The 109,017-nt window shown below is 41.0% G+C and overlaps 2 protein-coding genes across 7 annotated transcripts; one reads left to right on the forward strand and one right to left on the reverse strand.

Annotated features, from left to right (window-relative positions):
• Positions 1-4,743: 4,743 nt before the first annotated feature.
• On the reverse strand, positions 4,744-88,435 carry XYLB (xylulokinase). Of its 6 annotated transcripts, XM_030229633.2 has the most exons (20): positions 88,304-88,434; positions 85,937-86,019; positions 85,050-85,119; positions 83,216-83,296; positions 81,874-81,960; positions 80,629-80,757; positions 79,304-79,369; positions 76,404-76,476; positions 70,954-71,072; positions 69,740-69,821; positions 68,688-68,728; positions 68,167-68,282; positions 66,037-66,152; positions 63,697-63,770; positions 62,274-62,370; positions 20,653-20,711; positions 16,256-16,270; positions 16,061-16,148; positions 12,644-12,738; positions 4,744-5,028 (listed from the first exon to the last, which is right to left on the reverse strand). In XM_030229633.2, exons 1-20 carry the CDS (start codon positions 88,346-88,348, stop codon positions 4,945-4,947), a joined length of 1,620 nt encoding a protein of 539 aa, XP_030085493.2. In that variant the 5' UTR covers positions 88,349-88,434; the 3' UTR covers positions 4,744-4,944. The 6 variants fall into 6 exon arrangements, with proteins under 6 accessions (XP_030085493.2, XP_030085497.2, XP_030085517.1 ...); XM_030229637.2 differs by lacking the exon at positions 16,256-16,270 and having other exon boundaries at positions 88,304-88,433; XM_030229657.2 differs by lacking the exon at positions 85,937-86,019 and having other exon boundaries at positions 88,304-88,406.
• Positions 88,436-101,647: 13,212 nt separating this feature from the next.
• Positions 101,648-107,154, forward strand: C2H9orf152 (chromosome 2 C9orf152 homolog). The gene is made up of 2 exons (XM_009085791.4): positions 101,648-101,876; positions 106,583-107,154. The coding sequence occupies exons 1-2, from the start codon at positions 101,648-101,650 to the stop codon at positions 107,152-107,154; spliced, it is 801 nt and encodes a 266-aa protein (XP_009084039.2).
• Positions 107,155-109,017: the final 1,863 nt, after the last annotated feature.

The raw sequence follows: 109,017 nt of genomic DNA on the forward strand, positions 1-109,017 counted from the left end.
TCAAGGCCAACTTTTAGAAGCAGCAGAGAAGCAGAAGAACAAGAATAGCAAAATTACTCTTGGGGCTGGATTTCAACAAAGTGTCACATAAGAGAAGTTCTCAGCATCCCTCAGAAGTGGAAACAGCCAGTAGGGTAAATCATCTACGAGAAAAGGTAGTTATCTGCAGCAAAAGAGGAAAAACTGGTTCTAGGGGGGAAATTAATCTAAAAATTTTACATTCTAGCAGTGTAAGCTGTGATGGCTGAAAGCGAAACCATTTGAAATGACCAGCCAGAGGCTTGATCCAGACTGCAAAGCATGGAAGGTGAGCAGGGGTTTCCCAAAGAATTCATTCAGACTTCTTTTGCCTTGCACATCACATAGTGCTTTTGACCTGCACAAAATGAGCCTCAAGTAATAAAAAGGTACATTTCTTTGGTGCAGACAAGATTTTGTACCAAATTTGCACAGGAGTATAAAATTCCAAGCCACATGGAATCAGGACTACAGTCACCTTCAGAGCAGCTTGTTAGGGAAATGCTCCTCACAGAACAGTGATGCCCTGGTATCAGATGGATGAATGTTCTGCCTATTTTCCTTTGCCTTTTGTTTGGCAATTTCAATTTGCATTGAAATGCAAATTTAACATGAGGGTCAAGATTTCACCAAAACTAAAATCAGAGTGGTTACATGAAAAATCATCAGCCAAGGAAAAGAAAAATCCAAATTAGTCCCTTTCTCCTATAGAGGAGATTCTAAACTGGCCTGGCATTGATGACAACACCAAGACCAGACAGTTTAGTTCTCTAAAATGTTGGTATTTTTTCTCCTCAGACCCTAACCTGCATGCAGCAGTCTGGGGATCAAGGTAATAGAAATGAGGATAAAACAAATTATTTGTTCAAAGTCCTGCTTTGGCTTTTTGTGGCTTTATATGTACATTCTTCACTGCACTGCTCTGTGATCTGTGGTGGTAGCTCAACTCCAAAGGAAAAGCAAGCTGCAAAACAAAAGGGTCCTCCTGGGATCACACACAGCAGTATTCAGCTCAATTACTTATTAAAGCACCGACACAGCATAGATTTTTTTTCAGTACATTACTTATTCAATCAGAGCTCCAACTCTCTCAGACTGATCCCTTAAGAAAAAGCAAACATCTTTCCCTGTTTGTTTCCAGCTGCATCACAAAAGACTTTAAAGACTTCAGGTTGCAAAGAAAACTGTTTGTCTTTGGGTTGTTGTACAGCAGGAGCTTGTGGGTGAATCCAGTGAAGCTCTGACTGACTGGTGAGAGCCCATTGAGCTGGGAAAGGTGCTTGGATTTTTCCATGTAACTCCATGACCCACCTCCAACCTAGAGTAGCTTTACCTGTGTGGGACAGGAGCTGCAGGCAAGACAGTGGGGAGCAATCTCTTTGTGGCAATCAAGGATTGGTTTTTTTTTACATGAGGTGAGATCAATTTTCCATCAAGTTATTCTAGACTGGGAATAGTTCATCAGATATTTAAACACAGAAGCTGAACTTTCATCTAGGCAAGATGGGCATGCCTCATTGCTCACCTTGAAGAACAGTAAGGTTCCCTGTGGAGGAGGGAGGGAATCAACCTCCATCAAATATTTAGAGGTAGAAGCTGTTGCCTTGCTTTTAGATTTCTCTTAGCTAAGCTGTTAAGTTGTAGAATCACTGAGGTTGGAAAACAGCTCCAAGATCATTGAGCCCAGCTGATACCATAACACCACCTCTACTCCAGACAGCCAGAGTACCATAAGGTAGAGAAGCTGGCAAAAAGCCCAAGTAGTTTTGGAAACCAAAGGGCACCAGATCCTTCCATCGTTTTTTTAAAGAGATGTGAGAGCAAGAACCTGTGTTTCCTTGGTGAGCTGTTGTGCTTTCCTAGAAGGACAAATATAAAAGAGCAGTAGAAGTCTTACAGCAGAATTTCTTCAAAGGACCTTTCAAGGGGAAGATTTATTGAGTCTTATTCTATCAGACACTAGTCAGTGAACATGTGCAACTTGGGTGAGCTGGGAAAAAAAAGAGCTTGTCTATAAATCCTTGCACTCCAGACACTGTTCCTCAGAGGCCAGCCCTAATAAACCCATCACCACAGCAATACTATAATTCAGTGGTGGCTCACTCTTCAGAGCCCTGCATCTTTTCTCAGGGACTCCTGCAGCAAACACGCTGTGCATCAGCTGCCCTGAGGACACAGGGCTTTGGTGCTAATGTGGGATGTGTCAGAGAGCTCCAGCCCTGCCCAACAGACAAGGAAGTGTCTCCTCTCCCTCTCCAGAGAAGAGCTCAGGCCCAGAAAGTAGTTAAATCATACAGACTATATCCTACTAGCACCATAAAATACTTTGCTAGGAGCCAAGATATTAACTAGAAATGTTCTACAATGTGCTATGAGCTGGGAAATGTGAGCTTTAATCTTCCCCAGCTGAGTAAGAAACTGATCTTGAGCCTGCCATTTCACAAGCAAATAAAGCCAGAAAGCTACAAGAGACAATAATCATCTCACCCTGACAAAACTAATGAGCTACTCAAGAAATTGTCACCAAAACTGCACAAAGTTGAAAGATGCAGAGAAGGAAGAGTTACTGAATGCCTTCCTTTCACCAGTCCTCACAACAAGAGCAGACCTCAGGAATCTCTGACCCAGGAGACCAGGGTAAATGAATGTCAGGGGAAAGACCTTCCTTAGGTCATCAAGGGTCTGGAGAATCTCTCTTACAAGGAAAGTGTGAGGAGCTGGGGCTGTTCAGCCTTGACATAAACCAGGCTCTCCTCAGTGGCACCCAGCAATGGGACAAGAGGAATGGGCAGAAACTGATGCCCAGAAAGTTCCACCTGAACATGAGGAAGAACCTCTTTACTGGGCAGTGACCGAGCACTGGATCAGATCACTCAGAGAGGGTGTAGAGTCTCCCTCACTGGAGATATTCCAGAACCATCTGGGCACAATCTTGTGCCATGGGTTAACCCTCTTGGAGCAGGGAGGTGGGACCAGATGACCCCTGTGGCCCCTTCCAACCTGACCTATTCTGTGACTGTGACCTCTCCAAACCTCTGCCCTTTGTGGTTAACTTTGACATGAAACCAAACAGTTACCTGGCAGAACTTCAGGCTAATGAGGATGGTAATGCTGCTTAAACTAGCAGGCATTGTTTAACTTGCATTAATTAATCCTTCTGCATTTCTCTACAGCCTTGCTCAATGACAAAGCAACTGCTGACAGTGGAGGCCTGCAAGAAGTATTGTATGTTTTAGCACTGTACCTTTGGACCCAGAATAATAAGCACATAAAAGAGATAGATGTGTATTTCTAATGCCACCTTTTAAAGCAATTGCTTAAAAGAATCCTGCTTTAGCAACTAGGAAATGCAATTCTTGACCTTCCTGAGTAATCATGCTAATATCAGGAGAAGCTGTAATTATTCAGTCATGAAGAAAAGAAGGTACTGCCTGTACTCAAAAGTGGAGCACTTAAATAGAAAAGAGAGACCAAAGGAGGAATGTGAGTATTCCCTGGCCACTCCAGAGGTGAGTCATGGCAAGGGGTCCCCACTCTCAACAGGATGTGGCAGGGAGAGGGAGAGTGCCCCCAGAATGTGAACAATATGAATTTGAGTCATCCAGCTCCAGCAGGGCACAATCCAGCTCTCAGTCAATAAAGAGATCCACTACTCTACAATTCCCTGGCTTATTCCCAAGACACATTACAGCTTCTAGAGGAAGGGAAGAAAGGCTTCAGTCATTTTCATTAAACAATCTGCTTTATTCCCAGGAGAAATTTTATCCTAAGGGAAAGATACCAGCTCCACAGAATGCAGTAAAGTGTTCCCACTTGCACAGGGGTGTTCATTCAAATTCTGTAACTTCCACACATCTTTGCAGAAAGATCTCCTGGCTCATATTTTCTAAGATTTTCTCAGCTAGAGGCTGCTTAAACTGGACTAAAACATTTGAAGTGAAACAGTAGCAACAGAGCAAGACAATCAAGCTGTTCTATTCAAGATCTCCAAGAAAGAAATGGAATATTGGGAGTGTAAGAAAAAATTTATCTTCCTGCCCTGTTGAGAGCAGAGCATGACACAGAATTTCACAGCCATGACAAGGAGGAGGAAGAAGGAGAGTAACCCCAAGCTGGTGTGCAGATGGAGTAACCCTGCTTTCTGAAGCAGAAAGGAGGTGTATGAAAGTTCCCATGTTTGGTCTCTTGTTTTTTTGTTTTTTTGGTTTTTTTTTAACAAAACTGATGTCAAGTAAATCATTGCACAGTGGTGTCTGTATCACAGAAGATCTCTGTGCATTCCACAATCTATAAACCCTGCCATATCATGCTTTATCACACAACAGGCTTTCCATAGTATCATGTGACAAGAATTTCCCTTCTCAGAGGATCCCAGGGAGACTTTTTAAAAAAGACTTTAATCAGCCTACTCCACATATTAAAGAAAGATGGGATTAAGTCAGTGTGCTTATGCTTTCTGTGTGGGCAAAGATACAAACATCTCCAAGTTACAGATGAACAGAAAGATAGTCTCAAAACATTTAAGCAAGAGAAATTAAGGAATTAAGATACTTTGCTAGACAGGTATGCAGAGGATGGCACGCCAAACACTTGGAATCAAAGCTGACAGATATGGGTAGAGTGACTCACATGCATAAGGAACTTGACTTTGTCACCCAGCTCTTCTGAAACAGCAAGCACAGTCTGAAAAGTACCTAAGAAAAATTGAGGCTACAAACACACAAAGCAGTATGATGCTTTTTTAATCAGGTTTTCAATCACAATGTAATTTTTTCCCCACCAACACACTCAAACACAGACATTTAAAAATTATTTGTCTACAAAGAGGAATGAAATGATTTAAACAGCTCCAGTAAATTCCGAGCAAATCTCTTCTGATCTTCTCCTTGGGAGTCTGCTCAGACAACATATAAATTTTATTTGCTTCTATTTCACAAGACAAGAAGAGGCTGGGTTGTAGATAACCTTCTGTTCAAGCTCAGCATATCTTTTCAGAAGTGGACGATAGAGCTAAAAAGGAAAAATAAATAAATATGTCTAGTTGAAAAATTAGATTTTTAAGTTACACTGTAGTTAAAAAGCATCTTCAGACATGAAAAATGCAGCATCTTCACAGGTACCTGAAGGTTTGGGCTGTTTTTTCCCCAATTTGCTCATGAAAGTGCTGCAGAGTTTTCCCTCTTTAAATGTCACAGTCCTTTTTACCATCGCCTTTACAGCTTAATTTTATGACATGCACAGGTTGTTCTTATTGTGACTGGGTTCTTGCTATAAGCAGAAGCCATTACTTCCAGCAGAAGCAGCTCAGCTAAAGTCACCTCTCCCAGTGTGACATGCCCCCTCAGTAATAGCTGTGCTAATCACCCAGGCAGAACTCCTGTCCTTGCCTCCCTCCACTGCCCCAGGATGGATCACTGCCTCTGTCCCCTCCTCTGCCTCAATAATCACCCCACTGCACCTCCAGCACAGTCAGCTGGGTCCTCCTTGGCCAATGTGCTGACCAGGGACTTCTAAAACACACCTCACACTCCCTCTCAGACTCCTGTATTTGAGCTGCTTCTCTACTGCACATCTGAGAAAGCCACATCCTTTCCCATCCACAAGCTGCTCCATGGCCATGTTCCTTGCTCCCCAGGCCCACAGGGACAAATGCAGACCCAGCTTCTATCCACAGCTACACCAAGTATCTGAGTAGCTTGTTTGTATTTTCCCAGCTAGAATTTTCCAGCAGTTTTTTAGGTACAGTATTGTTACAACCATAAAAAGAAGAACCAAGACTCAAATGTGTTCAAAACCCCAGACTCGGACACATCCTGCACTTTCAGATATGGGTGAGATCCATGACATGAGAAACCCTGAGTAAACCTCTGCTCTGGCTCCAACCAAAAACTGAACTTCATCCAGATCTTGGAGATGCACCTTTCTCCTTATCTCCTCCCTTATCTGTCCCTCTAAAAAAACCAGCACTGTGACAAGCCATACCAGGAGAGCTTTGCACATTTGCACAAAGAAGGGAATGCCATGAGCAGGGTCTGGTACAGGCTTGAGCAGTCCCTAGGAGGATGCCATAAGGTCACATCCCTGCCACAGGGAATCCTAGAGGCTGCCAGTCTGGTCTACAAGCCCTCTGCACTGACTCATAACCAGGGCAGCCTCACTCCTGGCTCCAGGTTCAGGGAGGTTATAGAACCATAATGAATCACAGCCAGCAAACTGAATTACTGCTCTCATCAGTAAGAGAGATCTAGCATTTCAATGTGGTTTATCCTTGTCAGGACAGCCAACAGCAGTGTGTGTACATGTATGAAAAATGCAGGAGGAAAATGTTTTGGGTGTAAAATATGGGGAGGTAGTAGGAGACCAGCTACTCCCTGGGCAGGTCTCAGTACAGTCCTGCAGTAGCCTCAGTGTCTGTAACAGCCACACTTTCCTAGATTAAAAAAAAAGATATCACAAAGTTTTCTCATCTAGGAAATAGAAAATGGTGAGGTTTTGTTTTCTGTTTCAACTCATGGCAAAATACCCAGATTTTATGTTTCCCTTCTGCTGAATGATAGTTTAAGATAGAGCAGTGAAAACTGGATTAATCTCTTCATTCCCATTTCCACCTCCCACAACAGCAGGTGCAAGTGACTTAATGGATACATTCTGCAGATGGATCTAGTTTTGACCAACTCCTTCCTTTTTACAAACCAGATGTTAGAGAAATTAAAGTTTCATTTCTACATTTCTATAACAGATTAAGATTATGAAGGGGTAGAAGAGAAGGAGCATCCACAGCAAGTGGAAAGAGACACTGTTCCTTAGAGAAAATGGTCTTTAAAGCCATCTCACAGTGACTGAGTCTTACAGTGTCTTCCACTGATTAAAGCAAAGAATCCTCCTCATTCCTGCCTCTGCAACAGACTCACTCAGTGACCCCAGGTCAGGCATTTAACATGTGTGTGCCCCAGCTCCTCTTCTCCACAGGACTGAGATCCTGGAGGTTTATGCAGATTTATGGGGTTAGAAAATAAAATGCACCACTATTATGAACTGTCACATTACTCAGCATGGTATTTTTAACTAACTACATGAGGGCCTGGAGGGCTCAGAGAAGTACACATATATATTCTTTTCATGTTCCCCAAGAACATGAAAATATTGCTCCCATTTCTGGTAAATATGCACATCAGAGTAAACAAAACATTGAGCAGGCAACTATGGCTACACTGGGAGTATCAGTATTTCAAATAAAACCGGCTCCTCTATTCACTGAAGCATCTGCAATGAAGACTGGCTATTCCTTACTTCACTGTTCTGTAAATTTGATAAGTGCTAAGTGCTTCTCAGCAAAGATTCAGCACAGCAAAGCTGCATTGCTAAGTGAGCTCAGGCACTGAAAAAACAGGCTCCATATTATTTGCCCATCAGTATTTTTACAAAATACACACATTTACCAGAAGGCTGGGAAGTATTATTGTTAATACATCACTCTAAATTAAAATGTGTCAAAATAAATGAACAACCACATTTACTGACACAGTTTCTTTTCCTGTTTATTGGGCTTAAGCACTTAGTTTGCTAATTGAGAAAATTCAGGCATTTGCAATAAGCTTCTCAGCCATTAGTGTAAATGAATCCTGCATTATGGACCATATGAAAAAAAACTGCAAACAAATAGTCAAGAATATTTCCTGTACTCTATTCCTGTTCTTTGGGGTAAAAAGCTGTGCAGCTCAGAGGGATAAGCAAAGCCCTAAATTCCTCCTCCTCAGGGAATTTGGCTGTAATACCACCAGTAGATGATAGCTGATAAGTGCAGCAGTACCACAGGCTTTTCACAAGCAGTATTTTTCATGCCAGCTGAGGTTTGGGGCTGGAGCAGTGCAGCTCCCATGAAACACAGAGAAGAAAAGCCAAACAGCACCAGCCCAGAGCATGGCCTGAGTGTGCACCCAGGTGTGCCTGTGGAAGGTGAATCTCCACTTCTGTCATGACTGAACCTTGGGCAACTCCTCCTGTGCAGTTCTGGGAGCCTCTTTCCTGAGGCAATTATAGAGATGCATTCTTATAATTGAGGTCCAAAGGGACTAAAGGACTCTCAATAATGCATAAAAACCCAAGGACATAAATTCCCTCTCTGCCACAGCCTCAAAGCTAATCAATCAAACCATGATATTTAATAAAAGTAATTACATGTATCACAACACAAACCTTATTATTGTCCATAATTTAATTGTCCTTGCTTAATTATGGCCCTTTCTCCAGCTTATCTTTATAGCCTACTCCACAACGTTGACAGTGCTCTGACTGTTTCATTTACAAACCCTAAACTTCTCTCCTGGGACAATTTGGTCACATTCTGACAGTCCCACAACTGAAGAAAATGCTAATGATTAATAATACATTATAGCAGGGAATAATTTAACTTGCCCTCTCTGAAAAATGCATTTGTACAATGCTACCTTGTTCTCTAGAAAAAAAATCAAATGTTTCATCCTGTTACTACATCTCACCACATTACCAGCCCATGTACTCAACTGGGCTTTTACTGTTTAGATTGTCCCTGCCACCTTCTAAGAGCAAAAGCAGCTACAAATTATTTCTACAAGTGACAATCCACATGGATCCTCCTGTCTCCTGCAATGCTCTGTTAGCCAATCACTGGAGCAATTCAAAATTTACAAATCACAAAGATGATGCTGATGATTATCTAATTTTAATCTACCCAAGTACATTTAATCTACCCTGAATAGATTAAAATTAATCAGTCTCTCACAAACACTTGCTGCTTTTGCTATGTTCCTTTTTTTTTTAAACCAAAGTCAAATTAGTCATAGAGATTTGCTTAAGAAATCAAGGGTTCTTTTATTTTTCAAATCATAGCAGTTGTTCCCTATTCTTAACAGAGAAAGAATAATCATAAAGCAGAAACAATAAAAGAATGTTCTGAAATACTTTGAAGACTTCTCCAAGGAATCACACCTGAAACAATTACATTCTTTATTTCAGATATCCATTCTGCAAGCCTATCTTAATCAGTTTTAAAAATTATTGGCTACACAAATCACCTTAATTAAACTTCTATCAATACCTATTATATTTTTGTGGTTGTATTATTATTACCTACTTTGCACTAAATAACCAACCTAAACCAATTCTAGAAAACAACCTCCCCCCTCCAAAATCTAACTCAACAAAATATAATTATTTTAAATCAATAAATAGGTCATTATAACCTTCCTGGGTAATAGGGTCATTTCTATAAATCCACCCACTTACAAGGCAATTCACCAAAGTCAAGAAAACCTGTTAGGTTTACATTTTCCCTTCCTGAATTTTTGCAAGATTAATACATCTCAGCAGAGTCAATAATGCAATCAAAAATCCCACATCCAGAGGTAGGGAGCTGCTCTGTGCCTTCTCCCTACAAAACCCCACAGGATAATATCACAACCAATCTGGCACTCTGTCACACAGCTTGTGTAAACACAAGTGACCAACTCCCAGACAATCATGTTCTCTCTCATGTTTTATTTTTGCCTAATTAACCAACTAGCCAACCATCCCTGTTTTAATAGGTTACTAAAATAGATCTGAATTCTAATGCTAAAATAACAGATTACTTCTGTCTGTTAGCATCTATTTATTGCTCTAGAATCTCCTGCTTATTTTTGTCATGCTTAGTGGTTCTGATTAATCTTTTTCCTCGGGGAAGAGAGGAGGCCCCAAAGAGGTGAAATGACTCTTTAATTTTTGCTATGCTGAAAAAAAGGAGGAAGGATTAATCAGATTAACCCCACAGATGACTGACTTGACCTAGTCTGGTTGAGCGAGTGACCAAGGACTATCACCACAGTGCTTCCCACCAGATCACCTCCTGACCCATCTGGGTATTGACAGAATTAGAAACAAGCTCAGATTAATACCCCTATGCTACAAAAATACTGGGAAATCAGGTTCAGCTGAGAGACTTGGGGTCATAGCCACAGAGAGGGATTCATCCTCTTTGAAATGGTCTCCTCAAGGCACCATGGTCTGCTGCAGGACAAAGTCACATTGTTGCCAGGCAAGTTGGAACTTTTGAGACTTCAGTTTCCACTAACTACTGATTCATGGCCCACCACAAGCCCTGTGTTCCCCATCTTGTGACTTTATTCTATTTTACCTGCCCATCAGTTTAATTGAACCAGAAGAGCTGCTTTGTGCGCCCTGCCCTTGCTTTTTAAAATCACATTCATTATCACAAATGAGCCCTCAGAAATCAAAGAAAAGCTTTTTGCATTTTTGGTTCCTGGAAACCCCTGCTGTGGGCACAGGCCTTGGCAAGCAAGGAGAAGCTACATCAAACTGTCCCATCTGACCTCTGTCTATAGGAGGTTTCCCTCTCTCCAATGATCTAACACGTTGTCTCCAACCTATACCAGGAAGAAAGGATGAAACCAGAGCAGATTGCTGTGTTATGACCTGTTTTTTCTCCACCCTGCCAAGATCTAGCTGTAGCTGTCCAAAAAATGTAAAGAAGTGGTTGGGGGAATTTCACATTGGTGAGCCAGACTCTTTCAGAAGAGCTCCTCAGCAAGACAGGACTTAACCTCGGGATGACTTTGAAGTTTATAAAAAGAACTATCATTTAAGTGAAAGGCTCTAACATCAACAGAATGAAATTGGATGGACAGGGAGATGCAGCCCTGTATGAAACAGAATCAAACTGACTCATTGCATTATGAATTTTTACTGCACTGTTCATGCTAGCACACTGTATTACTGACAGGCCCTCTGGCTTTCTGCTGTTTCACAGCCATGAAAGTAGCCAGGGAATCCACCATCAACTGCAAAATTATAAGGCAGGAAGAAAAAAAGAAATGGTGTGGAATATGTAATTGCAAGAAGCTGATTTTAATGGAATGAGCAGGAAAGCTAAGCTAAAGAGCAGGAATGGTTATTCCTTCCCATGCTGTTTGGCCACTGCCTCCCTGTCATTCATTCCTATTTACTGGGGCAACAATTCACTACTGCACATAATTTAAAACCAATAAAAGAGATGTGCAAGCAGAGCCAGGTCTAACCATGAGGAAAAGGAAAGTATTGAGAAGGAACTAATTAACTCTTTTAGCTTCCAGGCCATTCTATGCAGAGAGCAAAACAGAAAGAGGTATCTGAATTCCCCGGTGATCTCTCCAGTCAGGTTTGCTTGGCCCCTGCATGGGTACAAGGGGCTTGCAAGGCCCCTGTGAGTGACAGCTGTGTTCTCTGCCCTTGAGTTTTCTAGCTGAAGCAGCACCAGGGGGTCAGAAGCAGGTCTCTGAGCACTCCCCAGCTTTTCAGCACACAGCATTTTGGGGAGGAACAGGGCAGCGACGTGAGGTTGAATCAGGCACCAGGGAGCTGCTCCTGTGGTGTGCTCCCTGCAGAGAGCTTCAGCTGCAACACACGTGGCACAGGCCACTGCTGTTAATTATTTTATCTTTTAAAATGAGGGGGGAAGGTTGAGTAAATGAGATCAGATCAATCAAGTTTAAATTATTCAATGTCTTAATATTTCTGAAGGGGACTTCTATTCGATTACTGAGCTCCTCCGTCTCAGTTAATAATTAAATAATATGCTGGCAGGCACAATGCAGCATGATCATTTCTATTATTACTCATGATGATATCTGGTGCTCCTCTACACATGTAGCTGGGAGTTAGTAGTTTTGGCAGATCATTAATTTCCCAGTTTAAATAAAAGCTTTAAAACCTTGTTGCCTGGCCACTTCCAAATCTCATAAATGGTGGAGAGTGTAAGGCTGTGCTGATGTAAAAGAAGCTTTTGCACAGCTGAAGACCTTGGTGAGATCCACCTTTGTTATTTAAACATGTGTTCTCCAGGAATCTTGCTATGTTGTATTGTTTATTTATTACTGGGCATTACATTTCAAAAGCTGTCGTAAACTGAAGCCTTTGGCTCAGAGTGAGACGTGCAGGGCTGCACTGGGGAGCCTGAGACAATGATCCCTTCCTTGGTTTTACAAGGGCTGGAATCACATAGTTACCAACAAAGGCTCTCTCCTCTTTGTCTTTGTGGGCCATAAAGCACAAGCCTCACCTTCAGACGTGCTGAAATCCACAGGATGGGCATAGCACCAAAGAGCTGTGCCTACTGAGCCCTCCCAGCTACCATGGGTTCAGAGGAGCTACCAGTGATTATAGACAATTGCTGAGCACTGTTTACAGACAGGAAAGTTTTTTGGAGATGTTTTCCAAGAAGCCAGAAAGCACAATCACCACCCTTTTGTCCATGCTGCTTGCTGCAAACAAGTCCAGATTATTTTTTCAGGACTAAGAGTTACAACCTGACTGACCTTTTTCCAAATTCAATCTATTTTATGACTTTTTCTGTCCCTTAAGGAAGATATTTTGCTGTCTGATCACACCTTGTTAGGAAAATTCATTCTCACAGACCTGGATGGTGGGATCAGATTATTGCATCATTACAGCAATGAATACTTCTCAAAATCCAATCTGTCTTTACAAAAAGGAGTAAGAAACGTGTAACCAAGTGTTTCCTAAATTAATTTATTTTACCAGAAAAATTAGCAGACCACTACATTTTGAAGCAGACTCGAAATGAAAAGAAAATGGTATTCCCAAACTTGCTCACCTCCTCAGCCCCTGGGGTGGGTGTAACAGCCAATCTGGGCTCTGGTGCTAATTTCACAACATCAGCCAAGGACACATTCCTCTCAGCTACAAGTCCTGCAATGAGAATCACAATCCTGATCAATGCAAAAAAAAAAAAACACCATGAGGGATGTGCCTTGACTCCCTGGCAAATTAATACATTATATTGATCTTCCCTGGTCAGGTCAGCATTCAGGATTGAAGGATAAATGGCAGAAGATCTTACATTCCTATGAGCTAGCCTGGGAAGCGGGGACTCTGTGATTGAGTTTTTGCCAATCACTCAATTCATACCCTGGGGAACAGGTAAGCAGCAGACATGCTACTCAACAACATCAGTAATTATTTATGGTTACAACAGTACAGTAAACAGCAGTGAAAATAGGTGGAAGCAAGGGATTCAAGGACAAAATGTGACTAAACATAAAAATGAAGAGAAATGAAAACACTTTTAAGAAAATATGCTGCAAATTATTAAATACCTTTATATGTAAGGAAGCAGAATAATAGGGGAGCTCTGCTAAAACAGCATTTTGCTTTGTGAGCCAATCACAGCACTCTAGGAGCTCCCTGCACACCTGCTAAGAACCCCAGGCTAACTGTGAAACACCCCAGATGCACATTGCAATATTATTAAAGAGCCCCTGCCATCAGTATTTCATTTATATTAGCAAGTCCTCACTTTTCCTCAATTCCTTTGCCTGGCCAGGAGTAAGGCAGCTGAAAGCATCAATCAAAAATGCCATTTAGGAACACACACAGCAAACCCCCTGGGGCTGGGCAGGCAGAGGATGTGAGCCCAGGAGTCCCTCCATCAGCACAGCAGCCGAAATCCTCGCTCAAATGCTCTGTCAGCCAAGCCTCCACATCTCATATGCCAAGCTGGCAGAGGGAATACACATCTCACACACACACCAAATATCTGGCAGAAGGAATACACATCTCACACACACACACCAAATACCTGGCAGAGGGAATGCACACCTCACACACACACCAAATATCTGGCAGAGGGAATGCACATCTCACACACACACCAAATACCTGGCAGAGGGAATGCACACCTCACACACACACACCAAATATCTGCACCAAGTTGAATGGTGGCTCCACATTTCACACCCATTCAAGGACAAGGAATCTGCCTGCAGCATTCAGTGGTGGGAGGCTTCTGAAGCGGAGGGCAAAGTTTGAATATGAAGAAAAACAGTTGGGAAACTCAGCCCACAAGGTGTAAAAAATGTCTTCAAATATAAAAATAATCCAAGTGTTTCCACTGTCCTGCAAAAGCCTGCTTGGCCTGACAGAATCCTTGTGCCTTTTCTGGAGGTAAAGAGGAGAGCAGGCTGTGTGCATTAAACACAACAATTCAGGATTTGGTTGTGCAAATTTTCTGTGCTGTTTTCAAATGCAAGAGATCATGTAGTCTTTAGATGCTATAATGTGACAGCAGAATTTGCTTCCAAAATTAAAGCTTGGCTGATTTCTTCTGATGGCTGGTGCTATCTTCTCCATGCTTGTTGCAATCCCGTGGTCTTACATGAACTTGTAGAAAAGTCACCCATGTCTTAAGGCCCAAATCCTAAAGATTCAAATTTTAAAAACTGAGGCTAACTGAAGTTGACCTAAACAAGGACTTCCACACTCCTTGAATTGTTTAGTTGTAAGATATTAGAAACCATTTTAAAATACATGGATAAAAATTCATGGTTGGGATTCAAGTCTTAAATACCTGATGGCTCACCCTTAACACACTCCCATATGCATTAATTAATAAGTTAATTAACATGTAAATCCTGGGGCTTGACTGTTATATTACAGTGAGTGATGTAGTACAGCAAGCAAGATGACTGGTCAGCCTAAGAGTATCCCAAGATTCCTGCTTTTACAAGAGGAAGTGCATGGAGCCAAGGACACCTTGCATATCATTCAACTTGATGTTTAAAAGCTGGAAGATAAATATAAGCTTAATATTGGCCAGCATTATTACAGGTCTTGCTGTCCCTGCCCTCATTGATTTCTTTGTTGGGATCAAGTTTTTGCTTGGTTTGGCCATTTCAGCAACGCAGTTTGCAGCCCAGTCCCCAAACTGGCGCAGCAGGCTGCAGCACCACCTTCAGCTGGCTGTGTTGGATGGATGTTCACCAGCACCTTCAGCTGGCTGTGTTGGATGGATGCTCACACCAGCACTTTCAGCTGGCTGTGTTGGATGGATGCTCACACCAGCACCTTCAGCTGGCTGTGTTGGATGGATGCTCACACCAGCACTTTCAGCTGGCTGTGTTGGATGGATGTTCACCAGCACTTTCAGCTGGCTGTGTTGGATGGATGTTCACCAGCACCTTCAGCTGGCTGTGTTGGATCCAGCACTTTCAGCTGGCTGTGTTGGATGGATGCTCACACCAGCACCTTCAGCTGGCTGTGTTGGATGGATGCTCACCAGCACCTTCAGCTGGCTGTGTTGGATGGATGTTCACCAGCACTTTCAGCTGGCTGTGTTGGATGGATGTTCACCAGCACCTTCAGCTGGCTGTGTTGGATGGATGTTCACCAGCACCTTCAGCTGGCTGTGTTGGATGGATGCTCACACCAGCACTTTCAGCTGGCTGTGTTGGATGGATGCTCACACCAGCACTTTCAGCTGGCTGTGTTGGATGGATGCTCACCAGTACCTTCAGCTGACTGTATTAGATGGATGTTCACCAGCACTTTCAGCTGGCTGTGTTGGATGGATGCTCACACCAGCACTTTCAGCTGGCTGTGTTGGATGGATGCTCACCAGTACCTTCAGCTGGCTGTATTAGATGGATGTTCACCAGCACTTTCAGCTGGCTGTGTTGGATGGATGTTCACCAGCACTTTCAGCTGGCTGTGTTGGATGGATGCTCACCAGCACCTTCAGCTGGCTGTGTTGGATGGATGCTCACACCAGCACTTTCAGCTGGCTGTGTTGGATGGATGTTCACCAGCACTTTCAGCTGGCTGTGTTGGATGGATGTTCACCAGCACTTTCAGCTGGCTGTGTTGGATGGATGCTCACCAGCACCTTCAGCTGGCTGTATTGGATGGATGCTCACCAACACTTTCAGCTGGCTGTCACACGGATGTAACAACTCAACATGTGAAGGTCCTAGACCTGCCCTGGACAGTACCAACACTTCCCACACCCCATCCCTTGGTTGAGAAGCAGCCACCAGGCTCGGAATTACAATGTAAATTATATTCTCTGCCCTAATCCAAGTGCACTAAGAGCAAAAATCCCTCTTTGACCTGTGTGACCTTCCAGTCGGATGCACCAGCTTTACTCCCCCCTCATACCCAGTAACGCTAATCCCAAGTATTATCCAAGTGAAATTAATTTCCCTGACTGCTCACAAGAGTCTCCTGGCAGCCTTACCATGGATTGCTCTGTAAGCACTTCCCAGACAAGCAGAGTTGGCCGTGTCGATGGTGAACACGGGCGCATTGAACACGTCAGACAGGACCTGAGGGGCACCAAAGCATCCATGAAACACAAAGGGAAAAGGAAATCCTTCATCACTGCTGAGGAAAACAAGCAGCCGTCCCAAGCCCCAGCCAAGCCCTCAGGTACCTGTGGAAAGAAGCACTGCAGGCAACAGTGAGGCCTGAACTTGTCACACCCCAGGGTATTGGTAATTCTGAGCTCCAGATGTAACCCTAGCCAGGAAATGAAGTCCCATTTCTCTCCAGATCTCTTGGTTGCATTCCAGAGGAGCCCTGGTTCAACCATCATTCCTTCAAAGATCACACAGTCAGCCCATGCTAAAGGCTTATGTCAGGGCAAGGAGAGCTGCTCAGGAGCCCACAGCTGGAGCCTCTTTGCTTCCACCCTGTTGAGGCTGATTCAACTGGGAAGGAGAGAGAGAAGAACCAGTCATGGCTTCTCAGTTCTAAACTGGGATAAAAAGAAACCTCCAGCAACACAAAGGCCTGCTAAACCTTTCTTCTTCATCTCCACCATTGCCATCCTATTAGGATCAGCAGAGAGAATGACACAGGAGCTGATTACATAGTCTCTAAATTTACCAGTCTCCTGTTTTTAAGGGAACCTTAGCTATGATGATGTATTGAGACATTTGGCTTGAGTGATACGAATAAAATTTTACAGGCAAAGAAATTATTATGGTATCCAACAGATACTAAAGTTATTTGACCACACATCAATTCTGCATTGAAATCAACACCATCAGAACCTCACATCTGCTCTTCCCCACAGTTTAGGTTTAGAAAAACAATACAGAATGGTGAAAATTAAGACCTATTTGGATAGGGACATAGGAGGTTTAATAATTCCTTCCCAAAAACATTGTTAACAAATGCTTTCCATTTTCATGGAAAATCACTTCTAGGACTGCAGATGCCTCTCAGGCTGAGCAATGCAAGAACCAGGAAACAATTCAGATATAACCTGTGCTGGTTTTATTACTTTTGCTAAAGGGAAAAGTGTCTCCCCTGACTTAAATCCATACAATTGAGTCTAAAATAAAGCCAGAATGTCCAGAACTCCAAACCATTTGGATTAGTGCAAGACAACCCTGATCCTGGAATTTATATTCCTGCTGTGGATGGACCCCAGGGCTTCTTAAAAGATGACTAAGAAATTCAATCCATATCATCTATAGAAACATATAGTACATGGAATTTCTAAAGGATTTTTATTTCTCTGAAATTTTGTGGAGAATCTTCAAGTCCAAACCATTGAAAAATCACTGATTTTCACAATTTATATGAAAGTGTCTGTTTGCTAACTAGAACCCAGTGGAAGCCTGAGCTTATACACTTAAAACTGTCTTCTGGTAAGCCAGAAAGGTCAGGATTGGCTAATTTCATTTGCAAGTAAGCACTGAGCAGCACATGAGCTTCAGTGCTAGAGAACAAATGAAAAATAAATCATGATCATCTATTAAAAAGTACTCTGGAAATTGTAAGGTCACAGAGCTCTAGTCCCACAACCAATCCTACCAGCCAATGCTACCACTTTGTTTCAACACATTCCCCTTCTACATCTTCACCTCATCTCTAGCAAGCATTTCTTGTCTTAAGTTTAAATTGGACAATTTTTTTTTGTATCTCTGAGGAGCCTCATACTCTATACTGATTGCTAAGAAGTGCTGTAATACTGCTAATAACATTTAAACAATTTCACAAATAACATTTTTTACGACAATTATAAAATAAAAGTTATTCAAAGTTCATCTATTTGGTGTCTCTCACAAATAATTTAAAAAGAAACTGTTAGAGGTTCTACTGCTTAAGATAATCCACTGTGTTCCATGTGGTCATTAATCAAGCACCACATATGCTATAAAAAGCTTCCTGGAACTGTGAAGAAAGCTGCCCTACTAATTTTTTTTTTAACAGATTTTCCTAAGTTGTCTCCTTTGTGGTGTAAAATATAGGAGTTCCTGAACGTTGATTAATTAAATGATAGTCCTTTGTAGCCCTGGAACAAATTATCCAAAATTGACCATGATAAGGGTGGAAGCTGTTATTCTTTATGCAACTGATATGGTTTCTGAGGTTTTGATTAAATTAAAAAGAAAGATCCAATTAACCAGTGATTGAATTAAGTGAATGACACTGTATTGATCATATTATTTTAAGGCTCTTCTAATGAGTTTTAAAACCAGCTGAATTGTTATACGTGAAGAGCAAGCACCCCAGCCACCACTCTCCCAATCCCATGATTTTTCAGCTGTGTCTGTTAACAAATTATGTATTATAACTTTTGTTTCTCTGCCTTCATTCCACAGCAAGGAGATCCTCCTGGCACACAAACTGAAATACAGCTTTAAAAACAAACTCATCTATGAATCCAGTGTTTCCTGATGCACCCTTAGCAGAATTACTCCTGTAAGGACCAATGTTTTAAGCAATTAACAAATCAGTTAATTTTCCAGTGTCACATTCTTAGGCAAAGTAACCAAAGCAGATGAAGAGAAGTGACATCTGCAGGCAAAACATGCCAAATTTGCTGCTCCCCAATCAGCTGCACAAGCAGCAGTTACACACACACGTGGTTTAGATGCCTTAGGAGAAAAACACTTTTTGCTTTTTTGCTCTCCAACTCCCATTTAATCCAGCTCAGGTTTTGTGGAGCAGAGAATTGACTGCAATTGTCAAAGAGAATGGTGTGCAGCTGAGGCTGGCCCTGACTCTCTGGAGCTGATGGGAAGGGATTGGAATCTCCAGAAGACATTTCACCCTCTGTTCACTATGTGATAGATGAATAATGTGATGGCTGACTCTCACTATTAAATGGCAAATATCATATGTAAGTTTTATAGATTTATTGTGGGAATGTGCCCCTTGTTGAAGGAGTGACAAAACTATTCTTTGTCCTTTTAAAAAGGAAATAAGCCCAGAAGTTTCTCTCCTTGATTAGGTGAAAAAGGCATCTCATAGGACCCAGAGGACTTCACCTCAAACTTAAAGATAGCTAATTAGACAAGAGCCAAAAAGTCCCACCCTGAGCAATTCACTAAAAAAAGGAAACAAAGAAACTAATCACTTTTGTGAGGTGTTTTACCAAGGGCAAGAAAGCCTCCTGCACCTAGATCAGTTTTTCTCTGTAAAAAGTTTCTTATTTTGCCTTTTATTAAAATTTATAGTTGCTTTATTCCCTCCTTGCATTTTTATCACAGGATGCCCTGGGTACTTGGGATATTTGGGAGGGTGGGCTCGTTACTGTGGCAATCTGGCCTTTAATCAAGATGTAAGAAAGTGATCTCCACTGGACTGCAAAGAAGGAGTCAATGGACAAGACTTTGGGAGGGACTAAAGGGTTTAAAGTTTTCCCATAGTGGGGAAAAATCTAAATACTAAAAACCTAAATACTCCTGGCACTGTATTATTTTCTCTATTCAATCTTTTGTTGTATTTTTTGATAAGGTTTCAATAAACCTTTTAAATATTTGGAAGTGAGTATCATTTCTCACAACCATCACCAGTGATAAGACCTGGCCCAAGATTAGAACTTCTGGTGCACATGTCTACCTGCAGGGCAGTGTTGGAGCCTGTGGTTAAAGGGGAGCTTGTCAAGGCAGCCCCCTGGAGCCCAGAGAGCTCCTGGGATCCCCCAGAAGGTGACTTACACTTGTTAAGTTAAAACACCAACCCAGATGGGTTTTTGTTGCTTTCCTCTGCACTACAACAGACAGGATCTCCCCTGACTTACAGGGCTGACAGATCATCACCAGACATCCCACCACAGCTGGCTGGATGTGGGCAGGATGAATCCCAACCCAGATGTCTCTCTCTGTGCTGTCACAGCCAGGTGAGTGGCCTCTCACTGGTGGTGAGCAAGGCTCTGCCAGGTCTCAGTGGGCAGAAGCAGAGAGCACATGGTTCTCTGCTCTCCACACCATGGATGAAGCCTCTTATCCAGGCTGGATGTGCAGCAGCAGCAAAAAAAGAGGTTGGGAACAAACAACAATCCAAAGTGTGGCCTCCTCCCAGCAAATGATATGATGCTGATAAGTAACACAGAGGCAGGGGGTTGAGGTTTGTATGAGAGTGTTTGTTTGGTTTTGTTGTTGGGTTTTTTCAATGTTTACCACCAGCATAATTCCCCTTCAGCTGAAAGAAACCAATGGTTCAACTTTGACCTGAATGACAAAAAAAAAAAAAAAAAAAAAAAAAAAAAAAAAAAAACCTCAGATATTACATAAGTTTGTTTGTGATTTCTTTGCTGATTGATTTAAGTGATGAGACCTGGAAATCACCAGTGCTTCAGATAGACATTCACAAAACCAGTCAAGTGTGAAAAAACCTCTAAGTTCAATGTAAAATTAGCACTGGGCTAAAGGTTTTCACACTAAACTTGAAGAAGAACCCCAAGACCTGCAGCAGATTCACAATTCCATCTCCACACCTCCCTGTGCAGCTGCAGTGATTTGGATCCAGTACAGCAAAATAAAAATGGAGATGCAACTACAAGCTTAGTTCAGTACTTAATTTTCTACTTACCTGTAGGATCTTTTTATTGTGAGATGCACCACCAGTAGCCAAAATCCTTGTTCTAGGCACTGCAATGCAACAAAAAGTACAAGTCAGACTGACAGTGCATATGGTCAAGATTTGTGCTGCTGGGCCAAGTACAGTGAGAACAAGGAGGTGGGAGCCAGGGTTCTCTCTCTGTACCTCTAATTTACCTTCTGTAAAAAAGGAGATAACACTAATTACCCACTTTTCCAAGGCACATTAGAACTCTTCCTTAGAAGAGGCAGCATAAATATTGCAGATCTATTATTATTGTAGTGCTATCAATGTCAGGGAGATTTGCAAAGGAGATAGAGAGTAAGAAAGGCAGTGTTATTATATTACAGCTCTGGTTTGAGGTCAGATTGGTTTGGCTCATAGCTGTATATATACAAACTGACAGATAACCTTTAAAATCAGCAGTATTTTCCAAACTTATCTCCTTGTGACGTTCACAGTCAGAGTTCACTGAAACCTGGGCAATCCCCACGCGCTCTAATGACAAGGAAGTGTCTCAAAAGGCAATTAGAGATGGTCTAAATCACTTCACTAAAATAAAAAATATCTGAGTCTTCATCCAGTGCAAACCCACAGCTTTGGGGGAGTTAAAAAATATATCCTGTGTTCTTTAGGCTTAAAGAAACCCATCCTTTCTTCTGCATTCCTGAATGTCTGCTTCACCATTTATTTGTGTATGGCAGGCAACAAATCACACAGCTATCCACAATCACAATTCAGCAAGGCATTCCAAACATAAATAGTCCAAATGTTCTCACTGAAGTTCTTCAAAGGCTTAAAACAAAATAAAATGCATAAACACTTTGATTTCATACATTAAAAAAAAAAAATCTAAACACTTAATTACCCTGATTTATGACAATAATAAGTGATACCATCATGTATACCCTCCCAAAAGGGAAATTTCACGGTGGTTATTGTTTTGTTATCTTAACTTCCTTTTTAATAAATGCTAAAGATAAATTATTTCTCACAAGGCAAAGTTGAGCAACTTACACTGATGCCCTAAATAACTTATTGTCATTTATCCTTTCAAGTATCTTAATGACAAAAGCCCTGAAGACAGAATTAAAAATAATCAGAAGATGCAGCTTACCACCCCATTTCCAGACCTCCATCTGGGTGCTCAGGTGGAGCCCAAGACCCAGACAAAGCATTGCATGGGGGACCCTATTTAACTGATAAATTTAATTTTATTTTCCTCTTTGGAGGATATTCGGTGATGCACAAATTGGGTTTTAAAAGCCATTAGGATCTCTGTCAATGTCAGTAAACAAATAAAACAAACAGCAGAGTGATTCCTCAGGGAAAACAAGTTTCAATTATACCAACACAGAGTGACAGATTCCTGCCAAGATTATCACAACAACATAATAGCACAGAAACCAGTGAAAAATAACTAGTAAGCCTCTGTTCCTAGAAACCAAACCAAACTCTAAATTATTTGCCTGGTAGTCACAGTTCTGTCTTGCTAAACCTTGTTGAGAATATAAATTCTTGCAGAACTACCACATCCAAGGTGAAAACACCACGTTTCAGAGACAGACAGCAGGACAGGATGAGAAACAGACACACAGGCTACACTTCCCAGCAGCTCCAACCAAAGAATAAGCCAGGCTTGGCTCTCCAGTGCCTCTGGAAAGGGGCCCCTGCTGGGCTCCCACCATCAGGAAAGAGCAGTGGGCAAGATGAAAGTGGCAAAGCCAAAGAGCACCCACTCCTGTGAGAGCAGCAAACACAGCTCAGCTGCCTCCTGCACTGCCATCTGCACACCAGCTCTGTGACTCAGGGCTCTGCTCCACAACCTCCCAAATGTTTGCACTGGGAACCCAGGAATGGACAGGACACTTCCTCCTTGCTAGGTCAGCACCTTCAGGTTTTGGCTACTTTATAAATTCATGCCATCATTGTAATTCAAGCAACTTCTATATCAATAAGTTATCAGAAACATGGGGGCAAATTTACAGTGCATTTTCTATTTAACACAGGCCCCACACAAGTAAGCATTTACCCCACTCTCAGTTGAGTTAGGTGTCTTCCAAGAGGCCAAACCAGATCTCAAGTCTAAAATTGTTCAACATGCTGCTTTCTGCACACCCACCTTAATCCAGACTAATTCTTTTGCAGCAAAATACCAAGAATTATTTCAGAATATACCTAACCTACTCGATAAAAGAAGCTAACTTAATTTTCACTGTGAAGTTGCTAACATTGGTTAGCCAGCTCATGTTCTAAATTGGATCCACTCATGAGTACAGACACCCACAGACACACAGTAAAAGCACCCAAAAACCTATGGCTGAAGCTACATCAAGAGCAAAACCATTCATTCTCCTCCTCTTTGAGTAAATAAGATGTCTCACTCCACTGAAGCACATCCCAGAGGGTTACAGCCAAGTGAGATTTAGCCACCACTGTGGGATGACAGACTCTGAGCTGCTCTACAGGTGGGACTGATCCATCCAGGCCAGATGGAAGCAAAATTCCAGGTGAATGTGGTGCTCTGCACGTGGCCAGAGCTGAGACAACATCACTCCTCCTTGAGTTTCAGTCCCTTCTTACAGACAAGGGTTAGGTCCCTAAAGAACTACTGGAATTTGCTGAATTTTAAGTTTACTTCTTATTTCAGTCTCTCTCCAAAGAGCAAGGAAAATACATTGATCACTGATTTCAAGGATTGTCTTTTTAATGCCAATAGTGTGTGCTTTACTGAAGAGTGGACATTTGCTCTGAGATGTGTAATTGGATACATCTTATAAATAAATAAAGCAAGCCCATCATTTATGTATAAAAGGCATTAACAGAGACATTGTTCATCCATCACCAGCAGTGTTCTCAGCCAGCTGTGTTTGAATCTGTCAGGAGCTACCATCCATCCCCTACAGCACTGCACAAAGAGAACTTCATTGTGCTACTAAAAAATCCCCAATAACACTAGCAAACATAATTCAAGAATTCAATTCTTTAACAGATGAGAGAATCAGATTTAAACATCTTTTAATTAAAAGCTCCCTGCATACTACCTAACCAACCAGTTTACTTCCTCCTTATTGAAAATCTAATTATTTTTTAGAGAGCTGATGCTGAATTTTAACCCTATCTAGAAAGAGTTTGCAGCTGCACATGGCACAGTGTTGTTCTGTCATATGCACATCTTCTGGAGAGTTATTGTTTTCTGTGGAACCTGGTGATTAACCTAAAAAAATAGAGTTAAAATAATGGTTCCCACTGGACAGGAGAAGGGAGGAAGCCCCAAGTAAAGAAGTTTGTTTATGTGGGAAGTCTGACCAAAAGGCACTTTCCCACAAGGCTGAGAAGGCAGCACGCTCTGTGCACATTACCATGCACACAAAATACTCATTGTGCCTTCCACAGAGATCCAGCACGAGCTGAGTGATGTTAAAGTTCATCTCCTGTCTCTTGCTTTCAGCCAAAATATTGCTTTTATTGAAAGGTACATAGGGAAAAGAAAAAATCTGTCACTGAGAATAGAAGGAAACTATAATGATATATGTTCAGCATTGTCAGTGGTCCCAATAAAACCACAGTCCTGCATCAGTGTATATTTACAAACACAGAGGAGGGGCAGGCACTGATCTCTGCTCTGTGTGACAGTGACAGAACCTGAGGGAATGGCCTGAAGTTGAGTCAGGGGAGGTTTAGGTCAGATATCAGAAAAAGGTTCTTCACCCAGAGGGTGGTTGGGCACTGATCAGGCTCCCAGGGCAGTGGTCACAGCACCAAACCTGACAGAACTCAAGGAGTGCTTGGACAATGCTCCTGTGAACATGAGGTGTCTCTTGGGGAATGTCCTGCACAGGGGCAGGAGTTGGACTGTGACCCTTGTGGGTCCTTCCAACTGAGGGCATTCTGTGACTCCATGATGATAAATACAACTATGAAGAACAATAATTACACTGCAAACCCACACCCGTCAGAGGGGTAACGCTGATAATTGCCACCAAAAGTCTTCTGCCACACCATTGGTGCAGGGAGACTGGAGGTTGAAATTCAGCCTCCTGTCCTACCAGGAAAGGGGCAGATCAGGCTGGTGACAGATCCAGATGCTGAAATTGGTGGGATGACTCCTGACCTCAGGGCTTTTGGCTCTTGCTGTATTTCAGCAGGACAGAAACAGCGTGTCTGTGTCACTACAGAATTTTGCTGGTTCATGCACCTCACAGTCCAAAACCAGAATTTGACCTTCCATTTTGAGGCTGAAAACCCTTCAACTTTTTCATCTAAATTTTCAGTGCTACCCACAGTCCTGGTTTATACCCCAAACTCCAGGCACATGCTGACTTTCAAAACTCTTAAATGACAATTCCAAGAATTCATCCAAACAGCTTCATAACATCTCTCTCATCACAACTGAATCCATAAATAAAACAGAACAATAGAACATGTACTCAAAAAGCAGCTGATTATGCACATGAACCCACGCCAGTTTTAAGCATGATTGCAAATAACTGCAATTTACAATTTGCAAGCAACAAGAAAAGCCCCTCCTTTATTTCTCTGATTAACTTCAAAGACTATAATTTTTTTAAACAGTATTTGCTAGCTTTTCATTCAAGAAAAAAAAAATATATGGGTTTTTTTTGTCCCATTTATCAAACAAATATTCCAAAATCATCCTCCTTGCTTATTAACTCTTCCAAAATTCATGCTAATCTTCTTTATTCATATAAAACCACTGAAATTTAACTCCTGTTATGGTAAAAGATTGCTCTTATCTAAACCCTTTGTAAATATGGCCTTTTATGTCCCTGAGACTTCTAGGACTGGGTCTAAACAATATCTACATGAATGAGGCAAAAGTAATGCAAACTGGGATGTACCCTTTTTCTCCTTTTCCTTTTTAATTTTGACAAACACAAATGCCCAAGTAAAAGCCATTCAATTTTTTTTTTTTTTTTAATTTTTTAGAAGAGTTTGTGACTTTCACTTTGAAGCTGCAGCTAATTTATTACTGACAAAAGCAAGGCAGGTTTGCCATAGAGGATGGTTGCCTTTTGAACTGGCAAGTGAAGAAGTTTTCATTTCTTTTGTAACATGCTTTAATTTCACTGAGGGTTGCTCAAATGTTTGTCAAGAATTTTCCAGACACAAAATTTAGTCTTATTTTTTAAATGCAATGCCTGGGGAAGAAAAACAACTTTTACAGATAAAATTGATCATCAGCCTCTAAGGCCACTGTAGTAGAGCTACCATTAAATCAGCTGTAATTCAACAGAGGGGAGAAAAAAGCCTGGATTTTCTCAGCAGCAATGACAAATTTGCCTAATATTCTCAACATTTATGCTACTTACACAGATAAAGTCTCTACAGTGATGTGGCGGAGACCAGGCATGATTCTTCTTGCTCACACTGCTGCAAGGCAAGAATGACACCACTAAAATGAGCAGAGGAGCAACAACCAAGCTGAAACAGAGTTAGGGGAACATTTTAGTAACCAAGGCTCATGTGCCACTGAGAGTCACAGGCCACCTTATGTTCTCAAGAAATTGCTCTTCAGGAAGATGTCAAATTTGGCTTTCCTAAAACCTTATTTCAATCAAGACAAAATTTTAGGATTTCAGAACCTGAAGTTTGAAGACACCAAATCACCTCATTGAAAATCCTCCTAGTCTAGCTCAGCTCAGAGATTAATTTAAAATTTAATGTTGACACAAAGCCTTCTTCTTGATGGATTTCAGGAAGAAATAAACAAAGAAAGACATGCACATAAATTACCTCTTAAGAGCAGTTTAAATGACTGCAGATCACCCCCAAAAAACCCACACAACCCAAGAGGTACCCCAGAGGAAACAAAATCTACTCAAGATACAATTCAGCTTCATTGACTGCAGCAGAATTATACTGCAGGGAAAACTTTGGTACAAGAGTGGTAAAGACTTCTTTGGGAACAAGCAGATCAATAGTCATAACCTTGTTATAACATATACATTGAAGCTGGCAACAAGGCTTCTGAAATGTTTGCAGTTCTTGTACAAATACAGCAGAGCTGCAATTGCTTATCAATTCACAGTGATTTTTAATTTTTTTTTTTTTTTAGACACAGATCTCTATTTGGCAGAATATTATGATGAAGCCTGGGAGAAATTCCAAAGGTAAGGTTTAAAAAAAAAATCCACAACTCAGCACTAGAGCCTACAGCAAGGGGGGGGAAAAGCAGCAGATTCAGACAAATAAATTTTGTATATAAAGGATGAATATTTTGGAAAAATATTTCTCTAAAGCTTTTAAGGAGATGGAAGAAATGGCAGAGGGGTTGGAACTAGATAATTTTTAAGGTCACTTCCAACCCAAGCTTTTCTGTGATTCTATGAACACTTAAAATCTGTTTGGTCAACACTGAAAATATATGGGGGAAGTCTTCTCCTGAAGACATTAGTACTAGAAGCAATTTAATGAACTTTGCTATCTTTTGTTCATTTAATTTCTAGGTTCTCAATGAATTCATTAAAGAAAAAATAAGTAACATATTTCATCAAGTAATAAGGTAAAAAGGATTCACATACCAACGTAATTGCTTACATCAAGTTTAATTTCTTTGGTTTTTGGCCACTCAGTTTTCCTCTTTTGTTACCCAAAGTTCAGATAGCATAAGAACTGTGTGTTGGGGAAAATACTGATAACCACAAAAACTATTCAGCAGTTGTTCAAACATCTCTACAGCAGCCAAGGCTCCAATTAAAGGCTTAACCTAACAAAGAACAACCTGCTTTGATTTCATTTACCCTCTGTTGCCACAATTATTCATGAGACTCTTGGCAACACCTCTACCTTCACCTTCCACTGCAGAATTCCTGTTATTCAGCAAATAAACAAGAGATCTGAAACCAATGGGACAAATTAACTGATTCCCAAAAAATGTTCTGAAGCAGGTGGTGCCAGTCTGAGAACAAAACCTAGAGGAGATGCAAACCAGGCATTTTAAATCTGGCTATCACATCCAGTTTTTTAATAACACACCTGCAGACAGCTCCAAAATAGTAAAATATCAGAGTGGACTATTTACCTAAATGAGATCACACAAATTCCACACAGTGATCCCAGAGTACAGATCTGTAATCACTGAGGACCTTAGAGAGACACAGAACTTCAGCTAAAGTGAGAATTTGCTGTGCCTACTGACTGTTTCCATGTTTAATACCTCTAAATAGTTGCACTCTTCCCATAATTTATATTTTTCTTCTTTAAACTTCTAGTCACTTAATCTTTGTGGCTTTAGCCTTCCAGTCAAAATGTTATTATTAAAATTAGGTTTCCCCTTCACATGTTGGCACTTTACAAACCACAATTAAATTACATCTTCTATTTCTTTTTAGTGAGCTAAGGATATTATGTTCTGCCACTCATTAAAAGGCATCATTTCAACACCACAAACCACTGATGCTTAGTGCTGCTGGTCTAATACCATTGCCTTGGTCTTCACCTCTGAAACCACTATCAAAGAAAAGAGCAGAGTTGGTAAGAGCACTAAAGATGCCTGTCCCAGAAGTGCCTGGCTGCCTGCTGTCAGATGGCCTACCCAGATATTTACCAGCTTATAAAAACTCCTGGTAAATCACAGAGGACCTTGCACTGGAAGAACTTTTTGGAGGGAATGTTCTGGCTCTGAATGTCTGTAGCTCCAAGAGGCAGGAGCCCTGCAGTGCCATGGGAGAGGAGTGCCCTGTGGTCCCCATCACACTGAGCCCAGGGTTCTGGAGAGTTCTGCCCTGAGCTACACCCCAGTGCCTCTGGCAACCCTGACAATTCCTGCTGCTCAGCTCCCAGGCTGAGGTTGGACACTCACCCAGAGACAGGCACATGCAAGATATGCTCACAAATTAGTTTTAATAAAAAAATTGCTGCTACCTTAGGCATTCTCCACTGACTAAAACCAATTTTTTCAATGTGCTGTGAAGGCAGCATTGCAGCACAGTTCAGTATCTCCTCAAAGTATTCTGACACAGGAGAAACTTGTGCTTAAAACTCAGCAAAACACACACCCTCCCACACATTTCACAATTCTGATGTGTATATACCACATGTGGCTTTACAGATCACCCTTCTGTAATTAATGCTTGTTACTGACTTACTCAGGAAGACAAAGAACAGAGTTTTTAATATAGATTTGTCCTCACACACCAATATCCAGCCTTGAAAATCTTCTAAGGGAAATGGAAAATTACATTGGCCAATCAACACATGACACCATCCATCGAAGGTTAAAATGAGAAAAGCAAAGAAGGAGATAAATGAGCCACCCAAGGTCACACAAAATCAGAAGAACAAGCAAGAATAGAACAAAGGCCTCTTCATTACTTAGATCACAAATGCATTCAATTCTGCATTAGTTAATCTGCAGAGCATGAGCATCAATAGCAAGACATGTCCACAGGAGAAAATATAATAATAATGAGCTGCAAGTTCAGCATTACCTAAAGCCACAGGATATAATTAAAAGGCACAGGGTGCAATGACCTGACCTTGAATGCCACTCAAGTGATGAGAAAAAAGAAGTATTCTCTAGAATCAAGTATTTTGATTCTAGAGAACCCAAAGCACAAGAAACCTGGGGGAAAAATCAGCTTGGGATCTAGGTTTGCAAAGCAGATCTCTACCAGGTCTCAGGCCTGCTCTGCTTCCCTCCACACCAGCCTTTGTGCCTTATCAACAGCAGCAATAAAAACCTCTGGAAATGCAACAGAAAAGAGTCAAGCCCAAGACATATTTTATTTTTGTGAAGGATAAGCCTGATAAAAAAAAACAGAAAAGAGCTCCCAGCACAAGGCAATTTGGGTGTTTTCTTAAAATATTTTTTCAAAAGAATTATTACATCTCTTTTGACATCCACAAATATTGCCTGTAGCTTTCCATCTCCTAGTCCAGGAAGGCTGGTTTGTGTTCATTCAGTGCTTTGTGAAGAATTTTTCTTCTTGATTTTTGTCTTTCATACCTCCTACTCCTCTCAACAGAAACAACCTACAGGTTGAAAAGCATTTCACAAGAATAAAATTAATTGATAGGAGGGTCTAACTGCTCACCAAACGAGAGCTGAGGTAGCAGAAAATCTGTTTGTTTGTTCAGTTAAGCTCCATATACCAAGAAGAGAAGGAAATAATTTGAAGCAGTAACATTTTTCTCCCTAAAAACTATACCAGACCTACTCAGAGAGAAAAAAATCTCATGCTGACCTGCTCTGTGTGACTGTGCTGAGTTACTTCACTCCTCTGAACTCATTCTTCCTGTACCTAAAGAACACAGCTCTGGGGACCACTTGTACCAGTTGGGTCTCTGAGCAGCACTAAACCCTTCTGTTATTAATAAATCTCCTCCTTTCCAAGTGGATTATTTATAAATGAATTCTGTGACCTCTGGCAGGCCAGAACTAAACAGAGAATACAGTTTGTTCCCATTTAACTGAAAAACAAAGGCTATGGAAAGATGGATAGAGAGAAGCAATTAATATTTCCTAATAATTGTCACAGTGAATGGGAGAGCTGCTGTGTTTCTCAGGGTTTCTGCTCACAGAGGTTCTAGGTAGCTATTCATTCACAGGGCTGGGTTCATGTAAATCAGATGTTGTTGCCAAGCAACTATAGGTGCTAAGGAATGAAATACAGTCTGCAGAAACCTAATAGCCTGGAGAGAAAAAGGACTACAATCAGAGATTTATGGCATATATAAAAGGGAAAGAGTCATTCTCACACACACAAAGAACACAGATACTTTATTATAAATGTCCTTAGCATGTTTATCTAAGGCATAATTAAGCAATAAAATTCCCCCTACACCCCAAATCAAACAGGTAAATTCCTTTTTTTTTTTTTTTAATGTTTTGCTCATTAAACTTTCTAGAAATAGATCTTGAGAAATTAGCTATCAAGACAAGAGGTAAAATTTAACCCAAAGATCTTTCTTTTGTCCAAGAAAGGTATTATGCATACAGAGAGCCCTGCAACTGCCAATCAGCTTTTCACTTTACCTTCTTATGTTTTTATACCATGCTCATTAACATTGCATCTGATCATCAGAAATTCTCTTTAAGCTTATTAAGATTTTAAAATATTTTTAGCAAGTTAATTAGAATACATTAACAGAGCTCATCTGTGTTCACCCATCATGCATATTTTATTTCATTCAGGCAAATTGCTTTTAAATGAAATATTAGATCTAGGAGGGGTACACTGTTGGGTACTGAACAATACAAACCCCCAGTACAAACACACACCCTAATAGCTTCATGCCACTGAAGAGTGGGGACTTTCTGATGACAAAGAGCTCTTTAAATTCCTATTGTTCCAACCCTCTGCAGCTGGGCTGTGCATACATGGACCTGGTGCATCACCCTTGTACCTGAGCCATTCCCTGTTGCCCTCACATTCCCTGTACAACCAATAAAAGTTAAAGACCAAAATTGCAATGTATTAGTATAAAATCTCAATATTGCTGAGTGGAGCATGCTGGGCTCGTCCAGCCCTAGTGCAGGACCAAAGGTAACAGCTGTGGATGTTTCACCTCAGAGACACCTTTGGCTGGCTGGAGGTTGCAGTTGGGCACTCAGAATGAGTCCATGCATGGTAGAAACTCAGTTTAGCTCTGGTGGAAAAAGTTCAGGCCATGGTGTAGAGAAAGAGAGCGGGTTCTGCTGGAGGGTTAAATCCAGAGTTTATTCCAGGGTCACAGAGCTCTGAATCTTGGTACCAGCTCCAACAGAATCCCAACCACATGGTTTCAGTGTCTTTTAAGCCCACAGGGAGGGGGGAGGGAGAGGATAGGTGAGCCACCAACCAGGTGGGAGGGAGAGGGTCTCAGGGGACAATGACACCTGGACAGGCCAATGACCCCAGGTCTGAGAAGCATCTTTGGAACTTCTGCCAATCACACAAAGCCTTAGCTGGAATGTGGAACTTGACAGACAGCAGGTAGGAAGAAGGCAAAGGGAGCAGGGGAAGGGGAAGGGGAAGGAAGAAGTTGGCACACCTGAGGGACAGGATATAGCTTCACACCACAACAGCAATGGGAACCAAAGGTCCAGCTAAGGAGAAGGAAAGAACATTTTGAGTGCCTCACACTGTAATTTTTACAAATCCATGTTTGATGGGTTTGTTTTTCTCCTGCTGATGGTGTCTGAGGGTCTCACTGGATCTAAAGGCAGGAGCCCAGTCAGAGGCTCTGGCACAGGACTCTGACAGGCAGGGGTGCACATGGGCTTGGCAGAACAACCAGAACAGCTCACAAAGGATGAGCCTGAAATACCCTGAACCTCTGCTTTAGAAACCATTGGAAATGCCTCCCTCTAACGTGCATTCAGTGCCACCAAGTTGAACTAAATAATAATTTCTGAGGAAAAAGGAGATGACAAAAATTACCTTGGCATATTTTTGGCATGCCTCTTGCAGAATTTTACTCAAGTCAGATGAAGTCCATTCACTGGCCACTGAAACTTAACTACAACCCCACTAATAATAAGATATTCCTCAAGCCCCTGATATAACTTCACTCAATCTAGCCAAATAAGACATCTTTGAAATTATTCTTTATGGCCCAAATACTTCCTACCTGAGGAATGCTTGAAAAATCACACCAATTTCACCAACAGTTCTCAAGTTAAGCAGTTACTTTTAGAGATCTGCAAAAAAAATAAAAGGATAAACAAAGTTTGCCAACCTCATGCTTGATTCAGATTTTGCACTCTCACTGCATTTCAATTAACCTGCCACAGATTGCAGAGCTGACATATTTGATTCAGATAGTAAAGAAAACACTCTTAAAAAAAAAAAAAAAAAGGTCTGAATCCTTTGATGAGTGATCATACAATCCATATCAAAATACACATTTAAATCTCAGTCACCACACTTTTCATGATCTGCATCATTAACACTGTCTGGATTGAGGGATTTTGATAATCTCTTTGACAATCTATAGCGGTTCTTTATCTCCAAGGCACTGATGCCTTTTAACCAATGATCATTATTTAGGTATGCTTTGTGCCTGCAGCCTTCCCTGAGATGTTAATCTCCATAATTCAAGAGGCTGCTCTTTTATAAATTCCCCATGTTTTTTTTCCACTGGTAAGCCCCAAAATCAGGTGTGTTTCATTTAGCATTTGGCTGAACACATCAGCCATGCTGACATGGGGATATTTTAAGCACAGCTGAGCAATTCCATGGAAAGTTCTTCCAAAGGCCAAGAGAAGAGAGCTGCCTCAATGGATGGAGTCCCTTTTCTCTGGATAAATCACTATTGATTGCACTGAACCCAAACCCACCCTGCCATAACCTCGTCCTCCTATTTCTACATTTATTAACAAACTCACACATCAAAAGCATAAGACACAGTCTGCACTTTTTTCTCAAGCTTGACCAAGCAGTTTTATGTTTTAAAGGAATTCTCAGCCTTTGACAGCTGGAGAAGAGATTTCACCTCCCTGCCACAGAGCTGGAGTCCAGCAGCTGCCTTGGCCACAGGGATCAGCTGGGATCTCTCCCCAGATCTCTCTGCATGCTGAGTAATGAGCCACACAATCCCAAAAACCTATTTGCTGGCATTGAAAAGCAAAAACTGCCTTGGTTTATTTTGTAGCATTAAAGCAGAGACATGTCCTATCCTAAGAAAAGAAAAAAACCCACATAGAAATCAATATAAATTTCTAGTAGCACCCTAATTGCAAAGAGTAGGGCTTGAATGAGCAATGAAGGCAAACCAACATTTAAATGTCATTTAGAGTGACCAAAGACACTGAAATATGTATACAATTAAGAGTATTCTCTAGATAAAGAAGTGGGTAAGGTAAAGCATAATGGTAAAATAAACTAAAAATGTGCTTTGCAATTTAGCAAAGCAGATTTTGTCATTGGCCTACCCTGGCACACACTCCTTGTTCCCACAACAGAAACGGTGACTCATTTATCCAAGCCAGCACAATTTTAACAAACCCCTATAATATCACTGCAAGAGCTGCATCTGGAGCACAGCTACACTCCAGCTCACCTGGCTCAGGATTTTAATGACATCCTGGAGCTCCCCACTGCTTTCAGAAACTTCCCTGTTAGCCCAGCCTTCCCTGGAGCAGCTCAGGGTGTGTTATCCACCCCAATCCCCACCTGCCTCTGTCATCCCTCCAGAGAAATCCCAACTATCTTCATTAAAAAGCTGAAAAACTCCTCCTGTCCATTCCCTCCCTCTTGCCCTTCTGCCAAAAACACAGCACAGAGGACTCAGGGCCAGTTCTTTTCTTTAAACTTTCTTCTGCAAAGGCCAAAATCTTCCACTACCTAAAACCCAGCCCCAGCTAAGTAGGAGACATCACTGAATAGCCACTGAAACTACCAATTTTAATTTTTAATATTTTTTTCATTATTATCATTATTGTTGTTAAAGAGGGTGCTCACTTTTTTTTTTTTTTGTTTGTTTCCAAATGCAAAAGGATGAGATTTTCCACTCTGGGTACCTGAGGTGTGGTCCACCAAAATGCAACATACTCTGAGTCCCTTTCACTCCACCACATCCAATCCCCACATAAAACAGCAGTCGACAAAAATGTCCAACATCTTTTCCCCATTCCTCACAGTTAACACATTAAGTGGCAATAAAGGGTGCAATGACTTTCCAAGGGCATGTACCTGTTTAATTATTCAAAAGAAAATTGACTCAGGCACCATGGTATGAAACACTGAAATATGCAAATGAAGTAAATTATGGGGGAAAGCAACAAAAGAGAAAAAAAGGGATCATGGTGAGGGGAACATATGGGGGCAGATTCTGATCATCCTGTGTCTGAGTTTCTCTATGTACATGTGTGTAAGAAGGAAAGCTTGTGAAGCGACAGAAAAATTATTATTTACTCATCTCAGTACTCTGACCAGGTCTTGAAACAATCTAACCATGCCTAGAATTTCCTAAGAAAGTGTTATTTTCACCTATATACATGAAGCAATTTCAGAAAAAGGAATGTTTACACCTTCCTAAACAATCAAATCTTACTGCTGGGAAAACACTTGTTTCAACACAGGCTGTAGACAACAGAAGAAAAGATGCAGGACCTGATCCAAGAGTAGATCTCATTTATTCTAAATTAAGGGTCTGAAATAACTCACTAAAGTAATAAGACCAGGTTAACAGAAAGGTACCATAACACCAATTCTAGCTATTTGTCCATAAAACATGAATATCCCATTAAAACAAAGAGCATTTTACCTTGGACCAGAGCAAATGTCTTTCCAATCAAGACATCCAGTGAATTGAATGTCTCTTGTAAGCAGGTGCTACTGTGTTATATTTTCATCCAAACTGCTGAGAATAAGCCAGAAGAAAATGACAAAGTAAATTGAACGAGAAAGTGTCTGATCTCGATGAATAATTCAATGATGCAATGCAACAAATACTGATTTTTTTTTTTTCCTAGTAAAGGCAGTTTGCAACTGTCCTTTGCTTAGAAAAATGACCTTCTGATGGTAATTATGCTTTTGTCTTTAGGCACAGGATGACAGTCTTAGTGATGCTCATGATTCCAGTTCAGAGCTCTACTGCTGATCTCAAAGCACTCCATTCCTGCTGTATCATCTAATCCTTTTTTTAATAACATAATCCAACTGCTGAAGAACTTCAACTATAATATCAGGCACACTGGCCACTGACTGTTCTTTAACTATTCTGGTCACTTTTCTGAAGTCTTAAAAGGCACCAGAGAGCCACAGAGCCACAATCACCACAGAATTCACAGAATCACTGGGTTGGAAGAGACCTTCAAGATCATCAAGTCCAACCCAGCTCCAACACCTCAACTCAACCCTGGCACCCAGTGCCACATCCAGGCTTTGTTAAACACACCCAGGGATGGGGACTGCACCACCTCCCCAGGCAGCCATTCCAGAACTTTATCACCCTTTCTGTAAAAATCTTTTCCCTGCTATCCAGCCTGTATTTCCCTTGGTGCAGCTGGAGGCTGTGAGCTCTGGGTGTGTCAGTGCTGCTGCAGACAGAGCCCAGCCCCAGCTGAGCACAGGCACCTTTCAGGAGCTGTCAGAGTGATGGGGGCACCCCTGAGTCTCCTTCTCTCCAGGCTGAGCACCCCCAGCTCCCTCAGTGGTTCCTCACAGGGTTTGTGTTCCCAGCCCCTCTCCAGCCTCGCTGCCCCTCTGGATGTGCTCAGTGTCCCAAGGTCCTTCCCAAGCTGAGGGCCAGGACTGGACACTGAACATTCCTATTCCCTGAGGAACTGCTTGACTGCATGGATAACAACAGGCAGAGAAAGCCATCACTGCCACTCCACAGACAGGAGGGAGCCTGGCAGAATTAGGCTGTGACACACCAACATTGGACTTGTTGCAAGAAAAGATTCTGATAGGATAGCAAGACACAGGAATAGGTTTACCACCATTCCCATTCCCTGAGGAACTCCTTGACTGCGTGGATGACAATGGTGCAGACACAGAAAACCTTCGTTCTGTCACGACAGAAAAGTCACTCTGCAGCCAGAACTGCCAGAGCCACAGGTCCAGAACAACCATGGCCATACAAGATAATGAAAACAGAATTCACCAGGAAAGGGCTGAGCTGGAACAGTCTCTGTTCCCAGAAGTATGGTTTTTATTACCAACAGTTGAAAAAGGCAAATAAGGATTCCCCTGTAGCATCCAGTGATGCCTTGTGAAGGCTGAGCTAGAACAGAGGCTGGACAGAGCTACAGAATAAAGCAGGGATTTATTAAAAGCTTCAATGGATCCACCTGGGGCAGCACAAGAGCCCAGCCAGGGTTGCACCCAAGATGAACCAAAATGGTACCAAAATGGACAATCAGTTACAGGGTCTCCACTTTTATAAGTTCTGGTCCATTTGCATATTGAAATTAATTGTCCAATTCCAGTTTTAGCCCACGAAGTCCCATGCTTCTTATTTTTCTCTCTTCAGCCCACGTTGTTTGTGCTCTTGGGCCTGAGATTTGGATCATTTGTCCTTGGTCCCCAGCTAGAGAAGGAATTGTTTTGTCTCCCTACTCTGTGCAGAGAGCTCACCATCCCCTAATATGAAGCTCAGAACTACACACCAAAGCAGCACAGAATCTGAAAAATATGAAAGCTAAACCTGAGGCATTACCAGAATAAAGGCTATGTTGGAAGAGCCCTATCACTGGGGAGATGAGCTCAGCCTGGTGATAACCAGAGAAATCTTCCCTAGGACTGTGGCACAGTGTATTCAGGTCTTTCTGTAAGCCATCCTTCACATATCAATATTTTAAAAAGGGACTTTTTCATTAGAAGATCATAACTGAGAAAGGCTTCTTTTGCCTTTTCTCATTTATTCCTCACTCATTTGGGCTCTACATCTCTCCCTTGGTGCACAATTTTATTATGACAAACATACAGCAAATAACAGTCTGCAGGTTATCAATACAGCCAGAACAACAACAAAATGAAGAAAAAATTAACCCTATAAAATTTGTCACACTTGACATAACCAGGACTGTCTTAAATACAAGTAAGGCCACAGGCACTCAGGTGCCTCTTTTCTATCTCCTGCAATATTTCAGCATTTCTTGCTCATGAATACATTTGGCAAGTTGGCAGCACTTCTTAGCACCTAACGATCTAATAAAAGGTTTTTTTTTTCCTCTGTGCTAGACAAATCTGCCCACCTTCAACCTCTGCTACCCATAAAACAATTTATTCAAGTACCTTTACTCTGAGCACAGTTAACCTTTGCAATGTACAAAAGCTTCTGTGCCTCATAAATGAACAAAGAGCTCCTAATGAACAAAAAATACTTTCCTGACTAAAAGTTTAATATTAATTCTGGGAATACAAAGTATAATATTACTACCCATATATTGTACATAATACAGTACATAGTTCATGCATCTTCTTTTTTCAAATTATTATTGTGTAAGATTTCTCTACACCACAAGGATCCTTTAGGTTACTGTGGATTTACACTGGGAATCAGGAAAAGAATGAGCATGAAAAAGAAAACTCACACTAATTAAAAAGCCAAGGGATGAATGTAAGGGGAAAAACAAGATTCATTTTGTTTTCTTCATTTCAAGGTTAAACCTCAAAGAACTTGAACATCTCACACATGGGTGCAAGTTTTCAGTGCCTGGTCCATGAACTCCTGGCACCCATAATGTAAGAGAAACACACTTGGTGCCAAGGGGACTTGAACTTACCATGCAAGAAGTCCAGTCCCATACTGAAAAATTTAGGGATCCTAGAAATTTTAAGTTTGAAAACCAATGATCAAGTGGAAAGAAGGTGGCATGTGAGCAGTTTTTATCCTCCTTTCCCAGTTTCTTACAGGGATGGGGGATCAGTAGTGGACTGGAGGGCTTGAATTCACCAGTGTCACACCTCTCTGTGGAGACATTTTACATTAAAGCAAATGCTGGCTTTAGTTCTGTATTTTTCGCTGTATGTTAAATGAAAAACTGCACTGAATTCTGCAGTAACACAACTGTTGATCACACTCTGTTTTGTAACAGAAGTCCTGTCAGATATTTAGCCTTAGTTACTAAAAACTATCTTCAGGGAGTACAAACATTTCCCCTCTGGCATCCTGTCAGTCACAGCAAATCTGTAAATAAACTGTCAAACTCCATTCCAATCATTCCTGAATCTGCAAGGGGAAAAAAAATAGTAAAATTGGTGCAGCTGGTTGTAGTCCCTGTAGAGCAGGGCTGATTTCACAGCTTTAATATGGTTCACTACTTCACAGCCAGTCTGATCTGATATACAGCATGCAGAAATGAGTGACACCTTTGCTAATCATTTTCTTAAACTTATCACATGTGGAGGTAATAACAGATGCAATGACTTTTCAAGGGCATGGACCGGTTAATTTTTCAGCAGCAAATCGACTTCAAGTTCTGCAAAATTAAAAATCCACTAAGACACACAGTCAAGCTATCTAATTTATGGAAAATTACACAAAAAGGGAAAGACAAAGGTCTGGTCATGAGAGACACAGTGTTAGACCCTCTTCTTACACAGTCTCATGCAAAGCAGGGATATGGCAACAGCAAACAAGCCAAAAATCTAAAGAGAGGTGCTGACTTCAGCAAAGACTGGCTAAATAAAATGGGAAACCCTATGTACTATTATTACCTGGAACATATCAGCACCTTTGTTCTGTAACTCATAACTTATCAAGAAATCCTGAAGGAGTTGGTCAAGAATTTTTCTTGACCAGATGTGTTTTGTTTGACCAGATCAGCTAACTGAGGAGTTTTTCAAGGCCACGTTGGAAAATGTGCTATTGAAGAAAGATCAGAAAGACAGTAAATAAACACTATCACCTTGCTGCCTATGGACTCAGCTAGGACATAAATCCCCTGATTTAGAGCAGGGACAGAACCTGAACTGGGATCTGCTTTATCCTGCAGATTTTCCTTCACCATCAAGTTAAAGTCACACTGTGTCTCTGGATTGGTGAATATTTCATAAGAGGCAGAATAGCCCCAAGCAGAAGACAGACTGACTCAAAACCCAACAGCAAAGACACTGGCTTGATTTATGTTAAATTTAAGTTCAAGAATAATTTCTGTTATCACTCAAAAAAGGGATCTCAGTCTCCTAAAGGAGATGCATCCTTGATGTTTCCTCACAAAAGGCACCTAAAATGTCATTTTTACTATGGGACAGTTTGAACAGAAATTTTGAAAGCACATTATTTCCTGTGAAACAAGACCACAAGTGTTTGATTTCAAATGCTCCCTCAGTCTCCCTGCTCAGGAGAGCAAACTTTTCATGCTGAAAGGCACCATAGGAAAGCAAAGAGCTCTGAGGTCACCATGACTGCATTAAGCTTGAAGGTAGAAAAAACCCTAACATCACCCCCTTAATTAGGGTTGCCATATGGTCACATTTCTGCTTTCAGGTTTCCTTTCTTAAGCTCAAATTTTGACTGGTTGGCAAGAGAGGAATACAAAATGCATCAAGGTTACCATATGGGCCCTGGTCTCCTGTGCACCACGTGTGTCAGAGATCTGACTTATCAAAGACATCATGCTCACCATGCAAAGGCTTCATGGCCTATCAGCTCCTATTTCCTTCCACAGATTCCCAGAAGAAACCATGGGAGCCCTACCAAGCATCTTCCATTTTCCTACCACACAGAAATGCAAACCATATGCTTCAAAGTTTGCAGAAGTAAAGTGCTGCTCTCCAGAACCGAGTGTCAACCTGGTTTATTCTCCTCTGCTTGTACACAAACATCTCATCCAAGCTGCAAATAACCCTCTCTGAACCTGAAAAGTTCAGTCATCCAGGTCTGGACCCTTGCACATGTTGGTGTTCAGGGTCCTTAGCAGATCTTTCATCTGAGAATTTAAGCACCAAAAAAAGAAATTGCTGGGTCTGAATCTCATTTCCCATTTAACAACTCAGGGAGTTGATAATCCCAGTCTAAAAATAGTCAATTCGTGCTCAGAACGCCCTTGACAGATAGGAATTATCAGCATCCTGATTTCAAATGTGAGAAAAATAGAAGATACCCATCTAGATGAACTAGGACTGCAGGCCAAGTCTCCTGAGGGTCAAAGCAGCTCTGAAATCACCCCACCTTTTCACTGTGAGCTGCAGCCATGGCTCTGCTTGACAATCAATGAGACATAAAAATCCAGCCTCTACACGTCTGTCCATCCAAAAAAAGCAACATTATTTCAATTTCCAATAAGAAAGAAAATGGTTTATTGGATTGTCCTTCCAGTATCAAAAAAAAAAAAAATTTACTTTGCATACAGAAGTTTCAGCCCTAGGAAAGTCCACAGTGAAATACATCCCTCTCTGGCAGACAGCACAGCACAACACAGCAACTCCTGACATGAAATGAACCCTAAGATAACACCTGACAAAAAGGGGACTTTAAAAAGAATGCAATTATCCCAATGGGAGTTGCTCCAGGACACCTGTGTCAACCCCCTTGCCAAAAGAATTTTGAGCTCTTTAATGGCTGCAGATGATAAGAAAAGTTATGATGAGAGAAAGTCTGTGAGGCAACACCTGCAAAGTGAAATATTTTTAAGAAAAATGCTTCAGATACAGAGACGGAAGTAATTAAAAACCCAAAGAAAAACGTGTACTGCTGTCTTTGTTTTCACCCAAGCTGAACTTCCCCTGGAATTGAATTGCTGGCTCACTGGGGCAGCTGGCTGACATCCTGAGCCATGAACAGGAAAAGCTTGTCTGGGAAACCAGCACAAAACTCAGGCTTGTTTGTTTGGAAAGGAGCCCACAAGTAAACACACACAGAGACACAGACAGCCAGGGAACAGGACTGGGTGATGAAGGAGCAAAATCCTCTGTGCTGAGCTTGCCTCAGTCTGATTTGCTTTCAGGGATGGCAGGTCCATGAGGCCAGGAGGGAAATCCAGAGCAGAGAAAACTCGGTGGAAGAGACCAGGTTAGGAAACATTTCTATAAACTGAATGTACAGAAGTCCATGGGACCCCATGGGATGCACCCTGAATGCTGAGGCAGTTGGCTGACAGAATTGTGAGACCACTTTCTTATCTTTGAAAGGTCATGGCAATTCAGGGAGGCTCCTCAGGACTAGAGGAAAGCAAATGTGGCTTCTGTCTCCAATAACAGCAAAGAGGAGGACACCAGGAATTACAGGTCAGTCAGTCAGTCTCGCCTTGATCCTTGGGAATATGGAGCAAAACCTCCTGGAAACCATTTCCAAACATACAAAGGGTAGAAACGTGACTGGCATTAGCCAGCACAGCCTTCCAAGATGAGATGGCTGGTTTGATGGATGAGGAGAGAGCAGGGGATGGTGTTTATCTCTATTTTAGCAAGCCTTTTGACCCTGTCTCCCACAAGATCTTCCCTGAGAAGTGATGAAGTGCAGACTAGATACACGGGCAGTGAGGTGGACTGAAAATTGGTTGAACTGCTGGACTTAAAGGTTGTGAACAGTGGCACAAAGTCCAGCTGGAAGCAGCTGACTAGTGGTGTATCCCAAGGGTCAGCACTGCTCTGATACTGTTCAATGTTAACAACCCTGATGATGGGACAAAGTGAGTCCCCAGCAAGTTTGCAGGTGACACAAAGCTGAGGGCAGTGCTGACACACAAGAGGGCTGTGCTGCCAGCAGCAGGACATCAGCAGGCTGGAGGAACACACCAGGAGCCTCATCCAGTTTAATAAATGGAAGTGAAAAGTCCTGCAACTGGGGAGGAAACACCCCATGCAGCAACTGGCTGAAGATCAGCTGGGAAGCAGCTGAGCAGAAAAAGATCTGAGGATCCTGGAGTACAGCAAGGCAAACAAGATCCAGCCCTGTGCCCCTGCAGCATCCTGGGAGGCACTAGAAAGAACAGCAGGATGAAGAGCAGTGCTGGGTCCAGGCTGGGCAAGAGAGAGCAAGGACCTGGACGCACTGGAGAGAGCCCAGTGGAGGAATGTGCAGATAGTTCAGGGACTTGAACATCTGACATCCAAGGAAAGGCTGAGAGAGCTGGGACTGCTCAGCCTGGAGGAGAGAAAACTCACAGGGAGCCTCATCAACGAGCATAAATATTTGATGAGGGAGAGGAAGACAAGAGATTCTTCTCTGTACTGCCCAGTGATAGAACAAGAGGCAAAGGGCACAAACTGAAGTAGAAAAAAATCCTTTCAAATACAGACTTTTTTAAAAAGTTGTACAGTGATCAAACACTGCTGCAGATTTCCCAGAGAGGCTCTGGAACCTCCACCCTTTGAGACAAGGGTAGGTTTAGATTAACTATGAAGAAAATTGCTTTACTGTGAGAGTGTTAAGACTTCATTTGGTTTCCCAGTAAACTTGTGAGTGCCCCATCCCTGGAAATGTCCAAAGCCAGGGTGGTTGGGGCTTGGAGCAACCTGGGACAGTGGAAGGTGTCCCTGCCCAAGCAGGGAGGTGGAATGAAATGACCTTTAAGATCCCTTCCAACCCAAACCATTCTGTGAGTCAAACCCAAACTGGACACAGTCCTGGGCCACCTCTCCCAACTGGCCCTGCTCTGACCAGGACAGCTCTGAGATCATTTCCATCCTCTTCCACACTAGGATTTGAATCACCCTCAGTATAACACTACACGTAACGGCAAACAGTGCAAAATATCCTGAAAGACTATTTTGCAAAATCAGTCTGGGTGAGATATTAATGTACAAAGATCCATTTTTCATCATCATATGCTTCAGTCTGTACAGAAAAAAAATACTTAGCTGCATGTAAGGATCTACTTTGAAATATATAGAAACTAAATAGCTGGGGAGCAAGGAGTTAGAGCAAAACAGAAATGTGGTCATATGCCTCTAATTTGAAGTGCATCTTCAGTAGACTTGATAAAATCAGGACAGAACAAGCTCAAGATGACAAAATTACTTAAGAAAGCACCATTATGAAGGTAATTTTTTTGACTAGTAAGTAATGACACTCTTAAAGACATCACAGCTATTTTGGAGAGCAAAAGTTTGTGAAAGCAGCTATCTCTGCTTTGCAGGAGGCTCTGACTCCAACCAAGTCAACTGATTTCAGTGGGAATTGGGTGGGACCACAGCAACACAGCACAACTTTGCAAGCTGTGATGATCTAGTCCTAAACACTTCAAGAACCAAACACATTTAGAGCTGAAGACCTTGAAGACAGCTAATTTACATTTGGAGATCATACAATTGAGATAATTTTCTATCTATCCCCCACTGTAAGCAGGGAACTCTTCATTTTCAAGGTCCTCATACATTTAATCAGAAAAACAAGTGGTACATCCCAGCATGCATAATACTATGGTTTTTAAGTGAGTAAAAAGGACAGAATATGTATAAAGGACATGACTAAATTAATTTTCAGAACCTCCTGACTTCCAAGTGCCTGGTATTTAACACTGTGATAACTCCAGAGGGGAGAGTGGTCTGTGACTTTCTAAGGAGGAAACAAAAGGAAGCGCTTGGATGAGGCACGGAAACAGACAGACGGACACGTTCACTTGACACGCTCCCCAGAAGCCCTGCAGGCTTCATCAGCTGTGCTTGTAAGGCCTTTGAAGTGTGGCTGTTGCACAGCTTGTAAGTCCCTTCCTCTGGAGCTCAGGAGCTTGTGGTGTTATAAGCTACTTAAGCTCCTTAGTCCAGATCTAAGCAAACAGCTTGACGCACTTACAAGCTCCACTCCCTCTTATTCTGAAGATGTTAAGCTGCTTAGCTTACTGTCTTCAACTTTCAAATTCCTACAACCAAATCCTACCCCTATACCATGAATCCGCCTTTTTTAGCCCGATTCTCCCCTCTGCTGAGGATTCTGAATGTCTTTTGCCAAGTCACCAGTAGAACAAAATGTTCTTTTACAGCTTAGTTCTTCCAAAGTCATAGCCAACCCTTGAATGCCCATTGCTTTGGTAACTACCACTCTGCCTCTCCAGTATCCACAGATCACTGTCTATCAACCATATTCACCTGGTCTAACAAATCTCTTCCCATTAATAAAGTCTAGTCTACTAATTTCAGTTAGTATTTAAAAATACCCTTCCATTCTGGTGCAACTCTCTCCTCATTTTTACTACAAACTTTTGTTTCAGTAGGAGCTGAAGAAACTTTTGGAAGAAATTCTGCTTTTATATAAAAGACGCTTTCCATCCAAATCATACTGGTACTAAACTACCAGCATTTACAATTAATAATCTTACAAGAGAATCCTTAAACTTAGAAGTAGAGTAAGGCCGGCATAAATGGACATGACACATTTTCTAGGGCTGAAATCATTAAAACTTTGTATCTATAAATAAAAGATAGGGCAGACATTAATAAATCTTTAGAAGTAACCACAAAGAGAACACAATTCCATTTTAATCATAACATGAAAATAAGCTACTGAGCCAAGTGTGGAAGTGCTGTTATATTGACACTAGAAATGTAGAAAAAAAATAAGATAGAAAGGCTTAAAACGCTTCGTTTTCACTGAGGATATTGATAGAATCAACACACTGGTGAAAGGCAGGCAATCATTACATGCTGTAAAATAAAAGAACAAATTATATTGCAAAGATATAGGAAAAGCACAGCAGTGAGTGTTGCCATACACTAATGAAAACCTGAAGCCAGAGCAGACAAAGCATTATTTGTACCAACTTGTGACATAATCCATATGGTCTGAATATCACATCAATACCAGGACCATACAACAGCCCCCTTGCCCAGGACAGTGACAGTGATCAAAACACAAGCAAAGAACTCACAGACTGCCTGGACAGGCAACACAGGAGCCACAACACCCTACAGTTATCCCTATAATATGATAAATTAGGAAACTAATAAATATTAGGCTAAGCATCATGCTTACATCTGCTTTATGCTACACCTTCTCAAGAACCCTAGTTAAAAAGCCCCAAGCAACTTTTGACTTAAGCATAAAGTGGGTTTAGGGGGTCAACAAGGGATATTTGGAACAAATCATTTGTTACCCAAGCAAAAGTTGTGTACAATTGGAGTGCCCAATTATTATAATGTTACCTGTGGAAAAAATAAAGTTTTTACACAAGCATAAATTTCCAACAGGTATTTAGATGAGGTCCTTCACCCAAGTTTCTTGTAGAAAGAAGGCTGCCACAGGACAAGAATGGAAGTGGTCCCACAAATTAATGATCATTTTTAAAAAAGATATGACACAAAGGGTAGAAGTAAGTGATGAGTTTTCACAGCAGCTAGTGAAAGGTAACCTTGGAGAAAGCAGAGAATTGGACAACAAACCCAACACTGAAGAGACCTAAATTTGCACACCCAGCAGGCTCTGAGGTATTATCTTTCAGTAAAGCATGGTCAAATTTAAAAATTTCATACCAATACCAGATCAATACTCAAAAGATGGGAAAAGCAAGTACATTTAAAACTTTTATAAAAGGAATAAAGCCAGAAACAGCAGTTTGCCAGCAGGTAAATTGAAGATGAGTGTCTGTTTGAATACTCAGTGCAGCACCACTCTTACATCTCAAAAAGAATGTAGGAGAAATGGAAACAAAATAGAAAGACACAACAAGGCTGATCAAAGGTGGGACAGCTTCCAACCAGACTTGAGTGAGTCCTGATGACAATTATTCATCCAGGAAAGAAATGGCTGAGGGGATAACAGGAGGAGGCCAGCAGAGCTCAGGAAGTCAGAGACCATAAATACAGAATAAGTATTCTCTCTTTCTCATAGTACAAATCCTACCAAGGTGCAAATGAATTTATCAGGTGACATGCTTAACACAAACAAAAAACAGGGACATCTGACACAATGCAGAGCTCAGGTGAAACCCTCAGTGCTGCAGGATACCATGGGTGCCAAAAACCTACATGCTTTTAAAGAAATCATGGAGAAAAGTCCATCAACAAATGTTACATTAAAAAAAACCTGAGGTTTGGGAAGTTGCTAAGCTGCAGACCAGGAGGATGTTGAAGCCTTGCATGTGTGTTAGAGACTGTCAGAGGAAGACTTTGGCCTAGCTGTGCCTCCAGCCTGACTCATGATAACCATTTTTGCCTTCACAAACAGCAAAACTATTTCATCTCTGAGCACTCTTGAAAGAACCTCTCCTTAATTCTCTTTTGAACAAAAGCCTGCAAATCAGGTCCAGCCAGAGGTGATGCAAAAGACTTTTCAGCTGGGAAGACACAGCTTGCACAGTTTTCCTTTCCCTGTCACAAAATACATAAGAATATTTTGCAATGGGTGTTTAAAAAATTCACTATCAAACCAACAAATAAGGCACCTTCAAATCTTGCAAAGGAATATTTGATTCTGCCAGCCCCAAATATCCATGTGCAGCCATTCCCCCCCCTCAATAATTTTGTTTCAAAAGTTATAAAAACACAAAAGTCTTACAACTAATTATATTTATCATGATTCTGGAGATTGCAACAATCTTGACCTTTTTACCCACATGCTAATGCAAATTCACATTAATCTTCTCTGTTTAGCAGGAGTTATCAAATGCCATATAGCATGTAAACTACACCTTGATTGCTGAGAAAACATCTCTTTGCCAAACATTATTTAGGCAGGCACTGAAGTTTTATTGACTTGAGAGGCACCTGAGCATCTTCTTGCATCAGAAATATCTAATTCTGACAGCACTGAGCCAACTGGAGCCAAAACTCTGGAATTCAACACCAAAATTTCAGTCCAAAATATCCCACCCAAAGGGTGGCTGGTCAAGATTCTGCTTTGCCTTCTTCCACTATCATGAAGGGCAGAACACAATGCAGATAGAAGAGAAAGCATTCTCTGTTTGTCAGAAATAATTAAACTCATAACTGACTTTCTGTAGAACCCAAAAGCCACCTGGGAAAAGAGCAGTATGCCTCCACATCCTGTGAGTGACAAGGTCAGAGCACCCCTCACTTCCTTGGTTGCATCTCCATCACTGACTCTGTTCATCATGCTGTAAATTAATCCATAAAAATTTGGATGGAGTACCTACTGTAATTAACTCTATCTCCCAAAGAAGGCCACATGAGATGGGGTGGCAGCTGAGGGATCCAATTGGCTCATGGCAGCAGTGACAGAACTAGGTCAATAAACCAACTTTATTCAGGAGGAGGACAACATAAAATTAGCCTTGTCGTGTTACATTTCCCAGACAAGATTTTAAGACCTTCAGTTAACAAGTGCTCACTAATAAAATGTTTTATATTTATACTCCTCCCTGGGATCTTTTTTTTATATGCCCCATTAGAAACTCTCCTCTATCAGTTTATGGACATTGTCTCACCTTTTTATGCAGTGTACCTCAGACAGGAGCACCTCAGCAAGCTGCCATTAGGCTCCTCTAAAGCCTCCTGTTCTTCAGGCTGAGCAAGCCCAGCTCCTCCAGCCTCTGCCCAGAGCAGATCCTCCAGCCACAAGGCATTTTGGTGGCTCTTGGTCAAGTTTGTCAATAAATTTCTTATATTAAGGGGCCCCAAACCAGGCACAGCACTCCAGATGTCATCTGCTGGGCTGCTGAATAAAGGACAAAAATTCTTCTCCCCCAGCTGCCTGGCTGTGGTTCTGTTGGTACAGCCTGAATGTTCTCAGCCTTCCTTGCTGCAAGAACACACTGCTGGCTCATTTTTAGCTAGACCTCCCACACCCTTTTCAGCTGAGCTTTCCCCCAGATCCTTATCAAGGCTGGTGTCCCAGGTGCAAGACTTGACATTTTTCCTTGTTGAATCTGATGAGGCTCCCAATGGACCATTCCTCTGTTTAACATGCAACTTCCATGATTTATTCAAGTCACAAGCATGAGCTTCTCATCATCACAGCAGAGGATAAGCCTGGAGATGGAGCTGAATGTGCAAGACAGGATTAGGTGTACACTGGGTGGAGAAGTGTGTGCACAGTTCACCTCTTTGGCCTTTTCTCATTAGATCACAAGACCTCTCTCAGTGTTTGTACAGACAGTGACTGACACACTGGGGGTCTCACTGCTGAAAACTTCTCTGTTCTGAGAGGCTCACATCCCTGTTTGAGGGATTTCTGCCAGGAATTGCTAAGCACACTCTGGCTCACAAATGACACGACTCAGTTTTCTTGGTGGCTTTCAGGAGGAGGTGAAAAATTCAAGTGAGGAACTTGGGAAACTGCTTCAGAACATGCCTAAACACAAGTAGCACCATTAGTATCAACAAGTCAATGAGATGACAGTGTCTGTATTTAAATCTAGGTTCACAATAAAAACAAAAAAATTGGTCAGACTAAAGGTAAAGTCTTTTTTTATATAGATATGTACATTTTCTTCCAAAGGTGCTTCCTTAAGTCACAGCTGCAACTGAAGCATAGGAAGCTTCACTGCTATTGTCTCCACAAAACCTATTTTAAAACTAAAGAAGCAGCTGAATTTCCACCAACAATACTGCAGAACATGCATTCCCTTTTGGTTTGGTTTGCCTTCTAAATTTTCTGTGAACTTTGAAAACATCTCAGGAGTGGCCATCTGAGCTTGTAATGGCAAATGAAGGAACACAGGAGACCCACATAATGAAGTGTGAGGGTGAAGCTGTCACTACACTGACAAGTAAGAAGTGCATGCACTTGTATTTATGCAAACCCATGGATACTTATGGGTATCAACCCAATGTGTCTCAAGGTAAAACAATTTCTGCTGCTAAGATCAGAATAGCAGGGATACCTGTGTAATTTTAAAAACAGTTTCAGAGCACTTAAATACTGCCTTTCCACTAAAATACACATCCACAAATAACTTCCAGGGACTGTTTACTAAAATTACTGGTAACATTCATACACCTGGGCATTTCCTTTGCATCATTGTCAAGACTAACACATCAGATAACTGCTGTGCTTGCAGCCTAGAAGCACTTGGGCATTTCATGCATGAGCAGCACTAGGTCAGGAAGAGGTTAATGTGTGGAAACACAGAATGGATTTGGCAAGAAGGAAGAGGAGGAAACAGTGCACTTCAGCAGAAGAATATGACATTTCAGCACATGAGGATATTAAAACATCAGCTATTTTCTTTCTAGGCAACAAGGGATGTGCACCACTAAATGCTCCATATCTTGGCAAACCGAGTGTTACAATTTTCAGAGAACATGGAAGGGAATAACAGAATAATTTTTCAATACTGTGTGGGCTTGGGATAAGCCGGTATCCACTAAGGATCTGGAAATGTCCTTTTTATCTCAGTCACAAAACAGTTTGAAACATGATGGGGAGGAAACAGTTATTCCCTTCCTGTTCTGTAGCTGAACCTAAATCAAGACCTGAAGTGTCAATTTACCCTCTAAAATCTTTTGCTGCAGTTTAATTTACTTTTCCTCCAATGTAATCCTGGTGTCACCTTACTGTTTAATATTGAAAGCTATTGACAAAGGAAATGCTGATTCATGAAAGTGAGATTTTGCTCTAATGTATTCATGTGAAAACAAATGAGCCTCTACTGCTACATGGCTCTTCCTCCTGCTCACATTTCATTTCAGCCCTGATAGAATTTCAGATGGGGTGAGTGAATCCTTCACAAATGCTGCAGCAAGTTTTTCTCAGCTGTGGGCCAACAAACAGAGCAGAGCACTGGAACAGCTGCCTGGGGTTTGGGGTGTCTCTCTCCCTGGAGACATTCCAAAGCCACCTGGACACATTCCTGTGTCACCTGCTCCAGGTGACCCTGCCTTGGCAGGAGACTCAGACTAGATGATCTCCAGAGGTCGCTTCCAACCCAAACAGTTCTGCAATTCTGTGAGCAAATTTGATTTCAAAGAAAAGCCTCACATCCAGTGCAATAGGAATGCTCCTTGGAGTGTAAAAGGGCACAACCTCTTGCAGACTGAAGCAGGGCTGTCTCTGAACTTACAGAATCTCTTTATCTGGCTTCTTCCCTATTCATACAGCACGTTCTGCTTCATAGATAGATACATATTTGCTGAGGCTTAATCCTGATTAAGATTTATATTCTAATCCAGCACTGCTTATCCTCACTATTCATAGCAGCTGCACTATTCATAGCCCAGTGCTTTCATGGACACCGATTTGCAGGAGGAAGCAGCACAAGCTCCTGTTGTGCAGCATGGTCAAACCTTAAAGGTCAACACCAACCACGCTTCCTCTCTGCCAGTGCTTCCAGGGCTTCTCCACAACTGATTCCCATTTCACAGTATGCATTGGAAACAACCACTGCTTGCTCTGCCTGGGTGCTGAGATCCTCACTCTTTGCAGGTTGCTTGTGCCACAACATTCAATTCAGTTCAAGTACAAGATATGTTGCCATTGCAACACGGTCCCAGAAGGGCAGATGATCATTCTGGAAGTCTCTTATCCTCTGGGAGCAGTGTGGCAAAAAGGCCCCTAAGCCTGGGAAAAGTACCTAAAAACATCTCTGTAAGAGCATATTCAAAAATCTTCAAGACTTACAGGCCAAGTAATGGCAGCCTCAAAACTACAACACATCTCCTGGAAGGTAAAGATCTGTCTCCAACCAGAAACTCCTCTCTACACACCACCACGGCGAGGAGACACTCTCCAGCTGCCACCGCCCTCAGCAGCAATGCCAGCACAACATCCAGGAGGTTTTCCAGCCAGAATGGTCTCATTTCTATTCCCAGCACAGAGCAGGGAGGACCATGGGAATCAAGTGGGATGAATAGGCTACACTGACAGATAAAAGCATTTCAGAGACTCATTCTGCAGCCACACTCCATGGATTTGTGCAATGAGGAGCATTGGAGGAAACCAAAAAAGGGAAGCATTTTGCTAATTGTATGGTAGCAGTTATTGAGCATTCAAATGCACAAAACAAAGCAACATGGCAAATATCCTTAGGGTCCTCATCATGATGCAGAAAACAGAGGATTTTAATTCTTTCCAGTAATAAGACATTCTGGTGTCTTTTAGTGCCTTCACAGAACCCTTTGAATGGCTCTAGATGCAGGGTGATTCAGAATTCCAAGAAACTGAAACAAGAGGAGGAGGACAGAGACAGTATGGGAAAAAGGATTGAGTTTCAATATCTGGAGTACAATGGGCAAAAATTTCTCTGGCAACTGCAAAGAAGGCTCACAAAACCTGCTCAGTGTCTTGTCCTACTCAGCCACACACTCCTAGTGTAGACACGAGCATAAACTGAATTCCAGCATTGGAACCCCATCTCCCAAAGCCAACTAACACCTGAACACATTAGCTATGCCCACCACATTAGGCTAAAATAGAGCAGCAACCTCCTCACAAACCTCTATCTCATCAACTCCAGCAGTTATTCTGCCAAGAAAAGATTTACCAGGGACTGAAGCTGAATCAGTTGTACCCACATGGTTATGGAGCAACTTGTACTGCTTACACCTCATACACTGGGAGAAAGCAGAGATCTGTGTACAGTGAACCCAGAGCCACTGCTGCAAACATCTGCTGTCACCCCTGCTCTGCCAGCACTGCATGCATTCCCAAATGCAACAGTGCTTTCCAGAAGGTTGAAAAACAGTGATGAGGTGTCATGGTTTTTGTCTCTACACCCTGCTGCCAATGCAGGGCAGCCAGAGCAGAGGCAGCTCCTCCACTTGGGCTGGACACATGCCTTGACGCCACCAGAATAAATTGAACTGAGGAGCACACTGAGCTGAAAGTATTTTTTATCACTAATGCTGACAAAGGTAGGAGCACTTCTGCATGGGGGCTCAACAGGACAGGCAAGTTCTTCCACAGTGTATAATAATAATTTTTCTCTCAGCTCAAACAGGAGCCCTGGGGAGCACCTGAGGAGCCCCATCACCTGATGCAGAGCCAAGCAGCCCAGGATGGATGCAGAGGCACAGGACAAGCCTGGCACAGCTCAGGAATGTGGGTTCCACCACGTGTGCCCACCTTGCCCAGTCATGCAGCCAGACCTACCCTTGGTTATGGTGTCCTCCCCCTGCATGGGACTGTCACAGGGAGGTTTGGCAGCTGGTGTGCTCCATGTCACCTTCCTGAAGAGCTTCTGAGGAAAACAGCAGCTTAAAAATGAAAAATGAGCTTTGACACAGGTGAGTACTTTGGCTGTGCACAAAGCAGGCAAGCCCAAAATGGCACACACATTTTCCTCTTTCCTCCCCAGATTTCTACTGATTCCAGTAGTCACTGTTGTACAAATACAAAAATTATTTTAAAATATAAACCAAAGGATAAAGAACAACTTGGATCAATCCAGTCCTGGTATGTGGAGGCACGCTTCATTTATTTTGGATGTTTTAATCATAGAGAGAGATATATCATGTGAAAGGAGCATTTTCCTCACTAGCTACCAGTATTTAAAGTTAGCAGAACAGAAGCCACTGAACATTTATTCAGGGGAACTCATGTATGTAATGGAGTTGCCTTCAGCAACTCTCCCTCACTCCTGGGCCTCCTGTGACTCTGCTACCTACGTTTATCTTCCTCTGATGATCACAGCTGGGCAGGATTTTCAAACTAAACCAGAAAGCCTTGAAGCCTGCATTATACACAGTGCTAACAGCCCAAACAAAGAGGCAAGAGCAGCAAGAGCTTTATTGTAATAGTGGTATTTTCCAAGCTCTTATCGAACAAAGCATTTAATCTAATGTATTACACTTAATGAAGAGTCAGGAACTTGTACTGCAAATAACAGATCAGATATAATTGGAATTTGCTCCGCACCACTAGCCTACATATATCAATAAAAACAATAACCACATTGGATTTTGGGCTCACTTCATTTGCATTTCTTAATTTAGTGTTTAACTAATTTAACAATAGTAATGATTTAATTCAAATTACAATCTAAGGAAAATAATTTTAAAAAGCCATTAAAGATTTCATTAAGTTCCATCTAAATTAATATTAGCTTTCTTTATATTTTCAGTAAATGATTTTTTTTCTCTCACCACTGAAATAAACATGAAGTTTCCTTTGTGCAGTGAAGCTTTAGACAAACCTTGTTAGATTTATTGGTATTATTTCAAGCAATTAATTAATATACATTAGAGTTATTTAGAGGAAAGGCACAAAAAAAGGCAGGAAAATGGATGAAGCTGTTTTTAAAACACTGCATTCAACTTAGGTAATTGTTCTTTGAGCCTTTTATGTGAAGCTCTTGAGTACACACCATCCCTTAGATCACTTTTTTCATAATTTTGTGGCATTGCTCCAAAGCAATGCACATGGTTATTAAAGGAGTTATTACTTGCAGTTTACTTATAAACAGAGTTCCACATTTTCCAGTAGACATGCCAGCAATTTCTTATACTAATATGTCATACTTAAAAACAATGGTTTCAGATGTTCACCTCCTTTTCAGTGGGTACAGAGCCTTTGTGTTCACAACATTAAGTACCCCATTTGAGCTTTGTATCACTTTCTCTGCAGTAAAACTGTTCATTTGGAGGTAACCTTAAGTCATTTAACTAGAAGTGCTCTTAATTTGAAGAGATTAGTCAAGCAGCTCTTCACTTGTACATTTGTATTGCCATTATAATTAGAACTACTTCAAAATAACAAAAAGTTCATTTTTGACCAGAATAAACACAGGAAAAAAAAAAAAATCAAGAGCATCTTAAGTGAAGAGAATGGATGCTTTTGAAAACATCCTTCAAAATCCCTCAGGCTCTGTGACCAGTGACCACCTTCATTCCAATTCTATTCACAGGGCTGCTGCCATGCAGGATAAAATACAACATTTGTGTATGTTTTAAACTTCCCACCAAGAAAATGGCTGTGTGCAGATAAATTCTGACCTCTACCCTGCTCAGTAACAGATGTTGGCAATGGAGAGGGAAGGAGCTCAGTGACCACTCCTGGAAACACAAAGAAGGGATGCCCTGAAATGGAGTCCTAGATTTATATTTGAGAAAGATCCAGCTGATTTCTATAACCAGGAGCTAACTGAACTTTCATCCACCAGAACTTCTGAAAATGTCTAATAAATATTCATTTCAGAAGAACCCATGGAAATAGGCACAATCAGAGGTGAAGCATGAGGTGCTAAGCCACACTTTAGGAACATTTCAGATAAATATTGACAAGTGAAATTATCTGCAGTCAAGGTATTCTCTAAAGAACTAATTCACTTTGAGATTCTATGAAAAATAAAACCATCACACACCTACTCTTTGCTTGTATGTATATTCATACTTCTATTTTTAATTTCAAATTTCCAGCTTTCAGAAATTTCTTGACATTTCTTATTAATCTTCAGATCCTGTCAAATGGATCACAAATACTTTAAAGCCAACAGAAGTGGTAGAGAAGTGGCCATTTTCAAACTCACTTTCTACTTGTGTAGTAATTGATGCACAAGGCTCAGCATGCACCCCTGAGTTTAGTTTTTCTTTGTCTGATGCTGTACAATCACTCTAACTGCAGTCAGAAAAAGACAATTTCAGATTCAAGCAAACTTTCTTTGTGTTCTTTTATCCATTCTTTGCATTTTCCAGCTAGGAATGTTATAGCACTGACAAGCTGGAGGTCACTGCAAGATACTGTCAAGTCCAGCTTTTTGAACATCAAAGAGAAAAGTTATATCACTGTCCAGAAGCTGGGATCTTAATTCTGTGGATGCCCTAACCTCACTCTTCCACACACAAAATTTTCTTCCTTAGGATGGTGCTGCCACTGATCCCAAATTCCAGCCTCCAAGAGCAAAGGTAACACATTTCTGTTCTTACCTCAGAGACACAACTGGAGAAGCACATACTGCACTTGAAAGTTATTTTTCATTAACTTTCCACCTTTTGCCACCTTTTACACTTGGACTAAACTAGGGTTGGGAAAACCTTGGGGCTGAGATCTGTCATTTTACATTCCCCACATATATCTGTGCTAGTGCCTAAGTCAGACACACCACATACAGGTTAAATAACATTGTAGTTTAAAGAACACCCTTCATGTGTGTTCTTGAAAACCACAGGCCAGAAATAAGAACAATTTTAAAAGTTGCCCCAATTAATTCCTCATGTCTGAAGAGAATTGAAGTTATGCAAGTCAAAAGCAAAATAATTCTTGTCCACAATTGTGTGAACTTTACTTGGGTCTTACTTAAACAAGACATATGGGAGGTGGTTGGCTATTTTTTTCCTTGAGATAATCTGGGCAAGCACTGAGTAGCTGTCCTCTGGAAATCAAAATATGGATGGAAACAAAGCCTCAGATATCCAAAATTGTTTTTGAAATTTAGGCAGTAATCTCTTTTTAAGTAAGGGAAAATTGCCTTGCCTAATTTCATGCAGCAAGCACAGCTAAAAATCACTGTATGTGCAGGCAAATAGAGGAGGCAGGGAAAGAATGGCTTGTCCAGTAGGAACCCCTGTTAACACTGAAAACCTCAAGTGTGGGTTGATGGAGCTGAAAGCATTGAGACACTGAGTGCTCAGGAGTGATGCATAACCTGAGATGTGTAAAAGAAGCTGAACAACCTTAAACCAGAGAGAAAAAAAAAGGAAAAACAGCTGGAAGGACTAGGAAAGGCTTGGGAGAGCTGATTAGAGTTCACTAACAGGACTGCCACATTTGAGCAACAAAAATGAAAATACAGGAATACACCAGGAGAAAGATTTAAAGTAATAAATATGGAGCATTTCACTAAGTGTCAACTAAGGTAAATGTAGTATTTTACAAGCAGAATGATTATGAAAACAGGACTTCATTTACAGTGATACCAGAAGCTGCTATGGGTATGAATGATTGCTACACAGCAATGTTATATAGCTGTGAATCAGATTTACTTCTTTTTCTTACAGATTCCCATGTGTCTGAGCTGGAATGGACAACTCTCATCTTTTAAACTCACTCTTCTCTAACATAAATGATCTCTTTAGACCAGTACACCTACTTCTAGGGGGGGAAGGGGGGAAATCTTGTTCTTAAATTGTTCTTAAAACTGCCAGTGCTAATGAATTCACTACACCACTGTCAATTGCTGCAGTTTGATTTCAGTTTCTGTTAAAAATCTGCACCTTCCTTGTCATTTGAGGTTTGCCTGCTTTCAGCTTCCAGTTATTGAACCATAATGTTTCTGTCTGTAAGGCCCAAGAGTCCTATACCATCAAGTTTCCTTTCCCCAAGAAGGTAGTTATAGACTGCAGTCATGTCATTCCCTTGCTAATCTAATTGGATTTAAAACTGTAGATCAGTCTCAAAAAACAAGCAATAAAAGGAGATTTAGTAAATAACCCAGCTGATCTCCAGGTCCCCAGCTTCCAGAGATCCACACAGCTCTAACAAACCCAGCAAACTGACAGCTTGACTATTTTTCTGAGTGCTGCCTGAACAGTACATCCACTGACAGAGCCATAAACAATCTCTCCTAACATCAGGGCACAGGAATTGAACCATTTACATACTTGGTCTTTTGCTGACCAAACATTAAAAGCAATTGTTCAAAGAATGACAGCATTTTATCATTGTGTCAGAAAAGAAAGACAGATAGTACCCTTTCTAATCTTTTTTATTAACTCTTCAGATTTTCTGTCTTCATTGTGTTTCCTGTATATGTATGACAACAATAAAGCAAAATAAAAGCAAGACAATAGCCACTGCATGAAAAATTCTAGAGCACGTAAGCAGCTTCCTTATAGCACATGAGGTCATTTCCTTCAGAGACATTTTATCTAACCCTTTAAAAATTAGTTAAACTAATACTTTACTCTCCTGAGCCAAGTAATAATAAAAAGTCATTTTTTTGTGAAATACTTGGTCAGGGAATTGGTAATGAGTTAACCAACCTTTCCAGATCACTGGCTTAAAACCAAGCCTTGCTTGATAGTGCCTTCAAGGCTCAGCTACGTGATAAAAGTCTGATGCTCTGTGAAAAATAAAAGTGGATAGAGTCAAGTTCTTGGCAAGCTATTGCCCATCTCAAACTGGCACTCTTATCAGGCAGAAGTTCCATCAGAAAATACAAATATCCTCTGCAGCAGAATGACTGGCTTATCTGGGAGGAAGATCCTGCCTCTGATGAATTTCAAAGTACTTTTTGAGCCAACACTCCTCCCTCAAAAATATAGGTTTAAGATGTAATGGCAAGGCATTTCTGTTTGTACTGCATGCCAAGCAGCACACTCTGCCCCATCTCTGTTCCACATGCTTCAATTTACTGCTATTCACTTTTGCTCCAAAAAGAAAACTTCAACCTGTCACCTGTTTTCACAAGCTTGCTGAAGCAAAAGGCCCCTAACAAAGCCAGCACCCTCGTGCTGCTGAAACACCATCAGCACTCTCAGCAGCAAACAGCAAGAGACAAGCACAAAGCCAACACAACATTTTAGTATTGATTTCTCTAAGAAATTTAAATCCCGCAGGGCATAAACATCAATTTAATCTGTATGCAACTACAAAATGGCCTCGCTCCCAGTGTTCCTTATTTCAGCCAAAACACTGCTACAACTGGAGTAAACACACACTCAGCAGTGCAGGCAAAGGCTGACAGAACAAGAATCCCCACGCTCCCAATAATTCACAGGAGTTTTGGAGAGCACAGCCACAAATGCCAGACAGTCAAGGACAACCACCAGCAGGAAAATCTGTCTCACAGCCAGACACAAAGGCATCCCTGAAGCATCCCAAGGCCAGTGACATCCTGCCTTGCTAAGAGGGAGAGCCACTGCATCCTCCAATCCAATATTTTGTCGTGCAGTAACAGCCTCAGGTCTCACCTTTGGGATTCTGTGCCTCCACATGACAGCAGGAACAATGAAACACAACTGCTCCACATTGTACTAAGTGATAGTTTGGAACAAGGGAAGTGGTGGAGTCACTGTCCCTGGAAGTGTTCAAAAAAACTTGTAGGTTTGGCATTCCATGAGATGTCTTAGTGGGCATGGTGGTGTTAGGTCAAATGTTGGATGTGATGATCTTGGAGGACTTTTCCAACCTTTATGATTGATTCTATATTCTGAGTATCCCTGACTCCATCAGACTGCCTTCCTTCCCTGCAGAAAAAAAGCCACACATCACTGCTACCTCCAGCCTGCTGAGAAGAGCATCAGAAGAAAACACCACCTGAAGAAAAAGAAAATTCATCACCTTGGAGTTTAACCTCATGTAATCTTAAACTGAGTTCTTCAGAAATGTAAGTCCCCCCTCTAATCCCTGAGAAATCAGGCCCAGCATGCTCTGACATTCCTCTTTTTCTTCTGAGCACTGCAGGACTGCAATTTTTTTTCAAGAATGCACCCCCATTGAAAAAGATCATTCTTACAGCAGTGCAAAGCCCCAGGCATGTCAGGGTCACCCCACCCAGCCCTTAAGCACCAATACAGTCTCTAGAATTCAAGGCACCAACATCATTTGTGAGTGATGGATTTATGTAAGAAACTATAAATCACACAATCATCACAGACAGAGGGTTTTATGGACAAAGCCTGCACTCATGAAATGTGGCACCTTCTACCACCTGCCCCTGCTGAGGACAGTCAGGTGGCAGAACCAGATTCCTGACGGTATTAAGGTGACAGAACAGCACATTTTGCAACTGAGTATTGTGGACTTACTGATAGGCACAAAAACAAGACAGGAAGCCCTGTCCAAAGTTCACAGCTTCAACACAGACCCCACCCCAGCTAATCAGCCTTCCTACATGGCAGGAGTTATTCATTGCTGCTGCAGTCCCACAAAAGCTGACTTAACACAACTCTAGCACACACCTGATCCAACATGTGTTGACTCAGGGCTCAGATTACCATTGTCATGAAGGTTCCTACTCTCCACAGCAGAATTTAATTTAAATATTCATTGACTACATGTGTGGTCAGCAAAGAGCCCCTACCTGTGTGTTGTTTTCCTTCAGCATATGTAACATACTGATAGGTGAAGTAATATGCCATAAAATGTAAGATGAGGGATGGATTTTGCTCCCAAAATTAATCATTTTTTTGGGTCTTCACCAGGACAGCCTCACTAGGTCCAAGCAAGGACCATGGCAACATTCTCCAGCCAGTGTCAATTTTAGGATGAACTTTAGGATTGCTTGGTCAGGAACAGAAGCAACTCTGAAGTGATCATCAGGATTATTGAAGTATTTACTGGCAGATCAGTCTGCAGCACTGACAGCTTTATAGCTGTGACCACCTGTGTCACTGAGCTGCAGACACTGTCATTTCTCCACAAAGTTACCATGGTTTTGACTTCAGAGAGTCCCCTAACCATGCAGCAAGAATGGCTGTAATTCCAGCCTCCGAACTGCAGTTGAGAGCTTGGCTTTCCAAGGGGGATGGCTGCAAGCAGTAAAAGGAAGTGAAAAAATAGAAGGGGTTTATGATACCATCAAAATTCAGGAAAATAAAGGCAGAACAGCAAACCCTCATCTTATCTTCATGAATCTCTGAATGGGAGGATGTAAACAACAGGGACAGACCAAACTTCACTTGTTTGTTTCTAGATTCAACACTCAGTCCACCCCTTAAGCACATAAGCAAAACAGGATACAGGGTGTTACTGAATGATTTCCTCTGAAACCTGATTGAGAAAGATTAGAGCAATTAGAACAGAGTGACACACACTTTGAAAGCCCTTAAATCACAATTAATATAAGGTTTAACCTTTCTCCTAAGGATCATCTGGTGACTGTGTGCCATTTTCAGAACAAGGCTGACACATCCCTGCTTTGAAGACAAAATTCATGAGACAGAATCCCCTGCCCTCTACTGGCACCACAGCCACACTGAAATCTGAGCCTGTGTCAGGCAGCACAATCAGCACCCGAGGAGCTGCTTTAAGGGGTATTTTAAGCTATTATTTGTCATTTATATCAGATTTATAACGTGCTGGACACATCCAACCGGGAACAAAAGCTCACATATAAAAAGCTCGTTCAGCATCATTGCACTCCTTCCCACAGCACCAGCTAGACTGAGGATTCAAAATACTGCTCCTTGCAAGATAATATATTCATTAACTGGAAGCTAATTCTAAGGGATTATCTAATGTTTGTCATGTTCACAGTGCATAACCAAGAACTCTTTGTGGCAGATTTTATTTGTTTTTACAAAATTCTCTCTCACGTATGCTGTTGCATTTCTGGTCACAGCCATCCAAACTGCATTTGGCCCAAGAACAGAGAGAGGGAGGTTCAGAGCTGCCAAAATCATTTTCCAGCACCTTGGTGCCAGAGCTAGGGAAATTCTTGGCCAGGTTTCTGACTCATATGCACCACTGTGACAGCACCACACAAACCCCAGAGCACCCAGCAAGGCATTTGTTGTGACTGACCGTGCCACATACATTGATTTAATGGGTGTCATCACAGAACCTTCCAGAGCTTCTGAGCACTTCTTACTGTATTCTCCCATCAGTGCAAACAACAGCAACAACAACAAAAAAAGCCAAGATTTACCCTGCTGTGATTATATTTCTGAATGCAAATCAGCTTGATTCCTGGAAATATCAAAGTAAATCCCCCATGTAGGCAAGGCCTAAAAGGAATTGAATAAACACAAGGGTCCCGACTGCATATTTAATCCAACAAATAAATAAGCTTTTAAATCACATTAAAAGGAAAGAAAAAAAAAATGGCAGCCTAAAAAACAGCAGCTGTTAAACAAGAGAAAGTCTGGCAATGCTGGAGTAATTCCCACAATGCTCATCCTTACCCTGAAACACATTGAGAACACACCCTGTTTTCAGAGCTGTCACACAACAAATGCAGATGTGAGCCTGCCATCCCTACACAAACAGAGTATGACATTTAAATAATACCACTAAGGAGAAGTGGGAGATGCACACAGCCTACAGTAGGTACAGCAGTTCTTTTAAAAAGCAACTCATCTGTTAAGTTACCAAATAGCTAAAAGGCCCTAGGGATGCAACAAAAAAGTATCTAATATTCCAAAGAATCCAGGGGAATATAATCCAATCACACCTGTCTCCTTTTTATTGTAGGCATCTACAGCATTTTAAAAAATACTAATGAAGAATTCTTAAAGCTTATTAAGCCACATCCTAAAAGTATTTGGATTTTTGGCCATCCTACTCAGCCTAAATGTATCTACAGAAAATTTATCCCCATTTATTCCTGTGTCAGGGTTCTCTGATATCTCAAATAGTTCTTCTCACACTCTGGTGCTTGTCTAACCCCTGACATATACAGACTGCAAAAGTATCCTCAGCCATGAGCTTTCTGGGCCATATAAGCCAAGGTTTTGGTGCAGCAGAATCTAAGATTGAAGGATAAACAGGTATTTTAAACACAGCCTATTTGAAACTCTGTCTGTCTCCAAAAATAATCCCACAAATAAATACAGTTTCAACTATATAAGAAAATATACAACACAAAAACCTTCACAGCATAAATTTATGAAGTGGTGTTGTCAAGCCTTGTGATTTGTTCCAGTATCTCTGCATTTTTTTCAACTTTCAGCTCCTGGAGTTCTCTCTTGAAAACACACAATAAAAACATTCTGTCTTTCATGATTATTGATAAAAGCTTGGGGGTAGGAGTCAAGCAATGACTTGTGAAGGAGGTCAGGATGTAAATAAAAATACTATGATTTTTTAAAATAAATATTTTATTAAAAATCCTCCAGATGAGTTAATTCAGCATGTTTAAGACACCACTGGCTGATAAAACTGTCAGAAAACATCAATAAAAATCTTACAGGCTTGCCTGCATTATTCTGTAGAATTATACACCTAGTAATGATCTGAACTCACTTCCCTAGGTAAAACACTGGCTGACTTTGCTGTTCCAATGTGCTAAAAACTATTCATATCATAAATTCTAGGAGGCTGGATCTCTGGCTTTCTAAATCACAGGACAGGGAAAGGGCTTCTACCTTATTAACAGAAAACTGAGGTAATGAGGTATGTGACCAGCTTATGGCAGATCCAAGATCTGAACACAGATTTCAGATTTTCTAAGTTACAGTCTTGTGCTTCTGGCAGAAGGCTGGTCTTCTTTTCACTTCACAAGCTATCAAAGGCCAAACTCTTATTTAAAAATGGACAATGCAGCTCAGAAACAATGAGACAGCAAAAATACTTGAAAAAGAAGTCTTCTTAAAGCTAAACCTCCTTGGCCTTTCTAATGTTCACACCTGCAAAAACTTGTACCCAACACACCAATAACTTTTCTGAGAGACCCAATCCAGAATTCATACCAGGTTCTGTATCCATCAGGCAGGACAGGCACGACAGCACTGACATTACTGCCTTTGGCCTCCAGTGCCATTAGTTCTCATCATACTTACAGACTTTATATCCCAGCTTTTCAGCATGAATCCTCTTGGCCATGAACTGCCCTTCAATCAGTGCTCGTATTTCTACTTCCTTTGGAAACCTTGGAACCTGTACCAAAGAGGGAATCAATTACCAACTCCTTACCCAGCACACACTGCCAAGCTGCAGAGTGGTTAAAAACTCAAGGCAGGTTTATAGTTGATTATCTTTGCCTTCACCCTGAAGCCTGCTCTCATCTAGGCCCAGTTCTTCTCTCATACACACAAGATGGACCTAAAGACTCATGACAGAGAACACAACCCATATCCTCAATGCTGTTGGAAAATACATCAAACTTGAAGTTGATGCACAATGGGAAAAAGTTTAGGGCAAGTTGTAAACTCTTCCCTAAGCATTTCCCATCACCAAGAGCTGCTTAGGAATCAATATGTCAGAAATATAAAATTAAAGCTAGTGTATAAAATTCAGATGAATTAAGCAATGTCACAGAATTTGTCTGCACAAAAGTGAAACCATGTAATCTTTTCATTAATTTATTTTGTTTCTGTCTATAACATTTTTCTGTCCTTTCATCGATGAGGCAACAGAAGCAGGAGAATATTGAACTGCAAACAAGTGGAGGGAATCCTTCACATGAAGTTGAGTTTCTCCATGCCCTGCAGTAAGTGCCTACATTTGTGTAACAGCTAGAAGTGATTAAGCATTCATTTAACAGCCAACACTTGGGAGTAGAGCTGCACTGCAAACACCAGATAGCATCAATCTCTGTTCACCTAGGTGAGGTCTGATTGACTGGGAGTCATGATTGATCAAAGACATCTCCTGAGTTTCAGTACCACCCAGAAAGCCAGGCATTTCAACATCAGCCATTCCTCAAAAAAAAAAAAAGGAAAGTTATACAAAGAACTTCCCCCATAATTTATATTTCATTCCACTTGGACTTGAGCCTGTGCTTACTTAAATACCACTGTGTGGCTTGTGGGTTACTCCAAGTCATGCAGGACAGCAAAGTGAGGTCTTTAAGTTCACACATATATAGACAAAATATTACAGCCCAAAGTTCCAACACACCCTTATCTATGTGTCTAAAACTTAAAAAACAAGGACTAAGTCATGTACATGGACTAAGTTCTCAGTTAGCTTAAAGTTAATCCTGTCTCAAGCACAGCGTTGGTTTCAGTAAATCCACATTTTCCAGTAAAGAAAGTATATCCTTAAGAAAATACCATATAAGTTCTAGTTCAGACATTGCTCTGTAGATGCTCTCAAGCTACAGACCAAATACTTCCTGATGAAAATCATCCCAGGGACTTGCATCAATAAATGAAACTGGACAGCAAATGCTTCAGACAGAAAAAAAAAATATTATGGCAAAGAGTTGAAGCCTTGACAGCACTCCTTCAAAGTCTGAGATATTAACCAGATTATTACTACCTTTTGGTTGTCCCTGTTGAATCTGTGAATCCCAACTGCTTCAGGAGTAATTTCCATCACATCAAAGTAGAAGCCTGCATCAAGGAACATTCAAGAGTGTCACGTTTGCTCCCAGGCCCAAAGCTGGAATCTTATTCCTGCACACAGCTAAAATGATGATAGATGTTTATCATGTATTTGGAGACAGGAGTCACCACACAGCCTGTTTCTTTACTAATTTCAGTCCACACATCAACTTCTTAACAATATTCTGAGCCATGTGGTGGGATTCTTGGGGCTCTCCTGTGCAGAGCCAGGAGCTGGACTTTAATGATCCCAGGGGGTTCCTTCCAGCTCAGGATATTCTACAATTCTATGATTCTCTGCATTTACAAAGTGTGGTTATTAAACATGCCAAAAAGTGCAATAAACACCAAGAGAGGATACATCCACCACCATACACACATTTGCAAGTAACACAGCTAATACATAACACATTCTAGAAATATTCTGAGTAGGTCATAAGTAAGGGTGAAAGGAGGAAAAAAAAAACCTACACAGAAAAAATGGGAAGTTGGTAAGAAGAGTACAGGAATATTGGAACATTTCATACCCTGGATTAGATTTCATGAGCTTATTAGAGAACATCAGATATTTTAAGTCACGAAGCAGAGCTGGTCTCTGAATAGTTTTGATGAGATCTGAGGAAATACTGTAATGCTTTGCAGACAGCTAGACAAAGATTTCTTTAGGTTGGTCAGAAAAGATATTCAAGAAAGGAGACCAGGGGGAAAAAAATGAGGACAGAAAAACTGAACAGAACAGCTAAGAAACTAAGGAGAGTTTCTGAGGTTCTAGCCTTGGAACAAAACTGTGCTGTCCTAGCAGACCTGTGATTAGTGGCAAAATAAAACCCAAAATAACACTGTGCTTTAGCACTCATAACCTTTCTGGTTAAACATTCTGCAAAGCTGCCAGCAAGCAACTCTGTGTGCCACAGATCTGCAGGGGAAGCACATCCCAACATTCCAATCCTGACCTCCAAACCTCTGCAGAGGCACCTCCCCACACAACAGGGAGCAAGGAATAAAAGGGGGGGATTTAACCAGCTATGCCTTTGCTTTGCTCCCCCCAGGCACTTAAACTATGGAGATTACTGCATTTGTTACAAATATACCCAGAGGTTATTCTGGTACACAGATTATTGAGGATGACTTTCATGAAACACCCATTTTATAGAGGAGTGAGATATTCCAGTGAATGTACTATAACACAAGCTTTAAAACTTTAAGGCACTGTCCTGGTTCAGTAACAATATTTTCATCAACTTCCAATTGTTTTTAATGTTGTCTAAACCGGCTGACTTTGGTGTTTTAGAATAATTTCTTCCCATTTTCTAAAATGCTAGGATTGATTTGTGTTCTGGGGAAAAGATTCCTGGTCATTTTAATAGCCCACAGAGACTGGATTTGACAGACAACATAACAGAGCTCCTAAAAATGAAAAATCTAATCTCACACTGTCAAGAGTCTCTATCTTAAATTCACCTGAAGCCTTCTATAGCTTTAATACACACATTTAAAAACTTTGCTGCCTATAATTTTTACATTAATTTTACCTATATCAATTCACACCTGAGATGATGGTGATGATTTCATACCCTGCTCTGCAATGGGTTCATTTTAATCTTGATTAGACATGTGCTTACTTTTCAACAGCTTATTTCAGAGCTATATATTAGACTTGCAAAATGCTAAACTGTGGGAGAGAAAATAATGAAAATCTTCAAATCCATGAGTTTCATAGTATTTTTAAAATATTTCCATCAACAAAATTTTGTTACATTTCATTTACTAACTTAACATGGGGGAAAAAACAGGGATGAAATGATTCTGTGACACACACTAGGGAAAATTCAGGAAATCTGGGCATCCCTTGACATCATTTCTTTGTACACATGCATGAACAAGATTCTAGAGTAATGACTGAGAAAGAAATAATGTGGAGGTACTTAATTCACTTGGTTTGAGTCTTCAGAAAAAGAAATCAAATTTAATGAAAACCTCCTTCAGGAATTACTAGTTTTAAACATTCTACAGCTAAGATATTACTAACACCCTTCCAACAACCACAGGAGATCCATAAATATAATTTTCTTACTCAGTGAACATTGAAGGAAAACACTGTGATGACACTTAGGCTGTCAACAGAGCATTTCCAAGTACACATTAGGAATTTCTCTTGCTCTAGTTAACTTAATTCCTGACCTTTATGAGGGCCCAAGTAAAAAGGAGGTACAACACCTACTGCAGCATGTATCTAAGCAAACCCTCAAAGTTCCAGCCCTGCTGAGGCTCATACCCAAGTTTCCACTGTTTCCAGCAACAGTTGATGATAAAGCTTTGGAGAATTCATCCCAGGAGCCTGAAGCACACTCATCTCTGATCCTCTCTCTCATCAGGGAGCCATTCTTAAAACTGAAACACACAAACACACCATATGCATTTTCCAAAACATTTAGCTCCAGATTTTTAAAGCATTTTGTTCCTTTACTTGATATTGTTTAGTTGATCAGCTGAATTAAAGCTGGGCAAGTTAAAAGATGTAAACACTTCATTATGGAAGGAGACAGAGAAGGAAGAGCAAGATAAGAGAAAACAACTTTCACAGGAGGTGCTGGGGAGCACAATGCAGAGATGGGGGTTCAAGGCATTTCTGCAGTGAGTCAGGTTAGATCCAAGGCAGGCCAGGCCAAACCCAGGCTAGCTCTGCACAGCTGGGACATCTCCTGAGAGAAGGGCCCTGCCACCACTCACTCTGAGGTGACTCTGCAAGGGGCAGCAGCAGTGTCCCCACATTGCATTTATGATTTCAGGGACATGGTACCTGTCTGGAACCAGCTTGGGTCCAACAAGAATTATGATGAGGTCTAGCTCTGTGCCAGGATCTGGCAAAGGAAAGCACCACAGCCAGTTAGCAAAACATGCAGTAAATTGTGCATCTCTTCATTTTTTATGGTCTTTGCACACTTCATGCTGTCACCTTCTTTGTGAATATCACACTCCTGCAAAATACTGCAGCACTGGACTCAAATCCAGGGGAAAGCAGTTTGAACACTCTCCAGCACAGAGTTATCCGAGCAGCTCAGCAGAAGAGGCACAGAAATATCAAAAATGAGGGCAAGGAAATCATTGAACTTGCTCAGTAGCACTAGCTGAAGCTATTTGAGTTCTCTATACAAATACCCTGTCTGGTAGCTCAGGCATTCTTTTTCTACTGAGAGTCCCCTATTAACTCCAATATTCTAGAAATAAAGAGCCTTGGTGCCAAAGGGGCAGGGTCAGCTCAAAAATGACTGCACATAAGGAGCAGGAAGGATGAACTCAGCACTGCCCAGGCCACCACCAAACTGCATGTTAAGCTGCAGTGAAAGAACAGCAATATAACATTTATTCAGAAAAATGCCTCAGTATCTGCTTTCCTATTATGAACAGGGTGTTTATATAGCTTTTTTACACAGCAAAAGTAAAGAAAACATTGGGTGCAAGAAAAACTCAGATGTAAATTAAAAACAAAGCAAACAAACAAAAAACACAAAACAAATCATGAACAAAACCTGCTGGGAAATCACAAAACAAAACTCAGTAACTTGCAATTGACATCTTGATTTTGAACTCAACTTCATGAACTCTGTTCCCACTGTCATCTACTACTGTACAGGAACTCAAGGGATTCAACACTACAGCTCCAGGGCAGACTTGAGCTTTACTGAAGTTCTGAGTTTCAAGCACCTCCAATGCAGGGCATTTAGACACAATTTATCTGTATATTACTTGCAAATACTTGACCTGGATTGGAAATTTTAATCCAGAATACAGTGGTTCAGTGAGGGCAAACAGCTCCAGTCCACCCACTTGGCTGGCAAGGGGCCAAACAACTCCCACATCACAGCAGCCAAAAGCTACCATGAGGATCATTTTCTCAGCTGGGTTTCTTGAGATCTCAATATTTTCCTCAGGCACAGCCCTAATGCATCCCTGAGCAGCTCTGATTATGCTCCTCTCTGGAAGGGGAACCTTCACCTACTCCATTATGACCCTGCTGGGCCACTACTGGAGGAGCACAGAAGTTCCACAGCCTGGTCAGGCTCCACACATTTCACATCCCACCTCAGCAGATTTGTTATTCCTGCACATTAAATGCATTACCTGAGATACACAGAGAGCTGGCTCTGCCCATACACCGAAATCATTTCAGCTTTTTATTGCCATGAGAATTTATCCTGCACAACTCTGCAGTTTCAGTTCCTCAGATTAAACAATAGGAATGCTATAAGGTTGATGGAAATGTTTCAGCAGTAGATTGCCATATACCGTAGAGAATGCTGAATGTTCTATTCATTATCCTCTCACAAAAGAAATAAAAAGCACTAACACAGAGAAAGAAATATGTGTTATCGATCCCAGATGTAAAAAAAATAAATGATATTACCATAAAAGGGCCATATATGTTTGAGAATCAACAGGATTGCAGAGAATATGACCTTCTAAGGCAGGAGTTGGCTCCTGAATCCACAGGAACAATGTGTCACTTGTGCCAAGGCTAATCTGCAGGGGAAAAAAAAATAATTGAAGCCTTATCACAATGTGCATGGAAAGCAATACAGAAATTAAATTAAAACCATTTGTTATTGCCACTAATTGTTTTTAAATTACACATTAAGTCAATTGGATTCGTGTTGAAGCTAGCTCTGACTTAGGCTGTCATGCCAGTGAAATACATACTAGATGGAGACTTAGATTTTAATGTCTGGAGTGTTAGTTAAAAATAGTCACAAGAGTTTACTTAAAATCTTTCAGGCAGCTTACAGATTGATAGAAATAGAACAAGCACGAATTCAATAAGCAGCAAATCAACACTAGCAGGTATATTTAACTGGCAACCTGCAGCTATTTACATTTCAAGGTTTTCAAGCATCCAAGGACAGTTTTCAGGAGATAGTTTTGACTTACTGCAATGTCTCCTTCTTGAAGTCTCATCCCTGCCAGTGATGCTGAAAGCAAAAACAATACCAGGTACAAAGGTAGTTCTTTGCCTTAATTAGAGCCTGTTACCTGAGACATCATAGGACATTACAAACACCATCTCAAAGTACAATCCAAATGGCAAGTATGCTCCTGGTGGCCTTGGCTACCTACCATAAAATATGGGCAAAACTTTTGGGTGAGGGTGTGATTTTTATTTCAATAAAATCAAAATGCTCAAGACAAGATTACAGAACAGCATGATTTTTCTGATAGTTTATGTATTCAGGTTTTATATGCAGTGGACTCTTGATTAACTACACACTTTAAAGGAGGAACATTCCCACTTCCATCAGATTAATCACATATTGATTGGACTAACTTGAATTTGGGTCTCTAGAAAAAAAAATGGACTTTTGGAAAATGCAGAGTTTACCCAACTCCCAGAATAAGAATGTAAAATATAATGAACTTCTATCAAGATTCAAATCTGCATAAGCTACTGTAATATGGGAAGTATTTTATTTTCAAAGTCTGGAGAAACAAACATTTGCTTTACACTGAAACAGACTCCAGGATTCAAAAAACTGACCCTGAATTAACACCTTCCCTTGTAATGAGATTTATCAGTCTGACAAAAGGTAAGCTCTAAATCTTAGAGAAAACCAACAAGGTCCATCTCCACCTTTTTGCTTGAAAAGATACAGGAGCATTTTTTAAATTCAAATTCTCTAAGGTAAAATGTTACCAGCTCATAATAGGGATAGCTTCTCATAACAAAAACTGAAGTTATCAAGAGGCAAATGAATTCATGTCTGATTACTTGGCAAAAGAGAATTAATTTGTCATGCACAGCCTACACAAGATACCTCTATCTCAAAAGAATCAGTGATGGAAGTCTGTTGGAAAGAGGAATTAATGCTGATAAAAACAATATTCTTTCATTTTATAGGCAGCATGTGAGAACCAGTAAGATAGATTTAGAAAGTCAGTACATACATAATGATATCCACTGAATCTTGCTCAGTTAATCATCTCACCTGGATTGTCTCCTGTAAATGCTACTATTTTACAGTCTGGGCTAAACCCATAACGTTGACTATAATATGGAGAAATGGGCCCCTAAGGAAAGAAAGAAAGAGAGGGAAAAAAGCTCAAAAAAACTGAATGCAATCTTGCAATATATGACAACGTATTGTAACACAGAACTGAAAAACCCTAGAGCAGCTACAGGAATAATTTCTGAACATTTAAGGTATAAATGAATATTTTAAAAAATTTTAATGCACTTTTTTCATTGTAGTTGTTGAGAACCTCACAGGAATACCCTCAGATTAGATTTGAAAGTAGAGTAGTAAATAGAAGCATTTTAGCTTTGGGTCTTTCTTCAGTTATTCATATCAAGTACCATAAACACATCTATCTGTTTTGCACATATACATGAATATTAATAGCTAGAAATTAGAAATTCAATGCAAACATAAGAGGAAACACAACATTAATATACATCACAGCATCAAATGCTGGAATACAACCCCTATTATTTTAGAGGTCAAGAACTGTATTCTTTTAAGCTACATTTGATAGCCATTGAGAAAAAAACAGAAGAAAACTATCCATAAAAAACACAAGGAGATTTATAAGGATTTTTTTTTTATATGTTCCTCTCCATTACAGATCAGCAGTGAATTCAGAGGGCTCAGGTGATGGGTATTCTCCACTGCCTCACATGTGCACAGCTAAAGAATAGCTGCTTTTGTGCTGGGTAGTAAGACTAAACTCATTTACTCAGGAGATGTGAGGCTTGATTTGATTTCACCATTATGCTACGTGAACTGAGGAGCTTTAAATACCCCAAATTATTCACAGAGATTACCTCATTAACTCTACAAACAGCTTAAAACAAGATCTCTTTTGAGAAATGCAAATGTTGGGTTCTGTTTCTGCAGCCATAAACTCCCATGCTCAGCTCTGCAGTGACCAGGTGCTCTGGGGCATGGGAGAGGACCCCAGAAATTCTTATCACTGGAGCATCTACCAAAAAGTCTCTCACACAGCCCAGGCTATGCAAGAATCCAAGGAGACCAAAGCTATGATGGGTCCCAGTTCACAAAGATTTGATTAACATCTTCACAACACAGCTGGAAATATTAAAGCAGCAGCATTGCACACACAAACACACTCCAAGTGCCATTAGCAGAACTCCCAGCAAAGCTCCACTTGTTGCTTACAGCCCTCGTGGCCAGGGACATACCAGGACTGAGTGGGATGGCACAGGGCATCCTAGTCTCTCCTCTAATCCAGGGGCACAAGCATCAAGGCAGGGCTTCGACCATGCCTTCTCCCAAATCTGCAGCAAGTTCATACCAGAACCTACAAGGCAGATCAAAAGAGGAAGTGCATAGGATTAAGCAAAAGACCAGAAAATTCCACAACAGAAAATTTACAGATGTATGTTTTCCATTTAAAGAGAAGGGTTTCAGCTCTTCTAAGAATAAAGGATACTGGTAATTTAACCTCTGGAGAGCTTTCACCTGCAAAAAGTACCAGAAAATTCTTCTGTGATGTACAAGGCACTAGGCAATTCAGTCATTCACTAATTATGAGTAGAGACAAGAATATCAAAGCTTCCCCATCAACTCCTCCCCTAATCTTCCACCTTAGACAAGGACTTCATACAAGTAAAAGTGATGGAGCAATGTCCCTTGAAGATGTCTTGTGCTCAGCAGAGACCTAAAAGTGAAGAAATTCCCCCCTCAGTGGGATGGCTTTACATTACTCCTGCCTTTGAGCAGAGTATCCAATAAGCATCTAAATCCACACTGACTAATCTTCCTCCATATCAACCTTTCCCTTTTCAATTTTTCAAACAGAGCCTCTAAATTGAGGATAATTTGGTACCCAGTTTTGAATACCAAAGCCATGATTTTCAGGCATGCTGAGCAACCCAACTGAAATCTGCAACACCTGCAAGTGTGCAAACCTCTTAAGGCCAGATTCTGTGAAATGATTTACAGGATGCAAAAAAACTTAAATAACTGATTTGGTCACCTGTTTTCTCACCAGAACTGTCATTAGATCTGGGAAAGGCCTTTGCAGTTTTGGTTTGGTTTCTCATTGCTCTTTTCTCACTGTTTTATTGCTGGTTTAAAAGTGGATTAGTGGCCAAATCTATTTAAGGTACTGAGCACTCCATACCCCTGACTTGTGATTCTAAGATGCCTTTAATTGCACATTTCATTAGACTTGAAAAATCTGTATTTCTGGTTAGTGCTGCTCAGGGACAGAGTCATCTTATTCTAGATTAATACCAATTTCATTCCAAGGACTGCTTAGCCCTCAATTTATTGATCTCAAACTCAGCCACATCCTCAGTTGAGCACTGTGGAAAACCTGGCATTTCCTTCTGTTCAATACATTTTTAAGCTTTTCAAATCAAAGAAGGTGAAGCTGATGCCCCATGCAGAGCCTGTGGAATAAGACTTTGTTTGCAGTGCTGGGATGCAGAGGAAGAAAAGGATTCAAGCCCCATCTCAGGCAGCACATCAGAAGGCTCCAGCAGTGCTTCTGCTCTGAGAAAGAGCCTTCAACACACTCCACACACACTCTGCTGCTGGTTACACAAGCACAAGTGAGCCCACCCTATCAACTCTTAGCAGACTTTTCCATACAGGCTTTAAAATGGGTTTAATAGCATTTAGAAACAAGCTTTATATTTCTCAGTACAATCCTAAGCACCCCCAGTGTTGCCTGGACCTAGTGCTCCACACGGTGTTGTAAACAAAATGCTGCACACATGAGCTGAGACACTGGAACAACACAAGCCAAACAGCAGCAAATTTGGATTACACTTCACATAAAAATAGAATTTGTTTTATCCAACTCAATCAATCCATTTCATCTCAGGCAAATTAAACAGATTTAAAATATTTGGCCTCTGTTGAAGCAGCAGGACTTTGACAGAGCACAAAGTGCAACAACCCTCCCACAGGCAAAGGATCCTTTTCTGCTATCAAAGTCACACACATAGGAAAGGAAAGATGGCAAGATTTAATCCAGCATATCTCATGGCTCTATGAGAGATCACTCTGAAATCCAGCCATCCCCTCCTTCCCGGGGTAAACTGTGTCCTGACAAGGAAAACTCAGCCCAGAGTCACCACCTGCACTTTTCAGAGGTAGAGGCTGGGAGTAGTCATGTGCTCCATGCTCTCAGGCATAGCAGGACTTTCTACAAGGAAATACACAAATCTATAAATTTTCCTGGAAGAGTCCATGATTTAAAAGGTCAAAAACCTCTTCACTAAACTAAAGCAGTGAGGAACAGAATCTTTACATAAAAAGGATTTCTCTAGAGAAAGATTAGCTGTTGTTTTCTGCAGGTTTTTGTTTGGTTGTTTTATTTTTTTAATCCTTCTTGGTCCACACCCCACAAGCCTAGAGAAAGATTGCATCAGAATCCTCCAATGCAATTTTACAAGACATTAGGGCAGCCTTCAATTTTTCCTGCATAAAACTGAAAAGCCTCTGATCTTTATAACTCAATGTTTACATTATACAGAAACACCACTTCAGTTCATTGACTGGTAGATGCAGTGGCACAAAGACTTTGATATGCCCTGAGAAAAGAGAGGTGAAGCAATTTGCCCCAACCTCAGAAACTCACCTAAAAAATGTGAAACAACTCTTTTAGAATAACTATTAATCTGTTGGGCTGGATTCATCCTATCCAGCTGTGGGCATGGGAGTCTCAGTGGAAGATAAAATACAGAGCTGAATGCTCCTCTGATTATACAAGGAGTGATTCACACTGAGTTCCTAACTCTGGAACCTCTGCTCATGTTAAACATCACAAGGTTTAACATACAAAATCAGTAATAATTTGAGTAAGGGGAGAAAACAAGGAAAAACCAAAGGCAGCCCTTTGACTCATCACCCCATCAGCAGTGAAGGTCAACAGCCAAGGCCATGGCACAGCAAGCACTGAGGAAAGGGTCAAAATATGGATTAATTAATTTCCATATTTCACTGCAAACATCACTGACTTTTAGCACAGAATGACCAGGGGCACAAGCAGGACTTGCTAATATTTACTACAAATACAGAAGTGCTTGAACACTTGGGGGGAAAGGGGAGAACACAAACACTTCCATTCCAATGGCCCAGCCATGCAGACTAACTGGTTTTATTAATCCACAAAGTAAAGATCAATATTTGCATACATTTATAAGCAGCTAAGTGCATCTGTTTCTGCATTACAGCCCTCTGGATTGCCTTTTCAGAGAGCTAAAGCCATGAGAAGTGTAACTGCTGACACCACACAAGCTACAGGAGGAGTAAATTCAGCCCACCACACCCCAGTCCCACACATCCTTTTTTTGGTAGAACAACAAAAACCAAATATGCTAAGCTACAATTTGCCTAAGGCTCTTAGAAAAGCATTTCAAAAGATAAGGCTTCTCTAGGTCAAGAGCTGAATTGCTGTTCCTTAAGGTGACTTCTAAAAGAAACAATGCCCCAAGTGTTCAACTTCTTAGGTCCCAGATGTATCTTACTTTTAACATCTGCACAATATAAATAAAAGTCATTCATTCCACTAGAAGGTAATTTCATTTTTTTAAAATCAATCACTCAGGGTGCTCAGCCATTCACAAGTGATTTGAACCTTAAAAGATTGGACCTTTAAGAAGAAAAAGAAAAAATTCTGAAACTGAATAGCACATTTCCCACAATAACCTGCCAATTTGGAGACAAGTTATTGTGTAGAGTTAAACAATTTGACAGGGTCTTTTAAAGATGATATGACCTGAAGTTAAACCTACAGAAATGAAGAATAGGTCTATTATCTGAATATTATTTTGAGAGATGCATTTTAAACTACAATACACAGGTGCTAAGTAAAAGATCAAGTGAATTGCAAGAAATTCTAAGTGACAAGAAAACAACTTTTTCAGCTGCATCCAAATAACAACTGCATCCACTATACTTATATTTTATTACTGGAATTCGAATTTTCTCTCATTATATTAACAGAAGAAAGGAATGAATGGGGCAAAATATAGCTTACAATGCCAAAAAAATCTTTTGTCTTGTAAAGAGAACTGTAACATCCTGCTTAGTTCTCTTATCTTTTGCCACACAAAGATTTAATAATCTTACATGCTCTGAACAGCACATAACATTTCTTCAGGTTCTGTAAATACCCACAGATGTAACGGAACACACTCTCCTGGAGCTGTTTGAAAAATGTGACTCATTTCCTAAGAAAATTTTCCAATTAAGGAAATTTAAATTCTTTACTTTAAAATATTTTACTTTCCAAGAATTTTTCAAGTTCTGAAATTGGAGAAGCATGGCTTTCCTCCACTTGCTTCCAAGCAGAAAAGATAAAGCAACATTATCAAAAAATTAAAAAAAAAAAACAAAAAAAAACCCAAACAGGAGATATTTTTAATGCTTATAAACATTCAAATCAAAATTAACACTTTACTCTCATTGAAAAATAAAACACCAGTGTCCTTTTTTATCAGAAAAAGCACCTAAAAACCTCACTATCTCTCTTTGAAATACATAGGTGGCTGAGCAGCCCAAGTGCTCAGTATTTGGACTTGCTGAGAAGCAAAGTGCAAATCTCCAAGGAGTTATTGTTGCCAATAACACACAAAAAACAAAATTCAGCTGTGAAATACTTGGCTAAAAGGACAGGACCAGAAAACAGAAATAATAATCTCAGAAGTGGTATGAAATAAGCATAGATTGCCTTGCAATTTCTGGGGTCTCCAGTATAACTGGAAGCTCTGAGAGCAAGGAAGCTCTCCATTAGCTAAAATTGAGGTTTCTTGTCTTTTCCTGTAAGATTTGATGGAATAACAAAGGAGAAAAAATGAATTGGTCTTAACACATGGGTGTCAACCATGACTCTATAACGCAAAAATTCTGTAGAGAGCCTTGTTATCCAACTTTTCAGCTCTGAAATACATCTTCTCTTAGTTTCAGAGCAGAAATTAGAAATAGTTTTTAAAAACAGCAGCAGAGCTCCCAGGAAAATGCTGCCCTTGGTAATTGCCATTTTAAATTGCCATTTAAAAGCTGGATAACTGAGATAACACACAACAGAAAAGAGAGACAGACTTGTCACTTTTTTGTCTTTGTTATGATCAATGGAGAGATATGGAAGATTTTTTTTAACTGTGTTTAGTGCATTTTGCTTCATTTATGCCTTTTTTTTCCCCGGTTCATTTTGAAAATATACTTCTGTTGTAGATCCCTAATCCAGCTAGGTGGGGAAGAAATCATCCCAATATACATCATGTTCATCCTGTGCACCACTGAGCTGAACCAGCAAAACTAAAGAACAAATATCAGAACTCTGAAGTAAAGTTGAAGATTCCACAACTTTTTGATGCCTCTAGAAGATCTTTCCCCACTCCCTTATACATCACAAAATAATGAGGAAAATCTATAATTACATTTAAGAATCTTTTCTGTGGATCCATTTGATAGAAGTGGGAATCAGTATGCTGAAGATAAGCATAGCAAACATCAAACTGAAAGGAGAAACTTAGCTTAAATGCTAATATACTTGTCATTAAAATTTAAAGATTGAAAACAAGCACCAAACACCTTGTCCCCCATCTATGTAATGTGGAAATTGGAAGGAAAATTTCCTTGGTAAACTGTTACTATGAAAAAAGCCCACACTTACCATCACTGTAATCAATGGGTGCATAAGCTCCTAGGAAAAGGGAAGCTGCAAAGCTACTGACCAAAGAGATTCTCTGCAAAAAAAAAAAAAAAAAAACAGTGAGAAGTAGTGAATCACATCACTATTCACTTCAAAGAAAGTGGAAAACAAAATAATTGGAAGCAGCAAATGTTAATAGATGCTTTAGGTTAGGCCCAGAAAGCACACAAAAACACATCTAGAGGGATTATTCAGTTCTGACCATGACAGTAATACAGCACATATCAACCTAAAAGTAACCCCATGATAAAAGCTGTTAATAGCTCTGCCTTCTGAAACATGCAAAACACACCTGGTATGTTATCATACTGTGTTAGCATGAACCCACAACTTAAGTCTATTACAGAATCTCCTTTTCTAAGGAAAAAAAAAAAAAAAAACCACATACACACCAAAGAAACCCAAAAAACCAAACAGAACCAAAAATCTACCTGTGTGCTGATGACAGGAAATGCTCAGAATTCTGCTCTGCCCCACCCACAGCACAGCTCTGTAAACTTTTAGAAGCTCTGGCAAAACTCTTGGAGCACCTTTAGCACCTCTTTGTGACCTCTTGCCTTCCCTCCAGCTGGGACCCCAGACCTCCCTGGAATAACTCCCAGGAGCTGGTAATAAAGAGCTCTGAACTGAGCCCTGCCTGCAGCCCTGTCTCACGGCATGCTCCAGCTGCAGGGCTGGCCAAAAAATGGCCCCTATGACACAGGACACTGATCCACCATGAACCTTCCTCCTCTTCACTTCTGCTGTGTGAACTGCCAGGTTAACCAGCCACCACCTGGCTTTCTGCATGATCAGGTACTGCCTGATCCCAGGAAGCTGGCACAGAAGCAGACAAATCCCTCATTCTGTGCTGTGACTCAGAAGAAATATGGTTGTCACCCAATAACTAAACAGAATCAAACCTCTACAGGTAGAGGGAGCCAGAAGTGACAGGTTTTTATTAATGATCACAAAAGCACTTCTTCACAGCACTCAAGAGCAGCCTACAGCCAGAGATCTAAGAGGTGGTTATAGTGGCCAGGAAATTTAATGATGCAGTTGCTCTTGCTGCATCTCTCCCCAAGAATACATCACATTGTGCTCAGGTAACAAAGGCCTACCTTCTGTGGTGCCCCAGTGGGCACTAGCTGCCTGAAATGGAAGGAAAAAAGGATGAAGTTAAACTGTGAATCAGCCAGCCAGTTTAGCAAGCTGACCTACAGAAGCAAAAAACATCCACCTTCCACATGTCATTGAGACTGCCAAGCTGTTAAATGCTCCTTGAGGGTCCCCAAGAGCAGCTCTGGCAGAGAGATGTTTTGTGCCTGAATGCATTTTGCATAAGCTTTATTGCTAGAAGCTGCCATCAGTTCAAACAGCCCTCAAAGTCTGAAATTGGTTTAACCAGTTCTCAGTCCCACTTCCCCCCAATAACACATCTTTCTCTAAATTTAGTCTTAAGCTTATGACCAGACTGTATCACTGCTGTTTCATCTCATACCTTATTAGTTACATGAATGTAAAAGAAAGAAGGGAAAAAATTATAAATCAAGCATTGTCTAACAAAATACAGAGTCAACGCTGCAATTCACTGTCTCATGTAATGAACTGCTTCATAAAGGGGTGAGATTTAAAGAAATAAACCCACAGAAAAAATAACACTATCAAGAACTGAAGTAATGGAAAACCAGATCTTCCTTATTACCCTTTATAAAAACAGAGTCTATGTTTCTCCTTTTCCAGTCAGTGGGAAATTTAGATTGTCACAACTTCTCAAATATGATGGATAGTGGTTTAGCCACTTGACCCACCAGTTCCCTCAGGACCTATGGAAATATTTCATCAGGTCCTTGTGCAGCTTCAGGTTCCTTAGATGGTCCTGAACTCAATCTTCTCCTACACTGGGTGGTTCTTCATTGTCCCAGTCCCCACCTTTGCCTGCTGGGCTCAGGTGATGTGGCTGGAACTCTTGCCAGTGAAGGTCAAGGCAAAAAAGTCCTTGAGAGCCTTCTTCACAGACTGGGTAACCAGGTCTCCCATTTCCTTTGGAGGGGGCCTACATTTCTCACAATCTTTTTAACATTGACATACCTATACATGTTTTTCTCATTGCCCTTGACGTCCCTGGCCAGATCTAATTTTGTCAGGGCTTCAGCTTCCTTGACACAATCCCTAGGTGCTCAGAAAGCCTCTCTGTATTTCTACCAGGCTACTGCCTTTATTTCCACCTTCTGTAGGCTTCTTTTTTGTGTTTGAGTTTGTCCAGGAGCAATTTGTTCATCCACTCAGCCCTCCTGATGTTTTTGCCTGACTTAACCTTAGTTGAGATGCATCACTTCATGGAGGAGGTGATCCTTGAATATGAACCAGCTTAGGAGAGCCTGTATCCTTCCATTCCATCACTCCAACAGGCATCCCACCATGTCTCTATGATGCCAAAAGGATCATAACCCCCTAAACTCCTGTTTATTCCCCATGCTATGTGTGTTTGCCCAGACATTTAGCCTGTTCCTCCAACAAAGGTGCCTTTGCTGGCTGCTGCTGCCCTTCAGGTGCTCCCCTGCTGACCTGCCATCCCTCTCCAGGCTCTGAGTATCTCCTTCTGGCACCAACCTGACAGGAAAAGGATGGTCTGAGGTTATCCTCCCCCAACAACTTCAGTTTAAAGTTCAATTCACCAGCTTGAGAAGTAGAACAGATATCAGATTTTTATCTGCCTAACCACTAATAAAAGAATTTTTAAAATTCTATTTTCATCTTAAATTCAAACACAAGAATCCGAGTAATCTTTAGCAAAAAGGTCTGTAAAAAGATCTGCACAAAATAAATTTTAAAAGATTTTCAACCATGCTTTCCAATAAGGGAATTGAAGTTAAGCCAACCTCAGTTTGCTTGTAGACCTCAGGATTCTGGCTGTAAATCTTTGCTATCTGGTTTCCTGTAAAACGCTGAGAAAGAAATGCAAATGCTTAGAAACACAAACCCTAAATGGAGTCAATAATCATTAACTCTGTGTAATGAGTTCAGAACATTGCACTTTGGATATTTAATTTGCCTGATGCATGATGAAAGTCAGTGCACAGCAGGCAATCTGCACTAAACAGGGTATAACACATAGTCTCATTACGAGAATTTTGTTCACCTTTTGAAAAAAAGGCATGTGGAAAAGCATTACTATCCATAATTTACATTTCAGAAATGACAGTTCAATGGAATGAATCACACTTATTCTTTGCACAGGAACCAGCACAATTCAAATGCTGCCTTCAAATCCTTGAAAAGGTTTAAGCTACACAATCTGTGTACCTGCCTGTGAGGCAGGTGAATTGAAATTAAAACAGGAAGTTTCATACTCAAAGCAGAAACTCCAGCACAGGCTAAAAACAGCTGTAAGAATATTTATTTTTCATCCATGTATTAATGTCAGATAATCAAAAAACTTTTAACACTGAAACCTTAACATTTAACAAGTGGAAAAAAAAAACTGTTAGTGGTATGTAAAGTCTGATTTCAACATCAGCTATAAGCCTTGCATGATGATTCAGAAACAGAAACATCAATTTGGGAGGTTAAAGCCTTATTCTGATTAATCAAGTGTATGAGTAGCCAGGGGCTGAGGTGCCTGCAGGGCAGCCCTGCTCCCACTGCAGAACTCATTGTCACAGCTACAAGGAGGGAAGACTCAGGAAGAGGAGACAAGTGACAGCATATCTCTGACAGTGTCCCAAGCCTCTGAAACACTTCTCTTAGGTCAACAGCTGCTTGTTAGCCTCCAGGGACTATTAAAAGGCCAATCTTTTAATGGCAGAAGTAACCTAGAGCATGATTCACAAATAGGTGGATGAATTTACATGTAAGACAAAGTGGGTTTCCAGTCCAGTAGAAATGTGGCCACACAAGTGCTCCCAGGGGACAAGCAGGCCCTGAGACTTTAAGCATGGCCACCCAACACTGCCTTTGGGAAGCACTGGCCAAATGCTGCAACTGCTTCCTGCAGCAAGATCTCCAGTGTTTGGTTTATTTCACTGTGAAACTTCTGCATCTCCCTTTGTGAAACTAACACAAAGCACAGTATGGTTGGAGTTTCTTCAAAAGTTGTGTCTCTCACAGTCAATGGCTGATGGTTACCTGCTGCAGCTCCCTGGGGTGACAGAATAGTTCCCAGCAGAATCCTGTGCTGGAAACATTCTCCCCATCCATTCCTTACCTCATAGGCCCTGGAGCCAGTGACATTGGCCAAGTGCTGAGCTCCCCCCAGGGCTTTCTCCAGGGCTCTGCACTGGGAGGCTGTGCTGGAATCCATCCAGATGGGACTGTCACTGACTGAAAAACAGCCCTGCAATCAAGAACACCCTCTGTTAGCAAGTCTGGTCTCTGAGAAGTCCCTGCTAGAGTAATGAAATACAGCAGCCATATGTATCAGCTCACAGCTCAGCTCTCTGACATGCCTTCTGCATTCTCTCAGCAATTACACAATGCAGATATTGGGTACAATGTTGGCCAGGGATGAAAAGTTCAACCCAAACTTTGCATCAGAGGGAAGCAATATTCTTTTTCTGCTGTCACTTCACAGACCCTGCAGCACATCCTCTGGTAGCCAGAACCCCAGCCCCTTTTAGAACCCTTCCACAAACCATCAGATGATCTTCCCACAGCTCTACTAACACATTTCTCCTTAATGCATGGCATAACCACCTGGAAATACAACTGTGGCTTAATACACCATTTATTCCAGAATTTTAATGCCATTTCCATGAGTTTTGCACAGATGAGACAGTAACAAAACTAATGATTTGGCACATTTAACACCAAAGTCTCCCTTTCAACATATATCTGTCCTTTCTGACACTGAAGTAAGGGAAGAAGGGTCCTGCAGAGGAAAGCTGAGTCCTCACAATTTTTCTTTCTAAATAAAAGCTTGTCAAGTCTGTGTTCAAAGCTCACCAATCACACACATACAAAATATTGAGTCAACAAGGTACTTGGTTAGGAGTCCACACAACATTACAGTTCTATCCTTTCAGAGGCAAGTGTAAGCTGGTCTTTTTAAATAGATATACTTTCTCATGAAATGGCTTGCATATCCTGCAAGAAAACTCAATACAATAGTCCCACCACAAATTACAAATTTTTGTTAACAAATATATTAAAAATGTCAAATATTTACAGATGGTTTACAAAAATATTACATTTCCTAGAAGACCAAAGAAGCTGTTACTCTGACCTAGAAAGATTCTGGGACCCCCACTGGCACCTATAAGCTTTTAAAGCAAAACATACTGTCATTCAGGAGAAAATGAAGTGTCAAAAGTCCTGCAACTGAAGGAATAACCACTACATTTCATCTGCTGCAGGGGCTTGCAGCCCAGCCAAACAAGAGGAAGAAAAGCTATGTGTAAGGACCAGAAAAAGGACAGTGCAGCCCTCCCTTCAGAGCCTTTGTGCACCTTACCTTTAGTGATTGATGTAAAGGCAGTTCAGATGAGGCATTCTTTAAAATCTGGATGCTTCCTTTTTTCCAGTACACACTCCCATGTTGCTGTAGGAAATACAGAAACGGGAGTTGGAGATGCCCTCCCAAGCTTCAAAGTTCATATCCTGATCTTACATTCTAAGAAACAAAAGAGCTCTTTCCAAATCAGGACCAGAGAATGGCCCATTTCAAATCAGGGGGGCTCACAAAAAAATCTCTTATTTAACACTGAGCAATGCAGACACTAAACCACAACATTATTTTGAATTGTGGAGTTTTCTAGTGGGGACAATTGTTGCATTTCTAATGGCATTAGATACATATTTGAGGGCTCTTTGAGCTGTAGCCAGGGCTCCACAGTCAAGATTTAGTTCTGTGCTATTTCAGAGCCCCCTGATCCATCAGTTACAAGCCTGTGACCCTTGCTGGAGGGGGGGGAGAAATAAAGGGAATACTGGCAGTCTGGAAATGCACTCTCTTTATTCACTTGAGTAAGGTGGGGTTACTTGGCAGTCCCCACCCTGTGCTCACTGAAGAATTCATAACAGAGCCTTGATACCAGCTCTGATTTCTCAGACACTTTGCTCAGACTCTCAACTGCAATCAATGAAACATGGAGATAAAAGCAAAGGTTTTGATTAATTAGTCCCAGATACATCAAGATGAATAACCTAAACCTCACAGGTCAGAATTAGCTGTTGCTTTGGTGCTGTCCTCACCCTGAATATCATCTGTGAAAGTTATAAAAGCCTCTGTTGATTCATTGGAGTACAAGGAAGAGAGTGGCTAACTGACTAAATGTCAGGGTGGGTTTTATAAATTAAAAAAAAAAAGGCTTTATGCTCTACAAGCTAAATCATGGAATCATTTTGGTCATTTCTGCATCATTTGGGTTTTGTTGTCTCTGTGCAGATCCCTGTTCAAGCCAACAAAAAACTGCTCAGTGGGATCTTGCTGGGCTTTTAGCAAACCTTGCTCCTTGCTGGTTTTTCCTACCCCATTTTCCACAAGCACCTGGATTTGCTGAAATTCAAAATGACCAAAGAATTAAAACACCATGAAGCAAAGCAGTTCTGCACTATGCTGATCTAAACAACTGCACTGTAAAGCTCATCTTCCACTCCCACCATCTTCTAGTGATTTCTCTGTATGCTTCAGCTGTCCACTTCCCCTGAGGAATGTCTGCAGATGCTTATGTAGATGTTTAGATATTATTTTATGCCATTACAATCTTCCGCCATACAATTGTTTAAATTTATCACTCAACCTTATACTCTACCAAAGAAATGCAGTAAAACTGAACTTTTCTGTATAAACTAACCTGGCCAGCACCAGACATAGCTCTGACTTGAGAGAAGTTAAAGCCTGAAGACTTCATCTTTTCCAAGATCATATCCAGAGCCTACAACAACAAACAGAATCAAGAATGACAGTAACAAGCTATCAAATTATGCATACTCACAATCCGGAATTAAACAGTAAATTCATGTCATCACTGATAAGAGTTCATTGGCAGATAATGAAGAATTAGTTAATGACTATGGACTTTTCAAAAATCTGCATAAATTAATTTATTAAGTGAGAGTCCATAAAAGAAAAGTTGAGTCACACAGGGGAAAAATAAGATCTTTAAAGAAACTAAATCACAAAGATCTGTTCTTTGACTTCTAAATAAGAGGCAAAAATTAAAGAACCCCAGTTCATTAAAAAGCACTTGAAGAGTGTTAGACACAAAGCAAGATTATCTTTTCTGTTCTTACTTTTGAAAAATCTATGAAATCTTAATAGGGTACACCCAGCACCCCATCCTACAAGACATTAGGTAACCTCACTACCAGGGCCTCCAGTGTCAACAAATTCACAGATTCTCTCTTTTCTAACAAAGATAATTCAAGTGGTTTTAGCACTTCGAGCACCTAGGTAAATTTTGTTCTTGACACATTTTCCTGAAGTTTAAAGCCAAAAATTAATCTATCTTTAAATTTAATTTAGATCAGCATTTCCCAGATGCTCTTGACAAATGGATCACTGCAAGACTTCCAAAGAAACATCATATATACCTGTATCATTATTAATTTAATAATCAGCATCTCTTCATTATGGTTCAAAAAACCAACTGTAAGCAAAGTTACTAAACCTTTGTGGATCACCAACTAGGAGTTCTGTGACCTTCCTAATATTTTAACTACTCAAATCCCTCAAATTCACAGAGTACCGTGTAAGTGCCACAGTTGAGATTGCCACAACACACAGAGCACCCCCACACAATTCCAGAAGGCTTTAAGCATTTGTTCACACACAGCAACACCTTACCACATTAGAAGGCTTCAGATGTCTGCAAATACAGAGCAACATCCTCCCACTTCAGAAGGCTGCAAGCATCTGCCCTTCTTTTTCTTCAAGCCAACCTTTTATCCCCTCATGTTGATGCAATGCACCTGTGTGCCCTCTGCTCCCTTAGGTGCTTAGCACACCTGGGCACTCCATGGCTCATTGCTGTCAATGCAGTTCACCTGCTTTTCACAGCTGTAGCCCATTGGGGATGAGGCTCAGCCACAGCCCCATCCCAATGACCACAAAGTGTGTGCCTGCATGTAACTACTGCAGAATCTGCACAGAAGTAAGAAAGGCCTTATTTTGAAACTGAAAAAAAAATGCTGTACTTCAAAATAAACATCAGTCAAAGTTACTGGGAACCAGTGAATAAATTGCCTTTTCACCACTTACCAGTTGCAACAACAGCTGGTAAGCAAAGCTTATTCTCAATTAAATAGTTTAAGTAACATGGGTGCTACAAAAACACAGATTCAAGCAAGGCAAAGTGACTGCTGCCCATTTGTGTATGAGGGGGAAAAAACTGGTCTTTTTTTCAAATGAAGGAAAGTCAGAAAGGAATTTCTCACACAGAGAATGCTGTAATAGTAGAGAGTAAAGAAACAAACAAAAAAAAAACATCAAAATGTTAGCAATTTCTACTATGTTTGTTCATAGCATTACTATTTGCATACCAAAGACACAGAACAACACTTCAAAGAAACAGAATGTAAGCAAAAGGACTATTTTGATTTGAGGGATGGGTTCCACTATTGCTCACAATAAACTTTCATTTCTGTAACAGCAAGGGAAAAGTTGATCCATATAAATTTTGTTCATACCTTGACCCACATAAGCACTGGTGAAGTGACTGACAGTCTGTCACTGTGAATGTAGACTCCACCTTGAGTCCTACAGAAAAACAGGATTTTCTCTTGGTAAATTCAGCAAATTTTTTTTCCCTGCCAAGTAGAGTTCTTCAAGCTTATAATGACCAAAGAGAATTTGCAATCCTTTTATGTTAAGAGCAAGGACCAGTGTTTGAAACATGGAAAAGTAAAAGCCAGCTCCTAGGAGGTGACATGTTTGACACAATTGCAAAAAAAGTGATTTTCAAGGAAAGGCCCTGATCCTAAAGATCTGTGATAGAATCCATTGCTGATATTGCTCATTGGCTGCATGTGATTCATAATTATTTCTGTCACAATTAGTGACTTGAACCTCAAAGATGAAGTTCAATTCTGCTGTTAAACCATCAAGTAAATAAATGTGTTTTATTGAAACTTGTGACTGGAGGATGACATTTGTCAATTCTAGTCTATTGCTTAAGTAAGCAAATACTGTCATCCCACACCTTAACAACTGAATTTATCTCCAAATGCCTTTTAGATGTTCCCCTAATGCAATTTACATGCTGTTCTGAGAGCCTCCCACCCAGTCATGTCCACAAGTCTGAAGATCCAAAAGAAAAAGAATGGTTTATTTGCATGTAGTATTTTGGAGTATATTTTCTAGTTTATCTCCTGTTGAGAGCTCTTGTTATATTTACATTCAAGGAAGGCAAGAGCATACACTGCCCTTGCAGAGTGGGAAACATGAGCATGGCATGACTTTTTGAGTGCCTCCACACATATCAGAGAGACCAAACAGGGCAACAGTCCCCCCACCCCAATCTCCAAAGCTTTAAATCACATTATCCAAGTAAAATATAAAATATAAGAAGTCTTACTTAAATTCTGGAAGGTCCTTATCAAAATGAACATTATCCTCATAAATGACCCTCAGCTGTTCATCAATAGCAATGACTTTCAACTAGAAGAGATAAAACAGGAAGCTAACAAAATCTAGCAATAATTGAATAGCACTTATGACTCATTTATTATAATTTAATTCCCACAGACAAAATGAAAAAAAAAATCACCCCAATCCATACCACCCACTGAAAGTAGGGCATAATTTTACATAAAACAAGTTTTTATGTAAATTTCCAGAATGTTACCTATTCAGCAACATGTAGGTTTGTTTGTATTTTCTTCTCCTGCAATGCACAAGATCAGGCTACAGGCATGTGTTAAAGAATGGCAAACATGTTACCAGGTTTATAGCTTGCATCACAGTAGACAGTTTTTCCAATTCCTCCAAATACAGTATCTTAGATTAAAGATGTTATACACTTTTTTTTTTTTTTTTTTTTTTTTTTTTTGTCACCTCCTTTCTTTTCCCTTATCTTGCCAAGGTACCTCACAGACCCTTCAGGCTACCTCAAACACCTTTCCTGCTTCCCAGGTGGTGAGCAAGTTAAATTCTGCCCATTTGGAAAATCTCAGAGGGCATTACATAAGTGTATTTTGAGCTACTGCAACAGAAAGCAACATCCCCAGCTCCACAAAGCTGAGCCTTCTTGTAAGCACGAATTAGAAGGGTACCACAACCATTCCTCATCTATCTTCACTTAAGTTCACCTAGTTCTGAAGAAAGACAGTAAGAGCTGAGAAGAAAAGCAAGAAGGAAGCTCACATTCTGTGCCTATTTCAACCAGGGGGAAGAGTGCAAACTGCTGCTAAAGGAACTGATTTTAAAAAAAAACTACAAAGACTGTCATCTCAAGGAGCTTCATTCAAATAACAAGGCCATCCCCATTTTTACCACAGTGTGTAGAGCCATTATCTATGCCCTGGCACAACTCATTACCAACCTGCACTAGCTTAAAAATGGCTCTGACCCACTGCAGCTTAATTGGCTCTCTGCTTGCAGCATGTCCCCATAAAAACACTTGATCAACCTAACCTGGATGTGTCTTTTCAAGCTCCCAAACTTCAGCACAACCATAATGGTGATTTATGCTCAAACACCTATTTTTGACTTGTTCAGGTCTCTGTACAACTTGGGCAGAGTTTCTATTTGCAGTGCAGCAATACCTGACTGTGCCTACAATTCAGAATTTCAAGCAGAAACCTGAGCATCCAGGTTCAGAGTCTTGATTCACACAAAGACACTGGAAAGCCAGGTTTGGGTGCAAATCCCAGCTCCTACAGCAGCAGGCAGAGGGGTCTATATGCAACCTGCATATAAAGAAGGACCACAGCACTCCGCCAGGATTTAACCCATCCAGAGCAGGATGGGGAAGCAGGACACATTTGGATATTCAACCCACTGCTTCTGACGGAGCAAACAGAAAGGGATGAAGGTGAAGGGGATATGAGAACAACCAGGTACATGCACTGTGTGCAGGCTATCTTAAAACACACAAATCACTCGGAGTAATTTCAGCCATAAACTAAAACACAGGAAGTTCCGCTTCAAAATGAGGAAGAATTTTGTTACATTGACTGTGGCAGAGCACTGGAACAGGATGCTCAGGAAGGACATGGAGTATTGCTCTCTGGAGACATTCCAAACCCACCTGGACATATTCCTGTGTCCAGGTGACCCTGCCTTGGCATGTGGTTTGAACTGGATGATCTCCAGAGGTCCTTTCCACAGACTCACAGAATCGGTCAGGTTGGAGGGACCACAATGGATCATCCGGTCCAACCTCCCTGCTTTAGGAGGTTCGTCCCTAAGGACCTGGCACATGATTCTGTCTAGACATCTCTTGACTATCTCCAGTGACGGAGACTCTACAACCCCTCTGGGCAATCCAGCCCTAAGGATTGTGTGATTCAGTGAATAATTTGGCAGCAGCCGTGTCGGGTTGCAGGGGCTGCGAGCCCCGGGCAGGAAGCACCGCCCCGTTCCCCGCAGCCCCAGCCGGGCCCGGGGACCGCGAACAGCCCCGGCCGGCAAACCAAACCCGCCTGGGGAAGGAGGAGAGCGGGGACGGAAGGCGCGGGGAGGGGACGGAAGCAGCGAGAGAGGGAAGGCCTGGCCCCGATCTGGTTCGGCAGCCGCGGCGGGGAGCACCGCCCTCATCCCCCCCCCTCCATCCCTCCGGGGCAGCACCCGCTCCCGCAGCCCCGGCCCGCGTTCGGAGCCGTCCCGGGCAGCGCAGCCCCGCAGCCGGCAGGGCAGGGCAGGGCAGCGCAGCGCAGCCCCGGCCCCGCCGCCGGCCGAGGGAGGGGAGAGCAGGGGAGGGGTGGGGGAGGTGGCGCGGTACCTGCTGCGTGCTGAAATCCCAGCCCAGGTAGCAGGGAGCGGCCATGGCACGGCACGGCACGGCCCTGGCCCTCAGCCGGGAGCCGGGGCAGGCAGCGGGAAGGGGGCGGCTCCGCTGGCCCGGCCTCCCCGGGCAGGAGCCGCCGGCCCGGCCCCGCGGAGCGGCGGCACCGCGGTTAATGAGTGCTCAGGGGGCAGGGAGCGGGGCGAGCGCTCCATCCCTCGCACCGAGGGGCCGGGCAGAGCTCGGGGGGCGATGTGGTGGTGGATAGAGGCCGTGGTAGGGTGATGCTGCGGTGGGATTGTCCCGAACACGGCCTGTTCCCCGCTGCGAATTCACACTCGGGGGGGAGGTGATGCTGTCCCTTCCTTCCAGACTGAGCAAAGCAGGGAGCGGGGCGGTAACCCACAAAAGGCTGGCGCGCAGGTCATCAAAACTTTACACTGTTTATACATTATAACAAAGGCTTCAGCTTTTATTGGTTACAAATTATATAACTTTTCCCGGTATTTGAGTCGGTTTTGAGTAGGCAGTCCGTGAATTGGTGGTCGAGATTACCTGCTGCTGTGATCACTTTTCCCCCAGTTACTGCTCAATTCTGCTGAATTCACTCTTGGTGGATCTTGTCCAGCCCATTCATCTTGGGACTGTCTTCCCTTTTCCTTAAAATAACAGATTAGCCAAGCATACAGAATTCACAATGCAGTTGCTTAATCCTAACTGTCCAGCTACAGCTAGTGGTTAGCAACTAAAAAAAACACCTGCAAAATTTGACAGAAACCCTTGTTCAGGGGCTTGGGATCAGAATGATGGGACGGTGGGATGATGTGATGATGGGTCACACTGTGCTAGGGTGATGCATGGGGCAGCTAAGCACAGATAAACAGCGCCCATACACAGGGATCCCCAGGGGCAGCACCCAGGCCAGAGAGAGAACACCAGAGCTGTCATGCAGGAGCCACCCAGGGTCCAGAACCAAATTAAAATGAGCAACCTCAAGCTACAGTCCCAAGGAATGAATTCAATTTTATTATTATGTTATTGCAATTACTATCCCACAGCCCTATTGTGGTATCACACTCTAATCAGCACAAACACACACAGCATTCCATTAAAAAACCCACTATTGTTACTTTGGCTGAATTATTGTTTTCTCATTTGCCTTTTTTCACTTGGGAGGGTTGGGAAGGTTTTAGGCTTTTGCATTATCTGCCTGCGACAAGCAAAGCGGTATTCCTTAATCAAAAGAAGACTCATCTATAATACACTTCCATTCTGCAATCAAGGCAGTATCTCAGCAGAGCCTTAATGAAGTCAAATAGGTTTTGCATGCCCAGGATCTTAAACTATTTTTGCAGTGCAAACACTTGGGATAGCTCAGTTGATCAGAACATGGTACTGATAATGGCAAGGTTGTGGCTTTGATCCCTGTATGGCCATTCACTTTAGAGTTGGACTTGATGATCCATGTGGGTCTCTTCCTACTCAGAACATTTTGTGATTCTAACTATCAAATACTGCCAAATTTTGTCATAGACTGAGCATTTAAAAATATATCCAGTGATTTCTCAAAGCCTTAACACCCATAGATTTATACTTACAGTATTTCCAGTTATTGATACAAAGAACAACCTTTAGAACAACAGCCACCAAGTAGCAGTGGAATTTGCCTGCCCCTGAAAAGCTCATGCTGGATGAACCTGTCCTGAACAAAGGTCTCACTTAACCAGAGGCTGTGAAGGAAATAATGTTTTTGAAATGTTACCAAGAACTGTTTCCTCAGTGTAATTTATACCAGAAAACAAAGGATCAAATAACACACAGAGGCTGGTTTTTTTATTAATGCAGAATGTGGCTGGTGAGCCAGAGAGGAGAGGTTTGCTCAGCCCTTTCATTGGCTGCACAGTCCCTGTAAACAATGACAGATTCAAAGGTTGAGGCTTGAAGCACTGCAGTTTTCAAAAGATTTGAAAAAACAACATGAAACTGAAGTCTGTAAGTCTGAATGTAAGAATGATAAATACTTCTGAAAAAGAGAAATGAGTGGATTTTAATTTTTTTAAGGAGGTATTGGCTAGTAGAAAGGGAACCAGAGTTTATAAATAAAAAAGCAATCTTGTGAGGGTGTAAGAAACAGTTCTATTTTTCAGCAGTCAGGAATACTCTCAAAAAACAAGAAATAAGTTTACTTAAATGGCACAGAAAAGCTGGGACTGGAATAACCTCCCTTGTGTTGTCAATCCCCTTAATTAAGAATAAGGGGCCAAGACAAGTAAGGAGGAGAAGGACAAAGTGGGACTGCTATTGTTGCTGCTTTCACTGTCCATGTTTCTCAAAAGAAAGTCAGGAAGTTTGTAAAATCAATGCCTCACCCAGTCATTCTGTTGCCCATCTTTTCATCAATGCAGTGTTGCCTCAAATTTATTGTTTGAATATGGAAAATGTGCATTGCTGCTGTTCTTTCTGGACTCAAATTCATGCTTACAGATACTGCCATAGCCTCCAAAAATGTCTCCTGAAAGCAAAGAAGGTTTAGCTGAGCATTTATCAGTGAAGTTGAATTCGTGTTCTGGTGAGGTTTTAGCACTGACAAATCCAGAATTTCCAGAGGGGATGGACAAAATGCCGTTTATAATTGAAATGTCACCACTGCAGATTAACTGCTCGAGGCAAAGCACAGATTAATCACTCAAGACACGTGGAGCAGAGTAAAGGGAAAAGCAAGTTTATTCCCCTTTTCTTATTAACTAGTTTCTGACCTGATGGAGAAGCAATACTGCCGTGCTTTGCTAGGCCCCTGGCTGTTTAGATAAGTTACAACTAGGATGCCAATTAAAGCTATTTTTTCTTACCCCACTGTCAGTTAACTGCACATTTATATCAATTCATTGCAAAACACAAATTAACTGCATCCCACATTCCTACATACTGAGATTTTTCACTTTTTCTTCTCAATTCCAGTATTAAAACCTGCCTCTGATCTCAGCTGCTCCTTAATATGAACTTAGATTTAATAGCCCTCTTCTTCTGCACAGGGGAACTCCTTGGAAAACAGTGATAGCCTGAATTCCAGGCTTCATTATCACCACATCATCTGAGACATGCCAAGCTAGAGAGCAGATAGACCAGACCTTCGCTTTAAATTAGGGTGACTGTATTGACAGCAGTCCAGCTAACCTGATTTATATCAGCTACATAATTTAATGGGATGTGGAAGGACTCACACCTCCACAGGAAACCCATGGGCAACTACAAAGCTAACAATCCTCCTACTCCCAGAAGTAGATTTGGGCACCTAACTAGTTATTTTAAGTAGCAGGCAGCCAAGTGTTTCTAAACCCTAAGCAGGTATTCCACATTGCATAGGTTGGCCCAGCAGAAGCAATGGGACAGGTAAGAGTCACTGCAAATAGAGACTTAAGTTACAAACATGCAATAAACCACAGCAGCCCGTGTTAGTACAAGCACTGTTAACTCTGCTGGCACAATTATCCTTTACCCAATAAGAAATCCTGTGGCTCTTTGATCAGCCTCAGAAACACAAAGCATAGTGAGCTGGGTTAGATGCAAGCTGGCCTTTTTGCCAAGAAACATGAGTCACATGCACGGCTGCTAATGAGGAAGGAGATGTTTACAATGTTAAGCTCCAAGTAACACAACAGTAACACATTAACACATCACGTTTAAAAAAGAAACAGTCTCAGACAGAGCACTGGACCTACCTGCTAGAACAATATCTGAACAATGGCAATGCCCTAAAGGTCATTCCTTTTCTGCTTGGCATTGCAAGTACTCTTATCACAAAATCTCCAGCAATGTTTAACCAAGTACTGAAAATATAAAATACTGCAGTACCATAAATTAAAAGTTGAAGTTTCTGTTCTTTTTATTGAGATGGCATTCTAATACCAAAAGCATTTTTCTTTCCCTAAATATGTGCTTATCTGTTAAAGTAATTTTTACACACGATCTTGTGGTAACCATTATGTTTGTCCATACCTCTAAAAGCAGTGGAAAGTCTTCACTCTGCAAGAATAGGAATTCAATGTTTAAATGGATTGAGGTGGCTGGTTTTTTTACTGACTGTGCCATGAACATGGGAGTGTGAGGAAGAACTTTGTTGCTGTGCTGGCTGCCAAGAGTGGTTGTGGAGTTGTGAAGTGTCCCTCACTGGAGATATTCCAGGACCATCTGAACACAATTCTATGCAATGTGCCCTAGGACAACCCTTGAGCAGGGATGTTGGCCCAGATGACCCACTGTGGTCCCTTCCAACCTGACCCACTCTGTGATTCTATGAAGGCACAATCAAAGATCCAGCGAAATCCCTGTGAATGAGCTCCACAAGAGGAAGCCCAAAGCACAGTTGTTGCACAGAGACTAAAAATGTAGATTATTTAAGTATAGTAATTACTCCACAAACTTACTGGCTGAGTTAATGTTTTGACATATGCATATTCAATATGCCAGGTGTGGTACTGCATTAACCAGTTAAGGCCCTTTACAGAGAGCTCATGAGGAATGGGTGCAGGATTCCATATAAAAGCATACACAAGCACACAAATAATGGGTTCAAGAAAAGAGTTTAAATGATGGCTCAATACACAATCTCTGCTATACCATCAGCTTCATGGGTATTGGTCAGTTTGCAGGTTTTATTTGATCATGTGCATAAAATCCTCCAATTTCACTTCTATTGAATTCAGCAGAAGATGTTTTGACTTCAGTGGGTGCTGAATCAGACGCTGTGGAATCGTATCTGGTTTTACATACTCTAGTTTATATACTCTAGTTTACATACTCTAGTTTTTATACTCTAGTTTTACAGATGTAATTTCCTTGACTCAATTAGGCTACCAGTGATTATGAAGTGCAGTACAAAGTCCTCATGAGATTTCTGCATGGAAGTGAAGGATGCTTCTGAATAACAAATTATTTTTAGGATACTTTCCTCTCCTGCACAGACTTCAAGTCCACATTCATTCTCACAATAGTAAAAGTACTTGACCATCCTCTTTGGAGGACTATCCTAACTACAGCCATTTGCAAGGCTTATTAAAGTTAACTTATGCACCCAGCAGAGTTTCTTGGAGATTAATACCAAAGTGGTTTGTGTTCTAGTGCTCAAAAGCAAATATATCAGAAGCAAGATGGTGTCATCCAGATAAAACTTTTCATTAACAACACATTAACCAGTTCTTTCACACTGTACTTGATTCTTATCAAACTTCACTTACAGATAAGTACATCTTATTGATTAACAGCAATCAAAGATAAGCTCATTCCTACTCAAACAATGCCTGAATTGGACACTAATAAGGGACAAACCTTGCTCCTTTAAGCACCATCCTGGAAGGACCAAAACTCTTGCAATCAAAATCCTGTAGTTTTTAGGCAGAAAAATCAAGGTGGATTTTTAGGTGGAAAAGTTACATAGCTTATACATTTTGGTTTAGACCCTGCTTGAAATTCCCACAGAATTCCTATATGCCTGTTATGTCTTCTGGGAGAACAAATAACCACAGAACTGTAGCCTTCATAACTCCATGGATAGGAAACAGTCAGAAAAGTAGTTGGTATAGAAGAGATGGAGGACAGGGGAACTGTGAGGAAAGATGTCAAAATTTCTTTTGTTTAAAATTTCTAGCTGGTAAATATGTTCAGTTACTTCTTAGACTTTGAACACAGACACTGTGTTTCTCTGCACATTGTCACCTCTAAAAGAGAATTTCAGAAGTTCTTGGTGGGCAAAGATAGCAGAGCTGTAAAATGAACAATTCCTGACCCTCAGTTTTGTAGGCTGTTTGTTTGCCCAGGAGAGATTTCAGTCCTATCAATGAGACAGCCAACAGAGGGAGCAGCCTTCTAACAAAGCACGTTGCAACATTTTAGTTTCCTTTTTGTAGCAACTAACACTCCAAAGGAATATGATTTAAACCTCAACAAGTCAAGACAGAAGAACAGAGGTTTTTAAATGCTGCTTATGCCAGGCACAAAAAGCACACACAGAACATCTGCTGCATTTAACTCCTCAACAGCAGCACTGAATTTGACATGCAGGAACACAGAAACTTCTGTTTGACCACATTTACCTTCCACAAAAAGCAAAAAAACCAAGGAATGTGGTTTTGCAAAGGAGACTGGATAGCACCAAGCTCCTGACACCTGCAAAGCCAGATGAGTGAGCACTAAATCATAGAATCACAGGATACAAGGTTGGAAGGGACCTCAAGGATCAGCTGGTCCAGCCTTACTTGGTAAAAGCATGTAAAGCACAAGATTTTTGGTATAAAACCCTCAGTGCTGATTTGGTGTGTTTAGGCCTTTAGAGACACCCAGGCAGTGTGCAGGATCAGAGATATTTGGGATATGCCTACCTACAAACACTACCTAATTACATTTACCTAAAGACATAAGGAATAAAATGGGTATTTAGAATCCTGTCAAGGAAATGTGAAGAGGGATTACAAGCAACCCAAGTTCACCAAACCTTCAGAGGGACCTGAAGGACAACTGGTCCCTTCCTTTGACATACTTGAACCCTTTAGGTCTGAAAGCAAAGAAAAGATCAGATCAGAGGAAACATCTCAAGATCATTTTGAAAACTTCCATCATGGGATCCTTTACCCCATTAGCAAGGACACACAGAGAGCACCAGAAATAATCTTGCCCCATCAGAAAGTCCTGTACTCTACTCACAACACACTGTAGCTGGGGCATGCATTGAGGCTGTGCTTTCAAACAATAGAAATGTGTGTGCTCTTATCAAAAATCTCACTAAAAAGTAAACAACTGCTATTGATTCTACTAATACTGCCTGGAATCCAAATAATAGCAGCCACCTAGTTTCTATCCTTTTTGTGTTATTATATTTTCTAACAATAAAATAGTCACTTTCTTACACTTCAAGCCTGCACTTCGATAAAAATTTAAAAAGCACTACAGAAAGCTAGAGAAAGAGGATTAGCACAGTTACTTTGATTTTCCTTCTCAGTGCCAGTTAAAATCTACAGACATTTGTATTCTGTCTTTTTAGCCTCCATGAACAGTGCTGAACATGTCTATAATTCAGCACACGAATATCATGAATAATATACCTCCAGTCTCAGGTGTGCAGTAAAACCCAGTGTTACAGGAACTGCATTCAGACAGTTAACCATTATGAGCATTTTTAATTATCTTTAAATCAACAATTATTCCTAAAAGATCCTCCAAACAATTTTTAATACAAAACTAATTTACTACACACAAATTAATTAGTTTGAGATAAAATTAGTGGCATCTTTTTAAATGAGATTTTGCAACCAAGGTCAAGGGCAGTAAACATCTACTTCAGGTTCTAAAAGACACAGCTTTTGGACTATGAAGTATTCTCAAATTTTGTTTTGCCTCAAGGAAATGAAGAATTGGTTCCATTGTGATGGAAGAAAAGCCTTAAGGGAAACAGGGCACTTCAGACTTCAGTGAATAATCAAGTGAAAACCACTCAGATGAGGTTTTGATCAGGAATCTGTTCAATTAAAAAAGAACAAGTTTTGACACAAACCTAATCATGGCAATAAATTTTCAGAACCTGTAGTGCTGTTCAGAGATACATGTGCCAGGGCTAGAAAATGGCTTGGCTGCTTATACTCCTCAGCAACCTAGAGCAACCCAAATGGAGATCTCTAAGGTGTCAGTCTCGGGCAAACACAGCCATGCCACTCCAATAGTGCCACCTGCTGCATACTGGAAAAGTCTACAGGGCTCTGGAGCTCGAGGTAACTCGATTTAAAGATTGATTGACTGATTTTTAAAGAAATCACATGGTATGCATGCATGACAACAGGAATTTATTTTTATTTATTAATAATACCTAAAAGGAAGTTGTTCCACTATGCTGTAAGAACAGAACCTGCAGGAAATCTGTTTTCAAGTTTATCCCAGTGGCATAACAAGGATTGTCTACATCAGCTAACTACACATCAAAGCCACAATTAACCTGCAAATTATTCACAAAAACCACACACATGTATATATATATGTGTGTGTGTGTGTGTGTGTGTGTGTGTGTGTGTGTGTACAGACACAGAGACAAGCCTTGATGGAAAAGTATACCTGCACAAACACACAAACCCATACACACCTCCAGAGTCTGATTCAATCACATCTCAAATCCTGTGTGCAGATTTGGGCCTGTCAAAACAAGAAAGATATTGCTGGAATGTGTCCAGAGAAGAGCAACTGAGCTGGGAATGGGCCTGAAGCACAAGTCTGATGAGGAGCAGCTGATGGAGCTGTGGGGGCTCAGTCTGGAGAAAAAGAGGCTCAGGGGGGACCTTCTCACTCTCCACAGCTCCTGTGAGGATGTCATAGTGAGGTGTGGGTCTCTTCTCCTGGGTAACAAGTGGCAGGATGAGAAGAAATGGCCTCACATTGCACCAGGAGAGGTTCAGACTGGATTTTAGGAAAATTTTTTTATAGAAAGTCTTATAAAGCACTTGGGGAATGGCACCTGAGAACATGATTTTATGGTGAACATGGTGGTGCTGGACTGACTTGCTGATCTTAAAGGTTTCTTCCAGCCTTAACAATTCTATGCAGACTCTGCTCACACGTTTTCCCTAAGCAAACTAAATGCAATGTATATAGGACTGGCTGAGCTAATCCTGTTTGCAGTTCCTCCTTTCTGCTGTACCCCTGGGCCCATTCCCTTTGTCTCACTGGCCATCTGGCTCCTTTACCTGCTTTGTGGTTCTGTTGCTTACCCACGGAACTGCCTGGGAGGGGACTGACTTGTATAAAGGACTCATGAGACTAAGTGTGATGATTTTTCTGTGATCCTGAGGGAATGGCACAGCACAAATAATTAATAATAATTTCCTATCAGATACAAACTCATTACATGTTAAATGTTCTTCTAATGAGAAGTAAAGCTCACATCTCTGAAGACAAACCCTGTGTTTCAGGTTTAAGGATGCTATCACAGTAATTCCTCCTGCCACACACAGGCAGGCTGCACAAGTCACTTTCACAGGAGGTCAGAGAGTCAAACAGCGTGACTGGAATTTTAAAAAGGTTGGGTAACTTTTATGACCATTAATAAGGTTTGTATTGAATGCCAGTTCAAACTGAAATGAGATTAATTAAATCTTCTGTCCCAATGTATAAGCCAACTGCCTGAAGGTCCAGAGGCAGACTCCATGTGACAACAACTCAGAACACTGGACAAACAAGGCAACTGAGGCACTGCTTGCTAGAGAGCACCAGGTGTTTGTCACTGCTGAAGGCAGAGTATCAAAGTAGATCTAAAAAAGCCATGATATATCAGAACAACTCTAACATGACTTGTGCTTTTTCTGAGGTAGAGAAAAGCCAACTTCAAGAATACCCAGAGTGTCTGACAGAGTATTGTCCTCTCCCTGGCTAAGGCAGGAAAGGACTGCAGCTGAGGTAGGTAACCCAGGTGTAAGACACAAGCCTATTGGGAAGGCAGGAGTAATTATTAACAAGTCAGCTACAGCAGATTTACACATGTGAGCCTGCTGAGCCTTCCCAGAACTCTGTACTGCATATCTAGAGTCTTGCCACCTGCAGGCACAGAACCTCCAAAGGGATTCCCAAGATCTGCAGGATTTCAGCCTGATTCAGTCAATCATTTATGGGCAATCCAAGGAACATGAAGGAACAAGTGAACTGCTCAGGCAGCTGGGAAGCTCAAGCATGTTGAACAGTCTCAGCAAAGAGAACAGCTGCAACATTTCAAGCCTCTGCCAAAAGTCTCCTCTGGAATCAGCCACTGCAGCACTTTGGGCACATCAGCAGATTTCTGCTACAAAAGGCATGCCAGCCTGCAACAAACTGAACTTTTACACTTTCCTGAATAGGAAAGGGCCCAGAATTTCTGAAGCTGCAAGGAGGCTTGGGTTGTATATCTTAAGATATTCAGTAATACCTAAAACTAAGTCAAAAATATGTCTACTTTGAAATAGCATGTAAGTAGGATGTCTACTTTTGAAATAGCAAAGTAGACAACCTACTTACATGGGTCAACCTGCTGATGGTTTACTTCTTTTACTAGCTACAGAAGATTGTGACTACATAATCTTTAATAGCTTTATAACTTTTAAAACCAATGAAAACAACCTCTGCTTAATTCTCTTGCTGTTTAATGGGTCTTAGTAAATTGCATCTTTTTCTTATATATAAATTTTATAATAGCAAATTGTTGCTTCCCAGCCAGCCCCAGTATTTTGTTAGGAAACAAAACTTGGAACTTATTATCAGTTCCCTGATACCATGTAACAACACATCTTCCTGTTCTTCCCATGTGTGCACAAAGGGAATGTAACCATTTCAATGACACAGATGTAACTGCTGTAGCACAACTGACTTTCATAGAGAGGATTAACATCCTACCTGGCGAAGAGAAGGTTGTGTGGAGACCTCATTGCAACCTTCCAGTATCTGAAGGAAGCCTACAGGGAAGCTGGAGAGGGACCCTTTATCAGGATTTGTAGCGACAGGACAAGGAGTAATGGGTACAGACTGATAGGGGGAAGTTTAGGCTAGATATCAGGAAGAAATTCTTTACTGTGAGGGTGGTGAGATATTGGAACAGGTTGCCCAGGGAGGCTGTGGATTTCCCAAGCCTGGCAGTGTTAAAGGTCACATTGGACAGATCCTTGAGTAACCTGATCTAGTGGGAAGTGTCCCATGGCACAGGAGTTGGGACAAGATGGTTCCCAAGGTCCCTTTCAACCCTTAACATTCCATGACTCTATAAAATTCTCTTGTGCCACAATAGCACCACAAACCTGTGCAAGTTTTCATAAGTGAGTGGTTATTACCAGTCTAACAGCTGTGGCTTATGTCCTTCTAGACATAAACTCTTCTCAGACAGAAAAATACAACATCCCCTCACAAGGTATCTTGAACAGAGACCAATGGATAAATAAAAGCCCATTGTCAAAGTGACAGGAGTATTATACATTTCTAAGAGAAACTACCATTTTCTTTCACTCAAGGCAACTTCAAACCATTAGTCTTCCCTACAATTCCACTGACTTTAACTCAGTGGGTTAGAGCATGGTGCTAATAACACCAAGGTTGTTTGCCTGATCCCCATATGGACCATTCACTTCAGACTTGATGGTCTCTGTGGGTCCCTCACAACTCAGGACGCGCTGTGATTCTGTGACTTCTGTTGTGCTTTATCAGGTGATAATGATATGATACGATATAAAGATTTATGCAGGGTGACCCCAATGTCTGGGAATGATTGGCATCTGACTCCATTGATTCAAAAGGCTGAACAATTGCTTTATTAAAACTATACTATATTGCATTAATACTATATTATAACTATACTAAAGAGATACTAAAGAATACTAAAAAGATAATAAAGAAAAACCTGTGACTGTCTCCAGACAGTCAGGACACAACTTGAACCAAATAGGCCAATTAATATAAACAATCATCACCAGAATCCAATTAAAAACTCACTCTCAGTAAACAATCTCCATAACACATTCCACATGTGTGAAAACAACAGGAGCAGAGAACAGACATAAGAATTGTTTTCTCTTCTTCTCTCTCCACTTCTCCAGGAAAAGTCCTGGGAGAGAGAATTATCAGAGAAGGGGAATGCCACAGTGCTTGATGGAGGATACCACATCTGGAGATGTCTGCACAGACCTACCTGAGCCTACACTTCCAGAGGAGAGCCATAGTTCTAAGTCTATTGCAGGACTTGAAGCTCACAAAACTGGAAAAACCCACTGCTGTTTCCTCCAGCCATACATCACATTGTCCATTGTGACAAGTGCCCACCTGGCTCCCATGTACCCACGGCCCATGTTCCATGGGAGCCTCCTGCTGCTGCTGCTGCTGTGCCCACAGCCCCCCACGGCCACTTTGGCCTCAAGGCCAGCAGCTCTAGCCTTTCTCCCGGGAAAGAGCTCGGGGAGAAGCCGGTTGGGCCTCCCGGCACCTCCCGGAGGCTGTGCTGACCCCATGGGGGGCAGGTGGGTGCCCAGGGCTGCTGCAGGGTGATCCCAGCTCAGGGGAATGCACAGGACACTGCTCTGGAGGCTCCGCTCTCCCAGCCACGAGGGATGTGTCAGAGCTGTGCCCAGTGCCTTTCCTCCTTGTCTTTATTATTTCTCAGCCAACCATTCTGACAATTCTCTGCATCTTCCATAGACAGTTTGGCTTTCAAGCCTTATTTCTCTACCTGGTTTATGTCACAAAAAGGTAAATTGTCGTAGAGGATAACATTTTAGTTACAAAACTTCAGTCTTGCCTTCAAAGTGGCTCTTAGGAAATACCCAACTGTTTACTCAAATTAGTTTTTAGATAGTCCTTTTAAACTCTTACCAAAAATGTGTCACTGCATGAGAATGAGCAGATGCACAATTGTAAAACTACAGTTTAACTGCATAATTTTTCACACACTACTGTCTTGGGCCCTTGACGGACCTATTTCAGGGATGAATGCTTGCAGTACATAGCCCAGGCAAACTGTTATACTCTAGACCTGATGTGATTAAAAGCCACATGTTTTACAAATATTTGCCTCATTGTGAGATAATAAGGTTAACATTAAGTTTTAAAATTTAGCTTACCATGCATTTTAAAAGTTTGCTCTGCTCTCATTAACAAAATTATTATTTTTGTAGTTTATTTTATTTTAGAGAACAGCAGAAGTCCTGAGTGAGTCAGGACAAGGCGTTCCTGTCTCCAGCCTCCCAATTCCAAGTGTTGTTGGCCCATATTTTTCTGACTCTGCACCCAGGCCTGAATACTTTTAACATACTATTTGAAAGGCAACAATAAGCAGAAAAGTATGAAAGCTTGATAAATCCTCCCCTCCCACCCCACTGCCCCAAGAAGCGTCAGCAAGAATGTAACTGAAAGTTAAGGAAGGGAGAGTGGGGGGGAAAGACACAAAATACACAGGAAAAACCAAAAATATTTCCCAGGTGAAATTCCTGGCTTGCAGATGCCTCCACAACAGCATGCATTTAAGAATTAGCCTTGCTACATAAACCATTATTACCCAGCCTTTTCTGTGTTAGGCTGTGTTCAATGAGGGTTTGTACTTCACTGTTTTTTTTGGCAAAGGTTCATATGCTCACAACCTTAAGTAAACATTGAATCCAGCTATGCAGTCCTGATCCTGAACTCTTGTCTGCAGGAGCTCCGGGCACTCGGCATGAAAGGAACCTGAGTGACATCCACAGCTCCAGTGCAGACCTGACAGGCAGCTCCAGACATAAGGCACTGTGCTTGGAAGAAAGTCACTCCTTCATTTAGGAAGATTTCAGATGCTTCACACTTGATTTGCTTTTTATTGCCAGCACAATGAAGGAAATGTCCTGCTTCTGCTTGGCTTTTTCTTCCTTGTTGGAACAGATGGTGAAGGCTTACAAATACGTGACTGGTATTTTTTCAGTGACTCATAACTCAGAGCCACAGGTTTCAGATGGTGATAAGAAGCTCACCAGGATGGATGTAAGCATACTTGAGGAGCAGTATGACCATATAAAACAGAAGCAAAAACTGCAACCACACATTATTGTATATAAAACAGGTACGCTTCTATTTGTAGAAAAAATAATGCATATGTAATGTAAAGATTATTTCTTGAAATCTTTAATAACAGCTAGTTTGTTCTTTTTGTGTTCAGCTTCAAGAGATGTAGATGTAAATTCCTTTTCTGTCATTTTGGGGTTTTATTTGTTTTTCTGAAAGGTGGTTTTATATTTATATCAGGAGACTTCATATCAGTGAAATATTATTATGTTTTTGAAACAGATGAACACATTTGAGGTAAGGTTTTACAGGTTATATATCAGTAAAATAAAGTTCTAAACATAAATAGTAACCTTTACACTAACCATGTTCTTCATGTCTATGATAAGTGTACTTGTGCAATGTATTCTGTAATATTTCTGCTCTCTTGAATACTTCCTTCAGAACCAGCAATTCTGGGTCATCTTTCTCTTTTTCCCTTCTCTATCTGTGTAAAGAAAGACTACAGGAAGCAATGGCAAACATCAAGTAACAACCACAAGTTGGGGTTTTGTTAAAATATAACTTTAATTAAGTCATAGTGGGTAACTAAGATACAAGCTTTGAACAAAAGGTCCTGTTTTGAAAGTATTTTCAGTGCATATTGCTTGGAAGGTGCATAAATAGAAAAAAAAGTAAGGATATGAATCACTAATCTACCTGACATGTCAAACAGATTTTATATAAGAACTTGCAATTATTTTAAAGTTTTTAGTTAGACTACTGTTGCCAATACTACACTGATACATTAGCTTTCCAAGTTAAAGTGATATTGAGAATACTAAGACAACTAATGAAGTTGTCTTCTGAATTTAATTTTAATATAAACCCCATGCTTCATTCACCTCTCCTATCAGTATTTAGCTCAACAAGTGTAGGACTTAGGTTATTTCATTCTTTACATTTTCCTCTACATTTTTCAGCAGTTCTAGCATTTGGTTGTGTAAGACTTCATGATCAAACCAATCAGAAAAAAAACCATGTAATTATGAACTATACAACAGATTTGCTTTTTCAATATCCAAATTTGCTTCTTCTTCCATCCAAATGTTTTGAAATTCTCATGTTAAAAGAATTAAAATCTCTGTGAGGAAGAAAAAATATATATACAAGCTTATTTTATCAGGTATCAAAAAGCAGCTAACTTGAAGACAAAACAGCCCATCTAATCAGTTATAGCAAAAATATGTTAGTTAAAGGGAGCAGAAGTCTTTATTTAGATTAATTCAAATGAAGTTTCAGGTATAATGAATGCAATTAAAGCAGATTTTTTTGCAATGCCATTTGATTATTAAAATATGGAAGAAAGTAGAACTGCACAGTTTCTGGGGAGTTTAAAATGTAGTAGGGCTAAAAATCCCCATACAAATATTTTCATACACATGCACATACCCCAAAACATTCACAAAACCACATAACCTGCTGCACTTAACTTCTATCTTCAAGCAACCTGTATGGAAAGAATTCATGTCACTGTTAGAAGCAGTCAGAATTTAGACATTTTTTGTTATACTGAGTTCTCAAGGTCCTAAAAGTTTATCTTACACATTCCTGTGGAATTTGGGAAAACCTATTACATGGCTCAGCACTTTGCACCTGTTACATGCATCAGTTTTCAGGGAAATGTGGAGCAGAAATGAACATTGCCATATCAGGACTGCCCTACACCATCCTGAAATTCCAGGTAGTTCCAAAAGGCAGTCCATGTATGGATCAGTGATTTGTACTGATAGGAAATTGTTTCCCTACCTAGAGGGTAAAATTACGGCTGTGCTGGGAAAGGGGTGACAACAACAGCACCACTACAAACCCCACACATACACACAAACCTCAAAGGCCAGACACACAAACCCTCATGGAAGAAGATCACCTTCAGTCCCTTGTGGTCTTAAAAGTCCTGCCAAAGGTCTTTGTTCTTACCAGTAAAACCCTGCTTTGCTCCTGCCTGGCAGAGCTGCTGTCCTTCCATGGAACCACAGGGATTTTGAGCACTGTAGGTTTGTTGCACCACAGTTGGAATGATAATTCCAAGTTTTCTGGAGGACTTTTAGCTTTGTATGTCACTTCTTGTCTGCAGAATTCATGAAATCATGGACCTTTAAACAGCACTTAAGACCCTCTAACTTCTTTATTTTTTTGGACAGAGGGGTTAGTAACTAAGAAATCACCTGAAAACAACTTTGTTCTGTTTCTTCCCCAATACACACAGCCGCATTCATGCTTCTGCCCACTCCTGATTATTTGAGAATAAAGACCATGAAAAGATTTGAAAAGCACCAGTTAGGGGATAATACAGCAGCACATTCATTATTTATTGGCTAAGAAGCTGAAAAACAGTATTTACTTTAGGAATTAAGTGGGAGTATTCAGCACATGCAGTCACAACAGAACAAATACTGGGGCTCTGACTGCAGAAATCTCTTCCAAGATTAGATTAACTTTTGCTACTCCGGAACCTTAAAAGATGACAACATATGGCCAGATGGTAAACAACTGTGCAACAAGGGTATAATATACAATTTACATGGAGGAAAAAAGACAGAAAAGCAGAAAGAAAGATCTGTATAATTGCAGCTTTCTTGAGAAGTTTGGACAGTGCTGGAGGTGTGTTAATTCAACACCCAGTGGTTCAGGACTATCGCATTTCTATCCAAGGTCATTGCTCAATTTTGTGTGCTGCACCTGTAGCCAAGCAAGGAATTAAATCAACCTTGAACTCAACACCAGTGCACACTATTAAAATTGAACTAGATTTGTCACTCTGAACTTTCTGATCAGCTCAGGACAGATCATAATTATTCTGATGACCAGTTCATAAAGTTCTAGATGTTCTGATGTTGCCTATCAATGTCAGTCCAGCCAAGAGCACAGTTAACACCACAAAAACATGCAAAGGTGCTTCACTTCAGTCTCTCAGTTCCACTCTCTCCTGGTTTGTCTCTCACATACAGAGAACAAGCCTTGGTTTTCACAGCTTGGTGCTACACTGTGCTGTTCTGCAGAACACACAGGGCTCTGATTTGCACGAGGACCTTTTTTTAGCCAGCCAAGCTCAGCTTTATTTCTTGGATAAAAAACAGGCATTCAGCTTTATTTCCTGGATGAGGTCCAGTCATGACTTTGGTTCTCACTGTTGCATGGTAGAGATCTGTGTATTATGTCTCTGAGTGGTGTCACCTTAAGAAATTCTGTAAACACACCTCACTGTACAGAGGGATGCACAAACACACCTGTATCTCAAAGCCCTGCACGTGCCTCAGTCTCCTTTCTCCCAGTAACGTGGCATGAGAGTCAGTGTGGTCTGACACAGTTCTCCCTCCCAGCCATGCTGCAAAACAGCTCTTATCAGATCAACCCTTCATGGCCAAGGAGCAGAAAAAGTTCTGTGATATTATGCTGGGGTTGTTGTTTTGGCAGTGGGAGAGAAAGACAGCAGTGAAAGCCCTTGCTTAGCAAAATCCCTGTTGTACAGGTTCATTTACTGCCAGTAAATCAGCTGGGTCTGACATCTCCTAATACTTATTCGTAAAGATGACACAAAAGACAGCTGTAAAGCAGAGGTTGTGCTGTTGGGTCTTTGTGAAGGCAGTATCCTACTCAAATGAGCTTAATTTCAAATTCAGTGTTACAATCCTTTTAAAACAGTTGTTCAGAGACACTCAAAATATAATCAGCACTCTTCTATGTCTGCTTTTCTCCCTTTAATGTGTTTCACACATTAGAATTTATACTGCAACAGACACAGTCACTATAAATCAATCCTGTAAATAGGGCCAGCATTCTCTACGACCCCTACTTTGAACTATATTTATACCAACTGAAGTATATTTAAATAGTGTCAGTGAATTATCTTTAGTGTAATAGATCAGTTTCTGTTCATTTTCAAGACACAGAAAACCAGTCATGTCCAGCAACCTGATGACTGCTACATGTAATTAAAGTAGCATTATCATCTCTGTCCCTAATATCTTATATATTTTCACCATTAATTTTCATAGTGCTTTAGAAATTAAGCTATAGGGGTAGAAGAATAAAAAAAAAAAAGGAGACCAGAATCTCTCCAGCTGTTACAGCTACTCTATATCATTCACAGAGGAAGCAGATTCCTCTAAGTTATCATTCAGGCAACACTAGTTTGATAAGCTATTTACACAATTTATACCAACTGGAATAGTAAAATTGCACTAAAATATTAAAATACAAGCCTGTAATGTTAATGATCTTTCATTAAGAAAAATAAGACATTCACAACTTGTTTCATCTGGAAATAGTCACAATATTATTAAGCTGTGAATACAAACTTCAAAGAGTATCAAACACTACATTTTTTGTCTTTCAAATTACAGCACTTGCCAACACACAGAGCAAGTCCCTACTCACCTTAAGAAGTTTTGCTTACAAGCAATTAATTACTGAAAGTCAATTCTCAATCTGTGCTGCTAATGAGTCTTAGAATACCAGTTAGATCAATATTGTCTTGATAAATTTCCATTTTCATTTGACTAAAACTAGGATACCATTTATGCCCTCAGAACTGCAAAAGCAAGCATGAAGTAGTTCTACTCCTTAACCTGGAATCAAAAGAACTTGCACTGCTTTCAGCCACTGAAAGAAAGAGCACAGTTTAAACTCATGTTAAAGCTTTTCAGACGAGTTAATGCTGCTGAAATCATATCCTTGATTTTTGCCACCATAGTAACGTGCACAAATGCATTTCTCCTGCAGGTGGACATGAATCTGTTCTGCCAGAATCAATGATCAACCCTGTTCTAATTAATAAGAAAGTTAAAAGATCAAAGTCATGTAGAGGAGATGTTCCTGTCAGAAAGGTCCCACTGGAGACAACCAACGGTGGCGACTCAGAAGAGGATTTGCTATGGCGCGTCCACCTGGGAAGGCACCGCCTGGGGCAGGCCCTGGGACAAGGAGATTCCTGGGATCTCTCCAACTACAACAGCACACCATGGAGTTTTGACAACCAGAAACTGATTTCAAAGGGAAATGGAACACCACAGACCAAGGAACATGAAGGAACAAGCGAACTGTCTGAGCTCAGGCAGCTGGGAAGATCAAGCATGTTGAACAGTCTCAGCAAAGAGAACGGCCGCGACATTTCAAGCTCCTGCCAAAAGCCTCCTCTGGAATCAGCTACTGCAGCACTTTGGGCACATCAGCAGATTTCTGCTACAAAAGGCATGCCAGCCTGCAACAAACTGAACTTTTACCCTTTCCCAAATAGGAAAGGGCCCAGAATTTCTGAAGCTGCAAGGAGGCTTGGGTTGTACGTCTCACAATGAAGACATTCAGTAATACCTAAAACTTAGTCAAAAACTTGACTAAAACTTAAAATAGCAAAGTAGTCCTTCTAGTTACACAGATCAGCCTGCTGACGGTTCAATACTATTACTAGCCATGAAAGATTCTGACTATATAATCTTTAATACCTTTAAAATTTATATGATTTCATAATTTACTTTCAAGATAATTTCTGATGCATTTTTAAAATCAATTAATAAAACCTCTGCTCATTTCTATTGTTGTAATGAGACTTAGTAAATATAATTCCTCTCTGATACATAAATTTTACCATAATATATTTTTGCTACCCATCTATCCCCAGTGTTTCATTAGAAACACTGGGGATAGATGGGTAGCAAAAATATATTATGGTAAAATTTATGTATCTTCTGTATTTATGTACCTTCTTCAAGATCTTTAGAGGGAGGAAACTCTTTCTTGCAGGTGCTTTTCAATGACACAAACAGGATCTTTGCATCATCCAGTTCTGGCTGCAAGTGTTCAGACACACCTCTTTTTCAAATGTAGTCTTCACAAAAACTGGAGATGGGAAATGTCTCCTTATTTCATAATGGGCAGCATGGGACATCACAATAAATGGGTTTTTTTGCTCACAGTAGTTAAAGTATTTAAAGAAGGATTAGGAAGAGGAAAAAATAAGATAAAGCATAGATATACCTAACAGATATAACAGGGAAAAATACTAGATAACAATTAGTCCACATGAAACAAGAAATTACCTGGAAGGAAATACTTCAAAAACTTCATTGTCCTTTGAATGATTTAGTTATCTTAATTAAACATGGACCTTGAAAACCTTGGTTTTAAAGTCAGTGCAGGTTTATGCATGGACTAAGTAATTAACTCCTTTGTAAACTCTTTCATACAAACACTTTGTCCTTTCCTCAGGCTTCTCCAGGATATTACTGTGCTTTGTACTACCTGGAACTAATTTAGAAAAGGCATTTTGCCTTTGCAGAATCTTTCAATTTAATTTGCAAGGGCACTATGAAAGCGCATTTTCAGTAAGTTTTCACTTGTTAGTGGGGTAGTTTCAGCTATGAGAAAAGTTGCTACACTAATATTTCAAGAGACTGGAATATTACACACACACAATTGTCTAATGAGAAAATTACATGTTTTTCCTAAAGCAGCTGAAGTGAAAATGAAACAGAAAAATAAGAAAAGAGCCTAAAACTTCAAATACTAAAAGTCCCAACTTCTGAAGGGCACCTAATCTGCAAATCCTTTCCTGTTAACTTCATGTTTGGCCATCATGGGCAGGAGCTTTCATCACTGTTACCACAGATGTAGTCAAGTTTCAAGCACTGAACTCAAGACTATCATAAAGCAAATTTTCTCTGAGTTTATCAGTAGGCCAGCCTGACTGATTTATGCACATGGGGGAACATGGAATCCTGAAATTCCAGTTCAGTGTCTTGTTCACAAGCCCATGATCCCTCTGAGGTTCCCATTTCCAAAGCTGGAAACAGGACCCTCAGGGTAGTTTGCCTGACTTCCTAAGAAATATATTAGGACAGTCCTTCAGGTCCATCCATTCACACTGAGCAATTATTTCAGTCACACATAAATAAAATAGAGTACAACAGAATGAAATCCCTTTGCTGCTGAGACAGCATGCTGCTGGTCACATTAAAGAATTAGCCCCCATGAGTTGCTTGTAACTGGTGTTACCCATTAAAAGAAAACTCTGTCTTTAACAGGCACCAAAACCATTCCAGGGACAAGCCCCATCCCCCTGAGGACCTCAAATATAAAACACAGTATTGAGCAGCCATGTTGTACAGTTAAATCCCTGAAGATTTTTTGCTCCCTGCTCCCATTCTCGGAAATTTTGGGGA

Source organism: Serinus canaria, chromosome 2, assembly GCF_022539315.1.
Source record: "Serinus canaria isolate serCan28SL12 chromosome 2, serCan2020, whole genome shotgun sequence".
NCBI lineage: Eukaryota > Metazoa > Chordata > Aves > Passeriformes > Fringillidae > Serinus > Serinus canaria.

Bases quoted from the DNA above. Each gene is read 5' to 3' on its own strand.
- XYLB (XM_030229633.2), bottom strand. From the start codon at position 88,348: ATGGCCGCTCCCTGCTACCTGGGCTGGGATTTCAGCACGCAGCAG. The intron at 80,758-81,873 runs GTAAGGTGCACA...TCTTGATTGCAG, and splicing joins CTTTACATCAATCACTAAAG to GGCTGTTTTTCAGTCAGTGA. The intron at 71,073-76,403 runs GTAAGTGTGGGC...TCTGCCTTGTAG, and splicing joins ACCCATTGATTACAGTGATG to GTTCTGGTATGAACTTGCTG.
- C2H9orf152 (XM_009085791.4), top strand. From the start codon at position 101,648: ATGAAGGAAATGTCCTGCTTCTGCTTGGCTTTTTCTTCCTTGTTGGAA. The intron at 101,877-106,582 runs GTACGCTTCTAT...TTTCTCCTGCAG, and splicing joins CATTATTGTATATAAAACAG to GTGGACATGAATCTGTTCTG.